Raw genomic sequence first — 144179 nt, forward strand, 5'->3', positions numbered from 1 at the left:
AGTTCCCGTCTTCTTCTTAGTTTCAAGTTGATTCCAGGATGTCTGAAGTCTTAGGACACAGCTCCTACCTTTATTCGGATTCTAGGGGCCGGACTACCTGCTAGGTCCCTCCCTATGGGTGGGACCAGGAAGGGGGGTGGTTACACCCCCAATCCTTTGTCCAGCTCGCCCCAGGCCCGGGACTGGTGTGCCCCAGGACCGGTTTGAACTGGCATATGCCCCGAGGCTCCTTGTGAGCCACAGGCATGTCTGGTTTCTTTCAAGCCCTACCTGACCAATACACAAAATCCTGTCTGGGGTGGTGCATGCACCTCCCCTGGCAGGAAACCCTTTGTCCACACCTCCCAAGCTGGAAGGACTCCCAGCAGCAGGAGGGCAGACTTGTGTCTGTGGTGGCAGCATCCATTTTGTGGAGCTGAGGCTATGTCTGATTTTACCCGGGTTTCAGGTACTGTACATGTCGTGTCCCTCTAGAAGGGTGGAATGCTAACCCCGTCGCCAGAATTGGCGAGGGGTTAGTATTCCAATTCGTATGACACCTTACTCGACATGTTTTGATAAAGCCAAACCAAAGATAGCATTTAACCGCGAGGTTCATAATGCACTTAAGAGTATATGGTATGACGATATCTGGAAACAGTAGAAGGAAGTTGTTCCGACCACTGTAGACAGGCTCAGCTCATGCCAGAGCACCATCTCACATGGAACCAAGCACTCTGCCTTCAGGATTGTTAAGGCCTGCCATAGGAGTGACTTATAGGTTACCAGGTGTCCCATTTAAGGTTAGGTATAGGTATACTACACCTAAGTAAGAGGTGATTACACCAACTTACCCCAGCTGAGTGATCAGCCAGTTGTGTCAAATTGTTAGGCCAAGCCTGGGGTGGCATAATACATGCTGCAGCCCTTGGCAGGCCTTGGGTACACCAATGCCCTGGGTACCTAGTGTACACTGGTACAGGGGCTGACAGGGTGATCCACTTCCAATTGGGTATGTACCTAGGGTACATGGAGTCCATTTTAAAGAGAGAACAGCCAGGCTGAGATCCTGAATAGCAGGATCTCAGGCCAACTAAGTCGAAAAACCAGCTAGACACTAGGCAAAAATTTGGGGGTAACCATAGTCAGATATCCACCTTCCTACAGCAATCATGAGTGGTACGGACCCACCAGATACTTGGCGAAGTGCAGAAATTGTCCCGGTCTTTAAGAAAGGCTATCCCCTCCTCCCTACTAATTATCGGCCAATTAGCCTAATTGAAGTATCCCAGAAACTTGGATAGAAGAAGAGATCCTGAGTCCATATCAAGCTGGCTTCAGAAAGAACACCTCCACGGTCGACCAGTTATTCAGGCTCCAACTCCTGCACTGGAAAACAGTGGTTATAGAGGGTGGCAGCCTCTATTTAATCTTTGTAGATTTAAAGTCTGCCTTTGATTTAGTTCCCAGGAACAAACTCTGGGATGTCCTGAGAGAATTGAGGATTCCATCGTATCTCCTTAGTATTTTAGTGAGGCTCCATGAAGACAATTTTGCCCAAGTAAGGTTCGGGAAACACGGCGAACTGACATCTCGCTTCCCAGTGAGCAAGAGAGTGCGGTATGGCTGCGTGCTCGCTCCCACCCTGTTCTGTCTTTTTATTAATGGACTCATTGAGCAGCTTAGGGAGGTGAAGGACAACGATGCTCCCAGGCTAGCCTCTGGGAGAGTCCTAGCGTTGATGTTTGCTGATGATACCCTCCTATTATCAAAATCGCTGATGGGGAATAAAGCGCATTCTTGATGGCTTTGATGAATTCTGTAAAAACAGGAGGTTGGAGATCAATATATCAAATACCAAATACATGGTCTTAACCCTGCAACCAAGTCTCGCGCAAATCCATCCCTACATGACACCCCGTTGGAAAGGGTGTTGGTGTTTGACTGCTTGGGTGTTACACTAACAGAGCCTCTGGAATGGGGGCCTCAAGTGACCAAAGCAACTAATAAGCTAGCACAGACAGTGGGAGGGCTCACAGAACTTCTTCACTTAAACCTGTAAGGCCAGTTGTCGAAATCTACTAAACCCAGGCTAGGGGTGCCACAATGTATGTCGGCGGAACTGTGGGGACACTGCTCTACCACCAGCTTGAACAAAATTGAGAAAAGCTTTATGAGGCAACTGGTAGGTCTCCCCTCCAGCACACCCATTATACCCTTACACCTAGACTTAGGCATCAGGCCTATCTGCGAAGATGTAGCCCTCACACCCCTAACTTACTGGAGGCGTCTATGGGTGACCCCTGAACTGGCCATTTATCAAGCAGAGCTCAAAGAGATACTGAATAACCCGGCCTCTACAAAGTTACCCTGGCTTAATCACATTAGGGTTCTCTGTAGTATCCTGGGCAAGGTAGAACTTTGGAAATCGCCAGAAGAATCATGCCCGGCAATCTCACGGCTGGAATTAGTAAAATCGTACAGCGTGAACAAACTATCAATCATCCAAAGTTCGCCCTGTGGTCGCCTGACGGCGGACTTTCTCCAAATTAAAGATGAATATTCAATGGAGCCTCTTCTGGATGACATCCGACCTAGCCTCGCTAGAAAACTGTATATGCAGTTCAGAATGGGGACCCTGCCGCTTTTCGGCTTCACTAACAAATGGTCCAAATCAGACCATGATGGATGCCCTGCTTGTAGCTATACGGAGGAGACAGATATACATGTGCTTTTCTTCAGCCCTGCCTATAGAAGAATACGACAGCGCTGGCTCATTCAATTATGTAAGAACCTAGGTTTCACTCAATGTGCTGTGGCATACAGAGTTCTAAAATATGATAGCCACGTCCCCATTGTCTTCGCTGTTTCCCGCTTCCTAAACTCTATGTGGCATGCCCGGCAGAATTTTTTTAATTAGTAAACACGTGGTTATTATCCTGTATGTACATATTTTTACTGTTTTTACCTGGGACAGTACCCTAATTTTATTTGTTTCTAACTGTCTATGGACTTTTTCTTGAATTTATTTTAAATTATGCTTACTCATGTTCAAATGTGCTGTCCTTCTTCATACAGTAGTTTTTATGATAGTGTATTACCCATGATCTAGTTGTATATACTGTCTTTTTATACTACTTTGAACTGTACTTTTATGGTCCTCGAGACTGAAATAAAGTTATTGAATGGAATGGAATAGGTTAGTGTGTGTTTTGTGTAATAGTTTGTGAGGTATATGTGGTGCTTCTTTAATAACTAATATGTATTTTGGTGTTTCTAACGTGGTGAACAAGGCAGGGATCAGATACTAAGGGGCCGATTCCTATCCAGGCCGGAAGGGCACCGAACGCAATCTGGCTGGAAAAACTACGAGCCGTACGCGTGTTTTCCGCCCGACTCGTACAGATGTACGAGCGAGCAAGTACGATGCGAGCTACGCGAAATTCACCGACCGAGTCGTTCCCGGGTCCGAACCGCTCCGTATGTCTCGGTCGGAAGCTAACCGCGGCGTGCAATGGATGCAGATTATGACCGAGCCAGTATGATGCACGCGTCGGACAGCCTGCGCGAGCCGGAGTGTCCGGCTTGCAAAACGTCCGGGTGGTTGCCTTTGGGGGTCCGCGTCGGACCCCCTGTCACCCGCAGCCCTATGACTCGGACACATGGGGAGACCCAAGGGTCCACCCAACACAGGCATGTATGGTGCGGATGGCACCGACGCGTACCCACTGTAGGGGGCGCCCTTGCGTGAGACGTACCCATTAAGTCAATGGGAGCCCATGTACGCGTCGTACGACAAGCTCCCATTGACTTCTATGGGAGTCCAACCGAACCGAGTCCGGCAGCATACGGCCGCATCGTACTCGCTTGGTCGGACTGCAGGACTCGGTCGGAAAATACTCCGGATCTGGCTCGGTCGGTTCGTTTTGCGGCCGGAGTCGGAATCGGCCCCTCTGTGTGGATGTAGTTATTAATTGATTGTTTACGGTTGTGGGTGGTAAATTGAAGGTACTGAGGAGCTTCCATTATAGAGTTGCAGTTATTACTATTTTTCAGATTTCTTTTGGGAAAATGTGATGGAATTTTTTGTTTTCCAATTTTTTTCAACATTTCCTTCCAATTCTTTGTCTACCAGACCAATACTTTTGGAGGCTATTAGCTTATTTTCGTATCTTGTTTTAGAAATAATTTCTACATATATTGGCTGTACCGTTTGGATAATATACTTTGGAAAATAACCTGCTTGAATGTTCTACAGCAATAGAACTGTTTGTTAATTTATTTTATAAACAAAAAATCTAGTTTTTTGTGTTCATTAAACTTTTTTTTACTTTTCCCTTTGCTTTACCATAAGGGGACTCTGTCTTAGGGGTGGATATCTCTATATGATCAAGTGTAGGGAAATGTAAAAACTTTAATACATTTTAGAATGAATTATTAAAATATTTTTGATGTGAAATATTATTGTAAATTAATTTTTGGTGAGGCTCAGTAAAGCATTATTTTCTTTCTCATCGTACATAATTAATATAACATAAAAATAGAAATTCACACATTCAGTAAATAAAAACTTGACTAACATAGTAACAATATTTATTAGGAACAGATTAAAATGAAAAAATATAGCTATATCATTATAACTGTAATAAAAAAATATGGTAACACGATTGCAGTTATTACCAAGCAAATAATTAAAGTTATTTATTCACGTCAAATGAATAGAACTTAGAGAAAAACAGTAACACAATTTCTGTTGCTACCCTTAGATATGCCAAATAACTGTGGATATTTTCTCACCTTTTTTAAACAGATACACATATTTTAGAAATATTTTTCTATTGACTATAAGTTATTTCAAGTCTCTTTCCCTTGTTTTTTAAAGCATAATTTTTCCAAATAACTATTTTGTTAATTGTTTTCTGTACGTTGTTGTCCAGTGCACATCGAGGGATGTAGGTTAGGTGTCCCTTTTCATTGGATTATTTAAGAAAACTTTAATTTCGTATGTATTGCCTGACTACGTTTAGTTTTATTTACTTTACAAAACTGCAAAAACAAGTCCTGCTGAGGTAACAACCCCAAGTCAGGTGACTTGCTAGACCAGTAAGGTGAAGAGGGACAGAAGAAATCGAAAACTAAAAGAAGCATAGACCTGACCCCAAAGAGGCAGCCACAATGTTGGCTGGAAGTGGATTGTTCAAATGGTGATCCATAACCTGGAAGAAAAGGTGCCACACTGCATAGTATCAACCGAACAGCAACACATAAGGGGAGCTGCTCTTTGCCACTATTCATCCAAGGCAAGGTAAGCAGGGACAAGAAGACCCTGCCAGACCCAGCCAACGGAAATAGCTTCTGAGACTTAAAGGCCTAACATGACAGACTACATCCCTCCCTCCCTGTGAACATTGATGACGGTGTTGAACCAGGGGAGGAACTGCAACAAGAAACACCAGCCAGACAGAGGCCAAAATATAGTACCAAGGGGATAGAAGTCACACAAACGAAAGGGCCAATATTAATCACCCAATACATGGTGAAGAGTGACCAAATCAAAAAAGTAGTGAGAAAACAAGGCCTACCCTACAGAAACAAACAGATCAGCCAAATCTACTGAGGAGACCAAACCAAAAGGTGATATCTCCAGGGAGGAAGGGCCAGGCTCTGTCAAGTACTCAGATGCAGTCTGTGGGACCAATAGCCAAGGAGAGAGAGTGGGAGGAAGTCTAGGCCCCAGGATAAATGGAACATCCTGAGGAGGGGGCAAACCAGAAGGGATAAGGCCATGGCAGAAGATGAGACTGGTCCTGCAAAACTTGATAAAACACCAGACAAAAAAGGAAAGTGCCCAAACCTGCTCCCGACACCACCAGCCGAGCAATGCAACCAAGGAGTCAGGACCAACAGTGACTAACTGCTAAAGCAAGCAGCCTGGTACATCTCCGGCTGAGGGCAAAGCGTGCACCCTCCACTATAACAGCCAGGGAACACCAGACATGCCAGTGGGCTTAGGAACCCCTTGCCAACATTTATCCACGAGCAAACTCAATCAGAGCCCTGCAACTAAGAAAAAGTGCAAAGGGAAGGAAAGGAAGGTGTGAGTAAAGGTTGGTGGCTGCTGTAGAGCTCGGCTGCTTGGAAACCCTCAGGACACAAGGCTTGTCCTGCACCAGCTACAGCTAAGCCCCATAGCCTCGAAGGACCATGAAGTGCTAAACCACTACTTGTTAAAGTGGAGAATCCTTGTATCAAAGAAAATACCTCAGAACTCAAGCTCCATGGTCAACAGACTGGGGAAGCAAACATGTCTGCTAAATGGAGAGATGACACTGAAGAAGGGGCGGAACCATCTAGTAAAACTCTTTTTTTCTGGGGCAGCAATGTAGCTGCACGCCTTCATGGTGAGGCTCTCCCTCATAATTTAAGGACTGGGAGGAGGAAGACGCATGAGAGAGTAATGTTAGTTTTCAGTGTTGCATCAGTCCTTATTGACATACCGGGCACCATCAAAAACCTGAAATGTGCCACACGGTATAGAGTGATGTGGCAACATGGGACAAGCTTCGAAGGAAGGGGCTGTGGAGCACTGGTACATACAGTGAGAGTGGATGGTAAAATAGCATTATGAAAATGAATACAATTTCAGCTCAACAAAATGTTTTTTAACTAGAAGTGTTTTTTTGTACACATTTTCCATCAAAGGAAAGTCATATTCCCTGCAAAATTCCCAGTCTTCGCCCTTTCATTTCTTCACTCGCTTTCCCTCTTTTCCCTTTTTCCACAGTGCAACTTCTTTGGAGAATTCTACGGCCTTTAATCTTTCACAATTTAACTCGGTGATGAGGCTGCAACACTTAAATAAAAGTGAAACAATGAATGCAAGTTTAACATTCTAACACGTATTTGGTAGAGCAGCTGCACGTCAGAGATACCGGCACATGTGTGTTTGGCAGCTTCCTAAAATCTAGCCAGTGTTTCCCTTAGTAAACATAGCATAGCAATGCAGGAAAGCTGATGGGCAGTATTGGGGCGACCACGTTGTAAGTATTGTAAATAGTAACACTGCAAGCCAGCCCCTCGGGATGCTTGGGGTAAGGTCAGTTATTTTGGAATGGACACTCCCTGAAAGAGAAAGAGTGATAGAAAGAGGGAGGGACAGCTGGTCTCCTGAACTCGGGTCCTAAAATAGAAAGGCGGTCCCGGGCCTGACACTGCAAGTTGCCAAGCACAGAGGGCAGGACACGGAGCCAAGCCTTGAGAGGCACGCGACAGGAGGCGGCGGAGGAGAACTCTGAGGAGACACCGTCGAGTCGTCGTCCGAGCCGCCTTCTGACTGAGTTAAAGGATTGGATTTTGGGGTTTCCGTTTGGGAACAGAAGAATACCTCAGCAATGAAACTGAGCGTGGGCATTTTCTTTGGCGGGCTTTTTGGTGCCCTGGGAATTTTGATCTTTTTGGTGGCCTTCGGAACAGACTACTGGCTGCTCGCAACAGAGACTGGGAAATGCCCGGACAATGAAACCACAACTTGGGTTGGTATGAGTACTTATAATATGAGCAGAGAGATAGCGCTGCCTCCGATGCCGGATGGCTTTGGCACACCTAAGTGCCATACTGAGGAGTAAAAACATCTACGAAGGGTGAAACCCCTTTCTTAATTCAAAGAATCGGGAATGCCCGACTTTTATCCTTACATATGTGATCCGCTAATGGATGATGTGATTTATGCTGGAATCAGTGCTTGAAATATAAATATAAGTTTCTGAGAAGTGCCGGTACTCTCCAGTTAAAAGTATAGCATTTCTCTTGAGAAGTGCCGGCACTCTCCCTAACAGAATTAAAAAGTGCCGGTACTCCGTACCGGACAGTACCGGCCCATTTAAACCGCTGGCTGTAATGTACTTAAATTAATGGTTAGGTTATGGTTGTGTGCAGTGGCGCTGGAACAATTTTCAGAGTGGGGGTGCTGTCATCAGTGTTACATCACTGAAGTCGTGGGGTTTGTGAAAAATCGAAGCCTCTCACAAAGAAGAAATGTAGCAAATGAGCCACACGCATTCAGCAGGAGAAAAGTAAGGGTGTGGTGTGTCGGGAGCACGCTCTTGCAAATAAATGTATCAATATAGCATGGTATAGTGGCACACTATCATTTACAGACACATTTCCGTTGAAATGTCCACTAAATTTTCACAGACATTCAGTTTTATGATCGAATTATATAGCGCGCTCTCAGCAATGTGTGGAAATTGAGTCTCAGGGGCTAACATTTGTATATTATCACTTAGGTGTCTTGATTTGTTTTGATCCTAATAAAAATCTTTACTTACACCACACATCAGAATTACAGAAACAGTGCTTAATTTGTGCATTCTTAACTGCTGCTGTATTTTCAAATATTTGTACATACAATACATTAAATTTTATTGTGTTAGACAAATGTAAAATCCCACAGCGTTTTCTTTAACACACCTTGTACTCTGCAAGTTTGCCACAAAGTTCACTTTGTAGTCAGAAAAAGAAAAATTACAGCCAGTCTCCATGTTGAATGAATAAGCAGCAATTTGTCAATAGACATAGCCTGATATTTGACCTCTGGCTTTGAACATACAGCAAATGGAACAAGATACAGACAACATTTTAAGGTATCTTTATTGCTCACTCACCTTTAAACACTAGCATCATTATTTCTGGGGGTGCTGCAGCACACCCGCACCCCTTCTTCAGTGACTAGGGTTGTGCGGGCATGTATGGGTTGGTGTTTATTAAAAAGTTGCTTAACCACCACATACTTGCAAATTTCTGTGTATTCAACAAGAATTGTAGGTGATTTTCTACTGTGGCGACACAACGCAAATGTATTTTGTCAAGGGCAAATTGAGGTTTGGAATGAGGAGTGATCACTACCAGACTTTACAGCAGCTTAGGAGAAGTGGTTTTTTTTGGGAATTTTATTCTCCATGGAAAAAGAGTTTTATGTTCAAATTCAGCTTCAAGTGCTGCAAGTAGAATTGAATATCTGTTATTTGTAATTACTATTACATAACCATTTGAGTACTCACTGAAATATACGACTAACAGAGATTCTTTGGACTACTCTAAAAGTATTTGAGTATTCTAACAGAATCAGTCATTTGACCAAGTATAGTAGTAACTCTTTAGGTGAAGATTTCTGATTTTTAGCTTATCTTCTGTGAACCGGGCTCTCTATACTGAAGAATAGAGAGAATCTCAAAAGAGCCAAATGTACTGATCAGTTAGGTCTGGATCTACACAAACACAGTGGAATGTGGGCACACTCTTTTATATTTTAGGTATTTTGGAACAAATTCACAGAGGCAGAGTACGAAAAGAGTACTATAGGGTTTTATGTACTCTAAAATCCCCCCATGAATAGGCCCTATATTACCAGCAGGACTGTTAATTCGCATGTTGACAAGACGAGAAACTCTGGCAACTACTGAAATACATTTTTTTTAAAAGACATCAGAATATTTAATTCAATATGGGTCTGATGAATAGATGTTGTTAAACTAGGCATGAGAGGGTGACCAGGTCCATCCTTGAAGAGGCCTCCGTTCAGCCCAAGTTACTTGAATATCTTTGAGAGATGAGGGCCTCTCATCACATATGGGGGCTGGCATCATTTTGCATTACTCCACAGTCGTAGGCCATCCATGTGCCCGTAAGAGTATAACTCCTCTAAAGGTGATTTGTTTTTGTGCAAGAAATAAAAGATAATACTGTGCAACAAGACTCATTCAGACCAGGGCTAGGGTTACTGTGTTTTATGCAAATGATGCTCCACTTTCCGCATTTTACTCTAAATATGCATTTATTTCTTTTCAATGCAGAATGAAGGAATTCAGGGAGTCATTCACCACCATGAAGGCTTTTTCTGGAGGTGCTGGTTTGAAGGAGAGTCTGGAAACGGTGCAAACAGAATGTCAACGTTTTGGTTCAGTAAGTGAAGTTCCCCTGAAATCAGACTTTTAAGGTTCAAGAGTATAGACTATCTGCATAGCTATCCAGCGGCGGCCTGTGCAGTTGAGAGCGGTGGGACCGGGTTTGGGGGGGGGGGGGGATAGGGGGGAGGGGGCATTCGACAGACGACCACCAGGGAAAATAAATCATTATTTTTTCTCCTCGTCGTTTGTTGAAATCCCCCCCCCCCCCCCACCAGGCTCACCACTTTTACTTGCACGGGCCGCGTCTGTATGTATCCAACGCGAATGTGTCGTACTGTCGTTATTTTCAGGCTATAATATAATTTCAACTGCTGTTGGGTGTGCCGTTCAAGGGACTTGACTTGGTAATTCATCATTATTATCAGAGGGAGTGTCGCTCATTTTATAAAACGAAAAAAATAGATATGAAGAACGACGGAAATACATCATCTATGTCCAAGATATGCATTACATTTCTCTGTGTGTAGGAAGAATGCACATTTTGCAGATATTATTGTGCATCAGGCATTGTTACAGAGTACATGAGGTCGCTGACTTTCAGAATTACAAAGAAAGTGTGTGGGATGCGGTGACTAAACTAGCAACCAGAGTTGAAAGAGAAAGTGACTGTGTACAAATACAGGAAATTGCAGCTGCTCTGTAACATTGCAAATGTAAAGTTTCTAAGATTAATCCTTTAAAAAATTTTTTTTAGCACCAACAACAGCTGGGGTTAGCAGTGGTCCTTATTCACAAAAGCCATGTTGGAGAACTAAAGTATATATACTTAACATACTATTAAATACAATTCACAAACCTCTCACTGCAGATCTCCGCCTCTTTTATATTTTTTGAGCCGAGAACTTCGCCTTCATCTCCACTGTATGAAGATATCAGTCCCAGTGGTGTGGATCTCCCCAGATATTGGTCTAACATTTAGTCATAAATGTGGAAGGGACATAGGCGAGTGGTACATGGGAGAAATGGTAAATAATTGCTACCAAATTTATGAGGTTTCGGGAAATTTAAGGGAGGGTTTAGAGAGGATCACGCAAATACAAAAATACATTCTAAAAAAAATGTATTCACAAAATACCCTTCTAATTCTACTACAACGTTACAACCACACGCTCCAATCGACTTCAGTCAAGCCTTGGAGTAAGGTGATCACCATGCATGTGAGTAAGTTAATCACCATGCATGGTAGTAAGGTAATCAGCACATATGGCCAATCACTTGTACTGTAACCCATACGTGGAGGCAAGAAATGACCATTGCAGCATATAGGGAAAACATGTATAAAATACTTTACCTTTTTTACAAATATGTTAATATATTTATATTATTTATACATCAGGAGCTAGCATACATTAATGTACAAAGAACTTTCATAAAAATATATTACAACAAAGTTCACGTCTTGGTTTGTGAGATGTTAACTTGGTTATTTAATTATTGTGGAGTCGAGATGTGCAGTTGCATTATTCCACTACTGGCCTCATTTTCTCAAGTGTGATGCTAATTTGGTTGCTGCATTAATGTAGTTTGACAGTGTTCTATTAAGGATGAATGGTGGGATATTACACTGTCCACATATACCACCCTAAGTAGGTTGGAGACGTCCATACCAGGGGTAGAAACCTCAGTTCTCAGGGAAAAGATCTCTGCCTAGATCTACAAACATGGCAGGACATATAGAAAGCCAGCCATTTTCTGACCCATTCAGATCCGTCCTTTTACCGCAACAGCATCCCCCTCCATCCCTCTGTTCAGGGCCGGACTGGCCGTAGCGGGCACCGGGCAATCCCCCGGTGCGCCGCAAAGGTGGGGGCCGGTTTTGGGCTCCTGGGGGCTGGTTTTGTTACAGGGCCGTTTTTGCAGCATACCGAAAACCGGGCCTGGCAAAGAGCTCGGCTGCACCCCCAAGGGGGGGGGGGGCGGCCGACCACTTTGCCAGGGCCGGTTAAGGTTCCCAGTCCGGCCCTGCCTCTGTTCCTTTGCTCATGAAAACCCACTAAATGGCTAAGGGGCAAGAAGAGAGGGCATGCAGCCCAGGCCTAGATATGGACCAACATCACCATCTGCTGCAGTGCAGTGGATGTACACACCCACAAGCACTGGAAAGACCTTCAGCACTGGGCTCATCCAAAGGGAGAAGATTCACTGCGGCCTGGGTGTCGTCCCAGCCACATTTGTGGTACCACCAATTGACTCCACTGCACAGCAGGGTCCTGCAAACAGCATTGTCGACCCGTATGTTCAGCTGAGAGAACTTGTGCAGCAGAAAGATGGTAGGTCTAATATGTATCTGATAATAAAGGCATGTTTATGTTTTGTAAGCAGTGTCCAGTCATGTCTCCAGTTTACTCTCTTCCTATAATATCAGTCTTGTCTTTTCTATATGGTGTTCTATCAAACACATAAACTGAATGATTGTTTTATTGTTTTTGTAATGTAAAAGCAAAAACGTTTTGATTCAAAAGTAGTTTTATGGTGGCCCAATGAAAATATACTTTGGAAAAAAATATTTGTTTTATCTTTCTTTTAAATTACAGTCATTTATTTTCCAGTCTACGTAAATTAACTTTATCATTCTTTTCTAATTCATCATTAAGGTCAGTGCACCTCAAGTGCACATCTGTCTGCCCTATTGACATAGTATGATACTCAAATGTAATTTTAAATTACAAAACTCAAAATGACCACTTAAAGTATAGAAGCCATTTTTAAAGATGTATTTATGTTTACATATAGCAACAGATTACAATTGCAATATTCTCTCATGTACATTTTATCTCTTCCCTCTGTATCAGTATGTAAGTCTCGCATTGTATAACTTATTCGTCCTATAAATCTTGCAATGGTATTGTTTTGCCATGTCAGCAATATCTTAAAACGTTTTTGGATACTATAACTTGTCCTTAGGTTCTTTGTTCTTTATTAATGTAAAAGCTAAATTAGACAGTCGGTGCTTTCTTTCTAACATTACCATGGTAGCAACCAGACTATGGGGACTGTTGCCTAAGTTGGGAAGGCTGCCATGCCTAGTCATACCTATGGATTATTGGCTGTGGCAGACAACCTGCAATGGAAAACTAGTGTTATATTTTAATTGATGGCTGAAGATGTTTTTGGCTATTGGACAACAGCAAACCACTGTAAAAAAAAAAAAGGGTTTTCTAACAATATTATGGCAAGGAGGCATTGAATTCTTGACATCAGTCTTTGCCTTATAGCAAGTAGATTTTGTCTTGTAAAGGTATTGTATGTTGTGGGTAATTGTTTTTTCAGTTGTGTGGCCTGCACAAGTAATCGGTTCACCACTCCTCTTAATGGTAACCAAGCACCCCATTGTAGTGCTTGTCTCTCTCAGAACAGCGAGGCAGAACAGTCCAAGGCCTACTCAGTGCAAAAACAACAAATGATGGACAGAATGCAGAACAATGTCATACATTCACCCCAGTACAGAGATCTGGGCCTAAATCCATCGTTTTTTTGCTCACCATGCCATTCCAGTTTGAACCCAGCCATATGCAAATCAGTCTTGACCCTGTGCCCCATGGGAACAGTCCAGCCCGAACTGCCAAGCCAGGTCCTCCCTGGACTGGAAACAAACATCCTAGGACCGGTTTCGGGCTTTCAGCCCTCGTCAGCCAGGATAGCTTGATTCCAGTGGCATGGAGAGCAAGGGACTCACGTCTGAGCATACCCTTCCCACTCGGGGTGACAAATGCAAAAACAACAAATGATGGACAGAATGCAGAACAATGTCATACATTCACCCCAGTACAGAGATCTGGGCCTAAATCCATCGTTTTTTTGCTCACCATGCCATTCCAGTTTGAACCCAGCCATATGCAAATCAGTCTTGACCCTGTGCCCCATGGGAACAGTCCAGCCCGAACTGCCAAGCCAGGTCCTCCCTGGACTGGAAACAAGCATCCTAGGACCGGTTTCGGGCTTTCAGCCCTCGTCAGCCAGGATAGCTTGATTCCAGTGGCATGGAGAGCAAGGGACTCACGTCTGAGCATACCCTTCCCACTCGGGGTGACAAATGCAAAAACAACAAATGATGGACAGAATGCAGAACAATGTCATACATTCACCCCAGTACAGAGATCTGGGCCTAAATCCATCGTTTTTTTGCTCACCATGCCATTCCAGTTTGAACCCAGCCATATGCAAATCAGTCTTGACCCTGTGCCCCATGGGAACAGTCCAGCCCGAACTGCCAAGCCAGGTCCTCCCTGGACTGGAAACAAGCATCCTAGGACCGGTTTCGGGCTTTCAGCCCTCGTCAGCCAGGATAGCTTGATTCCAGTGGCATGGAGAGCAAGGGACTCACGTCTGAGCATACCCTTCCCACTCGGGGTGACAAATGCAAAAACAACAAATGATGGACAGAATGCAGAACAATGTCATACATTCACCCCAGTACAGAGATCTGGGCCTAAATCCATCGTTTTTTTGCTCACCATGCCATTCCAGTTTGAACCCAGCCATATGCAAATCAGTCTTGACCCTGTGCCCCATGGGAACAGTCCAGCCCGAACTGCCAAGCCAGGTCCTCCCTGGACTGGAAACAAGCATCCTAGGACCGGTTTCGGGCTTTCAGCCCTCGTCAGCCAGGATAGCTTGATTCCAGTGGCATGGAGAGCAAGGGACTCACGTCTGAGCATACCCTTCCCACTCGGGGTGACAAATGCAAAAACAACAAATGATGGACAGAATGCAGAACAATGTCATACATTCACCCCAGTACAGAGATCTGGGCCTAAATCCATCGTTTTTTTGCTCACCATGCCATTCCAGTTTGAACCCAGCCATATGCAAATCAGTCTTGACCCTGTGCCCCATGGGAACAGTCCAGCCCGAACTGCCAAGCCAGGTCCTCCCTGGACTGGAAACAAGCATCCTAGGACCGGTTTCGGGCTTTCAGCCCTCGTCAGCCAGGATAGCTTGATTCCAGTGGCATGGAGAGCAAGGGACTCACGTCTGAGCATACCCTTCCCACTCGGGGTGACAAATGCAAAAACAACAAATGATGGACAGAATGCAGAACAATGTCATACATTCACCCCAGTACAGAGATCTGGGCCTAAATCCATCGTTTTTTTGCTCACCATGCCATTCCAGTTTGAACCCAGCCATATGCAAATCAGTCTTGACCCTGTGCCCCATGGGAACAGTCCAGCCCGAACTGCCAAGCCAGGTCCTCCCTGGACTGGAAACAAGCATCCTAGGACCGGTTTCGGGCTTTCAGCCCTCGTCAGCCAGGATAGCTTGATTCCAGTGGCATGGAGAGCAAGGGACTCACGTCTGAGCATACCCTTCCCACTCGGGGTGACAAATGCAAAAACAACAAATGATGGACAGAATGCAGAACAATGTCATACATTCACCCCAGTACAGAGATCTGGGCCTAAATCCATCGTTTTTTTGCTCACCATGCCATTCCAGTTTGAACCCAGCCATATGCAAATCAGTCTTGACCCTGTGCCCCATGGGAACAGTCCAGCCCGAACTGCCAAGCCAGGTCCTCCCTGGACTGGAAACAAGCATCCTAGGACCGGTTTCGGGCTTTCAGCCCTCGTCAGCCAGGATAGCTTGATTCCAGTGGCATGGAGAGCAAGGGACTCACGTCTGAGCATACCCTTCCCACTCGGGGTGACAAATGCAAAAACAACAAATGATGGACAGAATGCAGAACAATGTCATACATTCACCCCAGTACAGAGATCTGGGCCTAAATCCATCGTTTTTTTGCTCACCATGCCATTCCAGTTTGAACCCAGCCATATGCAAATCAGTCTTGACCCTGTGCCCCATGGGAACAGTCCAGCCCGAACTGCCAAGCCAGGTCCTCCCTGGACTGGAAACAAGCATCCTAGGACCGGTTTCGGGCTTTCAGCCCTCGTCAGCCAGGATAGCTTGATTCCAGTGGCATGGAGAGCAAGGGACTCACGTCTGAGCATACCCTTCCCACTCGGGGTGACAAATGCAAAAACAACAAATGATGGACAGAATGCAGAACAATGTCATACATTCACCCCAGTACAGAGATCTGGGCCTAAATCCATCGTTTTTTTGCTCACCATGCCATTCCAGTTTGAACCCAGCCATATGCAAATCAGTCTTGACCCTGTGCCCCATGGGAACAGTCCAGCCCGAACTGCCAAGCCAGGTCCTCCCTGGACTGGAAACAAGCATCCTAGGACCGGTTTCGGGCTTTCAGCCCTCGTCAGCCAGGATAGCTTGATTCCAGTGGCATGGAGAGCAAGGGACTCACGTCTGAGCATACCCTTCCCACTCGGGGTGACAAATGCAAAAACAACAAATGATGGACAGAATGCAGAACAATGTCATACATTCACCCCAGTACAGAGATCTGGGCCTAAATCCATCGTTTTTTTGCTCACCATGCCATTCCAGTTTGAACCCAGCCATATGCAAATCAGTCTTGACCCTGTGCCCCATGGGAACAGTCCAGCCCGAACTGCCAAGCCAGGTCCTCCCTGGACTGGAAACAAGCATCCTAGGACCGGTTTCGGGCTTTCAGCCCTCGTCAGCCAGGATAGCTTGATTCCAGTGGCATGGAGAGCAAGGGACTCACGTCTGAGCATACCCTTCCCACTCGGGGTGACAAATGCAAAAACAACAAATGATGGACAGAATGCAGAACAATGTCATACATTCACCCCAGTACAGAGATCTGGGCCTAAATCCATCGTTTTTTTGCTCACCATGCCATTCCAGTTTGAACCCAGCCAAATGCAAATCAGTCTTGACCCTGTGCCCCATGGGAACAGTCCAGCCCGAACTGCCAAGCCAGGTCCTCCCTGGACTGGAAACAAGCATCCTAGGACCGGTTTCGGGCTTTCAGCCCTCGTCAGCCAGGATAGCTTGATTCCAGTGGCATGGAGAGCAAGGGACTCACGTCTGAGCATACCCTTCCCACTCGGGGTGACAAATGCAAAAACAACAAATGATGGACAGAATGCAGAACAAGGGTCAAGACTGATTTGCATATGGCCATGTCTAAACTGGGGTGGAGTAGTGGGCAAAAGAACGATGGATTTAACCCAGATCTCTTGACTGGGGGAGAATGTATGCATTGTCAGCATTCCGTCCATCATTTGTTTGTTGTAACGCTTTTCGCCCCAAGTGGGATGGGTATTCCCAGACGTGGGACCCGTGCTCACTACGCCACTGGAGTCAAGCTATCCTGGCTGATGACGGCTGATAGCCAGAAACCGGTCCTAGGATGCTTGATTCCGGTCCAGGGAAGACATGGCTTGGCAGTTCGGGCTGGACTGTTCCCATGAGGCACAGGGTCAAGACTGATTTGCATATGGCCATGTCTAAACTGGGGTGGTGTAGTGGGCAAAAGAACGATGGATTTAACCCAGATCTCTTGACTGGGGGAGAATGTATGCATTGTCAGCATTCCGTCCATCATTTGTTTGTTGTAAGGCCTACTCAGGGCAGGTGATGTGAGCTAGTAATCAACATTCACTGGCACACAATAATAACAATAAATGATTGTCCAGTCAATACTTTTTCTGTAGAAAAAGAAGAACATGTATTATACACACACTACTAAATACTACACAGTAATTTACATACTTGTGCATTGGCAGGTGCAAAATACGATAGATGACATTGCATCTTTGTCAACATTATTAAGCCAATAAAACATTTAAAGTGAGCAAAAGGTGTTCGTGTATGTTTTTATATACATTTTTCAACAATAAAAATGCAATTATAAAAGCAGCACTTAGATGACATCACAATTTAATTACATTGCATTGCAATCATAGAATTGGTCACTAGAGGGGGCTTCAAGACAATTATCTCCCTTAACCACTTTTAGGCCGCAATAACTATAGCCATAACCATAAACATAACCCTTAGAGAACGCAGAACTCCTAGCTAAAGAGCTGGGAGTGCTTGAAAATATTAAAGAAATCCTAGAGAGGTCATGGTTTCAATGACCCAGCAAACTTAGGGTAAGTACTTATAAAAAATCCTTGGGGTGAACTGCTGTGCCCCTGCAGCTACACCCAGGCATACTTGGTAATGGTGGTGCCCCTTGTCCATATTGGGGGCCATCACAAGCAGACAAGTGTGTAAACAGCGAAAGCCCTGCAGTGCATTATTGGGCGCACCTACAGGAGCAGTGAAAATTAGAGTAGCGGATCTTCCACTCTGCCGGGGAGAGCAGTGTAGCTTTTCCTGTTTTCTGTTTCTTACTTTTGAGGGGGGTGATCGGTCCCACCTGAGCAACCCCACCTGCGCCCTTGGATGGGGCAGCCCATGGAGCCCACCCTTGGCTGCTCCTGCCGGATACCCGCACTGGCAGCATCTCTTTCGCTGCCCACAGGAGCTGGCAGCTCTTCTCGACATCTCCTTGTGTGCGGTGGCCACCCGCTCCCCCTAGTCAGTGCACTGGGAGCGGGGCAGGTCCACCGTGACTGGGGAGTGTGATGGTGCTCCTCCTGATCTTCTGCGCTTCAGGGGAGCTGGGGATGGAGTCCCGATCCCCTTTTTAAATAAGAATGGCCCGGGGGATGGGTCCCAGGTCAGAAGAGAGTCCTGAGAGGGGGTTCTACGCATACCCCCTCCCTGTAACGATGATTAGATATAGAATCTTGTGCTGAACCCCGTGCCCTGGCCCGGCCCGGGGTAAGAAGTGTAATGGCATTGGAACCCCATGCGCTCTGTCACCGAGCAAAAAGGTCAAAGGTCTCCAAACATTAAAATGCCACAACACCGACCCCTTTGGGCTGATTTGTACAATCTTGTGCTCATTTTACTCCTGGTGGCAAGCTCTAGCCACCAGGGACAGTTGTGGCAGACCTCCTCACCTCCAAAGCAGTGCAGTCATCAGGGAGCTGGTTCTCCTGGTCCCCTGCACCATCCTGCTTCCTGGTATTTGTCTGTGGGAGCAGAAGTTCAGGGCTTTTTCTCAACTGGTCCTTAGGGGATTGAAGAGAGCCAGCTTCACTGGCCCTTTAGAAGACCCAGTGCTCTTGCGGTCACCTGGGCAGAATCTTTGGCCCTTTCTGGGCATCAGAGGATTCCTTATTCTACTTGTTCAAGAGGGTCCAGTTTCCAGCAGTGAAGCCCAGAAAAATCCCCAGGCAAGAGAGGGTCTCCCACTTGTGTAGGAGTTTTTAGAGTGGAGAGGAAGGATCCAGAAGCCAGGCACCCCTGACCAATCCTTGGTTGTCACGTTACCTCACCACCCCTGTCCCAACCCTCCTGAACAGCTTAAAATTATGTCACCCAGGAGTCACTGGTAACATCTGCTTCTGGGGTCTCCGCTCCGCCCCCTCGCTGACATCACTGCCAGGGCCTTTTCAGACCAAAAGATCAAAGAGAAGCTCCCTCCTGGGTTGGCTTCAGTTGTCTGGGCTTCCTCCTTTTTTCAGTGGGATTGGGCAGGCCCATTTCTGGTACAGTGTGACAGCTGAGTGGCTGATGCAGATCAGTCCATCCCACCCCTTTCCTCCTCAGGAGCTGGGTGAAGTACTGCTAATTTCCCCTTTTGTGTGAGGAGGCTGATGTTCCTGCTGCTGGGGAGAAATGTAATCAACTGGACACAATAAGGTAACAAAAGACCTGGGCTCTGATCCTGTGCTGACCCTGGAAAATAGGAAAAATCAGGATGACCCATAATATGTATAGATATCATTTTGGACATTCTAGAATTAATTTCCCAACACAGGTTACATCCCAATTCGATGTGTCAATGGTTTCCGTAGGCCAAAGGGAAGTGAAACTGCACTGTAAGGCAGTTCTCTCCCTATGTGTATAATAAAGTGTTATTACAGACAAAATAGTAAATTACACTAGTGTGCACTAACATTGCAAGGTCTATCCCAAGTTAATAACTAATCCTACAGAGTTCCCATTGTGCCTGGCTACATGTGCACAGTTACCGGGCTGCACACAACAGTAGTCTCCCAATCTCAGCTGGCACACAAGCACAAGCATGTGCACATGTGTTCACGTTTTACCAGACAAGTGCTCCTTACCCTTGGTGCATTGCATCGCAGCGGCCTTATCTTAAATGGCGGACACTGGTGGTAAACAGGCGCAGTCTCTTTTCCGTATGATTACCATGGGAGCGACACATTTAGTGAGACTCACCCACAGTAAAAAGTCCATAATAGGGTGCTCAAAAAAGCGAACAAATCTGGGCATACTGAATGGGCAGAATCCAATTGCAACATATGTGCAAAACATTTTAGACTATGCATTCATTATGCCTTTCTTTTGTCTGCATCCCTCTTTAGCAGACAGAGCTTGTTAAACACCCCAAGAGCAGGACTCATGTGAAAAAGGACAAGACCCTTGTTGGGCACATGAACTTTCAAACACAGTGACAAGTAGTTTACTTACACTATCATGAAGAGTGCACCCACTAAGAAAGTAGCCCGCTCTTTAACAGAAAGAGTCTAGGCAGAGGCTGTAGAGCCCACTGAAAGGGTGGAAGAATGGACAGCACATGCCAGGAAAAGGTGTAAAATGATGCTCCTCCTAGCCGAGAGGAAGAACAAACAGTGGTGTCCAAGGAGCAGGCCTCATCATCATCTGAACCTGCTGCCATCCCGTCCATCATGCCAAAGACCCCATAACAGTGGCACACCCTGCTCTGTCACTTCGTCCTCTACCAAGTATTTGCCAGGAACATCAGCATCCAAAGGAGGCATTTGCCCCGGACACTCCTGAGCCCTCATCTGTTCAACTCACCAAACTCAGACAATATGTAACAATTGCTGATCTCAAGAAAGCCATGAGTGGCAAAGTTAATGGTCAAATAGTGCTCTCTCAGCACAATCGGGAGATGACCGGTCAAAAAAGAATATGCTAAGGGCCCACTTCACAGAACTAACTTAAGACAAAATCCTAAACTCACTACTTTTGGTATTCACAGAAGGCATTTAGTAGTAGTAAAGTTAGGATTTTGTCTTAAGTCTGCCTTAAGTCTGTCTTAATGTCTCCTAAGTTTGTCTTAAGTCTGTCTTAAGTCTGTCTTAAGTCTGTCTTAAGTCTGTCGTAAGTCTGTCCTAAGTTTGTCTTAAGTTTGTCTTAAGACTGTCTTAAGTCTGTCTTAAGTCTGTCTTAAGTCTGTTTTAAGACAAAATCCTAACTTTACTACTACTAAATGGATTCTGTGAATACCAAAAATAGTAGGACAGACTTAAGACAGACTTAAGACAGACTTACGACAGACTTAAGACAGACTTAAGACAAACTTAGGACAGACAAGAATTTTCTGCCCCTCTACATCAAAATCACAAAACCCGTAAAAAATATAAAGCCAGCTTTTTCTAAAAACAAATTTTAGAATCCATAAACCCTATCAGAGAAACATTCCAGTTGTTTAAAAAGATACCTTACCCAGAAACAGACAGCAACATTCCAAAAGCATCTCAATTTCTTTGTGATAAACTTTCTAACTTCTTTCAAAGTTTTTCTTGGGATTGTAATTATGCTTCCTGGGTTATCAAAGTATTCAGAATGTCGAAGGTCTATCATAACATTTTTAACATAATTTAACCAAGAAATACAAGACGCCCGTTGTAAATTTAAACAATCATTTAATATATCCCGATTTAAACTAGTATTAGTTGTTGTCCAAATCTTATGCCATAATAAAATTGGTTGTATCTTTATTAGGTCAGATATATATGGCATCCCTAGTTCACAGTGACAAATATTAGTGGCAGTACTACTTGGGACTGCCAGTAAGTATCTAAAAAAGGCATTCTAGATTAACTGCAGAGGCTGAATATGAACATAACCCCAAATGCCTGTGCCATACATAGCAGTAGAAACACATTTAACTTTATAATTCGAATAATTCTACAACCGGGTGTCTTTCCAGTTTTCTAGCAAAGTTGACTAGTGCGGTCGTAGATTTCAAGAAAAACAATTTTCTTGCTTGGACAGCTTGGAACCATGTCCCCTTATGATCAAAGAGGATGCCCAAGTAAGAAAATCTATTGTTGAATTCGACCTTGTTATTATCGATAAATATGTCTCTGCATTTTACACTATTTTGTCCACATATCATAATAAATGTTTAAGAAGTGTTCACTCGAAGGCCCAAATTGTACATAAATGCTGAAAAACTAGACACTACTCTTTGGAGCCCAAGTTGTGTTCGTGACATTAAGACAGCATCGTCTGCATACAGTACCCATTTACCCATAATAATATCTAAGTTTAGTCCCTGCTAAATCATGCCTAAGCCCTGTTGGAATCTCTATTGTATTTCTGTGATAATGCCAGCATCTTCGGCCCAGACCTGAAGTCTATTCAATAAAATACGACCCGCCACTTTGACCAAGCAGTCATGTAATAGAGACTGCCCCAAAGTCCATAGCTTCTGTTTTGTGTTTGCTAATGAAGGTGTGTAAGTCAGCAGGCTCTTCTAAGGCGTAGGATTTGTCTTTTAAAGTGAGTTTAAAGAGGCATGGGTGGAGTAGACCATATCTGAAATTCACAGATCTTGGTTGAGGACGTAGGTCTAGAAATTGTTTCTGGCAAGCTGCTGTAGCTGGAGATAAATCCTGTGTGAAAAACACCTTGTGGCCTGACCATTGAAGAGATTCCGCCTTTTTAGCCGCAGATAATATTTTAATTTGTTCGGTAAATTGAATGAAGAGGATAATGATACCTCTGGGGCTAGAGTTAGATCCTGGTGCAGACCAGGGACCAAGATGGTGAGCCCTTTGGATGTACTGAGGAGAAGTAGAAGGCAGGTGTAAGATTGAAGGTATTGCAGTTTGCAAGAAAACGATCATTTTAGGTCCTTCTGCACATTCTGGAAAAACCAAATAGACAATTATTACTCCTCTTTTCTGTTTTACAATTTTACTGTGAAACATTTAAGTTGAGTAATGTCTTTATATATTTGAGAGGTGCCAGGATTTAAGTCCTCAATGTTTCTCACTCTTTGTTTGAATGTAGATATACGTTGGTCATTTGAGGACCATTTTTCCTCAATGCTTTGTAATGAAGCATTAGTGTCAGCCATAAAGGGTTTTAAGGCTCTTAATTCCTCCATGATGTCCTTCAGAGTTAAATGGATTTGATGGGAGAGTCAAGGTCTTTTTTGTGCCGTTTGACTGAGGTGTTATTTATGGATGTTTTTGGAATGGTTCCAATGGCATGAGAGGGGAAAGATCTCTCTCTGATAATTGCTGAGGCGTTCTACATAGTGACAGAGAATGCCAGGATAGTTTTTGACGAATGCGCACTGAATGAAGAGAACGTACAGCCTTAGAGAACGAGGATGGCATACTACCACTTTGTGCTTTGCAAGATCTCCCCATATAGGGCTGTCAGGCCAGAGTAATAAGTGGAGATAGCAGGAATCAAATTCGAAGAGAGTAACAAAGTATGGGTTGCCTCATATGAAGTAGAACATAGCGATATGGAGCATCAGCAAAGAAAGTCACATGTAATAGTGCATAGTTGAGGGAAAACACATAAGCAGTAATTATGCAATAATATTGCCCATTTGAATAAAGACAGTGCGGCAACATTCAACAGCATCAAAAAAGATTCAGAGCGGTGGAAGAGATTGAAAATTAAGAGTTAAATAGTGTAAAAATACACCTCAGGTGCGTTTACTGGAGAGAAAATAGCAGCCGCAATTAAGCGCGTCACGTTGAGATGCCGGTATTTTGGGGAAAATGCCTTTTAAATGTGAAATGCAGGCATTGTTGTGTTGCGTCTGCCTTCCTACGTCCAGGAATGCAGAAGCACTGCTAGACTGCAGTCTGAAAATCACTCAATTCCCGCAGATGCGCCAAAACCACACGGAGTTTTAGGGAGCTGCGGCCATATTGTGTGGCATCCAGTCGCACCCCCCCTCAGCACATAACGTTTGTTATACACAGACACATAATGTGCTGCTGTATAAAAATATTACCTGTGGATAGCGTGAAAGACTCTGATGTTTTTTAATATTTTGTAAATGTTTCTTCAACATGCCTGTAAAGCCTATAGGTTTTTAGGCAATTGGAAATTGTTTTGTAAAATAAATCCTTTAGAACCATTAAAAAAAAAAACCTGTCTTGGTGAGAGAACCCTCTGAACCCGCCTGGAGAAGGTGAGGCTTAATTGCTAGGCTTGCATGCTTGGTACCCTATACGTCTAAGATTAAACATTTTCTTTGGCTGAATTTAGTTCTTTATTTATTTGGGGGTTAGTGCTAAGGAAGATTATGAGTTGATGCGGGGAATGCTTATACAAATCTCTTTTTTAGTTTTCCTCTAAATAAATGCTAATGGCAGGTAAGAATCCTGTGTTCACTGCACCATAGCTCTCCCACTGCCCCTCACAGACAAGAGCCAAATATGCAGAAAGTGGTCAAAGGTTGTCTGCCTTCCTGTTCAGAGACAACCTGGCCTGTCAGTTTGAACTGGAATCTTTCTGTTGGAGTTGGCCTTAGGCTAATTTGCATATGATTTGTTCTTGTCTAAGGTGGCTTGTTGAGCAAAAGAACAATAGAGTGGAATGCACCCAAGTAATGCAGGTGACTGAGATTAATTCAAGCAGTCTACCTCTCTTTTTATTTTCCTTACTGTGATGCCCTCAGTGCAACAGATATGTCTGAGTTAGCAACTGCAGACCCACCTCCTCTGCTCAGAAGAGAAAGCAATTCACCTTCATTTCTTACAAGGCCCTTACTTTCCTCTTATGGCTCATTCAGGCATTCCATTTCAGTGGCAGCCAGACCCACTTTCTTCTAATGGTCTTTTTGATTGCGTATTGTTAAGTCCTCATCTGTGTCTTCTTCAAGGTGAAATGTGTACAATGAAGATCTGCTGGCAGAGATTAAGAACGTTTCGTAACTTTATGCCATCTGAATGGATTTCAGAATAACTTATAAACTGAGACCGTCAGTCCCAAATGTTTCACTCTGTAAAATATCACACATAGACTGTATTGTGGACCTATATAGCCTAAAATGACTTTCCTGGTAGAAAACATATAAGCCGATTGTTCTGATCTCTAACTAGGAAAACTAGTGTCTTTGTTCTGTAGCTTTGAAGGATGACCTACTCCCACAACCTCAAGGTGTTGCCTCATTTCATAGTATGATGGTAACACGATCAGTGCAAAGTACACTCAGATAGCTTTGACAGTATGAATGAGTACAAAATGGCATAAATGATTGTAAATAAGTAGACGTATAACCCCCTAATACTGCCATTGATTGAAAAAACAGCTAATTGGTTCTCAATAGTTACTCTGTAATTGTCTTCTAGGGTTCTAGCTGTCTACAATTTTCCTCAGTCTTTTTTGTTTGGGTATATACAACAATTCCTGTGATATAAGTTTTCAGTTCCTAAGCATGAAGTGCGCAAAACTGGTTTTATGAACCCCAAATTTAAAAAATATATATATTTCTAACAAAACATTGTCAGGTGTATCGCATTGACTGTAATTTGTCCTCAGTTTTCTCTCCTTTTAGTTTTTAAGTCACCTGTAAATTCTCATGTAACACATTGTCATGGTCTTCCCCACTATCAATTAGCCATTTTCATGTGTGCTGGGATTGTTCTGCTGGTTTGTTTTGTTTCAGTCGACGTTCAGTGCATTGATTTATTGCTTTGAGGGATTCTATTCCTCCTCTTCACTTTTGATTTTTCAGTTTAGGATAGCTTGAAAACCCACATCCCCCTGACTTGTCCGAAGCCTTTCCGGCAATTTACCCCTTACTTTTTCTCATGCACTGTTCACTCAAAAGGCAAGAGGAAGTGGTGGGATAGCCGCATAGTGTCGTTCAGGCTTGTTTTTCATAGCTTTACTAATAACCCATGCCAGTTAGACTGAATTTTAAATTAATCATATTAGGGAGTGGTATCTAGGCGCCTCTATGGTGGGTGTTTGTATTTCCGGCCCACTGCTCTTAAGAATATATGTGATTTAAAATATTTTCTCAGTCAGTGCTCTCATCTTACTATTTTCAGAACATAACAAATTAGTCACATTGGAGTACAATGTGGAAATAACCCATCTGTAACATCCTCAATTGTGTAAGGATATGGTGATTAAATAGCAGTGGAATTTAAAATTTACTATTGTGAGCAGGTCTGATACATATCTTTTTTGTTTTTGTTTTAATATATTTTTACATATTTAGGAGAGTAGGAAGGATGGAAGAAGTGAGGCAAACCAGAAGGTGGGGAGAAGAAAGGCAGGGAGGGACATATTGCCCAGCCAAATACATTAATAACTCAGGACTTTATAGGTGGAATACAATTGAAAAGTACCATTATTTGTACTTGCCTCAGCTGTTTATGAATCACAACTCAAAGTGAGGCAAATGTTGCCGCATAGATGTATAGATAATCCTAGAGATGAAGTAGAAAGACCTGAACTTTGACAAGGAAGTATGAGATACACAGACAAGACCAAGGAAAATTGAAAATGTGAGAAACAATTTCATTGAATTGATATAAAAGACAAGAAATAACCGGTTATATGGAAGGGAAAATAGAGGAACAGAAAAAACATTATGTATTGAAGTGGAGACCTCCCAGAACTCACACATGGGTACTACATAGTGTCAGTAGGATTCATTCTACATTTCTGTTCTGTTTTAAAATTCTAAAATTCAAAATTGTAATACTATCCTAGAGAAATTTGATGACACCTGTGATTAAATTGGCTAGGTACATCTGAAAGGAAGAAAATGACTTTGTTAGCAGTCATAGGTTTTTGTGATATGTGGATGAAGGCACTGAGTTAAGAGGTGGAACTGTTGCAGGGATTCTGCTCATGCACAGAACTATGCGCTGCAAACCAGGACCTCAGTGAATTGCGGTGTACCAAAAACTCACCTCAGTACCCAGAACCCCTATCCGACTAGCATCAGTGTCTCATTCGTTCTCCGTATCATCTCGAGGCTACCAATGATTAGACAACCTAGCACAAGCGACTTAGAGTACTCTCAGGAATGGTGGGAATCAGAAACACCTTTTCAATATTATTCTCATATCAGTCCACAACAAGAGTAATCAGAGACACAGTAGAGTTTAAAATGTTTATTTTTAACTACGTGCCCTAAGATGCTGTACTTTGGCTAACATAAGCAGACAAATGATTAAAAATAAAACCATCAGCATTGTTACAAAACCATATAAAATGAAGGGAGAAATCATGTTATAAATGATAGTGGATTATAGTCACCCTCCCTTCATAAGAAAGCTAGTGTTATTAAACTAATAGAAGATCTCTAGGTTTGAATGGGGAACCCCATACCGTAAATCTCAGCTTAGGTGAATCACATCACAGGATCAGCTCTGCTCTGTGTCTGGAAAAGGTCTTCTCCAAAGTGTCTGAATCATGCATGCAAAATGCCATATTAAAGGCACTCGAGTGTCAGATATTTGCAGCTGTGTGCGTGTTATGGCTAGAGCGTGGGCCGATCAACATGAATTCAAAAGCATACATTGTTATTTGACCTTGACGGCTTCTGCACACAGTGTTCAGACTAAGGTCGTGGTGCACGTCTAGGGATGGGAACAACAGACCGTTCTCATGTGAAGAAAAAGCAAGCAAGCAGTTTTTCTTATAATAACAGCTACCTGCAATGTCGTGTGCAAAAGCAGCAAAAGTGGCAAGATGGTGTTTTAAATCTAAGACGCTTATGCTAACATAGCAATGTGTGTACATGGAACTCCGTCTCCACTACACCCTCCCTTGATCGGACCACGAACAAATAGGGATACAAATTAGAAACTCAGAGTTCAAGTTCGACAGAAACAGAACCAAGTTCATGTATTGGCCATCCATATAATTGGTAGTGAAAGTTCGAAAAACCCGCTTGAAAAAGGAAAAAAAATATGTAACATCTCACAAAGGCTCGACAGAGCCTAGATGTGGAGTACAAAAAATGGAAAAAAGAAAAAACTTGAAAACTTGTGGTTTGACTATTGGAAGATGGACAACCTCCAAGTTAATCCATCAACGTGTAAGCACAATAAGTAGCGACAGCCTCCAAGAGGAAGTCATTATAATGTTCTGTAAAAGATTCCGCCATCCAGTCTAGCAAAGTAAATGAACATACATGTTCTTCGATAACTGGAGCCTGTAGCACAATCAGAGGACAACTTGCGTGTTCTTCAAGAAAACTTCTTGCAAGAAGTCATACGCTGCCATATAGAGATCCCAATTTCCTAGGACTCCATGTGCCGCTCCACAGGCCATAATCCTGATACCAGAACAGTCCAACTCATGAGCCACTAAGGGACTCATCAGTCGATCATAATCCGGGGCAGGAGACACCGAGTTAAACAGGCACAAATCCAGAGCCCATTCAAAAGAACAATCTAGGCAATGAAAAACAGGTTGCACGCAAGTAAAGTAGGAAAACTGGAGGACAATCCATAGGCCACACTCAAAGTGGCCAGTGGCAATGTTCCATAATATTCAAACATCCGGTTACGAACTTCGAGCAGCCAAGGCAGGCTGTTGTGTGATACATATTGTGCAGCCATTGCGCAGCAAGCAGACCAACAGGAGCACACCAGCCGTGAGGTCGAGAATCAACGGGAGCCCGCCGAAGACCCTGGAAAAAATAGAATGAAAAAATGCCGGTATCACACCAAATATTGTCTGGAAGGAGGTCACGAGGCCGGAGCCCACAACTTTGAAAAAATTCGCTAAGCCAGTTGTTGACGAGGCATTGAAAATGGTATGAATCAGAGCCCCGAAATGAAGTGGGAGATCAGTATTTAGAAGAGCATGCACCTCGGTGCGGGTGTTAGCCATGTGAAGGACGAATGTTTCACGTGAGTAAGTCAGTGCGACTTCTTTTTGAGACAATATTCTGCTCATCTTGTTGAACTCTGCTTTCAAGGTTGGGATGGAGGGCCAGATGGATGCATCCAGTCTCCCATGCAGGGGCGGGAAAAGGACATTTTTACAGCAGACTACCCATTGTGAGACAGTTACAATGTACGGAATTCCCACTAGCATCCCACAACATGCCTCATTATTTTAAAGCAAATAACTACCGTTAGCTTATAATGTAAAAGTGGGCGTAATTGCTGGCACAGGATTTCCCTTTAGAACGCAAGCTAAATTTGGTGCCTGAATGTTGCATGCGCCATGCAATTGGATGTGCCTACAGACTACTGAGTGATCAGGTGTGGAACTGGGTTGTATGATGTTACAACGCATGCCGTTACTCCGCATGCCGTTGCAATGCAAATATTTACCCCGCCTTGCTGTCGGGGTACGCTGGAAGTTGGAATAGTTTAATTTACTATTCCAACTCCAGTGTGTGCAACAGTAGGGAAGGTGTTGGAATAAAATCCAACACCTTCTACCCCCTGCTACACACCTTTCACATTGCAACGGCATGCGGGGTAATTTCATGCGTTGTAACACTTGCGGTGTAACAGCTGTTTCCCGTGGAACTGCATTCCTCTCCTTTCAAATAAACATCTTTATCCTCCCTCATGCACCTGTATGTAAATGGGAGTGACCAAACGTCATGCAGGAAAGCAGTACCCAATGGTTCATATCTGCCTAGGGCATAATGTTTCATACACAAACTGAATTTAAACAATGGAAAATGGCAAAGTGATCAAACCGTGGATAAGTCACACAGCTGAGTTCGATTCGGCCATAGAGAAAGGTTAAGGTTCTAACTTCTCAGTATGCAGTAATGAGTATGTTGCATCTTTCACGGATATGAATTGTTGTTTTCTAGATAGATTAAATGGGAGGAATAATGATGACGTATTCATGTAGTCCCAGGGAACTTTCCCAGCCTTCAATGTTTGTAAAGTCCATGCAAACTGCATAAAAGAACGCAATTGATTTTGTCCATGATATAGAACAGATACATCATCCTGTATAATATCCACAACAGATGAAACAATATTGTCTAATGTATATATTCTTGATGAAAGGTATTAATGCTGTTATCAATGACAGCTAGCACTTTTTCCAAATTAGCTTGATCAATATCTCGTAATCTTGAAGCAGCTTCAATCTGAGATATTTTCCAAACTTCGTTGTAAACAGCATACACCCATCTTTTGGATCTACCACCCACAGGACCCTTAACAAAATCTTTCAAATCTATTCTGTCATTTAATTTTGACAAATGAGTTTTAACAGATGCTAAAGTGGAATGTTGCAGCCAACTCTGACATAACTTCCCGACAGAATAGGTAGTAACAGAATGAGGAGATGCAAACCTGGGGTCAACCCTAACCTGTGTATAGCCAGGATATAGATCCAGAAAACGATGTTGACAGTAAGCTGAGCCCGTCTGCCATATCAACCATCCTTCAGTAGCTAAGTTGGAAATGTTGAAGGAAGTATTAGAAATATATGACTGCAACGCATTGAGGGACAGGTTTGTGTGATTATTCCATTGTGGATAAGCACCCAGATCAGGAACAGATGGTGAATTAATCTTTTTAGAAGTAGCCAATCCAAAGCAGGTGGTGTGATAAATGGTATAATTCAAAAACAAAATGTGGTTCGAGATAAGGCAAGCACGATGCAGAGCCTCTGTTCCTTGTACCTGCCATGTTTTAGACCCCCAAAGTGATTTAAGATCAATGGTATCTTTCCACAGCTCATAGCCCCCTATGGCCAATTCATCCATGAAGGATTTGGAATATAATAATTTAGTGTGGGTCAGTCTAACCTTAGAAGCTGGTTCCGCAGCCATTTTAAAATAAAATGCTTCAGGTTCAGATACACTGAAATCAGTAAAATATGTACATTTTTTCACTAAAGTTTTAGAGCTGCCTTCAATGGGCGCAGGGCAATGCTCCCATTGTGTGTAATTGACAACATTTCTAAATGTATTCGCTTTATGCAGGAAATGATTGCCATAGTGGTGGTAGCAAAACAACTCCCCATAGTTAGCTGTGTCTAAATACAAATCTTCAGCATCAAACGCAGCATGATATTTCAAATCAGAAAAAAGTGCCTCTATGACCTGGACGTCCCAATCATCAGAGCGGATGTTTTGTTTCACAGCATCCGCCATAGAAACACTAAGTACATTGGGGACATTAATCACCTCTGTGGGACCATGAATTTGAAATTTAACAGCATCCCACACACTCCCATCCAACACAGGCCAGGCAGTAATATTCACAAAAGTCTGGTCCCTTTTCATGATGTGCGATGAGGAGTGTGGGGCCAAAGTTCCATCAATTAATCTAATTGCAGATCTTTCGGTGAGGTAGTGTCCATTTACAAGACGAAAAAATACCACCACAAATCCAATGGATATAAACAAAAAAATACTTATGAGCAATAGCCAAATGTAAGTCCAGGGGGGAATTAAAAAATGTCTTTTAAACCAAGCAGTAAAAATAGCAATTTTCGATGGGGGATTGGAAGTCACAGAGTTAGTGTCAAACGAAAATCGTGACTGGTCAACTGCAGTTGATTGTAAACCAGGCAACGACACATCTGTGGGATAAGCATACTCAGTATCTTCAGGTGGACCACCAGCTGGTGGTGGCAAAAAAGGATTAGTAACTGTATGCATCTCGATGGCAATGTCAGGCCTGGTGGTAGATGCCGGAGCCAAAACAGAATTTCTCAGCATCGCTGGACAAGAGACCGCTGGAGTCATAATAAGAAGAATCGGCCACTCGCTGTAGTTTGACATTGTCAATGGAGATGTACCTGTTATCCTTGCGACCAGGAAGTGGAGGTAAAATGACTGTTCTTGCACCCTGCACGCCAAGCACTGGTACTGGAGCACGATAAGAGGGGCCAACCTCCTTCCTGTTCTCCACCTACTCACGGACCAGATCACCAAATCGAGGTAGCCAGCCGACTACCGTAATCTGAAGCGCAGCATCAGTCGTGGAGGGTAAGTGTTCCTTCGCGAGACCATCTCTGGTCTCTTGTAGATTCTGTGATAAAGCACAGTGATCATCTACGTCAAAGGGTACAGCCGATGCCGCCATGTCTAGACCATCAAGGTCCGGAACAAACATCTTTATGCCAATGAGCATTTCGTATGGGGTCCGCCCACCCAGAGACCTTCTAGGGAGATTATTGAGTGCACTTTGAACGTTATACAGATGGGCTAACCAGTTCCTGCCAGTGCCTAAAACCCTAGTTGTCAGGGAGTGCTTTAAGTCACGGTTCATTCGCTCCACAACACTATTGCCCTCAGGCTGGTATGGATTTGACTTGGACCCCCAAAGATCTCATGGCTTCTTTGTACGCCTTAGAGGCGAACGCAGGACCTTGGTCAGACAACCAACATGTGTTTCCCCTGTAACAGCACTCTCTCTTTCAGAATCGCCATCTGCACTGCAGTCAAAACTTTCTCGACAGTGGAAAAGCGCATTTCAGCCGAAGTGTACAAGTGTGATTTAAAAGGAATGAGGACTTTGTTGCCCTCATTGAACGTTAAGTACGTGAAACCCACTGCACCAGGCACAATTCTTATCACCAAGTTAGTGTGGTTATCACGTGTCAGTAAGTACTTCGAAGCAAGAAGATCAGCCTGCAAAGATTGCAAGATAACTGTATGCTCTGGCAGCCAGCTCAATTTGGAAAAACTAGGTTGTACCAAGGCATATAGCGGCTTGATACGCTGGGCATAATCGAGAATATAAGTACGCCAGAAATTTAAAAATCCCAGCAAAGATTGTAATTTTTTCAGTGTTGTCGGAGCACGCAAACATGCTCACTTCTCCAGGAAGTGAGGGGCTAATCCTCGGTCTTCGTTATTGAGTTTATAGCCCAAAAACAACACTGTATACTCTGCAATGTGTGACTTTGCAAAGTTGAATTTGTAACCGAAGTCAGCAAACATCACAATGATGCGGTCAACGCAACACAGATGCGGCCATAATTCGTCATCTGTGAGATATATCATCAACATACGAGTACGCATCAGGGTCTATGCTCTCTAACAGAGAGACTACACGTGCGGCAAAGACGCCTGGACTATTTTTATAGCCCATGGCCAATCTTTTAAACTGTTTCTGTTTGCCGCCAGAAGTAAAGACTGTCCATTGACTACTAATAGAGGACAAATTATGGCTATAAAAGCCATTGGATATGTCAAGTGTGGTCTTAAATCTTTTTCTCACGAGACTATCAACGAGGGCAGAACTGTGGGTATTTTGTATAGCACAAGTCCGACAATGAGAGTTCAAATGCCGGTAATCCAAAACTAGGTGGTACGACCCATCAGGTTTAGTTACAGTGAATAGAGGATTATTCATGGGTGACACACATGTTTCAATAACACCCTGATATTCCAATTGTTCAAGGATTTCTGTGACGTGAGATCTAGCTTCGCGGCGCATGGGATATTGGGGTTGCGGCTGGGGCATAGACCGTACAGGAATCTCGTGGCTTGGTGACAATTTATCCCACCCAACCTGAGTACGGTACAAAGCCTGAGCCAGCACCTTAGCCCACTATTCTGCAAAGTTCTGAGCCTGATCCTTTGGCACAGTGTGTGTGAAGGATGGGAGGATTACCTCCTCCCCTCTAGGAGTGGCCAAAACGAAAGCTGGGGGCCAGTCCGCCTCTGCCAATAGAATTTCATATGTAGAGGTCAGATTCTCCCAAAAAATCCATTTTATGGTACGTTGTATGCCACCGTCTATTAAAAGGACTATTTCATATAGCCTGTCAGGGGGAGCCACTCTATTATCCGCAGTTTCTACAGTAATGAACATGTCAGTTGCTGTTGCCTCCAGATATGGACGCAGTGCTTGCTGCACTACTGTACCCTCCACTGCGCTGTCGAGCAGCGTTAGTGCCCATGTCAGGTTCCAAAGCTGCGTTCTCACTATCTGTGGCGTACCTCGCTGTTAGTGCAGCAACTTTCTTCTTCTGAAACGGGGGTTGTTGGCGTGCAAACTCGTCCTGCTTGCCTTTACCGTCAGGCTGACGGGGTTGCTCACGTCCTTGTTGGGCACCCCGTCCTCTGCCACATTCTCCTCCAACGGACTGTGAGACCTATGTTTCCTGTGAAGAAATAGGAGAACGTTGTTCAGTAACCTGAAATCTATCAGGTGACCTAATCCTAGTGCGATCGCGCAAGTCATATGTGCGCTCACCAGTCGCCAGTACAGGCGATGCGGGACAAGACCCCTGTTTCTGTTGCTTCTTTCATTGCTTCTTAGCTCTCCAATTTTGTTTGGGAAAAGCTGGACGTTCGAATTTGAAAGACGTACCCATTTTAGTTTGCTGTTGCACAACTGTGGTCTGAACAAAAGGCTTAACCCCTAAACTACTGCGGCCTATGGTCCTATACGCCTCCGCAATAATTTTAGGCAGCTCCCGGGGTTTATCGGCGTCGTCGACGAGGGCCAGACCATTCGACACTTGAAAGTGAACCGCATCTCCCTTGACTTTACCAAGGATGAGAGTGGCAACTACGTTGATCACACCAACAAGCCTCATCCCCAACCCGACCGCCGCTTCTGGACCGTGTTGATCTTGAACACGTTTGATGACGGAGGGCAGTACGGCCATAGACGGGGTGCCGAAGCACTTCGAGTAGACCGCCGCAAAAACCTTACCCCAGTTATCACAATCGGCCACCTCTGGGACTAAGTCTTTCTGCAAACTGATGGTGAGTATCCTATGGTTCTCTACAGGAGTAGAGTTTGGAAATTCTGCTTCCAGCTGGTCAAATTTCTCAGCAAGCCAATAAGGCAAATCATCCTTATTCTGGGGGCGCTTGCCCATTACCAAATTAACCATGACGGGACTAATAACAATCCCGGCCGGGCCAGCTGGTTGCCCCTCAACAACAGGTGCCCCTACCTGCAAATTGCGCAAAACATAATGTACCAAAGCCCGATGTACTGCAATCAGGGCCGTATGGAGTTGACGTAACTCATCCACCGTAGTATGTAAATAACGAGGATGAGGTGTAAATCCGGCCAGTACCGGCCAAGTGGCCCCTGGAATGGACAAAGGGCCCAAACGAACCAGTGTAACTGTGTGGGGGAGGGCGCCATTAAACCAAATACGATGCTGCCAAGCGGAAACAGGAATCTCCTGCGTCCTATATGGCGTATAATTCACCGGGACTACCGTAGGAGTGTAATGTATTATCGTCCGCGCTCACCGCTGGCAAGGTAACCCAAGAATAAAACAACTCACAGGGATATCATGCATCGGCACTCACTACAAAGATAATAGACATCCCATCGTCAGGCACCCTGAACTGCATCGACGAGACGCCGGAGAGGTGCGCGGCTATGTGCCGCAATAGCGACTTCAGCCATAAGGACACAGAGAAGAAAAACAATCTATATTAACAGTAGCACAAAAAAGGGTACAAATAAAAACCTTTTTAATTGACAAGCTTGATTGAACCTATAGAGAAACTATTAGGTAGGTTAAAACCGTCACTCCCGCTATCCGGAAACAAGAGTGAGGGCGTTGTGGACTTAATATAAGCACTACTAAGGCGTCTCAAATCATAAAAACAAACGTTAGGGGCGCCATGTTGCAGGGATTCTGCTCAGGCACAGAACTATGCACAGGAAACCAGGACCTCAGTGAATTTCGGTGTACCAAAAACTCACCTCAGTACCCAGAACCCCTATCCAACTAGCATCAGTGTCTCATTTGTTCTCCGTATCATCTCGAAGCTACCAATGATTAGACAACCCAGTAAAAGCGACTTAGAGTACTCTCAGGAATGGTGGGAATCAGAAACACCTTTTTGTTATTAATCTCATAACAGTTCACAACACGAGTAATCAGAGACACAGTAAAGTTTAAAATGTTTATTTTTAACTATGTGCCCTAAGATGCAGTACTTTGGCTAACATAAGCAGACAAATGATTAAAAATAAAACCATCAGCATTGTTACAATACCATATAAAATGAAGGGAGAAATCATGTTATAAATGATAGTGGATTATAGTCACCCTCCCTTCATAAGAAAGTTAGTATTATTAAACTAATAGAAGGTCTCTAGGTTTGAATGGGGAACCCCATACCGTAAATATCAGCTTAGGTGAATCACATCACAGGATCAGCTCTGCTCTGCTCTGTGTCTGGAAAAGGTCTTCTCCAAAGTGTCTGAGTCATGCATGCAAAATGCCATATTAAAGGCACTCGAGTTTCAGATATTTGCAGCTGTGTGCGTGTTATGGCTAGAGCGTGGGCCGATCAACATGATTTCAAAAGCATACATTGTTATTTGACCTTGACGGCTTCTGCACACAGTGTTCAGACTAAGGTCGCGGTGCACATCTAGGGATGGGAACAACAGACCGTTCTCATGTGAAGAAAAAGCAAGCAAGCAGTTTTTTTATAATAACAGCTACCTGCAGTGTTGTGTGCAAAAGCAGCAAAAGTGGCAAGATGGCGTTTTAAATCTAAGACGCTTATGCTAACATAGCAATGTGTGTACATGGAACTCTGTCTCCACTACAGAACTATGTGTACAAGGTTAATAATATTTATAAAAGTATGGGACAAGGCTGAGAAAAAAAAAACATATTACGCGGAAAGAACAGGGTAATAAAAAAATGCAATAGATAATATATAAATTAGACCACTTGTGTAATTGGATAGCTTGGTATGATTTAGACGCTTGTCTGTCAGTTCATTTTAATTATATTGTGAAATGAAAATATCTCAGATGTAAAATATATAAATAATATGAAACACGTTTTCTTAGATGTGGAATGTATAAAACAATTGTACATGACAATAGAATTGATCCATATTTTTTGTGAGATTTGAAAAATAAAACAACAAGATGTATATTCAGAAACAAGCAATTCTTTTTAATCAACATATTCTTTTTAACTTGCATATTTTCTTTGGTCAACCTGGAATTACTAAGGTTGTAAAGGTACAGTTTCTGAGATTATGGAAAGATGAATACAGGGGGAAGAAGCTATAGCTCCCCATTAACAAGTGTGGGAGCGAAATACAAGTCACATGCTCTTTTTGACAGACATAGTTGGTAAATCACTAAGGGGCCGATTATGAGTTTGACGGTGTGGCGGCAGGACCGCCCTGCCACCCCACTGCCAAACCCATGTGAGAAGCACCCACCATATAATGACTAGTCATTGGCGAGGGATTCTTTGGCATTCCCACTGTGGTGCCTATGAATACGCACTGCAATGGGAACTTCAAAGGAAGTTCCAGCACGGCATGGACTGTGAAGTCCATGCACTGCTGGAACTGGGGGTGCATGCACACAGGGGGGTCACATGTTGGGCCCCCCTCTGTGAATCCACATAGAATGAGGCATAATGGGGCACTGAAGGTTCCCTTTCTTTCCTTACCACCACAGTTTTCATGGAAGAAAGACCTCCATGAAATCAGTGGCGGCGAGGAAAGTCGCAATATGCTTTGAGGGACCGCGGCAGTCCTGCCAAGCATATTGATGCCTCTTGACCGCGCGCCGGTGACAGGGAATGGCGGTTCCCTAGCGAAGTTGGCGGTCCCAGGGTGGCACGACCACCAAGGTCTTAATGTGGCGATAGGAAGACCACCCCGCCACCCCACCACAAGTCTGACGGTCCGAGGACCACCAGACTCGTAATCAGGCCCTAAGTGATCACAGTGATTGACACGCTACATTACTCACTTTTATGGAAGATGTAATTGTATAGCTGCCAAGCGGATGGGTGTTTGTAAAAGGTAATTGCAGATAATGAGTTTTGTTGGATGCTGTAACAACCAGCTAGTGTCATTTTTTGGCTAAATTGGATGTAATTTACAAGTTATGTTTTAAAGTTTTCTGTTGTGGAAAATGCCAGTCAACATGTGTTTGTGGTTATGGTAAAATGCAACTCTATGTCATATCAATGCTGTGTTGGATGAGTGTGCAATGTTATGTCTAACATGTGCTCTTGAGTGGTTAAGTATGTTTTTTCTTTTTGGTTAGTGCTGTTGGTAGATCAATGATAGGTTGATCAAGATGGCGTTGGGTGTAACATTACCTTCCTAAGGAGGTCATTACGATGGCGGCGAGACTGCCATCGACAGGCTGCTAGTTGCGGTCTCACCGCCATCGGGTCCACCTTCACCGCCTGACACATTAGGATAGCGGGCGGTGTGATGGCGGTCGTAAACACCAGCTGCCACAAATCCGACGGGCTCCTTGAGCCCAACAGTGCGGTGGAGGGCCTCACAATCCTTGCATTAGTGGCAGTGCTTACCAGGCACCGCCGTAGGGATTACAATGTCCCTTTCCCGCCAGCCTTTCCATGGCAGTTCACCCGCCATGGAAAAGCTGTCAGAAAGGGACACTGGGGGCCAGTAGCGGGGCCCCCTTCACCCTTGGCTCTAGGCTTTGGGCACTGGGGAGCACATATGGTGCCCCCTACTTGTCCCTGCACCATGTGGCAGGCACCGCATTGTGCTTGCCACGTAGTGCAGGGATATGTGTGGTGACCCCTTTTTGTCTTGCGGCATATGCTGCAGCCAGCAGCACCCGCCACAATACAAAATGTAGGCAATGCGACTGGCTCGGTGGCGGTCGCATTGTAATTCCTACTGTGGGACTGCTGCCTTGTAGGCGGGTGGTCCCAAATAGGAAATAATGGTGGACGGACTGAAGTCCATCCGCAATCGTAATCATGCTCAAAGTTGTGATATATATATAATATATTATCTACTGGCGATAGTTATAGTTAGGACCGAGTTTCCATAGGAAATCTGAAAATTCTATTTTGAATAACTTTGGCGCCGGTTGACGAATCCTCGCGAAATTTTCAAAACTAATGGGGCGCTCCGTTCAGCTCCTACCCTGAAAGTCTTGGGGTGATTCGTCAAGCGGGGGCCGAGAAAAAAGGGGGGTCCCAAAACGCGTTTTCCCCATGCATTTTTCCATAGGACCTTTAGTCGAAGGTACAGCCCGAACGGAGTTATAGTTATCTGAACTAACTATAACGGGGGAATTTCATTGGTTTTTTACGAGTGAAATATCCACCTAACTATAACATGTGTGAAACCTATGGGTTTTTAAGTGAATATATATATATATATATATATATATATATATATATATATATATATATATATATATATATATATATATATATATATATATATATATATATTAATTAGTTACACTTTGTATTGAATTCACATTTGCAGCAATATCCAGAGGGAGGTCATTCTTTGGAAACTATAGATAACAAATGTGTTTTGTCTGCTTTAAAATATTCCTTCATAATCATTAAAAGCACTGTACTACAATTTGATATTTTGATATCTTTGCAAGGCATTCTTCTTATTTGTTACTTTAGGTTATTTTATTAAATTTTGACAAAGTGATTAATTGAAAGGTGTTTATCAATGCGTCATCATAGTTCCATGCGTACGTGTATTAGCTTCTCTTTTAAATGTTAAAGTACTGATGCACATACTATGTTTGTTGCATCACTGAACTTTGGAGGGTTTTTAGCATTTAGTGTTGGGTGTAGGGTACGGTCCCTTGGATTTGGAGTGTCTTACGGTGGAAGGCTATATGAACTTTGAAAATTCTTTGTTTAAGACAAGTGGAATTTTGCAGATATTCACCATTATAGTAGTCGTCTGGTATACTCTGTCACAACAAAGTCAGTATAGACAAGTAACATAAATAGCTCTTAGAACAAAATTTGTGAGGTCTACGTAAATGCAATATATTGTAACTCAAGGAGACGGTCAACTCCTGGGCAGAGAGTAACATTTACAGAAAAGTAAAGAGTTACTCATTTTCCACATTAGATTTAGAGGAACATACACAGATTTTCAGTTTTTAGGGGGGCAAATAAATAATCTAATTCTTGTGGTTCACTGCAAAATAGCAAATTGCATATTTCACAGGAAAGAAGCATGTATTTTTGGGTTTGATTTTTATTTAGTATGCCTGATTGTGAATGTCAGGAACATAGGTAGTTAGCTATTGTGTTACTTGTGAGGTAGGCCGTTGTGTGATTTAAAAGGGATGTAAAAAGTTGCTCCATTCCTAGGATAAAATATTAGTGAGGTCCACAAAGTTGTGAGTACTCTGGAAATGCATTGCGAGTTACTGTCTTTCTAAGAATGATTTTAGGAGATCCTTTCAGATGCAACTTCAAGGAGCTTCAAGAACTCTGTTTCTAGAAAGATAATTGGGGTTAAAATAAACTTTAGATACATCCTTTCCTGTGCCATCAGCTGTGAAAGGTATGTGAGTTCATATTTATTTGTATTTATATGATTAGACTTAAGCTATTATGCATCTCACCAGCTGTTTGTGGCCCAGTGTTAAAATCAGTAATGTAGAAAGAGTACTTTTTCAGCCCCCCAAAAACACAAAAGTCTGTTAATGCTCACCATACGTTTAGCAGTGACCCCTTCTGAGTGGGAGTGCCAGCTAAATGGTCAGCAGATTGATGGAGGATGCAGCAACACACAGTAAAAAATGATTGTATTCTTACAAAATGTTAGAAAAAACACTGGGCCCGATTCGCAAAGGTAAACTGAGACGAAAGTCTATCTTTATGGCTTTTCTTATTTACAAATGCATTTACGAGTAGTAAAGTTAGACTTTTGTCTCAGTTAAACTTAAGTTTTGGTCTTAACTTTCACTGAGACCAAAACTGAGACAAAAGTCTAACTTTACTACTCGTAAATGCCCTTTGTAAATACCGAAAGTCATAAAGTTAGACTTTCCTCTCAGTTTACCATTGTGAATCGGGCCCACCATTTTCCATATCACCCACAGGCCTCGACTCAAAAACTTCCTAGCCATTATGACACTTTTTCATGGTCTTTAGTAGAGGTCTTTGATAAACCTCTTCACATCAGGGGGGGACAAATGAGACCAATCATTGGTAGGTTTTGAAGTAGACCTGTCTTCTAGTCTTCTTACTGTGAGGGCCTTGGCAAGGGCAGGAATACTGGCTGAAGGTTTGCCTGGAAGCTGCAAACCTATAATAGCAGCATCCTAACTGCTATGTGGTTCTTTAGCCAAATTTTCCATTGGCAGTCTTCTTACAATTCAAAACTTGTTTATACATATGACTTCTAATATAGATGGGCTAATTGAGATACTAGTTAAAAATCCACTTTTTGAATCAAAAGCTACAGCCACTGATTCAGTTTATGAAACAATGCACTTGATCAAATCTGGATCTCCTTGTCAATTTGCCTCGAATTTTTAACCTTGTCGCTCCATATTACGATTTCTCGTCATATAAGTAATTTAATATATGAGTCCTTTGGTGAAGCCTCAGTACCTGCAGTACCTACATTCTGTAAAAAAGCAATAATGATCCCCTTGCTGAAAGAAACATTACAGCACAGCCAACAGAACTTATTTTATACATAAAGCAAACATTTGGCTAACTGCAGATGTATTTTATATTGCATTAGGCAAAACGTCATATTTATCAAAGTTTCTTTACAGTTTCTAAAACAAATTCCAGTAAGGTGATCCTAAAGACAAGTCCAGCCTGAGAAAGGAAATCAGATGACTAGCTCAGGAAACAACAATAATAATCCCTAGCAGTGATGGCTTCCAACTGGTGTGCACAGGACAGGATTATTGCTATATAAATTCAATGTTATTAATCCAATCAATCACTCTCAACCTTCTGTAGCCCACCGCTGCAGGACCACCTCCAATGAAAAATACCACAATGAAGGGAGCGCCGTATTCAGTAATAAGTATTTGCAAATGCAAATTTGTTCCCAACTGATTCAATCAAAAAGACAGATTTCCTTGAATCCACAGATCCACAATTTATTACACGTCACTTTAGGATAGTGTTTCCACAACAATTATGACAGTTCATCAATATTGATTGACAAGCTTGTAGCAGTTCATCAACAGAAGTTCCTAATAAATTCAGCCAACATGCTTTGTCCAACGAAGGACGTCATCAGGGCTATAGTTCAGTGTTCTTCCTGTGTAACTTCTACCTATCACGCAAAAGGTACTGATTTTTATTTTTCTTCTAAAATAATGGTTTCTAAAATGTCATGAGCACGGTATTTCATTAGGTCATCCATGCCTGCTAAATTCCTAATCAGCAGTTCGTACATATATCCGCATCCAAATTTAACAACGATTTCCCTGTAAACTGCTATTACAGTGGTCTTGTAAAAGCATCTTACTTATTTGCAGTCCAATCCCTTCAATTAAAGCCTCATTCGGATAAGACGACCTCATTCCTCGCAGCCGGCCTGATAAATCCCGCTGTCAACGGGATTTAGAAGACCACTGTAATAGCTGTTTACAGGGAAATCGATGTTGAATTTGGATGCGGATATATGTAAGAACTGCTGATTGGGAATTTAGCAGGCACGGATGACCTAATGAAATACGGTGCTCATGACATTTTGGAAACCATTATTTTAGAAGAAAAATTAAAATAAAAATCAGAACCTTTTGCGTGATAGGTAGAAGCTACACAGAAAGAACACTGAACTATAGCTCCGGTGACGTCCTACATTGGACGAAATGCGTTGGTTGAATTTATTAGGCTCTTCTGTTGATGAACTGCTACAAGCTTGTCAATCAATATTGATGAACTGTGATAATCGTTGTGGAAACACTATCCTAAAGTGACGTGCAATAAATTGTGGATCTGTGGATTCAAAGAAATCTGTCGTTTTGATTGAATTAGTTGAGAACAAATTTGCATTTGCAAATACTGATTACTGAATACAGCGCTCCCTTCATTATGGTATTTAGCTCAGGAAACAACCTTTACAACGCAGTCATTACATCAGACTATCTTTACATAACAGTCATTACATCGCAACATCCTTTACATCGCATGTCATTACAGCGCAGCCATTACATCGCATGTCACTACAACGCATGTCATTACAACGCATATCACTACAATGCAGGCATTACATCGCAAGTCATTACAATGCATACCATTACAACGCATAGTACCCTTACACTATCCAACACTTACCCTACTGTTGCATTCACTGGAGTTAGAATAGTAATTATTACCCCTACACTATCCAACACTTACCCATTGTTGCACTCACTGGAGTTAGAATAGTAATTATTACCCCTATACTATCCAACACGTACCTTATATGCGATGCAATGGTATGCATTGTAATAGTATGCATTGTAAAGGTATAATGCGATGTAATGGAATGCGTTGTAAAGGTAGTTTCTGAAAATGCGATGTAAATGCATGCATTGTAAATGTATGCGTTGTAACGTCATACATTTGATTGGCTCAGCTCTATCTCAATCAATTAATCAGTGGATGTTAAAGCGCACTACTCATCCATGGGGGTCTCAAGACACTGGTTGGGGGAGGTGCAGCTCCAGGTTTAGCCGAAAAGCTAGGTCTTTTGGCTCTTCCTGAAGGTGTGCAGGGAGGGAGCATATGACATTGATAGGCAGTTCATTCCAGGCCTTGGCAGCGACATAGGAGAAGGCTCTTCCACCCACTTCGGCTCTGTGGATGCGCAGGGTTTTTACCAGGGCGAGATCAGCTGAGTGGAGATTTCTTTTGGGTACGTGGAAACACACTCTGTTGTTGAGGTATTTTGGTCCGATGTTGTGGACTGATCTGTAGGTGTGGGTGAGTAGCTTGATGGTTACTCTCTTCGCAACGGGGAGCCTGTGGAGGTCTCGCAGGTGTTGGGTCATGTGTTCCTGTCAGGTGGTGCTGAGGATGAGTCTGGCAGCGCTGGTTATGAGTGCGTGGGTGATGGTCTTTCTGGCTTCAGGGGGATCCACTTGAAGGTCTTCCAGAGGATGCAGAGGAAGTTGAAGCAGGTGGAGGAGATGGCGTTGATCTGGCGAGTCATGGAGAGGGAGGAGTCGAGGATGATGCGAGGTTTTGGTCGTGGTCCGTAGGGGTGGGAGGGTTTCTGAGGGCAGGTGGCCACCAGGTGTTGTCCCGTGGGGATGGTCCGAGGATGAGGACCTCAGTCTTGTCCGAGTTGTGCTTTAGACAGTTGCTGCTCTTCCAGGCTGCGACGTCATTCATTCCTTTCTGGAAACGGAGTCTGCTTGCTTCAGGGTTCTTCGTGAGAGAGAGGGTGTCGTCTGCGTAGGATACTATGCTGAGTCTGTGCTGTCTGATGTTGGCAGCGAGGGGGGCCATGTAGATATTGAAGAGTGTGGTGCTGAGCGATGATCCCTGGGGTACTCCGCAGTTGACCTCTATGGGTTCGGAGAGGAAGGGGGGGAGTCCGATACTTTGGGTTCTGCCAATAAGAAAGGAGCGGATGCAATCAAGGGCGGTTCCCCTTATGCCAGTGTCGTGGAGTCTGGCTGCGAGAGTGCGGTGATAGATGGTGTCAAAAGCGGCGGAGAGGTCTAGCCGGATGAGGGCTGCGGTGTGGCCCTGGTCGAGGAGCACGCGGATGTCGTTGGTGGCAGCCAGGAGGGTGGTCTCGGTGCTGTGGTTACTTCGGAATCCGGACTAGGAAGAGTCAAGGATGTTGTTCTCTTCGATGAAGTTGGTAAGCTGGGCATTGATGATTTTCTCAGTAACCTTGAGGAGGAGAGCGATGGGCGGTAGTTTTTCAGATCCGGCGGGTCGTCGGAGGGTTTCTTGAGGAGGGTTTTGACCTCGTCCTGCTTCCAGTCGTCGGGAAAAAGGCCGGATTCGAAGGTGGTGTTGATGGTGTGGCGTAGTTCGGGCGCTATGGTGGCAGCAGCTCTGAGGAAGATGTGCGGTAGGCAGAGGTCCGTGGGGGCTCCTAAGTGTGGGCTCCTCATGGTCGTGGTGGTCTCGCCAGTGATGACTGGGGTCCAGGTGGTGATGGTGGGCTGGCCGTCCCTGCTGGAGGGGAGGGTGCTTCCTGGGGTTTGCTCGCTGAAGTTGTCATAGAGGGTCTTGATGTTTGTGTGGAAGTAGGAGCTGAGCTTGTTGCAGAGGTCCTGGGAGGGTGTGATGTCCGTGGCTTCACTGGGAGGTTTGGGGAATTGCTGGATGATGTTGAGGAGTTCCTTTGGGTTGCTGAGGTTGGTGAGGATTTTGTTCTGGATGAAGGTCCTCTTGGTGGCTTTTATGCATTGGTGGCATTCTTTCATGGCGTTCTTGTAGGTGGTCTGGTCTTTGGTGGCTTTGCTGTTCCTCCATCATTGCTCGAGGCGGCTGCAGGAACGTCTGGCTTCTTGGAGGTCAATGGTGAACCAGGTGGCCTTCAGGGGGCATTGTTTGTTGGAGTTGCGGAGGGGTGTGAGCTTGTCTGCGCAGCTAGAGATCCAGCAGTGAAGCTCCTTGGCTGCTGCATTGGCGTCAGTCGTGGCGGAGGGGGGTCGTGGAGGAAGGTGGGTAGAGGTGTTCTTCTGTGACCTTGCCCCAGGCCCTTCGTGGTGGGCGCGACGTGGGCAGGTGCACAGTGTTGGTGTTGAAGGAGAAGTGTACACAGTGGTGGTCTGTCCATCTAAACAACAAAACTTTAAAAATCTACTTTGTTGATGGGCCCTCTTGCTGCACCGCATATTTTCTCTTCAACCATTATATTTGGAAAAAGGGAGACCCAGTTCTTCATGATAAGGACATTACAAGACAAAGAAAAGTTCAATGATCACACTGAAACTTAAGACTGTTGGCAGAGTGCCTTTAATAGGGAATGGTAACCCAAGTAGACATGGAATACACAGGTGGGGCAGTTTTGCCATATAATTAGTGGGGCCCCGCCTTCCTGTTTAAGTTATGCCTTTTCTGCAGTTCTTGTGAATCTTCTGACTGTATGCTTCGCATGCAGACTCTTCTGTCACCGAGAATGACAGAACTACAAGGTGCATTCGTGGAAAGGCCCTAGCCTATTCAGTCCATCCAGTCACCCTAGAGGGGATGTGGGAGTTGTGCTGTGCAATCTCCTTGGTGTTTACGCCCATCTCACAAATATGAGAGAGGCTGAAAGAGTTACTGGGCCAGACGTGGCCTATTTCCACCTCTGGTCTATAAGTTAAGCTGAGCATTAATGATCGGACTATGGCCTGCTTACATTAAGGAGCCAGATGTTTGTACTTGGTCCCCTCCTCCCATGGGTATGGGAGGAGGATACAGCCCCTTAAATTGCCAGCTGCAGACAAGCAAGCACCATGACATCACTGTTCACTTTTCCAGCAAAATAGTGTTGTATTTTTCTTATTATACAGTGTGTCTGTATTAAGAAAATAATGTACACCTGTGGGAGATTACCAACTCTCATTTATTACACTATTATCAGACAATTTCCAATGTCATTGCTTCTTTCTTTTTCCCTTTTACTTATGTACACCAGTGGCGGCCGGCACAGCTAAGAGCGGTGAGGCGGTGGGATGGGATGGGGTGTATTCGAAAGATGACGGGATAGGTAAACTTAAATAAAAAATGTAATAAAACCACTTATCTTGCTCTTGGCGCATCGCCGACTTGGCGGTGTGGCAGTTGCAAGGTAAGTGGCTTTATTTAATTTTACCTATACCGTAATCTGCCCACTTCTCCCGCACCCTGCCTCGCCCCCACCCCATTGCTCTTACCTGTGCCACTGATGTAAACTCATGTAAACTAGTTTTGCTCATGTTCACAGATTCAGATTGAGATAGAAAAGTGTGTTTATAAGACATAGGTAAACTATATTGTAATACATTCTAATTGTACATTTTTCAGTACCTGGAAGAGTAAACTATGGTATGACGAATGATCAGTAAATATACCTGCATTGTAATGTGTAATAATTGTGCCAATGTATGTACACAATGGTGATTCCATATATATTCACTTTAGTTTTCAACTGTTCATTGTCCTTATACATAAAATGTAATAAAATGTTTCCAGGAAGGAATGGAAAAATGTAATGTTTCCACTAGTGATGACAGACTGCATAAATTGTTAGGAGAGAAACCCGAAGTGGTCATGAGCATCAGCTAAATGCATTGTTTAGCTATAGCGAGATTGATGCAGAAAGTTTACCAAATCCTATTAGAATGGATAGCTTCCATCAAATACCCATTCTGTAAAACTATGTTATGGAGATATCACTTTCACACTTTTAATTTATCATTTGTTACATTACCCTCAACACCCACTTCCCACATCACCAAACCCCCAAAAGCTGTGACTGAAGCCTTAGCCAGAGCTAAGGGATATTTCAAAGATCTGTATCAAAGTAGGACTCAGAGACAGGAGGGGGTGGAAATTAGTGGGTCAATTGAACAGCTTTTAGGAGTGACAATTGTTAACGTGATTTTGAAAGGTCTTGTGTGCAGGTTTTCACTTACATTGCTTCTCTTTTTATTAAAAAAAATGGAAAATGTGATCTGTTTTGTGGTGCTGTTTATTCATGTTGTATAAAAAAGAACAGCTTTGAAAAATGTTTTCTGGAGATGTTCAAGTAGTTCATGTACTGTTACAAACGTTCAAGGCTGTTGGTGTGTGCTGCCACAAACGTTTTATTTGTATTCATTTTAATAACTTCATGGTTCAATTTTGTAATGCCATTTTGTTTTGTATGTAGGTTAAAGCTTCTCATTGTGAATTCATTTTGGGAGGGTGTCTATAGTAACCTTTAATGTAACAACATTTATTTAATGATGGTTTCTGTCATGTAACTTTATTATGCAGTCCATCTTACCACCTCATGTTATATGGATAGAATGATTCTCTACTGCAAAGAAACTTTAAAAAGTGCCTTATCTGGGATGTGTGCCAGACTTATCCTTGCTATCTTTGGAGGCAGATTCCGTATTGGTCCTCTTATTGACATTGTTTTTAAGAAGTTTTACAGGCTTTTCTTTCCTTTAAAAATAACCAGTCCTTATGACAGTTTGCCATTTTACTCTATACTTAGAATATTTTTGGGAGGTTGACGTATGTTATCCTCTTGTTGATTATAAATTATTGAATTGCGTAACCAATTACCTTTGTTCCTTCTGTACTGATTTTGACTTCTAAATAAACCTTCATGGTTTTGACTGTGAGCTTTCCTGGTGTGTTTGATTTGACTTGGTTGAATGAATACGGCTTCATAAGCAAACTTCATGTATTTGTAGGTCAGACACTGGGTCTATTGTTGTTTTTTCAATAGCTAAATTTTTAGAAGCAGTCTGGCCTGTTCGTTCTTGGATACTCATACATACGCAACAACCCAAACATTGAGTATAGAAATTGATCGTAAGTACGATAGCTGCAAGTGCACACTTCTGTCCTGGTAACAATCAAATACAACCATCCAAGAAAGCATTTATTTTTAGCAAAATATTGATTTCATGCAGTTCCGCTTTTAAAATTGTGTTTTGAAACCATGAAACTGACTTTTTTATATAGATTTTATTAAATTTAAAAACTCTTGGGAATTTTAGCTGTATTCATTTGTTTAATATACAATGTGTTTCTTATTTTGTGCTGCTTTTAGGTTATTGACCAAAATAAAGTATTTAAAGGAAAGAACTTGATTGAAGGCTTTTTTGGATTCATCGTCCTTTGAGTGACACAAGGCCCCTGTGGCTGAAAATTGCCATTTAAGAATATAATTTATAGAGAATATATCGCTAACGTTATCAAAAATAATAGTATGTTTATTAATTCATTGGTGGCAGGGTAAAAGTAGACTGGGGTCTCTAAAAGCACATTTGGGCACATGGTAAACTCTGTAAATTAGAGTCTCATGCTCGATAGTGAAACAGAAGTAAAACATTTGCTCAAGGAGACTTCAGCGAAGTAGAAAAAAACTGTAGTCTTGAACTAGAGTAAGTCGAATAAGAAATGGTGTGCCTAACGTGCCTCTCTTGAGCCAGTGTACATGTGGTGTACGATTGGGCTCACATTTTAAAGATTTACCTGTATTGAAAGTAGAGTGGTGCATGATACAAGCTGGAACTAAGTACACAGTAGTTGATATTGTTTAGTTTGTTTGGAAAAAACATAGAAGTGGAAGGCAAGGGAGGATCATTGCACTGAAAACCTGGAATGGACTCTCACAGCATATCTGAGCCTCCTCCTAATCTCTTGAGTTCTGCAGGAAGCTGAAGACCTAGATTTAAAAATAACCATGCAGAGATTACACACCTGCTCAAGCGTCTGGAAACCCTAATGGGTAATTTGCGCACTCTATAAATCAGCATAAAATAACTGTTGGACCTGGCCTTCTCTGCAGGGTCACCACCAAACCTTTTCGCCTTTACCCTCCACTTCTTTGTTTAATATGTTTTTGCTGTCCTTAGGACTCTGTGTACTTTACCACTGCTAACCAGTGCTAAGGTGTTTGTTCTCTCTCCTCTAAACACTGTAGAATTGGCTTACACTCGATTGGCTTATTTAATTTACTTGTAAGTCTCTAGTAAAGTGGTACTACATGTACTCAGGTCCTGTAAATTAAATGATATTAGTGGGCCTGCAGCACTTGCTGTGCCACCCACTTAAGTAGCCTTGCAAACCTGACTGAGGCCTGCCATTGCAGCCTTTGTGCGCAGTTTTAAACTGCTATTTCGACCTCACAAATAAACCTTTTGCCAGGCCCAATCCTTCATTTCTAATACATATATGTCACCCCTAGGGTAGGCCTTAGACAGCCCAGATGGCAAGGTGCAGTGTATTTAAAGTTGGACATTTGGTTTTTAAGTTTTACATGTCCTTATAGTGAAAAACTCTTAAATTTGTATTTCACCATTGAAGGCCTACTTCTCCTTTAGGGTAACATTGAAGTTATCTTATTACATTTAATAAGCTGTAATTTCCAAATGGGAACCGGTAACCAGTGCATGTTTGGTGTGTTTAGAACTGTAATGAAAAATGCTCTCTCATGGTTTTAAATTACAATTTTGAAGATGCCACTTTTAGAAAGTTTGCATTCTCCTTCCTTAGCTATTTAGTGCCTGTAGCTTCCCCCTGGATCACATGACTAGGTGCAGCTGACAGTTGGGCTTGTGAATTGATCCTCAACAGCCACACTCAAAGGAGAGCTTAGGTTTGCCTGGATGGGCCATTACTGGCAGGATAGGGGGCAGAGCTGGGCACAGCCCTACTTACACTTCAGCCTCCACAGAAAGGGCTGCAAACCCCTTGTAGTTAGTATGGCGCTAAGCCTGGGAAGGCAGGATGTCTCAGGACTTCAAAGGGAAACCTATAGAAGCTTCTCCCACTTCAAAGGCAGAACTGGGTACACATACTGGACCTCAGATTGCTTCAGTACACTTCTGGACCTACAGATACTCCACCAAGAAGAAGGACGTCTGTGCTGCTAAAAGGACTTTCACCCTGCTGGACTGCTGCCCTGCTAGACTACTACTTTTCTGGACTGCTGCCTTGTTGTGTTGACCTGCTGCCCTCTTGCCAGGGTGAGAAGGACTGGACCTTCATCTGTTAAACCCAGGACCCAAGAGGGACTCCAAGTGCTAGTTGGCTGGCGTCCTGACTAGAGCTCAGGGACAAATGGCCCCAACAACCTTGAACCCAGCACCTGGACTCTGCCATCTGTGAGTCTCTCCCCGCAAAGTGGTGCCACCCCAGTTTTGGACCCTTGGACTTGGGCCTCAGGTTGCTCTGCTAGGCCATCTGTGGACCCAGCAGAGCCTACGCATCTCCCCTGCTGAGCGGAACAATCCAAAGCAGAACTGATGCATCGCCGCTGTTGTGAGGGTTCATTAGAAGCACGGACTCTACATCAACCTCATAGCCCACCTCAGAACCGAGGCCTGTGCAAAGCTTTCCCGACGCAGGTCTCTGTATCACAAAGTTCTAGTTGACGTCACCCTCGATGTGGACGCAGGTTCTCCCATCGCAGCCTCACAGCTCCTTGGAACTGATACGTCACCCTGACAGTGCATCGGATCCTTGACGCTGGACTTTGCATTGCAAGCCCTCATCTAAGGGATCCTCAGTAATGATACAAGACTTCACATCGCAGCCTTGCAGCACCTCAGAACCGACACATCACCTGGCTGCACGACACATCCACAGCCATGGACCTCGCAATGCTTTGCATCCAGGATTTAAGGTACCTAACTGGGTTCCTGTAGCCGGCTCGTGGTGGACCGCGGTCGGCTTGAACTTAAGTCTAGTGGGTGTTAGAAATGGGGGTCTCTAGTTGGGAGAGGTAGGTACCTTTGTCCAAATAAGGACCCTTGCTTCTAGTCAGGGTAAGGGGGATACACACTCTAGATAACCCCTGCTCACCTCTTGGGTAGCTTGACAAGAGCAGACAGACTTATCCTAAAGGCAATGTGTAAAGTATTTGTACTCAAAACAGACAGTAATACAGTGATAAAACCACAAATAGACACCACACCAGTTTAGAAAAATAAAGTATCTGTATCTAAACTCAAAAAGAACAAAACTCCAACACACATGTAATAAGAATATGACTTTAAAAAGATTTGAAACAACGTGGTCCATAGAAAACTATGGATGAGTGATTTCTCTCAAAGTACCTGTAGTTGTGACAAAATTCACAAGACCAAACAGCCGCAGAGAAGGGGAGCGTCGAAAAACAAAAAGATATGTCAGTTCCTGAGACCATGAGGAGGCGATGCAACAGTTCTGTTGCACACAGGAGAAGTGATGCGTTGAATCTGGCCTGTAGGGGGAAGTGATGTGTCGATTTCGAGACGGTTCTGGTCCGCGGGTGATGCGTTGGGAAATCTTGCCGCACAGGTACGATGCTTGGAAATCCGGGATGCGTAGGCAATCGATGCGGCGGCATCGAGCGGCGCTGCGTTCGTTTCTTCAGCCGCGACCCCTCGATGTGTTGGTTCTTGCAGCGGCAACAGGCAGTGCATCGGTTTCGGCAGCGGCACGGCGATGTGTGGAGATTCTTCGCACACAGCGGCGCTGGGTCAGAAAAACTTCTGCAAGAAGAGCAATGCATCGATTTTCTTGTAGTTGCGTTGCTTTTCCAGCTCTCAACAGCAGGAACAACCTCCAGAGGCCCGACACAGTCACAGGCACCTCTTGGCAGGTCAGAACTCCCTGCAAGGAAGTTCAGGGGAGCTGGGGGTGAGGTCCTTGTGTCCCTGAGACTTTAGAACAGGAGACCAGCACACACAGGCACTTGGAGATATTCCTCAAGCAGGGGACACAGCACACAGTAAAGTCCTCATCCTTTCCTTGGCAGAATCAGCTACTGAAGGCCAACCCCAGACAGCACGCAGCAAATGGGCAGTACTTCTCCTTTGGTTTCTCCAGCTCTTCTCCTTGGCAAAGGTTCCTCTTGAATTTCAGAAATGATCTAATGTTCTGGGATTTTAGGTATAATACTTATACCCCAAAATGTCTTTCCTCTCTTTGTGCAAGGGTATCCGAGCCCAGTCCAAACCAGTAATGTACTCACTGGTGTAGTATGACCACAGGGGGTGGAGACAGCATTATGCAAGGGAGACAGGCCCTATTCAAGTACAAAGAAATCTCCTCCCACTACTATAAATTCAGCCAAGGTCTATTCAGCCCAGCTCTGAATCATCCAGGAAGGGGCAGGCACACATCAACCCCCCCAGTGGGTGTCTACAGTGAATGCACATCCCCAGCCCCTGTCACTCACAAAACAGACAGTCAATACAAAAACAGGCAGAAGCACACAGAATGGTTAAATAAGAAAATCCCCACTTTCTAAAATTAGCATTTTCAAACACACAATTTAAAAACCATCTTTATTAAAAGATGCGTTATTAAATTCTGAGTTCAGAGAGCCTAAACTTTATTTCTCTATCTTGCTCCAATGGGAAGTTATACTTGTAAGATGTTACAAAGCATTTTCGACTCTATCCTATGGGGAAAGATAGCCTTTCAATAGTGAAAAACGAAATTTGCAGTATTTCACTATCAGGACATGTCACACACACCAGTACATGTTCTACCTTTCACATGCACTGCACCCTGCCCATGGGGGTACTTTGGGCCTACCATAGGGGTGTCTTACATGTAAGAAAAGGGATGGTTAGGGCCTGGAAAGTGAGTGCACTTGCCAAGTCGACATGGCAGTTAACAAACTGCACACAGACACTGAAGTGGCGGGCCTGAGATAACTTTTTAGGACTACTCATGTGGGTGGCACCATCAGTGCTGCAGCCCACTAGTAGCATTTGATTTACAGGTACTGGCACACTCAGTGCACTTTACTAGGGGCTTACCAGTAAATCAAATATGCCATTCAGGGAGAACCAATAGTAACAACAAGTTACAGAGGGAGCACTTGCACTTTGACACTGATCAGCAGTGGCAAAGTGCCCAAAGCTTCTAAGCCAGCAAAAACGAAATCCAGCACAGCATCAAAAATACAGGAGGTAGAGGTAGAAAGTCAGGGGAAACCACGCCAAAGATGCCAAGTCTAACAGTGGGCCTGAGAATTTGTCACTGTTACACTCCGGCGCGACCAGATTTCCACAGTTGGGCTTTGTGCTTTTTAGCGCTATTTTCACATACATCTTTAAACCTCCATATGTCCTATTCTACTGTGTGTATTTTTGTTGTTTTGGTCTTGTTTTATTTATTAAAATTCACTCTATATTTCAAATCTGGTGTGGGATCATTTAGTGGTTTGTTTTCATAGTGTCACTGTTTGAATTGTTTCACAAATAATTTACACATTCTCTGAGTTAAGCCTGTCTGCTCTGTGCCAAGCTACTCGAGGGTTGAACACAGGTTGATTTCGGGCTTGCTCGTGACTACCCCCAAAAGGATTATGGTTCCAGCTTGAGTAGGGTCTCACCCCACTCAACCAGTAACTCAATGTCTTAATATAACATAACATAACTTAACATACCTGACATGTATGTTTTTGTACAATATGTGCAATGTTTCTAACTGTGAGGTCTCATAACACATTTCTGACTGTGCATTTTAGTGAGGAAAAGTGGGTTATAGAAGATGAATGTTAGTATGCTGTGATGCAAGTGAGGGAAACATAAACGTTGAAGCATGAGACTGAAAGACAAATTTGAATGCAGATATTGGTATGAGATAGTGATGAATAGGAGACAATTTCTAAATGGGTTGTTTTACACTTAATAATGTTCTGGGTATTCTGTATTGACATTGATGAACACTAACGAGTTATTGTAAAGGACATGGAATATGTGGAGAATATAATGTTTTGAATTATTAATGTTATCTTCCAAGGTCTGTGGGTGATTTGTTTTTACCACTCTGACTTTTTTACTGTTTTACTTTGGATTAGACTGCATGATTGTTCAGCACAAAATTGAAATAATTATATTACTAATCATTTTCTTTATAGTCAAAGTCAAGTTTATTTGCATAGTTAATTAAAAACATTTCATACCATTACTATAAAAATAAAAGAAACCAATTCTAATACATGTGTTTAAAATACAAAGAAATAATTGTATGTATGTATGTCCCGCACGCCATTTTAGATCAAGTTTTTCGTAAAGTATTCCATTGAGGGGAGCTATCTCGGAGTGCGCTTCATCCTGGTAGCGCCAAAGTAATGTCCATAAAGTTGCTGATATGGGTAATATCAGTCCCGAGATGCTTACACCATGTGAAGATGATAAAATCATCTAAATCGATTTCATTCAAAATTTCAACTCGTTTAATTATAAGATCATCATTTTATTGTTCGTTTATGCAAATTGTGAAACCGGTGATCTCCAATATTCAAATGCATGTATTATGCTCAACGCCTTTGATACAGCATGTTAGGATCCCAGTTTCTTGTGAGAAATACAAGATGTTTAACCCAATGCATTTCGGGCACCTTCTGCCCTTCGTCAGGGGTTTGTGTCTGTGAAGTTAAGAATCACATAAATGCTGTTACAATAGTGTATAACTTTTCACCTGAACTGTCATTTAAACAACAATATATCCATGTAAGTGGCCGATCTTAACGCTCCCAACTATACCGCTTTCCCGCTAAAAAGATATTCAACACATAATCACGATTTTACCCCCGATGTACTAATCCATCATATTACTCCAAAAAAGTTACCATCCGTCTAAACACGAAACATTCATCTAAATATTTAGTACTACTTCTAACCTTTATTTGGAACGAAAAAACTAGAGTGCCGCTAATCTTACTTGAAAAAGTTGCAAAGGCCGCTTCATCCGTCTCTCCTATGGAGATTACGTCCCTTTCACTTTACCACGTGATGCGATCGTTTTGTGACCCTCGTTGTAATCACCCTCACCTGAGTGGCGGCTTTAACTAAACTCCTCGATGTTACTTAGCATACAACTCCCATAATTCCCCCAAGCTGTCTATTGGTCGTTCTACTCAAGGATACTTGAGTAGATGGATGAAGCGGCCTTTGCAACTTTTTCAAGTAAGATTAGCGGCACGCTAGTTTTTTCGTTCCAAATAAAGGTTAGAAGTAGTACTAAATATTTAGATGAATGTTTCGTGTTTAGACGGATGGTAACTTTTTTGGAGTAATATGATGGATTAGTACATCGGGGGTAAAATCGTGATTATGTGTTGAATATCTTTTTAGCGGGAAAGCGGTATAGTTGGGAGCGTTAAGATCGGCCACTTGCATGGATATATTGTTGTTTAAATGACAGTTCAGGTGAAAAGTTATACACTATTGTAACAGCATTTATGTGATTCTTAACTTCACAGACACAAACCCCTGACGAAGGGCAGAAGGTGCCCGAAATGCATTGGGTTAAACATCTTGTATTTCTCACAAGAAACTGGGATCCTAACATGCTGTATCAAAGGCGTTGAGCATAATACATGCATTTGAATATTGGAGATCACTGGTTTCACAATTTGCATAAACGAACAATAAAATGATGATCTTATAATTAAACGAGTTGAAATTTTGAATGAAATCGATTTAGATGATTTTATCATCTTCACATGGTGTAAGCATCTCGGGACTGATATTACCCATATCAGCAACTTTATAAAATACAAAGAAAACAGTTCTAAAAACCTTTACTTTGATGAGGAAAACTTCAGCTAATTATATCCACTATTACACAGTGTACATCATTATTGTGTAATTTGGCCTGCAATGAATTGATGCTAATTTAATACAGTGCAAGTAGCTGGCATAATATTGCATCTGTCCTTGCTCGGTTTGTGGGTAAAGTGCAAGTGCCTTGTGCAAACCAATGGTCTAACAAGTCGCCAGTCCTTGCTGCTTCATTTGCCTCCTAGCAGCAGATCATTGGCCCAATATTATGCCTGTCCTTCCTCAGTTCGCGGGTGAAGGGCAAGTGCCTTGGGCAAACCAGTGATCTTTCAAGACGCCAGTCCTTGCGTCTTCATTTTGCCCCTAGCAGCAGATTGTAAAATGCAGACTGCTTGTGTAGTTGTCCCAAAGAATATCAGGCCTTGCTCATTCACCGGAAAGATGCTAATGACTTGTGCAAACCAGCATTTTTAAAATAGCCAAATGTTGCTGCTTTGTTGGCCTTCTTAGAGTAGGATGTACAGTGCCGGTGACTTGTGTTGTTGGGGGCTCCTGAGAATTGCCTGACCTTTGAAAGTCTGTGCTGGTAAAATTCTGCTAAGTGGGACTGCCCTTGCTCATTCACTTGTCCAATGCTTTTAGAAGCAGTTTTGGGAATTTTACTCCCACCCAGGCTGGGGAAATTAAAGTGCCACTTAACCTAGTAATTACTGCTTGCCTGTAGGAGGGAATTTACAAGTTTACAAATATTGTTTTCAACAAATTTTTGTTTGAGCCAGGGGCACCGGCCATAGGCAAAAAATGTGTACTATCAACTCTTGCTTGTATCCACAAAGCCGGCAATTTTGATTTTGCGACAAATTTTCCCAGGCTGGAATGAGATCTTTGGTGTCTATGATCCCAAATCAAAGTAGCATAAACTGATGCTTAAAGGCCTGGGAAAAGTGCACTGAGGGATATTCCTGTGGTCTCAAGTTGTTAATATGAGTTGATCATTTCCCAGGCATGTCATCTTTGTGCAAAAGCATTTTTGTCTGTTAAATGTGACAAGATCTGAGTTGAGGCACTGATTACTCGGTTAAAAGCGGATTTTCCCATACTGGCTGCTAATGCGTCTTGCATACCTAATTTATTAATGGCCTGGCCTAAGTGTTTCCCCATAAGCCTTTCAAGTTATTGTGATGTTGCTCCTCGATTTACAGTCAACATAAACTGTTGATAGACCCCCTCTCTGCAGCACGCATTCTACAGGACAATTTGATAAACGCACCTTTTCTTTGAAATTATTGTTTTTTTAAGCCATCTAGGTGTATCTGGGATTGTGGGGCTGATTTTGGAATGAAAAACAAAGTTTTTTATACTTTCATTTGGATCTTATGAAGAGTGACTATTTCACGATCCTGCATGATTTCGTGCCATAGGTTAACTGTGCGGACATTGCGGTGAGAAGATGGTTAAATGATGGACAACTAAATTTCTTCTTTAATAGTTTGAACTCAAAATTAAAGACTGTACTTTAACCTGAATAGCGGCTAAATGATGTTTAAAAGTCATTTGATGTTCCAAGTTGACTAGATATTTATATGTGGTAGCCACTTCAACCTTTTTGCCTTTTAGAAACTAGGTGAATGGCTTGGAGTTGGCATCATCCACCTGGAACACTTTAGTTTTATTCAAGTTTTGCTCTAGTCCTTGCTGGTCCATATAGTTTTTAAGGGCATTCATACTATATTGTAGGCATATTGTTGTTTCACTCAATTGGACAGTGTTGCCCGCATATTGCAGGCATCCTCATTTCTCTGCAGCCAGGATTAGAGGGTGGCTGCTATACTGTGGGAGGGCTCTTACAAGATCTGCAAGGTATAAGTTAAACAGACTTGGGGCCATAACGCATCCCTGTTTAAGGCCATTCATTGAGGTGAGTTTGTTCATGACATGGCTGCCATCTCCTATTTTAACTTGTACCCAGGTTTCTGTGTACAATGATATGACTGCCCTCAACAAGCTTCTTGGGATTCCGAATTCTTCCAATTTTGGCCATAGGCATCCACGAGGAGCCCGATCAAAAGCAGACTTGAGGTCAACAAAACCCATGAATAGCCGTGATTTTCTGTGTTTGGCCTTCTCTACTAGGAGACTTAGTGCTTTTAGAGTCGTAAGTGTACCCATGCCGGCTCTGAACCCTGTTTGTATTCGTAGTATCAGATTTTTTCTTCTGCCCAAGATTGTAAGTGCTGTAGTAAACATGACGCATAGAACTTCGCTTCTACATCAATTAAAGCAATAAGCCTGCAGTTGGTTGGTATCGCAAGGTTTCCACTCTTAGAGATAGGTTGAAAGATGTTGCCTTTCAATGAATCAGGAATACGGTGGGTATGGTAAGGGTCCTTAAAAAGAGGTGCAAAGTAATGAGCCTAGTAAGTTACATCTACTCTGAAGAAGGCATTAAGAAGTCAGTTTCTTTAATATGTTCATAAGTTGTTTTGTGTAACCCTGGGCATAGTTTGCGAAGTAGCGCTACGCGAATCTACGCAAAGTGCACTTTGCACTACGCGAGCTACGCGTAGCACTTCGTGAACTGCGTAGTACCAAGTTCGCACTGTGCAAGATGCCGTTTTCAATGATTGCACAGTGTGGACAAGCATCCGGCACTGTGCAATCATTGAAAACGGCATCTTGCACAGTGCGAGCTGTAGTTTTCTGCCGCTCAAGTAGATGTTTACTCGTGCGGCAGCTTTTCTCAACGCGGACTGGTAGTTTCTCATCGCGAGCGGTCGCAAGCATACGCGACCACTCGCAATGAGAAACCTGACCTCCCCGCATTGATAATCTCACCGGGAGGTTTATTTTCCACGCTCGCGATCGCCAACTTGATGTTGCTGATCACGAACGAGGAAAAAGTCTCGCCGGGATGTCATTTTGCTTGCTCGCGGTCGCCAACTTGACGTTCAGGACCGCGAGCAAGCAAAAAATGACCGCTGCACTACGCAATGCTACGCTACGCGTGTTTGCACTGTGCTACGTGCAATTCGCGTAGTGCGAAGTAGCGCAAACTTTGCAAACTACGCGAGCGTAGCGTGGTGCTTTGCCCAGGCTTAGTTTTGTGTCCACAACTGGAGCCTTGCTGTCTTGATGAAAAATTTGGCCATATTATGCTTATCCTGATTCACCTGATCGCCATAAATTGTGGTGACTGGCTTTGCCTTTTGGTGCTTCAAGATTTGGGCTTTAACAAGCTGATTTTACCCCTCACCGTCTATTACTGATGCTGCATACATAACACGAATATGGGTTTCCAAGGAGACAGCATCAATTCCTGCATTATGCTCCCTAGCCTTTCCGGATGACAACCCGTTCACCAATTGCCAGAATGTTTTGCTATTTGCTGGACAGTAGGAGTTTGTTCCACAGATCCTCATGATAACTTCTTTTTTCTCTCCAGCACATCTTCTGGTATTGCGCTCTCAAATATCGTAGTGTGGTTTTGTCTGCCCTCATCCCTTGGTTTATCTCCTTTGCCTCTTTTCTCGTTTCTCTTGCTATGTAAGATTTTAGTTGCATAGCCCTCTACTATACCCGATTTGCCTTCAAGAACCCCATTTTTGTTTGTTACGTTTATGTTTTTGACTGAAAATGTTGTCAAAAGAGTGGTAATTCGGTTTACCCATGCTTTTTCTCGATCACCAGCTTCAGATTTTGTTTTGTGATTCTCTTTTTATGTCCTCGATGGTTCGGGCACAGCGGTAAACCTCTGCCATCAGCTTCTCTATCCTCGGGCCATGCCATTGTAGACATTCTAGATTATACGTGACTGGGGCAGAGATCTAACCATTTGTTGGACTCAGCTTTTTGGTCTTGCACGCCATTCAGATGGATTGAGGGAGATGCTCACTCTCTGTACGATGCAGGATTTGAAATTGACACGCCTGAGGCAAGGCTGTTTCACTTATCAATGTGTGGTTTCTGTTGAGCCTTTTCTGCTGCTGTGGTGGTTGCCCCTTTTTTTGCTGACATTGCTTAGATCTGTATTAAAATTTCCGGATATAACACAGGTAGCTTGCTTATATTGCTTCTGCAATGTTTTGTTCTTTTGAGCGAATTTTCAATATTTTTCCCTTTGTAGCTTTACAGGGTGAATATATACATTTATAAACCGCACTGCCATCTGAATGGGACAGACCTTCTTGGGTTATAGCTTGGTTACTTGAATCCAGTTTACCCCGAGGTCAATTGATTCTGTGACCCAGTTAAATTTGGTAGAGCAAAATGTAGACTTTGTCCCAGGTACATGGTGCCCTACGTAACCTACAATTGGTGATGGTTCTAGACACCAAGTTTCCTGAGTCAATATATCAAAGTTCTGGAGAAATTACATTGGGTCCTCCTCTAGTGGCAGGTTTTTATAAAAATATAACTTCCTGCTAATGCCATGAAGTTTCTGCTTGCCTTTTGGTGTATCGGTGTACTCCCCCATGCCCTACACACTGACAGTAACTGTAAATAAAAGAGTGGGACTCAATTTAACACAGAAGTGAGGATCAGGAAACTGAAATCTTTTTGTACTATGGGCGGAGTTAAGGTGTTAGGGTGACTGAATACCAAGGAGCAACCTTCTGGGTTCCCATCCTTTACATATTGATTTTCCTAGGCACAAACTGTGATTTTTTACCTGAAGCGCCTCCCGCAAGTAAAGCCCCACTCCTTATCTATCTTAAAATAAATTGGAAATAGGCAATGTTCCTCACTGCCACTTTGATAACATTTTCTCATTGCAAAATATCCACACTCCAATTGTTTAGATGTACACTTTGCCTTTGTTAATTTAGAAACACAACTCTATTACCATAAATGACCATCACCCATTTGGTGGCTTCTTCACAGGAAAGGCTTTGCCCGTCAGTCCACATTACTTTTTAGGTCTCGCCTGACCCAGCGCATCCGCTGGTCTGGCGAGACTTATTGAGAGGGCTCCAAAAAGTGCTACCAGGCCAGCCTACAGCTACAGTGCATGTGCGCGGGTGCGTGCGCCACGCTTTACCGTGATTACTTTCAATTTCGCGGCTGCACGGCCGCTTTGCATAGCCAATAGGTCTCGCTTTTGGGACCTTACAACTATTTAGTTATGCTCCTGTTGCATGGCTAAACACTTATAAGGTCCCAAAGGCGAGACCTATTGGCTATACCAATGCTTGTTTATACTAGGGTTTCTCTATCCTCTATTTACCTGTGGTTACCCCCAACCTTGAGGAAGTATTCTCTCTCTCTATTGTTCTGCTGTTATCCCTTCACATTCTAGTGCTAATGAAACATAATCATGCACTCTTTAGGTCGGTTTATTGTTCTCTGGGCAGACCTAATCACTGGCAGAGTTCTAATAGCAATGGGTCCTTCTTCCACTGGTCCTAAGCTCCTCACTTTTCGGTCCTGTAGGGACCCCCTTCTCTGCAGATATTTTCTTAAGTAGAATTAGTATGGTATGTTTCCTGAACCTTTACTCAACTTTACAGTTCAAAACTTGTTTAAGTCTTTGAGTCACTGACCTATATGGGGCTAATATACACCTATCATATCCTACTTTTCCCCCGTGGCCAGTGATTGACACCTTTTTGTAACCCTGAACCCTACGTTAGCATGTCCTTGGAATAATATGTCTCTGTGTGAATCCCTTCTCTGCCCTTGGCACTTCCCAAGACATACAGCCATGTGAGGACATAATGGATTTCTACATATCTGATCTCCCGGGGAAACAGCGATGCATCGCCCCACTCGATAAAAAACACGTCTTGCAGTATTAAACTCACATTAAGGGTACCCTGCACTCTCCCTCTGGACAGTGAGTCTGCATTCATTCATCATCCTCACAAGCTATGGGCAAACTGTCATCAATTAGTAACTAGGGGGCCCTCCAAGTAGAGGGACATCTTATGTTCCTCAGGCTTTTACAGAGGCCTAGATCCCTGGAGTGTTCTTCTCTCCAATAGGGCTTCACTGCTATTAGCAGATGGCTTTCCTACATTGGGCATTCTTCGGTAGCCTGGGTCCCCACATATACTTAACTTGAGAGGGGCCACAGCAGTGCTACCGCTACCCTGGACTTATTCTAACTGGTGCTGGCTTTAATGTCCATCTTCAGGCATGACCTACTGTCTTGTCACTTTATTCCAGCCCCTCTCACAAAATGCCTGGCTTCCTGTGTGCAAACCAGATTAAACCGGTCTGAACATTCTATGTATCATGTCATAGGAGCTGCTAGGTGTGGAGAGGTATCAGTCATGCTACACACACTCTTCAGCACGAGCACCAAAAAAGTAAATACATAAAATGCCCAGACCTGCTGTTGGCCATACAAATTAAATAATAACACCCAACTGAGGCTTAGGACATATTGTGTAGCTTTAATTAATATAGAGAGTGATTAAAGACATTTTATGATTGCATGTTTGTTTGTTTGAATGGATTTTATAAAGTGAGAATATAACTAGAAAGCAATCACTGTACTTGAAAGGGGCTTTACAATAAGGGTGCAAATGAAATAACAGTGTGTGCAGCACTCATTCGAACTATGACATTTCTGGAGGAGGGGCTAACAGAGGTGTAAAATTGTGATCTGTGGCCCCCTGTGCATAATGGATGGGGATGGAGTTTGCAGCCAGAAAGGAGACAGGGTAGATGTGAACAACATTGGAGATAGTGGTCAGGTTACAGAGAGGACTAGGCGGTGCTGTATGGTGAGGTGAGTTGTACATTGATGAGCTCATGTTTAAAGATATCAGTTTTCATTTCTTTCCAGAATTTGAGAAGGGAAGGGAATTGGCTTATTCGGACACTGATGGTGGTCCCATAACTTGAAACTTAACAAGAGAACGCACATCGTCTTTTCTTGTCTTGCTGCATTTCCTTTTTTTAGTCTGACTATTCTGCTATTGCATTTCTTCTGTTTTCTCCCGGATGTTTTGTTCCCAATATACCTTTGGGTAAAGTGCTTACTACTTTGTAGACAATGCTCTAGGTGTGTGGGCTGATAACTTGAGCCACAAGCGTTGTATAATTGTCAGTATGATTATGTTACACTTTTAAGACCTGGTATGAGATAGGCTGCTGCATACGGCTTTGCTTTGTTTCTGCATTAAAGTTAAATGTTTATCGAGTATGGATTGTTGTATGTAAGATTGTCTCTTTTATTTTCTAGCCAACCAGTCACCTACAAAGAACTGCACACATGCGTACCTCTCACCGTTCCCTTTGAACCGGGAAGTCAACAATACTGCAGCTTATGATTCTGCCATCAGTAAGTGCTTTTTCTTGTTCCAAGAATGTACATCAATAAAAAGTGTGTAAATTCAATTACTAGTGGCAGGTGATAGTGGCGATCAGAACTAAAAGAGAGTTGGGGGGGGGGGGGTTCTACAGCATTCTTTTCCAAATATAATAGTCTTTAGGGCACTTTATATCCTTCCTAGGGCAACCTATCACTGGAACACTAAAACAACTGTTCCTGTTGGGCTGGTCCACAGCCTCAGTAATCTACCAAATTGCCTCACACCTTTAGATTAAAAGACTTTTTTTTAAATAAGGGCCCAAACATTTACTGCTATACCAGTTGGAGCTAACCAGGGCCCCTTGGACCTCTCCGGGACAGATCATCCACACTAGTTGCGAAAGAAGTCTCATTCACAGCAGTATCCTAATTGTAAACCCCCTCAGAGAATTAAGGGTGTTATTTAGAGTTTGGTGGGTGTGGGACAGCTGCGAAGTATGGGTGCTTATTTAGTGTGTATACCTGGCAAACCCCACTCGGGGGCTGGGAAGTATGCAGGGGCCACTGGACTTCAGCCGTGGGGGCTGGGGTCATTTGTTACTGATTTCCTGGGGTCCGTCCTACTGTGGCTCTGTGAACTGGGCCAAGTATGAGCACTTTAGCACTTGACTGTCAGTGGTAGTGATGGCGAAGAGTCACTGGCTTCAGAGTGGTAGTGTGGGTTGCTTCAAGCTCAGAAAGCAACAATAACCAGCCGTGGAATAACTGAATGTCCAGCCCACTGCTTATCTTTTATTTGAAAAAAATCTGTACTTTAATGCATTAAAAAAACAGTAGTGGCTGTTGCCAAAATAAAGTAGTGGGACAGCACGGGGCACATATTAAAAAAAAACACACTTACTTGCTTCTCCCATTGCCGTTCCATCTGCCGGACACCTCGGTGCTCCTCTCTCCCAGAAGTCCCTGGGCCAGCACAGGCTCCCAGAGTCCCCACCTAATCCAGACGCTGCTCTCATGCTGTGAGAGCACGGCCTGGATTGGTCTGAGCAGCCTGGCTAGGCGCTCATGAAGGGACTGGGAGCCTGTGTCATTTCTCACCCAGTGTTTGGCCGGCATAAGACGGCCGGCCAACGTGATATGCACACTTACAAGGGCCCTCCATTCCTCCTCTCAGTACCTGGCCTCTGAACAGAGGATTGCCTGGCCCCATCCTAGACTCAGCAGCATCACTGCCAGTAAAAAATAAAACAATAATAAAATTGTTTTTATTGACCTTTTATTTTTCATTTTGCAGCGAGGCAATGCTCCTTTGCCATTCAGGAGGAGCCGCTGCTGTCAAAAAATTAAATACTACACACTGCAATATGCAGGTACACATCCTGCTGGCACTGGGCCACAGTACCCAGGGATCAGGGTCAACCCCTTCACACCTTTGCCTCTCTCCTCTCTCTCCTATACTCAGAGTAGTATCTGGTGTGGCAGGTTTCAGGTACAGGTGGAATGCTAGAGTTTATGTGCTCAGCTAAAAATATTAGTCCCAGTGTTCAGATTTTACTATTAGAAGCTTTTCGGAAAAGCTGTTCACTGTTTGGACCTGGATCATGAATCTGATCCTTCTTTCCTCCTCTGGGAGTAAACGCGCCAGCTGCGAGTGTTTCGGCACTCTGGGTCATTCCTCAGAAGTTCGCATTCGCTACCACTTCAAGACTTTCAGCGGATTGGTCTGCTTTGCCACAATGTCCAATTACACAGCAGAACACAGTTCACTCAAGCACTCTTCAGGGCAGTGCAATGGTGCAGGATGGTTCAGGATCACAGTGGCACAGTTGGCTTGGGCAAACTTCAGGGCAGTGCCATGGTGCAGCTAGCTTAGGTAATGTAATGTAATGTAATTTATATTTATTGAGCGCGTTATCACCAACAGGTCTCTAAGAGCTTAAGGTACAAGGTACAAGTTCAAGGTTACAGTGACAATGTCCGCGGCACGCTTTGGAGCAGTGCACATTGCAGACCTCTTGGGAAAGAGAATCTGCATTCCAGACCTGGGAGCAACGCAGATCACTGTCTCCCAAGCCCACCTCTGAAGTAAGTTGCTTCTGCTCGCCCTCGTTGGTTGCACTTCCTGCAGGGTCAGCACACTCCTTCCCTTTCTTCTCAGGTAGGCCAGCCACCAGGTGCTTCAGGGCAGGGTAATGGCTCTTCCTTTCAGGTCAGACTCCATGTGATGTCCTCTCACCTCCGGGAAGCTAGTGGCCAGACGGACACCAGATTTGGTTGCATACAAAAAGATTTTTGAATACTGTTTGGCGCACTCTAGTCCTTGGTCAAAGAGAACTTAGAACTGGAACCACTAGCGGGTCACCAGCTCCTTCTTTTATACAGTCAAGGAGACTGTCTGCACTTTCGGAGCTGGTTTGAGTTGGTTCTTCTTTCACTAATCTCTAAATAACGTCTTAAGATCCTGCATTGTCCTGATCAAAATATTGATATGCAAAAATATTGCAACTACAATCCCGACTACACTATATTGTCGCAGTAAGTAGATGTAGATGTAGAACAGTAAATCTATATTTCCATACACTTACGTTAACGATATAGTTGTAGTTGATATTATGGATGCAATATTGTTCTTGGTTAATATTTTGACTACAATATTATGGCATACAACAGTCGGTAGCCATTTTGAATCTTTGCAGTAATGTTTAGATGTAACCATGGCTTGAAAGATATTATGAAATGTAAGATTTTTCTTAATTACCAGTAGGAATGCAACAGTATCAAAGTCCATAAACTGGATAAATTAGAGAAATAGAGGCCATTGCAATTACTCCGTGAAGCTGAGGTACTGGTTAGCCTTTTGTTCAAGTCATCAGGTTACAAATGATACGCAGGAGCCAAACTCCTATTTTCTAGAAACTGATGCCTGGAGGTCCCTTCCGATATCCCCCACATCCAGATATCCATATTGTCACCAGGTGACAAGTTAGTTCTGCCTAACTCTCCTGGTTGTAGGAAACAAACCTTGCAGCCAAGCAGGCGCGCAACACCCATTGGGCTCACCGGGCTTTAGCCCCCCGTCATGTGTGTCAGCCCGGCTGAGACAGCCTCGCGGGCTGGCGTCCGTCTAATTGCAGCCGGACCCGAGTACTTCACAGGTCTTTAAAAGACCATTTACTCGTTAATGAGGCTTTTGTTGTGTTTTCACCCCTTTTTACAGCCACTCTGCCTATGGCTGGAAGACTTAGCCTCCCCCGAAGTCTTTTTCAGCCTCCCCCGAAATTTGGCTCTAGTTGCCCGCCTGCAGCCAAGTACGATGCTGTTCTATAGGTGGATGGCTTGTTCTGCGGCACGCTATAACAGCTCATAAAATCAGATCATTGGCATTCCCATGTAGAACAGAGCACCAGGAGGCCAGTGTGCAGCAGTGATGTGTACTGCATGACGTATGTGACGCCAGCACGCTGCTGCCTATAGCCGGCGTGCTGCCACTGCAGGTGCCATGCATGAATTGAATAATATGCTGTTAGGGGCATTCTGATATATTGTACAGCACCCCAAGCTGTAAGGTGTACCGAGTGGGGGACACGTCTTTGTAGCGGACCTTCATAGCCCTTCTGGAAAGTCCCATTTTCGCCCAGATTATGCCTCTGCGCTCCCTCCTGATGCTGGAATGTATTGCTTCATTTGCTAAATGAAGGTCTTTGAAAATGTCCAGCTGTTTTTTTCATCTAGCAAATGCCATCAAACCAGTGCTTGAAATGGAGAAATAGAAGTGCAGGGACCCTGTACCACAGTACATGCTTGTTTCTTAGAAGTGACGGTACTCTGCAATTAAAAGTATTACATTTTTTTTGAAAAGTGCAGGTACTCTCCCTCTCAAAATAAATAAAAGTGTTGGTACTCCGTACCGGAGAGTACCGGCCCATTTAAAGCACTGCATCAAACACATTTTCTAGATCACAATATTTTCCGTGTGTTTCCAATTATTCTCAAAATAGCGTTTGATCTGCTCCTTGGCTGGCCCGTAGACATGTCAGTCTCCAGTGTTGCGGTGAATACAGGAAAAAAGATTAGTACATTTATCTTAGAAATTCTACGTGATGTTTGTTGCTTTAAATGTATGTGCCGCACACGGTCACTTATCAATCACATTTTCGTAAATCTGCCCAACGTATCAATTGCAACAGTATAATACATTTATTGTGGAGATGTAGCTTTTTTTTAAACACATACATGATTGTATATGTCAGAACACAGCTGTTTCTACCCACTCTCTGGCGGCTGCACAAAGCCAGCCGCGTCGCTTATCGAAAAACAGGTGGCGTGCTCCGCTGGCACGCGCCGACCAGAACGGCATAGTGTCATGGAAAGGGGCTCACCCGCGCAAGCAACTGACATAACTCTTTCAGAGAGTCTGAAGTGGTACAAGTTTTAGAGTGCTGTGGGAAGTCTTTGGGAGAACTTCGAGTCTTTGTGTATTCTGTTCCTTAGCTTAATGAGGCACATTGTCGCACGATTCGTCAGGGGCGTGCGTGCGTGCGTGTCGCGGCTCGCAAGATGCGTCACCCGCATTCTTCGTCGAGAAGCTGGTGTCGTGTTAACACCGGGGCCCCATGTGTCGTTTCAGCGTGTTGACTCTCTCTCTATATATATATTGCACTGGGAATCATATGAAGACTGCCCAGTCAATGACGCCTCAAATATTTATCCATTGACAGGCTGAGACCAGCTACTGTTTCTCTTCTGATGAAAAAACACACACTAAAATCCAGAAAAAATATATTCTCACGAATATCTCTTGTCCTCCAATATATGTTTCAAAAACGCAGCAACCAAAAGACAATGCTCAAGAAAAATGCTTATTAGACATAACATGATGCACATTTTAGAATATGGTCGGGATTGGGTAATTGGGGTCTTTTCTCGGGATCAAACGTCTTGTTTTTTGTTGTTTTTCTTTTTTGCAATTGTATATAGAGCGAACTCGACCCGAAGGTATCAGAGCGTGAGCACCATTTGCATTACAGACGGACATATTCATTTCTAGGCATGGGGAGATTAACTGCTTTGTTCAGAATCACAGGATATTTGAGCCTTCCGCCAGACTCGAACCTGGTTCCCCAGCTTAGTGAAAATCTTGATATTTTCATTTTCTACGCGGCTCATTTGAAGTAAAGTAGTCTTAATCTGGACCACATGCTGTGATGGGATCTGGTCTTATGAATAACTTTCTGATTATAGCACAGGGAGCCCTGGCAATGAAATATGAGCCTGGAAATGGCGATCCAGCGGTTCAACAACAGCAGATACCCCACTATTATACACTCACCTGGGCCCATAAACTCACAGTGCGTAAAACCGCTAGGGCCAACCTTTTCACTGATCAAGAAGTTCTTTCCTCTGGTCAATGGACCATTAGGTGAACTAGTTGATAGTGATAATATAATAAAACTAACTGTTCATTTATTCAAAGTTAATAACCACAGACTCGGGAAAATTTAAAATCTTCATCTAAATAAATGTATGTGAACCATCTCAGAAATACAGTGCAGCCACCAACATTCATAGGAGATAAAACTCTATTCATTAACTCCAAAACATTTACCTCGGACTCATACAATAATCAATGCTCAGAAAGGGAGAGGACAGAGAGAAAAGAACATCAGCGAATAATGAGAAATTATATTTACCAAGGATGGTGTGAAAGACCAACCCCTTGGCCAAAGGGCTGGTAAGGGTCCGCCGGGATAAGTCAGCAGACAAAGACTTCAGGAGAGGATTCAGGACAGGATAGTTGACCTCTCTAGAATACCGATGATTGCGCCACACCCCTCTCAGACACTCTCTTCCTCCTCGAGATTCTTCCGCGATCTTCTGATCTAACCCAATTGAATTAGGATAGAAAGTTCTGCTTCGGATCTGCAATCAGTTCTTCATCAACAACTCGGCATCTCACAGCATCAGCCTCTCTCCCCAGCATTCAGCAAGTCTCCATCTGATTAACTAACTAAAACTATCTTAATTATACCTTTGTTTCTCCATGTTACACCCACTAAAGTTTCAATATCGTGAAAATACGAAATATGATTGGTTAGGCAAGGGGGAAGCTCAATCACACCATGCATACATGTCATTAAAATCAGTTCAACTATTGTTTGCAAACCCATCCCCTTAATTTGTATTCATAAATTTGATTCCCATACGCTTTCACATTTCACTTTGAAACAATACAATAACATTTTGAATAAGAGACTTCATCGTTGAACTCTTCACCATCCGTTCCAAATGGCGTAACACTTGTCCTTGGCTCCAATTCAATCTCTCATTCATCGTTCCGGGTTAACTTTCAGTGGATATGCGCAGACTTCACATTACTCAGCTTAATTCAGTTACACGAGAGAGGCCCAAATGCACACTAGTGATAAAGTCAGAAAAACAAATATTAATTTTATAAATAAAGTGGTCGCACTGTATACCACCCACCTCTACTCTATTCTCCTTTTCTTATTAATACTTTTCCCGCATTAGCATTAGTAAAATAGCTTGTTTTCGTTTCAAGTAAGCAGATGCCATGCACACGAGTCTTCAAGACTCCATTTTAGTATCTTCTGCTCTTGCGCCAGAATTTCCCTCCAAGCATTAGTTCGTCCGACTGCGTAGCGGCAGTTGACGCATGCGCACAAAAGTTCCCTGTTTAAAGCGGTACTAGTTCGTCTTCATTGTTATCCAGATTAGTACACACATACGCAAGCTTCACTAACCGACGTATTCATGTGGTGCGTATTAGTTATTTACAACACTTTGTTAATAACTTCATTAATAACGAGTGGATTGCATTCGAGCAAGTCTCTTTTACACAAAACCTTGCTCCATCAATGACACCAAAATGGAAGTGCACTAACTTTGTCATCTTGCTGTGTTGCTTGAAGATAGGGTTCTCTCCGCTGTCCATGATGTAATTTGGAATGCGTGGAAGGGTGTTCTCATATACCATGCAAACAAAGGAACCCCTCCTGGCTGTGTGCAAAATGTGCGCTAAGACTAGGGCCTGATTTACAAAGGTGAACTTACACATCTGTGTAACTTTGCCACGTTGTAGGTTTCGCCTGCAGAGAGCTTGTGCTGTGCTTGAGAAAACTATTGTTTTTAATATAAACTTAAAACTGACTTACATCCCGCCTCCTCTATTTCCTGGCTTTTTATTGGTTCCTGTGCATGCCACTCACATTTTCTCTAAATCTATTGGCTGTTGCATATTTTCCAGCATTTACCAATGCTTGTTCCACGTCTGCTTCTCTTATCAGTTTCCCGCCACCGAAATACTGTTAACATCCGCTTTGGTGGAACTATATTTTCATAACCTTTTGCCTTTTACTATTGCAGCATATTTATATAACAATTTATCACCTGGAGAGATTAAGTGATTTGCATAGAATCGCAGGATGTTGCGCAGCGCTGCCGAGATTCGAACCGGGATCCCCAGCTCTCGAGTCAGCACCTTTGGCCACTGCGCCACATCCTCCCCAGTCCTGTGTTATCTGTCAGGAAGTGTGGCTCACTGGTTAGAGTAGGTAGACCTGGAAGCAGAGGTCAGCCTGGGACCAGGGTTCAGTTCCCGGCTCGGCTGGGTCTTGAGTCCATAAATTGTCCATGGACTCGATAATTCTCGCTCCAGTGCATACTCGATTCATGGGTTCACACTCTGCGACTCTGGGCAATAGCTTGCTTAATCTCCACAATGGCCCCTTGTGGTGGGATGCCTGGCTTTCACCTTGTGGATGCCCTGCTGGGTTATCTCACAGGGGAATACCAGGACGGGTTCCCTAAAGCATGCGCTTAGAGACCGGTTGGTGATTTGCGCTATATAAATATCTGCACATTTACATTTACATCTCTTTCCTTCACCTGGATGAATATTGATGAACACAGATCTTTATTTACCACATAGGCGAAACCGATGCATTACCAATGCTTGTTGGTTTTGGAGGTTTACGACTCCGCACTCCCGATACTTCTATGTGTAGAGTTGTCTGCACCTAGATAGTCCGCAATCGGGTTGCAGAACCTAGCATACATATGTATAGGGAGTGCAGAATAATACAATTTGACACTTATTTTGTGAATAGCAAATTGTGTTTTGTTGTATGTTTTGTAGAACTACAAAATGTATTTCAAAGTGCTGTTTCTGAATCAGGGCCAATACGTATTATAAATGGGTCTCACAAGCACCTGCAACACAATATATTCCCTTACAAGTTGCGAGTGTGTGTGTGGGGGGGGGTACACCTGTACCTCTCCCTTTGCCTTGTGGCTCTGAGTTATAATGTTAAGATTGGAAGTCACTAAGAAATTTGCTTCCCCCAATCACAAAGCTTAATACCACTGCCATTTAAACCGACCCAATCACACACTTTGATTCAAATCTCTTAAAACATGTGTCAGAAGAGAATTAAGGACATGGAGGACATGCTGAGAACATTTGCTATGCTATGAAGTCTTATATCATTCAAAGTACTGTGTCATCCTACCCCTGTGCAATGATCGCTCTGACTTTACCCGTGGTACCGGACCTAAGTTGCCCTTCTAGAACCACATCTTCAAGAGTTCTTTTAGGTCTAACGGTTTTAGCAGCTTTTTTTAGTGAACTCAGAAGAGTCATCAAACCATCAACACTCAGTAGGTGATATCTAGGGTGCATGATCAGTGCTAGGTTTTGAAAGGCATTCCTTATGGGTGTAGGACCAGCAGACTTCATCACACATCTTAATTTGGGCATAGTCCAAGGCGACTATAGATTAGTGGTCTCAGTGGGTCTGCAGATTCCCACATTACATCTTCTCTGATTATTGACGAGCACACCAAGAGACAGTGAATGGCAGTTGCTAGACATTGTATCAGGCCACACAATAAGGGTGGCTCTAAGATGTTGTGATAACCCTTTGTGATGAATAACAACTGTAAGAAATTAGGTTATTTGCTGAAGGGGATGAGAACCCACTTTAAGAAATAATCAAAACCCTTGTCAGTGTGATTCACAAATGTCAATAAATAAACCTGTACTTAACCGTCTGGTAGCTGGGCACAAAGCAGTCAGGCTTAACTTAAAGGCAATGTATAAACTCTGAAACAGTAATAAAGTGAAAACCCAACACAGGAAAAATCTGAAAGCAATTTAGAAAAATAGAAACTATTTTAAAAAGTAAAACAACACTATAACCCCCAAAATCCAATATGTAGAGTTGGAGACATGACTTTTTAAAGTGTAAACTAAAAATAGTGCCACAAAGTGACAACCATGGTTATCTGGTTACAGTAGACCGGGTCAAAGTCAAACGTTAAGGCTGACCACGATAGAGCGTTTGTCAGGCTAAGGGGACCAGGTTCATGCCGGTGGCAATTTTATCTTCACAGTTATAAACTATTTTTGAGAAAAGTCCTCATCAACAGGCAGGGCCGAACTGGCTGGTGGGCCGCCAGAGTGGTGGCCTGTATTGGACCCATAGGGGGCCGTTTTTGTTATCGGGAGCCGGCTTTGCAGAATAGCTGCAATATAGGCCCCCTGGAAAACAAGCATTGGCATAGCCAATAGGTTTCGCCTTTGGGACCTTATAAGTGTTTTGGCAGACCTATTGGCTTTGCTAATGTGTTTAGGCTATGTTGTAGAGCAGTGTATCTGCAGTGCAGCATGTTGAGAAGGTAACATAAAGTAATAATCATTTTTGTTGCCTTATATGGCCATCCTGTGAATGATGTCACAATAGGTCTCAGACCCATGGCAGACATAATAAAAGATTGTTGGCGATTGCTGGATATGTAGTGTCAGTACTAGGTAAAGAGAACTGCTTTTCAATTCCCTGGATGACCCCTTTTAAGTGCTAATGAGGTTAATCTTTTCCCTGCCAGTAGTTATTGTCGCAGATATTGTTTTTAGTAAAGCACTTTCACTCACCCCCTGGGTCTTATGTGTGCATTTAAAAAAAAATCTTAAATATAAACATAGATGCACAGATAGACACACACAAACGTGCAAGCACAGAAACATAGAAACATGCATGCACAGACAGACATGCACACATTTGGAAACACAGCCACCTGCAGCCACTTACAGTGATAGATGCAACCACACAAGCATAGGAGAGGCAAATGCCATTGGGGAAAAGCTATAACATAGCAGTGAAAGGTGCCGATTTCAGAGCTGGGGAACAAAGTATGATTTTTGGCATTGGCCCAACATCCTGTGATCCTGGGCAAATCACTTAATCTCCACTTTTGTACCGGAATTAACATGTCCTTAAGTTATACTCATAAAAAGAATGAAAATATTTGTAGGTTCAGTTTGCTGTATAAGTGCCAGTGTAGTTATTTAAATGCTGTGGTGAGTTCTGGAAACCACCGGTTCAAAACAATACACTGGCGATTGCAAAATCAAAGCGGCATATTAAACACCGTTTTACTTGTGCAAGTTACAAAAGACAAACAGCATGTTAAACACCACACACAATAACATCGCTGTTTATAAACAATAGCTATATAACAAATTAGTTTTAGTTGTGCATGTTTTAAAAGACAAAGAGCATGTAAAACATTGCGCACAATAACAACATCGCAGTTTATAAATAGAAAATTTATCAGTAATGAGTTTTTCTTGTCCTTGTTGTAATGCGTTTTAATATAATCTTTAAATGGTGCTTATAAAAAGCTCTCTGAAACCTTTGGGTCCAGTTTGCACTGTAAGTGCCGGTGTTGACAACTAAATGCGGTGGGGAGTGCAGAAAAACACCAGCTCAAATTAAGCACTACTATAAAAACGAGATTTTGACCTATTGGCATTCTAAATTACAATGCCTTTTATTGAGTTCTACAAACAGCCATCTACGAGTTCTTCAACCCCGGTTAAACGTGTCTGAAATGCTTTATTAACCCACATTTGAAACTGGTCAGCACCTAGGGGCATTCCATCTATACAACACATATAGAGAGGTTTATGCTGCACACAGCTTCTCGGAACTTCAACAAGTAAGTATGCCCCAGAGCACAGCATGGTTTTGCATACGGACATAAATGAAAATGAACCAAGGAACAGAAGGCTTTAAAGCGCTGTATAATGTCTGAAAGCAGGAAACGCTGCCAGGTACTTTAGGAAACTGGCCTTGTTCACAGCTACAAAATGAAAATCTAAAAATGCACTTTTACAAGGGCAGGTCAGCCGTACTTAGGATTACCCAAGCAAGGTCCTGGTTCTGAGGGGAACCAAGATTCCTCAACATATAAAAATCACTGTGTTTGTCCCGTAAGGAATATGTCGTAAAGTAATGCTTATAAAAAGCACTCCGAAAGCGCTGGGTCCAGTTTGTGCTATAAGTGCCAGTGTTTATAATTAAGTGCTGTAATGAGTTCTGGAAAGCACCAGCTGAAATTAAGCACTACTATAGAAAAAGTAACAGATTAGGAGAGGCAAAAGCCATTGGGGAAAAGCTATAACATAGCACTGAAAGGTGCCGATTTCAGAGCTGGGGAACAAAGTATGATGTTTGGTATTGGCCCAACATCCTGTGATCCTGGGCAAATCACCTAGTCTCCACTTTTGTACCAGAAATTAATAGGCTCTTAAGTTATGCTCATAAAAAGAATTCAAATATTTGTAGGTCCAGTTTGCTGTATAAGTGCCAGTGTTGTTATTTAAATGCTGTGGTGAGTTCTGGAAACCACCGGCTTAAAAAAAGCACTGGCAGTTACAAAATCAAAACAGCATATTAAACACCATAAAAAAAAAATATCGCAATCTAAAAATAATAAGAATCTCACAAGTGCGTTTTACTTGTGCAAGTTACAAAAGCCAAACAGCATGTTGAACACCACGCACAATAACATTGCGGTTTATAAACAATAGCTATTTCACAAATGAGTTTTATTTGTGAGTGTTATAAAAGACAAAGAACATGTAAAAAATTGCGCACAATAACAACATCGCAGTTTATAAATAAAAACGATATCAGAAATGAGTTTTACTTGTGCGTGTTATAATGCGTTTTAATATTTCTTTAAATGTTGCTTATAAAAAGCATTCCGAAACCTTTGGGTCCAGTTTGCACTGTGTTGACAATTAATTGCGGTGGGGAGTGCAGGAAAACACCAGCTCAAATTAAGCACTACTATAAAAATGAGATTTTGACCTGTTGGCATTGTAAATTACAATGTACTATAAAGAAAGTAACAGAATAGGAGAGGCAAATGTCATTATTGAAAGCTATACTGTAACAGGCACAGATGACGACTTTACAGCTGGGGAAAAAAGCTTAGGTCTTGGCCCAACACCGGCTCCTGGAGGAGGCTCTGAGGCTCCCGTAAGGTCCTCTGGCAAAAAAGGAGGAAGCGGGAAGGAGCTGGGTGTGGAAAGGAAGGGGTAGGGGAGGAGGAGGCAGGGAGGTGTTTTCCAGCTTTAACATGTCCGCGAAAATGAAAGCGACCTTTGTAACATGACCCACAACAGATGGCACCCTGCGAGTCTGCAGTGGTACAATAAAAAGAAATATCGCACCTGGTAAAGATCGTTATCATTGGTAGGAGTTATAAATGTGGCTTTCATCAAGTTGTACATATGGCTGCTGTTTAAACTACAAGCTGGCAAGTTTGTTACTGAGATGAGAATGTTGTTCGAAAGTTTCCATTCCGTTTGCGCTATAACAGTTTCACTTGCAAAAATGTAAACAAATTTCTCTTCCCAACACTGCTTGTATTTTCAGACCCACTCTTTAAACATCCATGCTGACATTTAGACAAAGTTCCTCTGCCAGTTATGATAAAATAGGTGATATTAGCACCTTGCATTCTTTGGCAGCGCTTAGAAGCAACCGCGTTAATTTAAAATATAAAACCGGGCGCAGTGGTGGGCTGCAGGAACACAAAGGGAAAAACGCATTTGGAAAGCAAAAATAATGATAAAAGCGGCACTCGTGCGTATTAAGAGGGGAATAGAGAAGAAGAAAATGCTAAAAGAAGAAAAGTGTAAGAGGGAGTAAAAGCAGAAGAGTAGGAAGGGAGCGGGTAAAATAGCTAACTGAATGGTGAGGATAAAGGAACAAAATAGGACAGGTAAATGTTATTGGGAAAAGGATATGGTGTTATATGGAAAGGTAATGATTTTGGAGCTGGTGAACAAAGTTTGAGTTTTGGCGTAGGCCTAAGACCCTGTGTTGTTGGGCAAATAATTTAATCACCATGTTTGTCCCATAAACTAATATGTCCTTAAGTGATGCTTATAAAAAGCACTCCAAAAACGCTGGATCCAGTTTGTACTATAAGTGCCAGTGTTTATAATTAAGTACTGTGGTGAGTTCTGGAAAGCACCAGCTCAAATTAAGCACTACTATAGAAAAAGTAACAGATTACGAGAGGCAAATGCCATTGGGGAAAAGCGATAACATAGAAGTGAAAGGTGCCGATTTAAGAGCTGGGAAACAAAGTTTGATTTTTGGCATTGGCCTAACATCCTGTGATCCTGGGCAAATCACTTAGTCTCCACTTTTGTACCAGAAATTAATATGCCCTTAAATTATAATCATAAAAAGAATTCAAATATTTGTAGGTCCAGTTTGCTGTATAAGTGCCAGTGTTGTTATTTAAATGCTGTGGTGAGTCCTCGAAACCACCTGCTCAAAAAAAGCACTGGCGGATACAAAATCAAAGCAGCATATTAAACACTGTTTTACTTGTGCGAGTTACAAAAGCCAAACAGCATGTTAAACACCGCGCACAATAACATTGCGGTTTATAAACAATAGCTATATCACAAATGAGTTTTAGTTGTAAGTGTTATAAAAGACAACATTGCAGTTAATAAATAAATAGTATATCATGAATGAGTTTTACTTGTGTGTCTTATAATGCGTTTTAATATAACTTTACATAGTGCGTATAAAAAGCACTCCAAAACCTTTGGGTCCAGTTTGCACTGTAAGCGCCGGTGGTGACAATTAAATGCGGTGGGGAGTGCAGGAAAACACCAGCTCAAATTAAGCACTACTATAAAAACTAGATTTTGACCTATTGGCATTACGATTACCCAGCCTTTTATCGAGGTCTACAAACAGCCATCTACGAGTTCTTTTACCCCGGTTAAACGCGTCTGAAATGCTTTATTAACCCGCACTTGAAACTGGTCGGCACCCAGGGGCATTCCATGTTTACACATATAGAGAGGTTTATGCTGCACACAGATTCTAGGAACTCCAACAAGTAAGTATGCCACAGAGCACGTCATGGCTTTCGTTACGGACATAAATGAAAAGAAACCAAGGAACTGAAGGCTTTAAAGCGCTGTATAATGTCAGAGAGCAGGAAACGCTGCCTGGTACTTTAGGAAACTTGCCTTGTTCACAGCTACAGAATGAAAATCCAAAACTGCCCTTATACAAGAGCAGGCCACCTTTTCTCAGGATTACACAAGCAATTTCCTGGTTCTCAGGGGAACCAAGATCCCTCAACCTTTAGAAAGGCTGGAGCCCACCTCAAAAAACCTCCTGACTGCAGACAAGTTACTGTAAAGTGCAAATCTTGCTCCTGCACCCAAAAACAAGGCTGGTGTGCTGAAGAGCGACAAAGATGACTTCGCTCATCGGCCAGCAGGAGAGGTCTAAGTTATGCGTCTCCTCCCGTCTCAGCCGGCTCCTGGAAAAAGGCTCCCGTAAGGTCCTCAAGCAAAAAAGGAGGAGGCGGGAAGGAGCCAGGAGAGGGAAGGAATGGGCAGGAGAGGAGGCGGCAGGGAGGTGTCTTCCAGCTTTAAGAAGCGCAGCCGCGCGGCCGCGAATCTGAAAGGAACCTTTGTAATATTAAAAAAGGAGGAGGTGGGAAGGAGCCAGGGGAGGGAAGGAATGGGTAGGGGAGGAGGAGACGGGGAGGTGTTTTCCAGCTTTAAGAAGCACGGCCGCACTGCCGTGAAACAGAAAGCAACCTTAGTAATATGACACATGACAGATGGCACCCTGCGCGCCACTGCTCGCTCCCGCAAGGTGGATGCCGTGGGAGTCAACATTTCTACAAAAGGTGGGACCTGCACTCGCCTTTGGCCAATTGGGTGCTTACATTTTTGAAAGCCACACTCAAAGGCCAGTAAAATGTGCCAAGAACACGCACAAGCTTGCTGAAAGTCTGGAATGATTCCAAGAGGCCCTTTCCTAGAGCAGCGCATGCGCGCTGCGCTAGGCTCGACCTAAAAAGCAGCTGCAGTGTTTTGCACGCGGTCCCACCCCCACCTGTGGCCGGCACGACTCAATTGCCATGGCCGGTTTGTGTTCTGTAGGTTGAACAGCAGGCTGGCACAGAGGAGGGGCTTGTCGACGACAGCCAGCTGAAGAGCAGGACCTCAACAGAAGCATCGGCTCTCACTGGAAGTTCAAGGCACTGAACATCGACAGCAGAAAAGCTCAGTGTGGACAAAGTCCAGATTCAGGAAGGCGTCATTGACAGTGGTTTGCTGCTCGGCATTGTTCTGAGTGAAATCCTCTACATTCGGACTAGAATCTTTACTGGAAGGAGAGATTCCTTCAGCAGGGCAAACCAGAAAGTTGAATCCGACCAGTGATTCGATGTCGGTGGTTACAGCTTGGCAGCTGTCCGGGGATACCCATTAGTTCTTTTGGAGAAATGTTCAGAAAAAGTTTCTAAGTGTCCAGTTTCCAGTTTATGGACAGGAGGAGTATACACTAACACCAACCAAGGGTCCAGGACCTGGAGGGTACCTCCTGTGGGTTAGGACTCACTCCAGCAGAGGACAGTAGCAGGGTCCAGGGCAGCAAGAAAAGACGAAACGTTGCAGAAGATGGCCTCTGGAAGCTTGTTGGGTCTCTCTAGCTCACACTGGAGGTCAGGAAGCTGACTCTTTGAGTCAGTTCTGAGGATCTGGGTTCAAGGCAAGCAGGTCCATTTTTCCTTCAGGCTTCAGGTGGCATATCACCCCTGATTCTGAGTCTTTAGAGGCCCAGGATTGTTCTGATTTCAGGTTCTGGGGTAGCCACTTTTATGCCTAGTGCAAGCCCGTGAGTAGGGGACAATCCTTAGTCTATCCCAAGACTGGTATTGGTCAGTTCCATCCTATTATCTGGGTTGCTTCAGTTTAGTTAATGAAACAAAAGGTAGGGGCAGGCCTGGTGTTAGGTCTCTTTTTGTGTGATGGGGCAGGTCCCTTCAAAGTGTAATAAGGGCAGGGCACTGTTCCTTCCTAGCCATTTTGTCAGAAAGACTAACTCCCCGCTACACCCAGGCCCTTTGTCCACTGTCTGGCTCCGTAAGAAATTGGGTTGTTGGTTGACAGGGGTGAGAGCCCTGGTCAAGCAGCTACCACAATCCTTATCAGGGTGAGGCACAAGCTAACCTTAAATCAACCAGTGCTGAATCCTCTGGTAGCTTGGCACAGAGCAGTCAGGCTTAACTTAGAGGCAATTTGTAAAGTGTTTGTGCAAACAGTAATACAGTGAAAAACACCACACAAAAAAGGACTTCATGCCATGTTAGACAAATGGAGCTTTATTTAAAACAAGACCAAAACAACAAAAATCCATTCAGTAGAACCGAGAGATATGCAGTTTTAAAGATTGTAGGAAAAATAGTGCCAAAAAGCACAAAGGGCCAACTTTGGAGATCTGGCCGCGCCAGACCGGGACAAAGTCAAAACTTTAGGTTGACTACGATGGAGTGTGGGCTGGCTACATGGACCCAGCTAGGCCTGCTAAACAAAGGACCTTAAATCCTGGTTTACAGAGTGTGGCAGGGATCTGTGTCAAAGATGCGTCGCGCAGCCAAAGCGATGCATCAGATTGGAGATTCGGCGAGACTGTGATGCAGGGGTGTGCGTTGTTATTGACTCTGCAATTGATGAGGGATGTGAGGGTCTACGCCAAGGATGTGGTGCGCAGGGCGGCTCCGAAGTTGTTGTGGCCTGCAATGGCGAAGGGGGTCTTTGCGACAGGTTCCATCCACATAGCAGCGGAAATGCGTCAGTTCTGCTCGAGGTTGCACGGCGCAGCAGAGGAGATACATTGGTGCCGCTGGAACCATAAAGGCTGGCAGAGCACCTTAATCCCACTTCCAAGTGTCTAGGACTGGGTTGGCACCACTTGTCAGGGTAGAATAAAAGATGTCAGAGTCCAGGTGCAAGAATGTTGGAAGCCTGTTATATCCCTGAGTCTTCAGATGAGGAGGCCAGTCAACTAGCCCTTGGAATCACTGTAAGTTCTGGGTTCAAGAGATCTAGGTCAAGTTCTTCTCACCCCTGCTAGAGGACAGTGGGTAGCAGGTGATCAGTTCCTTCAGAGCAGCAGTTCAGCAGAATGGCTGTCCTTTCAGCAGCACAGCAGTCCATCTTCCTGGCAGAGTATACTGAAGTGGTGGTGTCTGAGGTCCATTATATATACCCAGTTGTGCCGTTGAATTGGGGAAAAGCTTCTAGAGGCATGCCTTTAAAGTGCACAGGTGCCCTGCCTTCCTGTCCTAGCTTCAAACTAACTACAGGGGGTGGGCAGCCCTTTTTGACACAGCCTATTCAAATGTAAGTGGGGCTGGGCTCAGCTTCGCCCTCCCATCCTGCCAGTGATGGCCCATCCAGGCACTTGTAACCCACACCCAGTCATGTTACCCAGAGACAGGCTGCAGGCACCAAATGGCAAAGGTAAGAAAATGCCAACTTTCTAAACGTGTCATTTTCAGAATTACAAATTGAAATCTGACTTCATCATGACTCCAATGTTATCCTATAGGCGAGGTAGGCTTTGCGGTAGTGAAAAACGAATTTAAGAGTCTTTCACTACCAGGACATGTAATATTTAAAAGTACATGTCCTTCTTTTTAAATACATTGCACCCTGCCCTCTGTGCTGCCCACGGCCTAACCTAAGCGTGATGTATATATAATAAAAAGGAAAGTTTTGGCTTGACAATGGGGTTACTTTGCAAGGTTGACATGGCAGTTTAACACTGTACACACACACAGGCTGCAATGGCAGGCCTAAAGGCATGGTTAAAGGGCTACTTGAGTGGGAAGCACATTCAGTAATGCAGACCCACTAATTAATTTACAGGGCCTGGGAAAATGTAGTGCCACTATACTTGGAACTTACAAGTAAATTAAATATGGCAAATGGGTATAAAACAATTTACCATGTTTTTAAGGAGAGAGCACAAGCACTTTAACACTGTTTAGCAGTGGTAGCGTGAACACAGTCCTAACATCAGCAAAAAAAAGTCAGCAAAAACAGGAGGCTTGAAGGTAAAAAGTTTGGGGAAAACAACATCAAGGATGCCAGGTCTAACAGGCTCCAATATACATTTCCCTGAGAGGGAGCCATCAACAATCCAAGGCAGCTGGCCTCTCACATAAAGGTCCCAGAAGGTTTATGCAGGTAAATGTCAACGTTCTTAAAGTGCATTTCCAAAATAATAATTTAAAATAGGACTTTTTCATTAAAGCAAATTTTACAATTAAAATGAGTGGAAGAAGTATTTTTCTCACTGATCCCAAACTGAATTTAGCAGTTATTAAAAGTTGTATAGTAAACTAGTGTGAGTCTGTGGGAGGCCAGCCTTGCCATAGTGAAAACCGACTTTGGGGATTGTTCACTGTCAGAACATGTAAAACATTAAATATACATGTCCTACTTTTTAAATAGCATGTACCCTGCTCTGTGAGCACTTAGTACCCACCTCAGGGGTGACATTATTTACAAGCATTGGCATAGCCAATAGGTCTCGCCTTTGGGACCTTATAAGCGTTTAGGTATTCAGCACATTATCCTATGTATTGTGTTGCTATGTGTTAACAAATCGGATAGCTCAAAAAAGTGTCCCACATTTGCAAATTGGGACCATTTTGAACTTGTAAAGACAATTTATAGAGGTGTTTTGTAATGGTTTGTGGGAGCAAGTGTATTTGTGCTCGCTGTAGACAATGTTTGTCCTAATATCAGATACATAAACAGTGAAAAGTGGTCCACAAGAAAATGAAACAGGCCCCTAAACTTCAAAACAATCAGCTCACACACTGACTTTTCAGACCAGCTTAACTAGCACGGCTTGATTGCCCTATGGGCTAGTACGACCCTGTACAGGTGTCCTGGCGTGCATCTTTGAAGACAAAGCAGTGAACTTGCTGGGATTTAGCCTGCAACTGCATGAGAGGCAATGCTCCTAAAAGTCATTTGGCTCCTGATTTTGTTAAGTCCCGGAGCCAGTGGCCACAGTAACCTGAAGTCATTGTTGGTGTGTATAAGTGAGGTTCATATATTTGACCTACTCAAGTAAATAGAAAAGCGCAGTTAAACTTGATTTTTGAACATTTTCTCTGGCCTAATTCATTGTGAGTGTAAAATAAAGCTGCCTTACACGTAGCTAGGAAATTACATTGGGTTATAGTTATTTACATATCCTTTCCTACGTCGGAGTGAGTGTTAACTTGTTTCTGAAAAAGAAAGGACCAAGATATTACACATTACTTATGAAATAATATTTCAGCATTCTTAAATAAGAGTGTTGGACTTGGCCCTTTTTGCAGGGTCATCCCTGAGCTTTTTGCCTTCCTCCTGGTATTTTTTCTGACCTGGTGTTGGTGGTTTTAGGACTCTGGGCACTTTAGCACTGCGGTCCAGTGTGATGTCTGTGGTAAATATGGTAAGTTTGGTCTCCACCTGTTTGGCTAATTTAGTTTACCTATCAGTCAACAGTAATGTGGTATCTCATATACCCGGGGCCAGTAAATTAGATGCTACTGGTGGGCTTGCAACGCTGATTGCATCACCCACCAAAGTAGGCTTTCAAACCTGTCTCATGCCGCTGCCATTGTAGGGCCTGTGTGTGCAGTTTACTGCTGCTGTGACGTGGCACATAAAGTGGGTGCCACGTCTGTGACACCCCTTTTACTACATGTCAGTCACCCCTAAAGTAGGCCCTAGCTAGCCCTATGGGCAGGGTGCATTGTAGGTAAAAGGTAGGACATGTACCTTAATTGTGTGACATGTCCTGGTAGTGACAAACATCCATTTTGGTTTCTCACTGCTGTGAGACTGCCCTCTCATAGGAATGCAGTGGGGATTCCCTGATAAGTGTTTCAGTGGTAGTTCCTGATATGAAAGGAGCAGCGAGGTCAAGTTTGGCATGTTTGGAATAGTAATAATAAATGCTGCGTATTAGTGTGCGCAGATTTATTATCACTATTTTAGAAATGCTACTTTTAGAAGTTGGCATTTCTGTGTGCAATGTGTCTTTATGCCTGCCTGATGTGTATTGCATGTCTGGCTCTGGAGTGACAGGGGCTGGTGAGGTGCCGTGGCTCCAGAGGGGCTGGGTGAGTCAACACTAGGCTGAATAGGCAGATCTGCATTTGGAGTAGTGGGAGGAGTAGCCCCTGACCCTGAATAGGTCTGTGCCTGCCTTGTACAATGCTGGCTCCGCCCCCCTGTGGTGTGTCTGGAGCCAGGACCCACTCTAACAATGAGGGTGGTTACACACTGTATAGAAATGTTGGAGTGCCCCCAGAACTGGCTTGGACCGGGTCTAGGCCTGTGGTAACATGTGGTATAAGTACTGGGGCTGTGACTCCATGTCTGTGTGCTTCCTGTGCTTACTTGGACTGCTGGGCGCCAGGAGGAACCGCCACAAGGGACTTCCCCTCTGCTAGGGGGCCCTGTGAGCTGGCCTGCCTGGGCCCAGCTCTGCCCCTCTTCGTTCTAACATAATAACACTAACGCACAACACATACACTGCACACCAAGACACTTTTTAACTCTTGCAACAAACCAGTCTAAGACAAACACTCTTACCTCTACTTCATTCCCTCCTACACACAACATATACTCTATTCCTAAACACATCACCACCCCCTCTACCTTACAACCTCTTCTCACAAACAATATTATACAACCAAATCCATTGCATGAAACTAATATAACAGCACCCCTTTTCACTACTCCTTAAAAACAAATCATATCACACACACCAGCACAACAAGATCTTCAAAGGACAAAACATCATAATACTTACCATCACAAAATACAAATATACACCCACCTTTCAAACCACACAAAGGAACAAACTCCAATGCCAAGCTTTCTCTCTTCCACCACACCTAACACATATACAGCAACTCTCTTCTAACCGCCTCTCATCCATTGGACAATTTAGAACCTTACTACATAACCCAAATGCTGCACCGCCACCCCTGACTCATACACCTTCCGCCCTAAACACACACAAACAATATAAGCGGCGTGCCACACCTCACAACTTCACTTACCCATGTCTACTGCACAACAATGTTACACCATGAAAATAACACAGCACACCAACTCTCTCTCAAACACCATCTCCACCACATACATTACACACGCAGACCCATCAAAATGCCTTCTTAGCATGCTGGCTGGATAAGGAACATGATACAGAACAGCTACACAAGTGCTATCCTAATACAACTAATGCAGGCACTAAAAACTCACCTGCTACAAACCCACACAATACTGATCACTCTTCTACAAAATAAAGTCTCACTATCACCAAAGGCCATTCTCTAAACTGTCTACTAATAAATGCTCGATCCCTCTCTAAAAACTAACATCACATCTATGACCTTCTCACAGATACAAAACAAGACATACTATTCATAACTGAATCATGGTTGGGAGATGATATGGCTCCAGTCCTGCATGAAGCCATTCCTCTAGGTTATCAAACGATTACCCAAAATCGTATAGGCAAAAAAGGAGGTGCTCTAGCAGTTGTGTTCAGGCAAATATTACATATCACTAAAGTTGACGACATCTCCATAAAGAATTGAGAGGCTCTTGTAACAAGATGCAATCCTACACCGTCTTCCTCCTGTAACTTCCTGCTCCTTTACAGACCTCCACCTAGCAAGGCGACATTCCCAGACGCACTTCTAGACACAGTTTCAAACCTGATAACAATACACTCCAACCTATGCGTTCCGGGTGACCGCAACATTTGGTTTGACAAACCCAATATGACCCATCCAAAAACAACAATCACTTGCCTAGACGCACTGAACGTGCATCAGATTGTCCACAAACCCACACACATCGCTGGACATGTCCTAGATGTCATTTTTGCTAATACTGAACTAGTTACCTTTCAAACTATAACTCCAGTCACATGGTCAGACCACCACTTGCTTACTTTCCAACATAAACCAACACAAAGAGACTCACCTAAAACTACCTTACATCCATCCACTTATCGGCCGTGGAACAAACTCAATTTGCAACACTTAGAAACACAACTTACATCGAGTACAAATCTGGAAACAATACATTCTGCTTCAAATCTATATGAGTGGCTACAGGAAGCTTTTGACATCCTGATACCACTCAAAACCACACAACAGGACAAAATTTTAAAAAAGCGCCTTGGAAAAACAAAGAATTAAAAGACATAAAACAACAAATTAGAAAGCTGGAACATACCTGGCTCAAAACAAACTACATACATGACAAACTTCACCTTCAGAAAATTAACCGATTATACAAGTCAGGTATCAAAAAAACTAAGAAAAGGTACTATTTAGACAGAATTCAAAATGCTAAATGTGCAAATAAAGAATTCCATAAAATACTCACTGAAGAAAACAAACTTGGATACACTGAACTCTGACAACCACAGACCCATTACAAATGGACCTTTCCTGGGCAAACTGATAGAAAGAGCAGCGTTGCCCAGATGTCACAATTCATTGAAGTGAAAGACATACTTTCAGACTTTCAAACAGGATTCCGTCCGGTAAGAGGCACTGAATCTGCCCTCCTTGCCATCTAGGATGACCGCAACAGGGTTGCTGCGCTACTTCTCTTGGACCTCTCGGCTGCCTTTGATATGGTTGACCATGACACTCTGAAACAAAGACTCTAGAAGCCGGCACAGAGGGAACTGCTCTAGACTGGATTGCGCCCTACCTTCGAAACAGAACTAATGTCATCCATACCCCACATTTCTCGTCCAAACCGTACTCCACAAAAGCAGGGGTCCCTCAAGGCTCTATCATCTCGCCCATGCTTTTCAACATCTACATGAAGTAATTACCGGTACTGATCAATCAATTTCACCTCATGTGCTATAACTATGAAGATGACACGCAAATACTCCTTCAACTGGACTGCCCCAAAGACATTGGAAAATCCCCAATTTTCAGTTGTCTCAGAGCAGTGGATCAGTGGATGACTTGGAGCCATCTCAAATTGAATGTTTCAAAAATGGAAATACTCACCTGTGGCAAATGAAAACATTATGACCCGCAATGCCGCCTGGCCTGATGAATTGGGATCACCGCCTAAAGTATCGAAGGAAGTAAGAAACCTCAGAATGACCATGGACTCCAAGCTGTTGATGAATGCCCAAGTGGAAAAACTAGCAAGATCAAGCGTTGTCGCTATAAAAACGCTGCTAATTTTTTTCCTTTTCCCTCATTTGGGATTTACACACAAGGTGCAAGCTACCATCTCCCTTGTTCTGTCCAAACTTGATTACGCCAATAGCCTCTACCAAGAATCACCCTTAACAACCATGAAAAGTCTACAACGGATTCAGAACTCGGCTGCCAGACTACTCTTGCATATCAAACCATGAGACCACATCTCACTTGCCTTGAATGCCATGCATTGGTTACCGGTTGCCGGAAGATCCACGTTCAAGCTTCTTTGTATCACCCACAGGGAGGCAGGGAAGGGGGTTGGGGTAACAAGTTTGATGGTTGGGACTAGTACGGTTTCTAGATAAACAACATGGCAGGTTCTGGCAGCAACGCAGGATACAAATCTTCAGGACTCAATGTCAGCACAATATGAAGTGGGCGGGAAAGCTTTTAGAATTCGGGTAAAGTGGCCCTCAATGAGACCACCCCTCAGAACGTGACTCCGAATGACCCTTGCATACACGCACCACCATGACCACAGATAACTTTAAAATCCTATCATGGAATGTCAATGGCCTAGGAGAAAAAATTAAAAGAGGGGTGGTATTGCAATATCTAAAACGACAAGGACATGATGTGGTATTGTTACAGGAAACGCATACACAAGGAGATAGCTACTGTGCGCTCAATAGGTGGAGCTATAAATTAGTGGCCCATTCAGGCTTCACCAGGGGCTCAAGGGGAGTGGGTATTTTGCTTCTCAAATTATTCCCATTCACGACACAAAAAATAATGCGTGATTCTAAAGGAAGCTCCGTGACTTTCTCGGGGCACTGGGAGGGTAGACTCCTACACTTTATATCCCTCTATATCCCTCCGCGACCGCACACATCCATTTTCGCCGACCTAGGCTCACATATTATTAACCTGCCACAGGGAGAGTTGTTGATTGGAGGCGATTGTAATGCAGCCATTAATGGAGAAGTCGAACATTGCCGACCAGACAATACGATGCCACTGGAAAGGCCTTGGCCGAGTTCCGATCGGCCATGGGTCTTGTTGACATATAGCGTGCGCGTAACCCCCAGACCCGCCTATACACCTTTCACTCAGGGGGCCATGGCAGTTTATCTCACATGGATTATATGCTGGGGGTGGGGTTACAACTCTAATTTTTCGGTGGAGTGTACCACCTCCCTAGGAGTATTTCCGATCACTCTCCGCTGACTGTGACCTGCGGGGAGGGGGAACAAGACATAAAAGCAACCAAATGGCAATTAACCCCTGGTACCTACAAATGCCAACTGTCAGATTAGGCCTAATGAAAGCAACATAAAATTATTTTGACGAAAATAAGGACACGTGGATTCAGCTCAGATAATATGGGAGGCCTATAAAGCGGTTATTAGGGGACTGGGGGTCTCGCTGATTAAAGGTCACAAAAAAAAAGACAGAAACAATTGCTAGAAATAGAAACAGAAATCCGGAAGTTAGAAACTGAGATGCAAAGCTCGCTGTCCCCAGATATATTGCACAATATACAAATCAAAAAGAGAGCATATAAATACATTGCTGAAGAAACAGCTAAAGCACAGAATCGGGCGACCCAACATTGAGTGTACGAGGTGGGTGATAAAGCGAGCAAACTGCTGGCGTAGTTAGAAAAGAAAGAAATTACCTCTAGATGGGTGGCTGAGGTCAATGCGAATACTGGCGCACCTGTGAGGGACAGACAGGAAATAGCAGAGGCCTTTGCGGCACACTATGAGTAATGATATACTCCATCCCAATTGATCTCTAGAGCCCATGCACAGGGGCTTCTAGCCACTATGACTCTACCAGCCCTGGGAGTGAATGAAAGGGACAATCTAGACTTTGACCTAATGGAGAGTCAAATAGTCCAGGCAATGGGAGCATTACGCTCCGGCAAAGCGATGGGCACTAATGTTCTGCCTATTGAACTATATGAATTGAACGCATCAACAGTTGCCCCACATTTATCGTGCATGTATCAAGAAAGTGTTACAAAAGGGAAATTATCTGAAGACCAACGTTTGGCGAACATAGTTGTGATATGAAAACCTGGGAAGCCACCCAAAAAATGGGAACCATACAGACCAGTATCGCTGCTAAACGCAGAAGGTAAGATACTTGCTAAATTGCTGATGACACGCTTTGCACCGTTGCTTCATAAGTTGTTCCATCCTGACCAATCAGTTTTTATGCCCGGGAGGAATACCTGCGTCACCTTTATGGTGTGCTGGGGAGGGCTCAAACTGTCAGGGAAGAAGCAATTGTGGTGTCCTTAAATGCTAAAATGGCTTTGGACATGATAAAGTGGCCCTTCCTGTACTCGGTTTTAGAGAAATTTGGTTTCGGAGAGAACTTTATGGCATGGGTCAAACTCCTTTGCGCAGGTTTTTGTTAATGGAGGTAAATCAAGGCCTTTCAAATTGCACAGAGCAACAAGGCAGGGCTATCCCCTCTCTCCTTTGATCTTTGCCCTGGTCTTGGAGCCATTGGCGATCTGGATTAGGTGAGACCCGCTGATAAGGGGCTTAAAATGGATGTAAGATTGGGGGGATCAGATCTCCCTCTACGCCGACGATATTCTTCCCTACCTGGCAAGCCCCATTCCTCTTTACCCAGGGTGCTACATATCTTAACTCTATTGCAAAAATATTCAGGGTACACCATAAATTGGAGCAAATTGATTATATACGTTATTAGTGGACAAAGCTCTCGGCTGCCCAAATTCTGTACGGTCCAGATTACCACGGAGGGATTCCGGTATTTAGAGATCTATGTCACCACAGACCCAACGGTCTTCTATGGCCACAATCTGGACCTGCAGCTCCGATGGTTGCGGGAGGATGTTAAGCATCGGAGGACTTTTCCCCTGTCAATCCTGGGCAGAGCCTCCCTATACAAAATGATGGCACTTCCTCAATTTGTTTATATTTTGCAAAATACGCCCTATTTGGTACCCTCAAAATATTTTCACGCTGTCGAAGCGGAGGTACGAATGCTTCTTGGGGATGGAGGAGTACACCAAATAGCGCAAAACAAGTTGATTAAAGGCTGGTATGACGGCGGGATTGCCCTCCTGGCGCTCCAATGTTACTACTGGGCATCGCAACTAATAGTGGTCAATAAATGGGCCCACATAGAGCAGAACGAGCCTGTGTACAGATTAGATACACAGAATATGATGCCAGGAAGCTTCCTTTGAGCCCTCTATGGGGGGGAAAAAAGAGTCGATTTACACTCCAACATCAACAACAATCAAAATTTGGCACATGGCGTCAGAGTCATTGGGTTGTTAAGGTAAAATCACTCTAGCCACCCCGTCATGGGATTCACTGAAATTGGGACTCTTGGTGCACCAGCCAGGCATTTGGTAAATGGGACTTCATCGATCTTTCCAGGGTGGGTGGCCTATGGAAGGGAGCGAAAATCATACCCTTTGCAGACCTCCAAAAGGAATATGAGATGTTTCAGACGGAAATCTACCATTATCTTCAGATACGCCACGCCCTATCAAAAGTAATCCCACTCTGTGCGACTCTCCCAGAATCCTTCCCTCTGAAGGACCGTCTCCTCGATGATTACCTTAAAGATAAGGCAATATCTCTGACGTGCCGGAAATTGCTTCATAATTTAGCCGACACCCTACAGAAAATCAGGACAAAGTGGGAGGAAGACGTGGGGACCCTAACTGATGAGGAGTGGTTGGAGGTGCTTGCATCCCTGTGAGAAGTTGCCATACGCTCTCGATTTAAACGGGGAACAACCTTTACAACGCAACTTTTACAACGCACTACACTTACAACGCATTTTTTACAACGCACAATCCATTACAACGCATGACATTACAACGCAGGACACTACAACGCATTTTTAAATACTACCTTTACAACGCATTCCATTACAACGCATACTACCATTACAACGCATACCATTACAACGCATAATATAGTAATATACTATCCAACACTTACCCTACTGTTGCACCCCCTGGAGTTAGAATAGTAATTTTTACCCCTATACTATCCAACACTTACCCTACTGTTGCACCCCCTGGAGTTAGAATAGTAATTTTTACCCCTATACTATCCAACACTTTCCCTACTGTTGCACCCCCTGGAGTTAGAATAGTAATTTTTACCCCTATACTATCCAACACTTACCCTACTGTTGCACCCCCTGGAGTTAGAATAGTAATTTTTACCCCTATACTATCCAACACTTTCCCTACTGTTGCACCCCCTGGAGTTAGAATAGTAATTTTTACCCCTATACTATCCAACACTTACCCTACTGTTGCACCCCCTGGAGTTAGAATAGTAATTTTTACCCCTATACTATCCAACACTTACCCTACTGTTGCACCCCCTGGAGTTAGAATAGTAATTTTTACCCCTATACTATCCAACACTTACCCTACTGTTGCACCCCCTGGAGTTAGAATAGTAATTTTTACCCCTATACTATCCAACACTTACCCTACTGTTGCACCCCCTGGAGTTAGAATAGTAATTTTTACCCCTATACTATCCAACACTTACCCTACTGTTGCACCCCCTGGAGTTAGAATAGTAATTTTTACCCCTATACTATCCAACACTTTCCCTACTGTTGCACCCCCTGGAGTTTGAATAGTAATTTTTACCCCTATACTATCCAACACTTACCCTACTGTTGCACCCCCTGGAGTTAGAATAGTAATTTTTACCCCTATACTATCCAACACTTACCCTACTGTTGCACCCCCTGGAGTTAGAATAGTAATTTTTACCCCTATACTATCCAACACTTACCCTACTGTTGCACCCCCTGGAGTTAGAATAGTAATTTTTACCCCTATACTATCCAACACTTACCCTACTGTTGCACCCCCTGGAGTTAGAATAGTAATTTTTACCCCTATACTATCCAACATTTACCCTACTGTTGCACCCCCTGGAGTTAGAATAGTAATTTTTAACCCTATACTATCCAACACTTACCCTACTGTTGCACCCCCTGGAGTTAGAATAGTAATTTTTAACCCTATACTATCTAATACTTACCTTAAATGCAATTTAATATTATGCGTTGTAATGGTATGCGTTGTAAAGGTAGTATGCGTTGTAATGGATATGCGTTGTAAAGGTAGTTTTTAAAAATGCGTTGTAGTGTCCTGCGTTGTAATGTCATGCGTTGTAATGGATTGTGCGTTGTAAAAAATGCGTTGTAAAGGTATGCGTTGTAATAGTATGCGTTGTAACGTCATACATCCGATTTAAACTAGTCCATGCTCAAGGTGTGTGGAAAGCAGATGAAAAGTCACCCCAATGGTGTTTATTAAATATTTGGGAACTAACAGATTTATTAGCGGGTGAAATAATCTAGGTTACATTAGGCTTTCAAGTAGCAAAGTGCAACATTGCCAGGAAATGGAGGGCAGAACTGGTGCCAACCATGAGAGATTGGAAAATCGTCATGGATTGATGTATGAAGGCAGAGAGGCTGGTCTACGAAAGCAGAGGGTGCCCAAATAAATGGAGTAAGATATGGGGGAAGTACAATTTAGCAAGGGGATCGCTTTGCCCACCGATCAATGCCAACGGCCCTCCCATAGAGGAATGAGGTCATTACATGATGTAACCATCTATTTTAGCTTCATTATGGTAATGGGAAGAGTTTTATAGAACATGAGAGTACTGCTGACAATCCTTTAATGCTATTATCATGCTGCCTTTGAATGTGATTCATGCTACGATTTGGTTTTGTATTGTATTTGATTTGTCTGCACCAATGATAAAATTAAAATAAATAAAAACATATATATATACAATCAGTCCTGCTGTATGAGCCATATGGAGTGACTGAAGCTGCAGTGGCCTCCTGACAAGGGCCTTGACACCTATTTTTTTTACTAATTATGTACTGATTCAGAGAAAAGTCCGAGATTGGGTCCCGGAGAAAGCCTCTTTCCGTGGTGTTATGTGATAAAGGGTGATCAGTTTTGTTCATGTATAGGTCAGGAACCATGTTCCAGCCGCCCCCCCATGAGAAGTTTAGTTTTAGGGTGCTGTTGGAGGATCTGGACCAGGGCAGCATAGGTGACTACCTTGGAGTGGGTGGGGATGTATATATAGAGCCTATATGGAGCACTTGGTTGTATATGGATATATTATTGAGTATGAAATGGCTATGTGGGTCTCCCCACATCTTGAGGGTTTTCGACGACAGGTGCTTAAAAAATAACATACCAACACTACCTTTACGGTAACATTTGTTGGAGCAGGCATCCCCCATCCCCAGATCCAATTTACAGGCCTGATACTTCCTCCCCACCCACTACCCGTGGAACATTTGACTTTTTTACATCGAAGAGATGGGTTTTCTGTAGGAGAGCAATGTCAGGCATCAGGGATTTGGTATAACTAAAAATCTTTAGTTGTTTTGTGTAATGGGTGAGACCGTTCACGTTCAGTGATATCAGCATGAGAGGGTATCTGTGTGCCATGTCGCCCATACTGGCACTATACGTTATGATGTCCGGTTTGGAGTGGACTGGGACCTATCCAACAGGAAGGGACGGGGGGGGGTTGGGAGAGGGGGACTGGTGCGGGTGTAGTGCATCCTGCAGCTAAGAGAAGCTCTCTTTAGTCGGGTCAGAGGTGATGCGCATAGGTGTTGGGTACAGGGACTGGGGTCTCTCAGGTATGGAGAGGGTAGGGGACCGCCACACATCAATTTCCTGAGTGGGGGGAGCGATTAAAGGGAATAATGTATGATTAACCGTGTGCATGTGATCCCCTACACATGGTGAGTGGCGTGTCATACAAACCTGCCTCAATAATGGTTCACGGGTGCGTTGCAGCCTCCTCAGAAACAGTCAGCTTTAAAGGGGAGCAAGACTTGTCCCTTGGTTGAGGTTCTTTGCAGGTGTGGCAAGGCTTAGGACCTCCAGACCACTGTCTGGCAACCTGCTCCAGCCACTGTTGCTCATTTAATGGGGTCTCCAACTGAGCTGTCTGCTTGTTCAAAGGTAGTTCCTTTATGTGTCCAGCTGCGGGACTGAGGTCCATATCAGTTGGTGAAACCCCCAGGTAACCTTCTAGTTGGCCGGGGTCATGTAACTCCATTGTCTTGTTTTCATGAGCGATGAACATTATTGCTCGATCGAGAAGCTCATAGCGAAAGCCGGGTTGTTAGAGGCAGAGGCTAGGCTAAATACATCTTTTGTGAGTGTGCTGGGTTTACTGAGAGAAGTCTTGGGATATGAATATCTTTTGCCCCTCAGACAGAAAAGGGCCATACTTTTTCGGCACTTGAGTCATCTGCCTGGTCTGTTGGTGTCAAAGAGACCATGCGATAATCTGCCTTTGGCCATCGCTGGGTGGTTGTTGGCTGCTGTATCCTATGAACCCTCAAAGGGAGGGTGGAGGGCCAGGTGAGTAATTGTCGGTATAAAATGGGCTAAAAAACCCATGATGTCATCACACGCCAACTTTTCCGGTACCCCTAAGATCTGGAGGCTGTCCCTGTGGGACTGATCTTACAGTTCCAGAAGCTTCTTTTGGATGTGCCAGTGATCCTCTTCCCATTCAATGGAGGCTGCTAACTTCTCATCGATCTGGTCCAGTCGAGATTCAGCCATAGACAGTCTGGCATTGAAGGAGGCAATATCCTGGCGGATACCCTGAAAGTCTTCCGAGGTTTTGAAGGTAGTGCCTCTTAAGTGTTCCAAGCTTCATCAACATAACATCCAAGGCTTAGTCTGTTTCCCGGTCTCTGCCTCCGTAAACAGGAGCTGTCTGGTAGGTTTCAACATGGTGGGAGGTAAGCAAAGTGGTGAGGGGAGAAAATTGAGATCATTGGTCCAGTGGTAGGGTGCCTGGGATCTCCAGTAGGCAAACAGGCCCAGCGGTTCCTGGGACCTCCCTGGTGAATCGTAGTAAGTGCAGGGAAGTGTGTTGTGTGTGTATGGATGAAAACTGAGGAGTGACTTCCAGTCTGTATTTCACTGCTGGCTCTTAGGGCATATCCAGGGTAGAAGTACAGGCCCTCAGGCAGCAATAAAAGTTCAGGGGGTGTGGCACATACAGGGGGGTTCAATTCTTCTGCCTGTGTAGTCACTGTCTCAGTGCTGGGAACCTGATTAGGCTGTGTGCTTTGTGCTTTGTCTGAAGCCATGTCTGTTCTCCTAGTGGTAACCGGGGCTGGTGAAGGCTGCAGTTTTGTAAAGCTGAAGTTCTGGAAAGTACCAGACCCATCTATGCAGGGAAGCTATTCATGATGAGACAATCACATGAGCACCTGTTCCATTTGAAGGCAGCAATGAGGTCAGAGCCATCCCACCCCCCCAGTATCCCACTGCAGGTAGGGGAAGTCTCTCACTACACCTGCATGCAAAGGAATCCTGGCCCCCTTCAAATGTAAGGTCAAATCTGCTCCCTCAGTGATAGCGGGCCAGCGGCTTTAACCATCTAACTGTTCCCATTGCAGGCACGAGTTCATGTGTGTCCGGGGACCGGTACTTTCGCCGTAATTGGGCCCACTGCCCCTGTTTATGCCCAGTGTAGCCAGTGAAAGCTGCCACGGCGCAGACCTGCACAATGCATCCTATATGTGATAATTCCTGGTTCTAATAGTGAACTTCTTAAGTACTCAAAAAACATAAAGTTATAATCTCGTTTCCCACCAAGTTCGCGTTGCCTTGAGATGTTCTGGTCTCGGACCCTTTACGAAGAGGCAGTGCAACCACGTACACAAAATTAATCTAATGACTGTAGCAAGTCTTGGTGGTTTGTGCATAATAAAACAAGCTTCCCATTCTTAAGTGGGCAATACGGATCATATCTGCGATGTGTGTTTCTCTTGATGCTGTGGCGGTATTGCATTACCATCAAATAAAATGTTGAGTACAGTTCACTCTCCATACGCCTGTACACTTGCCACTACCTCTCTCTCACCTTGTGCCGCCTAAGGCTAGGGTCAGATTTTGAAGGCAGCTGGGCATTGGGCTATGGGCTAGTGCCTCAGGGTGACTTGTGGTCCGTTTTTAGGGCCTCTGCTTAATTCCTCCCCTGCCGAGGCCACTGCACTTCAGGCTAAGGTGGGCGGGGGAGCGGTGAGTCTGGGAATCTGCCTCACTGGGGTCAGGTGTTGCTTTGGCTGTTGGGCCATTCCCACCTCGACCCCCTCGGGCCAGTCCGGCCCAGAAGCTGTGGACCCAATTCACAAAGGTAAACTGAGACAAAAGTCTAACTTTATGACTTTCTGTATTCTCAAAGGGCATTTACAAGTAGTAAAGTTAGATGTGTGTCTCAGTTGAACTTAAGTTTTGGTCTTAAGTTTGACTGAGACCAAAACTGAGACAAAAGTCTAGCTTTACTACTTGTAAATGCCCTTTGTGAATACCGAAAGTCGTAAAGTTACACTTTCATCTCAGTCTACCTTTGTGAATTGGGCCCAGTGTCTTTCCCCTGACCCCTTCCCACGCCAGGCTATCACATTTGGCCCTTGGGGGCTGGGGAGGGTGGGAGTATGCAGGTGGCTTACTGGGGAGCCAGGTGATTTTGTGGCCCTCGGGCCACTTTTATCTCATCCCCTGTGGAGCAGCTGCTGTGTGCGTTTCGTGCCCCCTCCCCTGCCAGGCCATGGTGGGCTGGAAGGGGGTAAAAGAAGCACCTTCAGGCTCACTTAAGGCCAGTGTTGTCACCTCGGCCCAAATGTCTTTCAGGCCACCCTGGAGGTTGTGTGTGTATTTGTATAGGCCTCACTGTGAGGTAACCTTTATTAAACCTTATTGAACTACAGAGAGAGTAGATGGCGTTACGGCAAAAGCTGCCAACTTTTGAACTGAGAAACTAAGTTCCAGCTCAACATCCTGTGATTCTGGGTAAATCACTTAATCTCCCAAGGCCTAAAGTAAAAATTAATTTTATCTTGAGTATTGTAACTGGTGCTCATGTAAATCACTTAAATTATCATGCACCAAGTTCACCCTGCATAAAACTATAACAAAGCAATAGAAAAAGTCAATTTGATCATGTTTTACATTTTTGCAAAGGCAGGAGCATGATAATTAAAGAGCAGTCTTTATATAAAAATGTCCATATTGTTTTATGAAATGGCTTTTCTATCCTGTTTTAGTTTTTTTGTCCCAGGTGAATACATCAGCTTTAGAACACATTTAAAAGTGCTTTTACCTAAAGTTGACTGTTTAAAATACATACTGATTAGAGGAAAAAATACTGTCTTTGTCTGATTTTCTTCATTTTTGTACTGGCTAGGATATTAAAAAACCTGCCAGGTGGCAACCCTAGCCAGATTAGTTGTTGTGGCCCTAGAGCCATTTTATTTCACTTCGACCACCTGGCCAACATGCAGTGCTTCTAGTTTTCACCAGTGTTACTGGCTCCATAGGCTTTAAAATCCCTAAGTTCCCACAAGTTTCTCTAAAAAATGAGTCCAATGAGACTAACCAAATGGTGTTCATGAAAGGGCGCAATCACGCTCCTAATAGCGATCCCAATATGAGCCTGCTAAAGTCCCCTTCCAATCACCAATCTGCTTGAAGGTAAAGCTAGAAGCTTAAATGAGGGGTTGAGTTGAGGTAGTAATAGCAGTGTTTGCTTTTGTACAGCCCTTTGCAACCAATTACCAAGGCACAGGAGCTCATTATTGTATAGGTGGCATGCTACACCATGAGGAAATACTTGATTGGAAGGGTGTTGTATTTGCTATGTGCCTATGTGGGAAGGCATTGGTTTCATATGACCAGAGTGGTTCTATTATCATGCTGTTGTTGTGTCTTGAGTCACAGTGGTTAGCAGTGTGATAAAGGAAAGATGACTGGGAGACCATATTAGCTGGATGCAATATGTGGGAGGAGGATATGGAGTGGGATATATAGCTGTGGTGGGCGTGGGTTTGTCAGTTTGTTTATCTTGAAGGGATATGGTCCAGGAGGGAGAAGATGGGATGAGTGGGTGAGTTGAGTGGGGAAGCCAGCGGGAGGACTTGGTGAATATGGGTTTGTAGCAGAGCATAATGTAGGATGGGAAGGGGTGAACAGAGGGAGGGTAAAGTGCCAGACAGGCGTATAGGGCAGTCAGGCAGTGCCCAATGGGCTGGTCTGACAGACCAGTGTGTGGGCTAATTTGATTGCATTTTGTGGGGAGGTTTTATGTCCCTGTGGGCCAGGTTTTATTGTTGGTTTCCCTGATATTGCCAGAAGCATTACCTGCAGCAAACACAAATGCATGTAGTCTCCCATACCTTGCAAAATACCCATAGAGCGTGCCTTTACAAGTTCAAAACTGGTCTTAATTTGCAAATGTGGGCCACTTTTTAAGCTATCTGCTTCACTAATGGGGACACTTTTATTTTGGTGCCCGGGCCTATTTCTTGTCCCAGTCCATTCTTGGGTGGGATTTCAGGAGCGTGTTTAAGTAGGGGGCAGAAGGTAGGACTGAGGTGAGATGTATATGTTAGAATATAAAGTGTGGAATTTCAAAGGGCTACAACAGAGGTCTACCTCTTTCAGTGTGGGACAGTGCTCTGGAGCTTGACTAGGTACATTACAAAATAAAAGTTAAATTAACTTGAGCCGTCAGTGCCATAAGAGCAGTCCACTAGACCTGGAACTTAGCTGTATGCCTGTAGCTCGACTTCGAAAAGATGAAACATCTAGTTTTTGTGCAGGAGCCTCAGATAAAATGTCAGAACCTGTGAGGTCAGGCAGCTCAGGCCTGCTAAAGCAGCCAGTGAATGCTGGATGGTCCAGGATGGATAACAAGAGGGTTCATTAATACACCATTGTCAGAGCAGTAAGAATCTGTTTAGCTCAATCTCTGAAGCATCTACAGCAGCATTACCATCAGACTTCATTTCATCCTTGTTGGTCAATGTCTGATTCTCTCTGATGGTTTCTGCTGGAGCTTTGCGGATAGAATGGTGATAGCTTTGGAAAGCCGAGCAATGCAGCCTAGCTAAACCCCTCAATTGGCAAGTCCTAAAAAGACATTAACACATGTGGAGGCAGGCATTGAGTGCAGTGGTCTGTTCTGACTGCTGTAGCTCATGCAGTGGGTGGGACCTCACAATAGGGGCATGGGGGGCTGGGGGAGGGAGAAAAGCGTGGAAAGGCATAGCAAGACTTATTTCCAATATTTACCTTTTACTCTGACTGTGCTGCATTTAGAACGTCAGTGCTTGACTTACACTTGGCCATAAGGAGACATGTTTATTTACACTGCTACATCCATGAAAGGAGGAAATGCCTTGCGCTAATAGTGTAACAGATCATCTCATGACATCATGCCTGGTGCTTGCATGTATCCCAAATCACCAACCACAGAATATAACAACACCCAACCAAAGACTTGCGTCAAATATTTGTTTTATTTTTGGATTACAGCAGCCTTGAGAGAACTCCCGAACTTTTTCTATACAGACATAAAACAGGTGATAAAAGAATATGTTCTCCCTTATGCGTTGACTTAATCTTTTTATTTTTTTTTATAAATATTTTTATTTGCATTTTCAACCAACATATGCACAGCTGACGCGTTGACTTAATCTTTGGTAAGAACAATATATTATACATTTTAGAAATCCAGCTAAACCAAACATATATTTTCTTTTACAGTTTATCGTGGTTTCTGGACCGTTTTCGTGTTGCTCGGTGTGGTCACTATTGTGGCTGGAGGATTCTTCATCATCTGTGCGGCCCCTTTTTCGAGCCATGGGCTTTATAAAGCAGGAGGAGGTCTCTTCATCGCAGCTGGTAGGCGGAGAGTAATCCCATATACTTTTTATGCATTGCATAAGTAGGTGTACTCATTCAAAAATTATGTTGATGGATAATATGAACGAGTTTCATGATGTTTGTTTCAAATGCTGATAACAATTTAATATAAAGCTTGATATTACAGAAAAATCAACACAGTCAAGTATTTAAAATTTTGTATGGAAAGGTTTTACTAAGCTTCACTAACATACTGGCACATTTACAGCATGGGCAGCAGCCCTGTACTCCCTCACATATGGCAATTGTACAACACAGGCAACAGCAGCAAACTCTTCCCACACATACACACACATGCACACACATACACAGACATACACACACCTCTCCCCCGATGGCATACCTACGTATATTAGGACCTATTCTAACTCAATGCATACCGTGTTACTGCGGTGTGCTATGCAGCAGACCAAAGCAATTATACCCGTGCTTTTAGCATTTGATGCACTTTCTCAGAAGTACCTATAGACACTGTGGGAACCAGTGCCTCACAACAATGCTATTGAGGGTATTTATTATGAAATTGCCTTTGTTTTGGTTTTTACGTTGTCTTAAAACTAATTTTGTGGGCAATGCCTTATATTATAAGTGATAAAGGGAAGTTGTGAACCATTGCCTACGTTACACTGTTTTAGACTGTGGCATCATGTGCTAGTACACTATTTTAGCTTAGCCGCCTACCCACTGCGACGTTCTCTTTATAATTTTAATCACCTTCACAGCTCTCTGGTCCACTGTGGCTGCTGTGACATTTGCTGTAGAGAGAGTCGGGGTCCAGAGCAGTCCTCGTTTCCTTTGTGAAAATAGACCGCTGCCTTCTTGGACAGGTTGGCGGTCTAGTTTTCAGCGTTTTTTCCCCGCACATTGCCGCCTAAAAGCACCTGCAGAGTGTGGACGCTGGCCTGTCGTAGGGGCGCCGAAGACAGACCCGTCTGTGCCCATCTGTGCCTGGACGACGCCAGACGCCAGAACCCCTGCCCGTCCTTTTACTTCACATGCCGTTATTTGTCCTTCCAGTGCTACCAATATGGTGAGGAAGTACTCTTGTAAAGAACTAAAGCATATCCGGCTGGCTAGCACCAAACTTTGCAATTCTTCTCTGAGCTGTAGCAAGAGCTTTACTGAAACCTGGCTCTGTGATGCTGTTGTTCCCTGCATTTCATTAGCCATACCTGAACATTACTCACTGGTTAGATCTGACAGGACAGAACGCTCCGAGGAGGTATCGCCATTGCCTTTTGTGATTCCCTAAAAGTTGAGCTAATTGACACCCTATGCAGTGGTTGGCTACAGATAGGTCTCTTCAAGTTAGTGTTATCTGCAACAGAAGCCTGGAAAGAGGCACTACTGTATCGCCCTCCATTCGCTAAGAGGGATTTTACTCAGGCGCTAATCAATTAAATTTCACCTTATGTTTTGACCTTCGAGAAGTTCCTAGTATTGGGTGACTTTCAACTACCATGGCTAAAACACCAATGATCTAGGTTTGACTCAACTCTTAGTTGACTTGGAATCACTAGGGCTTAATCAGATAGTGTCAGGCCCTACACATAGTGCAGGACATATGTCGGATCTCATTTTTACAAATGTTGAGGATGTATCATGTGATTCTCCACTTCCTGTTACTTGGTCAGATCATTATCTGATCGAATTGTCCATCCTGCGTAATAACGCTGTCAGAAAATCTAGGGAAGGGGTCAATAAAACTCGTTGCTACTGGAAAATAGTTACTCCGGCCACCTTTATGGAGGCTTTTAGTACCCCTTCACTTTCATCGTATCTGGATGTGTGACCCAGCCCTGTATATTTACCACAACCCCTTAATATCCCCCTTCGATCACATAGCACCTCTCAGGATATCGTCATCCGTTTCTTCTAGAAGTCCAGCTCCATGGTATACTGACACTCGGAGCCAAGAGAAATCAATTTGTAAATGCCGTGAACATAGATGGTGGACCACAAAATCCACTAAGGATAATAGAATATCGATCCAGGCTTGGAGTTTATCATAATCTGATTAGGTCTGCACAGACATCATACCTAGCCTCCGCAATTGGGAAAGCAGGCAATTCCACTAATGAGTTATACAAAGCGCTAAGTAGCTTTGTAGATCCCGTGCCTGTGCCTCTGCAATTGTGGCTTTCCAAGAATTGTGTAACGATCTTACCAACTTCTTTGAAGATAAAATAAAGGGCTCTCTGCAACTGCCCAGCTGACCTGCTGCAACTGGACCTGCAACTGGATCTCCCTGAGCACTGCTAGCCTCTGCTGAAGGGAGTTCCTAATCCTTGAAAGGTGCTTCCCAGGTCCTAGACCCTTGGTGTGGCATACGTTGAGCTCCTCCTTGAAGAAAGGGAGAAAACCTGAAGTTTTGGGCTCTTCGCTACCACAAACAGACTCATTTGCACCAAGATCCTACCACCTACACCGACTTTGAAGCTCTCGTGACCCTGACGCTTCGTTCTACAGCGACGGTGAGCGACGATGCACCTGCTCTTCGCGCTACAGCATCAACAGCCCACAGTGTCTGATAATGAGAATCTGAAGCAACGAGCATCCACGTTGCCCAGTAGGATCTTCACGCAACAGCGAAAGCTGTTGGCATGGCCGGCTTGCTCTTCACACTACAGTGACAACCATTCACAAAGCTCTGCCTGCTCCTCGCAGCCTTCTCCACCCCAAATGAAACTCTTCATGCTAAACTTTAGAAGGTAACTTTTTCAGTGGGACTAACCTGGTACCTCTATCCGGCCCATGCTCCATCACGGTTGGTTTTACACTACCAGATAACCATGAGTGGCACTGTGGGCTTTTAGGTGCTATACTTACTTGAAATATTTACATTTGTATACCTCTAGTTCTACTGATTGTATTTTTGTTGTTTTGGTATCAAACTATTATGAACTTTTACTCAATTGTTTCTAAATTTGTGTGGGATTTTTCTTTTGGTGTGTTTTCACTTTATTATTGTTTGTGTGCTGTATAAATGCTTTACACAATGCCTCTAAGTTAAGCCTGGCTGCTTTTGTGCCAACCTACAAGAGGGTTAAGCAAAGGTTAATTTAGTGTATGTTTGTGGTACACCCTAACAGGCATTGTGGCTGTTGCTTAAGAAGGGCTCACATCCCACCTCAACCAGCAACCCAATTTTGCAAAACAGACATGATTTCACTGCAGATATTTCTTCCTAAAGAGGTTTGATAGAGTTCAAAGCGAAGGGGTGCAGCAGCAACAGAATGGTGTATTGTCAGATGGTTTTGTATAGAAAGTTGCATAGCCATTTGTCAGTGGTTTAAGACATGACATGCTCGCAGCTTTTCTATGTGTGAGTGAGTGACTCTGACAGGCATTCTGGAGATATATGGTGCTGTTCCTTTAGGCTTAGATCTGAATCACACTCTGGTGCACGGCTTCATGACCTCAAAGGAAACAAAAGAGCAGTGTTTTCCCACCACGCTCAAATGAGAAGCTCGAGATGAGGGGCTGCAGATTTCTATAAAAGTAGTTTCCACCAGCAAAGCAAGCAGGAGCTCCACCAGTGGAAACATGATGGCCCCCAGCACTTTTATGGCGAAATACCCTTTCTAAACTGTAAATGAGACCTTTGATACTTAAATCAGGAATTGCTAGACAATTACACAAAATATGGACAATGATCTTCTGTGCTAATAAACATGGATGACAAATTGTTTGACTGGCAACGTTTGAGTTCCAAAGGCCATCAAATTGTAATTTAGATGAATTTTGCATTCTAAAATAAACAAGCATTTACAATGCAATGGTCTCGGCATTGTTAAAGTTAGAGCTATTGGCATTGCTCATTACATTATTGTTGTTTATGTTTTTGTTTTTAAAACATTTAAAGAAACGGCATTGTTATTTACAATGTCAATAGATTAATCACTCTCAAATGCGAGACCTATTGCATTTGCACCCACACACAGAGCCACACACAAAGCCACCCACATACACAGAGCCACCCATAGAGCCACACACTTAGAGCAACCCACACACAAATAGAGCCACCCACAGAGCCACCTACACACACACACGCAGTAGCCCACTGACCTATTTACATTATGTGCACTTTGTGATCTGCATGGTACATGTTCTTTGCTGCAGGCACATTAACCCTATGTACTACCTTTCCAGGAGTCAAAACTTCCTCTAGACAAAACTCCGATCTCTCTCTAGGAAGAACATTAAACACCAGAGTCATCATGACATACAGTATACTGTATTTCAGCAATCTGATACCTGATTGGATTCGGGCCAAGTTCGCGTTATATAAAATAAAACTCTGCAATATAGGTAATCCAGACAATACTTTTCAAATCTATACATGCATCTTGCTTTTCTTAGGGTGATAGTTTTATCAGACACAATATGTTTATTTTTTTTATGGTAACGCTCTAGTACCGTGCAGCTCGTTAAACTATTACAAAATGAGTCAAAAATGCCCAATCTAATAAATGGATTTCTATTGATGATGGATGATTAGATGAATAAACTGGGTATAACCTCGGCTAACTAAAAGAGAAAATCAAATTACTTCCAAGTCTATAAAACCGAGTTCCCAGTCATAGCTAACATTTCCGCTGTATTTGCTGGGCCATATATAAACGTATGCAACATCACTCCAAAATATGCTAATTCAGTATGACAATACCTTACTCCTGCAGGCTCAGTGTTTATGTTGTGTCCTGCAGCCTCGAAAAACGGAGCAGTTCGCTGTGATCTCGCAAGTGAAAGCAGCTCCTGGCGTTGAATACAGACCTTAAGAAACCTAGAAATGCCTGTTATGCACATTTCTTATGAGCTGGCATTACCCCAGAGACTCGTGTTTTCCAAGAGCATTTCCATCTCTGAAAATCCTTCAGAAGTGCTTCAAATTTGCGAACATGTGATGGTTAAAAATATATATTTTTTCTTTAGTCAACTAAATGGCATCTGCCAAAAAACACGAGTCCAAACTTTTTTGAGTTTCGTAACATCGGGTGCCCAGAATCACAGGATGTGGAATCGAACCGAAGGTTCCAACAATCTTTTCTCAGCTCTATAGTCGGTAGTTCTAGCCGTCAGACCACATACTAGAGCGTGCGCTGTCCCTCCCGTACACCCTCTGCGTAATGACACATTTTAACAGGATTGATTTGAATTTATTACTGTATTATACTGTAATTTTTTTTATCTAATTCTTTTCTGAAATTTGTAAGTCAGATGGTTTATATGAGCAAGATATAGCGCCATCCATCTTTTAACTTTTTTAATTCAAAAACCCGACCCGAAGTTATTGGAGCGCTACGCTTAACCACCCGTTACATTGCACAACAGCACATAAGAAAGAAAAAAAAGAAGCATATTAATTGTTTAGACTCTTTGAGGATAATTTGCCCAGAAACACAGGGCATTGAGACGAGGCTGAGATTAGAACCAGACTCCTCATTTGCCCCATCATAAGTTCTGGCCGCTATCCGCATCCACTCTCCTGGGAGATCCTGCTCCGTATTCCTGTTTGGCAGTATATACCTATGTATTCTTCTACAGTCACGTGTGATTCTGAACGTACAGCCAGTGCTAGCCCCGGGTCAGGATACAACCGCATTTCCAGGCTTTGGGTAGGCGGGGGTGGTCTTCCCAGCCCGTTCGAAGATGGCGCAGACCGACAATATCGAAACGTTGGACCCTATAGCGCCTGCGATTGGTTGTGACTTTACTTACAAAGGGGAGATAGAGGGTTAAGGGCATGGATTCTCTTAATATTACATATGAAGGAGACTAATCACATCGTGGGTATTGAGACCACCACTGTCCTCTACTGGTTTTATTTTTCCCGTTCTAAGATGGCGCCTACGTTGATGATGTGAAAATAAAAATAAACATCCATAAAATTTGGGGAAAGGGCGAGAGACTTTGTCTCACTGTGGTAGACTACTCGTGATCTCAAAATCTCCCTAAGGCAGGATGCAGCGCTATAATCTAAAACGAGACGGCACACCACACTGTACGTGTCTGAAGAATTTTGTGTAAAGTTCACTGTGCCTGGCTCGGTCTGGTGTCCGCGCCCATCCCCTCTGGCGCCAGTCCTGCTTGTGTGTATACCTCCACAGCAGTGGGTGTCCAAGCACTCCCCTATTATCCAGCCTCTGTGCCCCTGTGCCTGGCTGGACCGCAGGCAGCGCCCACGTCACCAGAAGCCACCCGTCGTTTGCAGAACCCCGTGACTTTGTTTGCAGAGCAGGCGGCCCGTACTCCGAACCATCTCTGAAACCAAGGTGACCCTCCCCATCGGGCTCTCTTCATTCATATAGCGCGAACTCGACCTGAAGGTATTGGAGCGCATACTGCATCATAGGCTGCATTCCAATTCACAACCAGTCGATGTAGAAAAGGCTTGAGGTAAGGGTGTGCCTCATTGTTACATCAAGAAACGCAGCGGGATTTTCGGATTCGGGGGCGTGTTTTTCTTTTCTCTCCTCTTGCCATTGGCTGGAATATTTACATTCCAGAGAGAAAGAATCGAAAAAACACGCCCCCGAATCCGAAAAAGACTGGGCTTAAGCGGACAGACGCCCCTCTCCTCCAATGGCTGGCCTCCATTTAGGAAGCCAGCCAATGGAGAAGAGGGGCGGGTTCAAGCCCCGTACTGAAATCATTAAATCTCATGAGCGAGACTGCGCAACCGCAGCCTTCGCTAGCCGAGATCTAAAAAGCTGCAAATTTAAAGTTGAAGTGACACTCAAATCAATATACTCTTGTCTATTTTGAGTTAGTGTTTTAATGTGAGTTTTGTTTCAGCTTCAGTAATTCAAATCAGCCTTAAAAGGCCTTGTGCCTGATTTAGATTTTGGCCGTAGCTACTCTGTCACAAACGCCTGCCTATTTGCATTAGGATATAATCCACTTGTAATAAGGCAGATGGGATATCCATCAGGTTTGTGATGGAGTGCTCGTCTGCCAAACTTTGCATCAGGCCCTTGTTACTTAACATCTCACTCAGTAATGACTTCAAACGCATTTATCTCAATCAAGGTTATAACATTTTCTATGCTTCAAGAAGTAAGATTTTAAACTAGATCTTCTTGTGTAGTCATATGAATATATCTGATAATTTAGGGCCAAAAGTATTGGTATTGGCCCTAAAATAGAATAACATATAATTTTAAAAAGTCCTCTCAATTGGGCATAAGATAGGAGAGAGCCAAAACTTTATATCTATTTGATATTGTGGCAATAAATGCTGGAGTTTTAATAACTTTATGAGACAGTTAATAGTAAGGTAGTTTCCTTAAATTTGTTTTAAAATGCGGATGATCAATACATTATTATTGTTTTCAAGTTTGGCCTTAAGTGTGCTTATGGCGGCCTCGATGGATTGTCTCTGGTGATGATTTAGAAACATTTTAAGAGCAAAAGTAATGCTGAGGCATTGTTGTCGGAAGCTGTTTTCATATGCATCCCCATTCATATTGGAAGAAAAAATGACCGGTAAAGTGAATAGGTAAAACCTGACTTATTTTGGTGCTATTGATGGACTAATTCAACCTAGACATTTTTCTTGTGAAGGCCTAAGTTTTACTTTTCCCAGGGGCAAGAGTGAGAACATTTCCCTGGTTGAACTTTTCCAGACACTTTATTAGTCTGTGATAGGCCAATAGGATTGGATGCTAACAACACTTAAGTTGTCAGCATAAGTTAGGCTGATGATATTTGAGCCATCCAACTTTGCAAATTCAACTTGGAGAGAGTCTAACAATCCCAGATGGTCAGACATACCTCGAGTAAAGCCAACGGTTGAGTGCGTTAAACGATATGTACCCAGGAATTTACCCCCTGAAGAAGGGCGGTATCACTGCCCGAAATGCATTGGGGCTAATACTAATGTGCTTAAAACATTACGGATAACTACTAATGGACTCATGAAAATAATGTAATGACCTCATGAAAATAATGAGTATAAACCATTGCACAATACATTAAAAGGAAGTATTGACTGCAACTTTGGATTATTTGAATACATTTGTTACCTTTGGACCTCAGGCAGTGCGCATTGAGGGACACTTCTCAGTGGGAAAGTGCAACCGTAGTTAACCATCTTAAGTAGCACATTAAACATGTCTCAGGCCAGCCACTGCAGTGTCATGTGTGTGCAGTTTTAAACTGCTATTTCGACCTGAGAAGTTAACCTACTTTCCAGGCCCAAACCTTCCTCTTTATCACATAGAGGTCACCCCTAAGGTAGACTCAAGACTGTCCAGGGGCAGGGTGCAGTGTATTTAAAAAGTAGTACATCTACTGCAAATTTTACATGTCCTGGTAGTGAAATACTCCTAAATTAGTTTTCACTACTGCAAGACCTTTCTCTCCTATGGGACAACATTGGGACTGCCTCATTACATTTTATAAGTGTGGTTTACAATTGTGAAAGGATAGGAAAACCAAATATGGTGTCTCTAAACTCATAATTTTAAAATACAACTTATAGTGAAGTTATTTTTTAAATTGCAGTTCTGAAAATGCCACTTTTAGAAAGTTGCCATTTTTTTTACCTAAACCATTTGGTGCCTTTTGTCTGTCTCTGGAATACACATCTGGGGTGGGTGTTAGCCGGCTTACTGTATTCCTTCTGAACAGCCACACAGAAAGGTAGGGTAGGTGTGACTGAGTAGCCATCTGCATATTGAGGGTCATCCTTAGCAGGATGGGAGGGAGGAGCTGACACTTTACGCCTGAAAGGACTATTTCCTGTCCCCACACAAAGGGTTGCATACCCTCCTGTAGTGATTCTGGAGCCAGGGCAGGTAATGCAGAGTATTGAGCACTTCAAAGCATCTCTTTAAAGTCTCCTTTCTTCAAAGGCCCAACTGGATATAAGTACTGAACTTCTTACACCATGAACTCAGAACACTTCGGGAACTGAGTACACTATAACAGGAAGAAAAAGGACTGCTGGGTTGCCAGGGGGGACTGCTACTTTGCTGAACTGCTTTGCTGTGTTGGCCTGCTGCCTGCTAATTCTTGCTTGGCAGTGAGAAGTACTGGACCTGCTTCTCTACATCTCAGAACCTAAGTCCTCTCCAAAGACTTGGGGCCATATGTAGGTAAATTACTTTTACCGATTCTTAAATACTGAATTTTACCGATTCGGTATTTATGAATCGGTAAATGTAATGTAGGGAAAAAAATACCGAATCGGTAAGTGTCGGTATTTTAGAATCGGTATTTACCGATTTGGTAATGGCAACTGGCTTCCCATTCATTCCTACGGGCCTGGAGGCCCATAGGAATGAATGGGAAGCCAGTTGCCATTACCGAATCGGTAAATACCGAATCGGTAATGGGGGAGGCATCATCATGGGTGGCAGGGTGTCATATTGACACCCTGTTGCACCCCTGATTCGTCCATGTGTGCACATGTGGCGCACATACATGCCCTAAGGGCATGTATGTCTGCCACATTGCACACTTCAAAGTGCACAAAAATGCTTTTTTACACCTATTCGTCATTTACCACCAACTTTTAGTTGGTGGTAACTAACGAATCCCCACACCCACGACACACTCCCCCTACATCTCATTTCAGGATTCGGTATTTACCGAATCGGTAAAATTACCGAATCGGTAATTTTACCGATTCGGTAAATTACCGAATCCTGAAATGTGCCCCCTACATACCAAAAGCCTAAATACCGGTCGGTAACGGGATATTTACCGAAAATCGGCCGTTACCGACCGGTATTAGGCTTTCTACATATGGCCCTTGGTGTCTTGCCTTCTGTTGCTGAAATCTCAGGGATATCAAAGCCCTGGATTTTACAAGCTGTAAGTCTTGCACTGCCAAGTGGTGCCAATCCAGTCCAGGGCTCTTGGAAGTGAGTTTAAAGTGGTGCATCTGACAAGAGCTGTTCATAGACACCGCTGTGCCAATCTGAACTGATGCATCGCCTGCTGCGAGATCTAGATCAACGTTTTACCAATGCTGTGGAAACTGGGACTGGCATATAGTACTCAGAACCATCGCATCACCTCCGGAATTACAGCTTTGGACTAACGCATTGCCACAACTACATGGAGAAGATCGACTCATAGCCCCTTCAGCGTGGATTAACCTGGTGCATCGCCATTCAGAACCGCCGCATTCTGGAATTAGCTCTTTGCACATGGAACTGATGCATCGCCACTACTGCATGGAAAAATCCAGCGCAACCTCTCAACTGCGGGAGAATCATCGATGCATCGTTCGACTGCACTCCGCATTTCATGCTGCAGCAAGGATTAAGGTACTTTTGCTCAGCGGGCCCTGCATGGGTGCTTGAGCCATACTGAGCTACATTTCGGGCTGCCTGACTCTTGACTTTGTCCCGGCCAGCTCAACCAATTAAATCTTTGAGCGCTTTTTGCTTCTAAGCGCTATTTTTGCATATATCTTTTAAAATTCAAAGCTCGACTTCTACTGATTGGATTTTTGTCATTTTGGCCTGACTGCTCTATGCCAAGCTACCAGAGGGCGAGCACAGATTAATGTAGAGTGTCTTACTCACTTACCCTGAATAGGATTGTGGTTCCTACTTGGAAAGGATTCATATATCTGCCAACCAAAAACACAATTTCTAACAGTGCTTAGCTAATAATAAAGGTTATCAGCCTGATTGGGTTCCTTTAGTGAAGTTATTTTTGATGTCATAGATCTGATCAGGTTACTATGAAAAGTAGGCCTGACTTATTAACTGTAAAAAGCAAATGTTATAGCTACCTTTCTTTGGATGACCTCCTTACAAAAACACTGCAAGGCCAATAGAAAACGGCCAGGGTGACACCCTAGTTATACCAAATGGGCTTTCAAGGGTGAATTGTTATTGCACTGGCTGAAAGCCTATAGGAAGATATTTTATTACATAAAACTTCACAGATTACTGAATTTGACAAGGGTCTTGTTGCAGCGGCCTGTGTAGATAGGAGCGGTGGGGGGGTGAGGCCGGGTGTGGGGAAGGGGATTTTGACAGATGTAGACAAGAGAAAATTAAATAAATAATTACATTTCCCTCGTCGTCATCTGTCGAAATCCCCCCCACCTGGCCACACCGCTATTACCTGCACGGGCCGTGGCTGCTGGTTACCCTATTGACACATCCTGAGACTAAAAGCTCAGCATAGTGAGAATCCTTGTTAGTTTGTCTTAGGAGGGACGCTCATGGGAAAGCCTGTGTATTGTGTAAATTGGTTTGACAAAGGAAATATTTTACATATGGGTACCTTCTTCCACTGGGTGCCTTGTAGCAGTCATATGGGAAAGTTTATGCTCAATATAGTAGGCTTCATTTGGTTATAATGACAATCCACTGATAAAGGCTATTGGCTGAATGGTTCATTAGGAAAAGTTATGGGAGGTGCCATAGGTCTGATCTTGTTATTATGGAAATTACAAAAAAGACAATAAGGTAGTATATTTATTGCTAAAAGCATATGTGAAAGACAATAGACCTTTAAGAGGGCATTCTGGTGAATGATGTCACAATAGTTTTGAAAACCCAAGCAGACGCCATTGGATAAAAGAACATTCTGCTGTTCCTATTGCTCCTGATTTTTAGTGATGCAGAACTGAGTAAAGATAACAGTTTCTCTGTACTCTGGATTGTCCTATTAGTAGATTGCACTGTGTATACACTATGCACAATACTATTCTAGGATGCCTGCCTGCTGCTATGTTTATTTTTTCTACTTTTATTTGTCTAATTTATCCAACAGATGTATGTGTGTATTTTATTGTGAATGCGTGAGAGCAGGAATGCAAGAATGAGTCACTGGATAGATGACATACAAAGAGTTGTTGAGCGTCCAAACTCCAGTGACTGAAGTAGAACTTCAGCTATAAGCAGATCTGTCAGCATTGTGATTGCTTGTTTTTGGATCAGTTGTAAAATAGATTCTCTCTCTATAAAGGAATGATAAAAAAGTATCCAATATGTTGTGAAACATAGGAGCCAACATCTTTACCCATCTTACACGATAATGTTTAAAGACATCCATTGGAAGCCCATTCTGGCCAGGAGCTCTGGATGGTTTAAAAATGTTTATGCCAAAGACAGTCTCTACCACTTTGAGAACTTCCCATTATTTACCACTATTATATGAATATAGAATGTGATCATACCATATAGTGTAGAATATATGACAATCAGAGTCATGCCTATACCCATCAGGCCCACTACTCACTAGTCTACAACATTTCCGCATACCATTCTGAAGGTAGTTCGAGAATTTTACTTAATTCTCTCCTATATGTTGTTATTCTTTTTATAAAGTATTTCCTATGTGGTAGATAAGCTAAACTAATTCCAATGATTATAATTAGATTTTTCTAACACTATATCTTCTGCATGGTTATCAGTAAATTATTCAAGAAAGGTAGAGCTTTCAACAATTTTATAATTTTCTGAGATTTTATGAAAAAGGTCTAAATTCCCTTTTAGATTCTTTAAACCTTTACTTATAGAGCAGTCTCCCTATCTGCCTTCTGCTTTGTGGCTACAATCAGTGAGCAAGTCACTGTATACAACTTTGGAAAATGTTTCCTTTCCTTTTATACGATGATCTCAAAATTTGTTAAGTGGATTATGCTTAAAAGTGATGTGTACTTTGTGCAGAGATATCAGCCGCAAGATGGTCTTATAATTCCTTACTGTGATGCAAAGGATGTTGCCGCTGCATTTGATAGCAGTTAGCTCCAAACCTGATAGGTCAGTCTGTAAGTTAGTTGGTGTTAAAATCACCTTTTACCATAATAACACACTGTACAAGTTGAGTGACCAAAAATTCCAGGCCATTCAGTACTGATATAATTGTATTCCTGTTCCTAATTGTGCCTGAAGATAAATAGGTATTATCGATATATAGGTGTTTAGCATCTGCTACTATCAGTTCAAGTGCCAGGGGGTGATCAGGGGAAGCGTCTTGCTGCTTTAATACAATCTTATAGTGACCAAAATACCATTATTGAGTGGCTTCAACCATCTGTAAGTGAGTCCACCATACATTATGCATTACAATGTTTACTGTCTTAAACTTTTCATTGAACATATGGAAATAAGCATCAGCACTTTCTAAATCGCCAGTTTATAACGAAATTGTTAATAGCACTGCATGAGAACACTGTTAAAAAGTATGCACACTGAAATGCACAAGAAATATTTTAAAGAGAAGCTTTATGTTTTGCATGATTTGGCAACAGGCCTTTGAGTTAAGCCACAGGATTTGTATGCAACTCACACTCGTTGCTCCCCAGTCTCTACCTTGTTTAAATTAGGTACTTGTGCTTGAAACTTCACTGGTGGAAAATGTGTGCACCATACACCTTTTATCATACTGAATCAGACTTGACTCCAGTATTACAGTGTTTGTATTTTGTACATGTACATATTGTACTCTGTATTTGTTTGCAGGTCCTTTACTACCTTGTGGTTTATAGAATAATTTGAGAAGCAGTAGGTTGGATAATGTAATCTGTGATGTAATCATTGATGTCATTTTGGATGTCATCATTAATGTAATTTATCATTTTATGAGTGATGTAATATGTAAGGTCATAAGCAGTTGATGGTGGGACAAACTTTTTAGTTGGCTCATCAAACTATAATTAGTGAGTTTCAGTGTTTTTATTTTATTAGTTAGCGCTTGTTTTTGTGTTGTTTCACCTAAACTTAGCATCAATATAACCTTTATTTTTTCAGAACATTTGTATATTTATTGATATATAAAACATTGCCAGACATAGCCCCAGTTTAGTTATGGTTAAGACCGAGTTCCCTAAGTAAATGCATTTATTTTGTTCGTAATAACTTTGATTCTATATGATGAAACTGCATGCAGCATTAAAAAAAACAAAGTATATCCACCTTCGATCCTTGAAAGCAAGTTTTGTGCACATTCGTCAAGAGGGGGCCAAGAAAAAAGGGTGAGTCTCTCAATTAGCATTAGCATTTAAAAAGGATATTTGCTTGAAGGTTAGATTTTAGAGTTATCTGCACCATTGATCTGCAGGTCTTCCGTGTGAATCCAATAAAAATAAAAATACAAACCATTAGGTGTTTGGATGAGGCAGTTTCTTCTCTCGCCACCAATACTGGATACGCACACCAGACTGGATTCGCAAAACTGCCACATTCTGATTGACTGCTCATCACACAAAATGTTTCTTTCTGCACATTACCTAACACTGATAATATAGCACCATTTTAGGAAGATTCATAAGAAAATGGATATAAGGAGACAGGATCTCATCGGAGAAGAAGACCCCTGAGACCATTTTGTTGTGGCCCAAAAGTTCCCCCTGGGAGCAAAATTATAATTAAAAAATAGATTTTTATTAAAGGCATTATAAAGTCTATGTTGGATTCACAAATCCTGGACCCTCCCTGGGTCAGTCAAGTCCTCCTAGTCCTTAGCATTCAAAAAATCCACCATAGGATTCACAAATCCAGTAAAAAGTGAAAAAATAAGTTATTTAGATGCTACAGCTACACATTGGCCAGACACTCATTAGGGAGCGACCAAGGCCTGACTGCAGTCTTAGTCCTTTGGCCAACCCCCTACAGTGCATGGTCGAAAGCCGTGCACCATGTGGGTTGGCCATTCTTGGAGGCTAGGGAGCAGGGCCTGACCAGAAGCCACCAGGCTCTGCGAACAACCCTGCTGAGCATGGTCAATAAATAACAACACTTTAAAGTGAAATGTAGTTAAACAACAACTTAGAATCTCAAAAAATGAAAGATACCATATTCATGTTCATCTCTGTCAAAGTGGTATGGGTAATGTGATATGTAATCTCATCTGTAAGATGATTTGCAACATTTGTATTTGCCTCTATTTCATTAAGAGTGAGTTCATGAGCATTGTATTTGGTGTGTAAATTATGGTGTGCATGGCTGCTTTGTTGCACAAACTATGGATTGTGCTTCTAACCATAACTTAGTACCACATCATTGCCCTTTTGTGATTTTGTAAGTAGTAGGTGATATTGTTACCCACAACAAGTGTACTCAACACTACACAATGTTAAAATATGATGTTGTGGAGGAGTCAAACAATGTAGAATAGTTTGGAGAGGTTACCACCACACAATGAACCCATGGCTTGCTCATTATTCTGAGATGACTGATGCACAAAAATGTACAAGCTGCATAAAATTTAAATTATAAGTCTGATCTTTGTCTTTCAGGTATTTTCTTCTCAATGGTTGTTGTGATGTATGTAATTTGGGTGCAAGCGATGTCCAACCTGGACAACTACAAGAAATCAAGGCAAGAAGTGTGTACCGATTTCAGCGTGTACGTCCGCTACGGCTGGTCATTTATGTTGGCTCCGGTGGGCATTTTCTTCTCTCTGTTTGCTGGAATGCTTTTCCTACTTGTTGGACGTACTATTCAGCTGCACACCAAATAATCCTGGAAGAGGAAAGCTTGTAATCCGAGTGGAAAAAGTTTGGACTTGTTCTTCATTTTCATAGACTTCCAAATAATACCTGAGTTCTTATAACCACAGATTTGTTTGAATGGTGCATTTTGCCTCTCAGTGACTTAAAAAACATAGACCACCTTTAAATAGGGATATACTGTCCGTGTTCATCATTTTTGTACTGGCCTGCAGTTTTTGTCATCAATGTTTGTAGATTCTAACATTTGTCATCATAACAATGCTAAAAATGACAGACATGGAGAACATGCAGTTGTGCTGGAGGAATGTCTACAATAACACACTCCAACCATGTCCCTACTACAACCTAGGCTGTAGGTTTTGTGCCAACAAACACGCCTGTACATAAAAATAGAGTGCAGCTGTTCATGTTGTATCAATGTCGTCTGAGCACTAAAGTATCAACGTAGATTCTACCCTTGCTCATTTGGGACTTGTGTGTACACGCAGCAGCTTTCTGTCGGCTAAAAATAGTTTGTAGTTTGCCATATGGAATATGCATTTAATCACATCTATGCTTTTGTAATGTAATTGTGTGTTGTTGGATTTACGTTCTATATTATGTAACTATTTCTTTAGCAATGAAAATCGAAAGAAGACAATATGAATAACTGTAATACATTCATGAACTTGGAACCAAATAAATGTGTAAACAATAATGGTTTTAAAAGTCAGAGGTAAACAATCATTGTATTTTGACAGAGGGCTGTCAAATATTTGGGAATTAAAGAGTTGCATAAGAACTGTATTTGGTTCTGAGGGCTTGCCAAAAAATTCTAATCATCTGTTCGACAAACTTTCTGAAATGACAGCACATCACTCTATCGGCTAGGACATGTCAGAATGTACGATTAGGTCCAGATCAACAAACAGCAAGAGCTGCATAGAAACCAGCAGTGAAGCGTTGCAAACGAGAAAAATTGACTGGCGCCATATTGAGTAAGAGTCACGCGCTAATGATGTCAAGCTAAATTGACTTGCGCCATATTGAGTAAGATTCACGCGCTAATGATGTCAAGCTATTTCAGCGCGACACTAGGCTTTACACAACAGCACAGGGGTGAGGCAGCGATGTGTAGAGTGAGATTTGTACTTCAGGTACGGCCTTCATTACAAACTTCAACAAGATGCATAGAATGTTTAATTTTGCTGCTATTGTACGTTTTAAGTGTGGGAATATCACAAATATTCTACTTATATCTATATACATATTACACATGGTTTCCTTTGGCATTAGGATTTGATACAAGGACCAGCGTGGTCATGTTAACTTAGTAGGTCTGGCTTTTTTGTTCAATGCTTCGGTTTGATGCTCTTTACTTACATGCTCGACTCCGGAGAGCTATTGGCACTAAAACACTTTAGCATCAGAAAAGGTAATGCACGTTCCTGTGTGCAGTAGTACATTGCATCGCAATATGCCACTTACTGTTGCCCAAGCACCCATGCCAAAGAATAGTAACTATGGGTCTTAATATACAATAATGTGGCGGAGAACGCATGGAATACTATATGCCCAACCACTAAGTAATAAAGATGTGCAAATGGAGATGGTTTTGTGAATTCTCAGTTGCAGGTTGTCAGTACAAGCGTTATATGTGAAGATGCCAAAAAGAGGACTTTTTTAACCTCCCAATGACTATAATTCTGATTTTTTTTGCAGATGAGGGATTGTCTTGTCAATTTTGTTGATCTAGAAACATTGATCCAGGATCGACCTTCTGAACCGCTTTACTCTCTTTAGCTTCACTTGACTAACATTTTTAATCCATAATTCAAATTTTCTTTGAAACCTACAATTTATTTCATTTAGTGAAAGGTTTAAAAACATGTATTCAACGCAATTGATTCAATAATTCTGTTTTACAGAGTCCATATCTTTCCTGAAAGTGAAATAAGTGTGTCAATGTTTCATATATTCTGATGCTACAGTAATACGAATGAATAGTGTTGTATTTAGTGTCAGCGGGGAATTCATAGATAGGGCTGCATGATTCACAAATACAAAAATAGAATGACATTTTCAAACTGTTTATACAGATTAAAGTAATATGTACAGTAGAATAGATGAACAGAGTATTGTAAACAAAGACTGCTGTACGCTTGTAATTCACAGTACAGACATAGCAAGAAATGTTGATTACCAGATGCCAATCTGAGGTACAAGTTAACTACATTTCAGTTTTATATAAAAAAAGAGGACCAGCTTCAAACAATAATTATTTATGTAGTATTTTTTTTAATGTGACTGTCTCTACTGGGCTTAATTCAGTAAATGTGCTGTATAGTCTCCTGCAGGACAGCAAGGCTTCCCTCAAATTATAGGATAATTTAACAATTAGGCATTGATCACAGAGGAATTAGCAGAGAACCAGACTTTTCTTTAACTAAATGGCAGGAGATGAATACACAGTCAGTGGTGGAGAATCATGGACTGCTAGAATCAGGAAACGATCAGGTGCAAGGTTTGTGTGGAAAATGACTGTCAGAGATTAGTTACAGATATTATGCAAATTCACACTGTTATTGGGAGCAGGCACCTGGACACAATCACCCCAGTTCTGATCATATTGGACAACATAGTGAACCTTTGAATTTTAAAATGATGTATTGTTTATTTTTGATATTCAACGTTAGATTTTCTTAATCTTAAATTTGTAGAGAGAATCCATTAGCACATTTATTTACTTTCACAAGCTGTTATTTTGCTAGCTTGCCAGCATGTTTTGCAGCTTCATAAAATGTAATTAGTTTCTTCTTCAGTGTTGGAAATTGTTGGTTTGATTGGGGTGTGAGCCCTAGTCAAGAAGCAACCATAACACTAGTCAGGGTAAGAGGTAAGAAAACCCTAAATTAACCTGTGCTCACTTTCTAGTAGCTTGTCACAGAATAGTCAGTCTTAATTTCAGAGGCTGTCTGTAAAGTATTTGTGCAACACTTCAAACAGTAAAACAGTGAAAATACAACACAAAAAGATTCCACACCAAGCTGGAAAAATAACTAATAATTTAATAAATAAAACAAGACCAAAACGACAAAAATCCAATAAGTAGAACTTATGATATTTAACTTCAATTTTAAAGGAAAATTGCGCCAAGATGCAATTTGCTATATTTGGGCATATCGGGTTGTGTCATACCGGGACAAAGTCACAAATTCAGGCCGACCGCGATGGAGCACGGGCCCGCTACAGTGACCCAGCTAGGCACGCTGAGCAAATAACCTTAAATCTTGGTTGCAGAGCATTGCATGGATCCTTATTTAAGATGCGTCACGCAGCAGAGCGATTGCTTTGGTTCCAAGATGCGATGAGGCTGCAGTGCGAGGCCCTGATGTTCGTGATGTAAAGTGCAGTATTGAGGATGTGAGGCGCAGCAGAGAAAATGCATCAGTTCTGATGAGCGCTGAAGCTGTGATGCAGAGTTTGAGCATTAAAACTGTTGCTGCCGAGAGATGGGAAGAACTTGCGCTGAGTAAAGCATCGCACATTTCCGGTTCCTAAGGCCATGCATCAGTCCCAAGATGCGGAAAGTGGCAGCAATGCATCCAATCCATGCAGCAAAGGCGATGCATCAGTTCTGCTCGAGGACATGCAGCTCAGCCGAGGAGATGCGTCGGTTCTGCTTGGAGATGCATCACTCAGCAGAAAGGATGTGCCAGTTCTGCTGGCAGGAACCTTAATCCCCTTCCAAGGAACCAGGACTGGGGTGGCTCCATTTGGCAGGGTAGACTCACAGCTGGCAGAGTCCAGAAGCATGGTGTTTGGACATCTTTTGTGTCCCTGAGACTTTAGATGAGGAGGCCAGCCAACTAGCCCTTGGAGTCACTCACGGTTCTGGGGTCAAGTGATGCACGTCCACTCCTTCTCACTCAGGCAGAGTGCAGAAGGCAGCAGGTCAGCATAGCAAAGCAGGAGTCCAACAGAGCGCAGTCCATCAGTGATGCCATTTGAGATGTCATGAGTGATATCACTGATTATGTAATGAGTGATGTAATATGTGAGGTCATATGTAATGCATTGTGGGGGTGTAAGTTATAGTTAGCTCAGGTAACTATAATGCTGAATTTCTCTGATTTTGTACAAGTGAAAGCTGTGCCTTACTATAACGTCCCTGTAACCTTTGTTTTTTTCAGTGAGTTTCTAAGTTTTTATAATTCCATTTCCTGACTATATTGTCCCTGTAAAGTTTGTTTTTAATATCCTAACTGCATGCTTGAGCTGGGGGATAGATGTTTAAAATCTCTATGGGAATTAACATTGGAAAAACACTTTTTTTGCCCCCCCCCCTTTTTCTTGGCCCCAGCTTGACAGATCACCCTGAAACGTTCCTTGCACAACTAGAATCACCGGGGCACTTTTTTGGGGAAAATGTTGTGAAGGTTCATCAAACAGTGCCAAAGATATAGGCAATATATATGCATTACCTATTGTCGGTCACCAGTAGGTAGAGATAGTTAGGATGTAGTTTCCATAAGAAGAGCATTTATTCATTTGACTATAACTTTGGCATCATTTGATGAATCCTCGCAAAATTTTCAAAACTAGTATGACACTCACTTCAGCTGCTGTCAAAAAAGTTTCGGGATGATCCATCAAGCAGGATCCGAGAAAAAGGGGGGGCCCCAAAAAGCATTTTCCCCATGTAATTTACATAGGAACTTTAGACATGGCTACTGCCTGAACTGCTGAACGGAATTTCACCACATTTAGCAGAAAGGTAGATGTTGGTTCAGGCAAGTGCCTTTTTGTGATGTGGTATAAATCTGTTCAATAGTTGCCGAGTTATTTAAAGAAATTTCCAATTTTATATATAGGGACTCAGAAGATCTGCAATCCCTTCCGATCTCGTGGTGAGATCTGATTGGCTGCCAACACTTCAAACCAGGAAGTGTTGACAGCCATCTGGGACTCAGCTTGAGCTGAGTTCCAGAAAAAACATGTTCCAGAAAAAACATGTAATAAAAAGAATAGGGGGCAGGGTTGAAATACCCTGACCCCATAGGCCTCTTCGAGGGGGGGGGGGGGTAGGGTGGATCCCACATGGACGACGCAGAGTAAAAAAAGCATTTAAAAATGTAAAATTAAAAAATACAAAGCACAGGCTCCCGTGCTTTGCTAGTTATTGGCCCCCGAGTGGGCCAGGTCCTGGGGGTATTTTGATAATAAGGGAGGGGGCGCACAGACCCCCCTCCTGGGGCTTATTAATGTCCCAGAGACCACCACCTCCCCAGGGCTTATTCATTTATAAACAGAGGGCCTCTTTGACCCCCCCAGGCACCATGGACCTCCACCGCCCCAGGCCGCATGTGAAAAAGTAATCAGGGCCTCTTAGACCCCTCTTGCTCCAGCCCCATCAACTCCCTGGGGCTAATATTTTATTATGGGGGGGCCTGGCCCCGGGTACCACCACCTCCCTGCGTTAATCTTCTTTGGAAATAATTGGGAGGGGGGCACGCGTCCCCCCTTCTCCGGCTGTTCCCCCTGGGGCAGGCCCCAAACTGAAGAAAGGAAGGGGTCCAAACAGCTCCCCTCCTGGAGCCATAGATGGCCCTCAGACCCATTACTGCCTGCAGCAGTGGTCCCCGATCTGTGTGCCACTGCACCCTGCTGCACCATCAAAACTAGTCAGGGGCACCAAGCATACAGTTTGGGAACCACTGCTCCGCTTACACTCATCCTTCACCTCTTAAAATAACAATACAGAAATGAAGTTAAAGTGGTTCATTGTTAAATCCCTGTATGTCCTCTAGATGGCAGGCAAGCACAGCTTTCATTCCGTAAGCTCATATTTAAGTTAATGACACGTGGTATAAAAGCCAGGAATGCACAAAGGGTTGTGTGTTAGAAAAATTAAAAAGGGAGGAAATTCATGAGCTCAAGGAGAACTCTTTGACAAAGCAATACCAAGGTTTTACATCAAACAGTCAACTTGAATTGTATTCCTGGCAGAGAGGTGACCCAGCAATATCTGTTTGTACTTCAAGTCTTAATATAAGCACGCATCCTTTCTGAGGGTTATGACCTAGAGCTGGGTGCATGCAAACAAGATCAGGCTGAGCTCCAGGTCAATTATTGTTGGCATTGGTGAAGACATCTGTGGTACTGATTTCAACATCAATGAATGACTTCTACATGCCCTTGAGCTGCAGGTGAGAATGGTGGAAATGTTTGCAGCTGCATGCATGCACACACCAGCAGGTTTGAGAGAGAGGGGCAGGTTATAGGGCCTCAGCCTGCCTACAGATGACATTTGTTGTGTTCGTATTCTGCCAAATGAAACTGACTTTTCCCAACCCTCCCAGACTGATATGTAATTGACTCCTGCCTAATTCTACTAGCCATGAGTGAGTGAGGGTGTGAGTGACTGTGTATGTAAATAAGTGGGTGTGTGAGTAGCTGTATGGGTGAGTGTGCGGCTATGTGAGTGACTGTAGGGATGAGTATCTGGTTGTATGAGTGACTGTAGGGTGAGTGAATGGTTTTGTGAGTGGCTGTATGAGAGGTTGAGTGTGTGAGTGTCCATGGATCAGTGAGTGGGTATGTGAGTGAGTGTATGCAAGATTGTATGGGGTTGAGAGCGGGTGTGTGAGTGGTTCTGTGGATGATGTCGTCAGTGATGTCATTTGAGATGTCATCAGCGATGTCACTGACCATGTCATGAGTAATGTAATATGTAAGGTCATGAGCAATGCATTACCGGTGCGTAAGATATAGTTAGCTCGGGGAACTATAACTTCCCTGTAACCTTTGGTTTTGTCAGTGAATATACATATATAACAGTCTGTAAAATGGGAAAAATAGAAAACCACAAAACACTTTCTGGGACATATAGCTCACACTGTCTTCCCTCGCCCTTAATCAAAAGTATCTTGACATTTATGAAAAAAATGGAAGGCTGGATTTGATCTACCCCCATGAATTTGTTCATTAGTATCTTGTTCCCATGTCACTTTTTCGAAATTCTTGAATATTCTTTTATGAAAAACTTGATAATGATTTTATGCTAGCAACCAGTTTGATTAATTCATCTAGTACTTCACTGTAATGAATTCTCTGTATCCAAACTGAACAGAATATTCTTTTAAATTATTAGCGGCACCTATGGATATTCTTTTAATTGAGTATTCTTTATCTTTTATAAATTGCATAAAATTACAAATAGATTTTTTAGAAATGCAATTACGCACTTGCACTTTCTGCCATGAAATGATTACTAGATGTACTTTACAGAAAGTAAAATGTGTGTGAAAAATGACAGATAGATGTCGCCATCACTTCAATAAGAGGGTCAGTAGTCCAGCATTTGCATAACAGTAGAAACTGACAAGGGGATCTATAAGCACTTTTTCACTTTAAAATAGGCGATCTAGACAATGAGATTCTATTGTCTAGTTGAAGGCGGAGAGCCGAAACACGTAGACCGTCCATGCTCTGCACTATAGTGTATTAAATAAACACTTTTTTTAAACAAACAACGCCTCTGTTCCTGTGTAAAATCATCCCATGAACAAGGTCCTAGTGGCTGGACTGAAACATGTTGGGCATGGTGGTTAACACCTGACAATAAATCTGCTTTTATTCCTGCAATCGAGTGAGTGCGTTTCCTTCTTGCCGATAGGTAAAATTTGCTTCATATATATATATATTAAATATGGTGGCTTGAACTTCCTCGTAAATCTCCCTTATTCATTTGTGCAAGAGCGTGAACAAGGAGAAAGCATTTCCGAAACGCATAGGGCATTTGATGAAATACTGGAAGGAATGCCGGTTTTACTTGAATAAAGGACTCAGTTTAACTGATGGGGGTCCTGCTTTGTTTTCGAGTGCGTCTTCAAGCAATGGACACTCTTTTTGGATAATTCCACACGGCCGGTCATGGCCGGGAAGATTGCACCCCCATACAAAAATGATGGGCTGCAGCGTGATACTGGAATCATGGCAAATGCAGGAAAACAAAGTTTGGGGGCACTGAAAACCGGACTTCCTTTTTGTGACCCAATGGAGGGAATTAAATATTGAGCCTGAATTTTAGTGGATTGTTGGCAGAACCCACCGAAGGGAAAACATTCCACGAGAAAGAACTACGAGTCCCAGGATGCTTGTGATGAAATGCACCTGAGCAGACCCACCAAGGGGCATGAATTGACATTTAAATATGGTGACTTGAACTTCCTCGTAAATCTGCCTCATTCATTTGTGCAAGCCCGTGAAGAAGGAGAAAGCATCTCCGAAACGCTTAGGGCATTTGATGAAATACTGAAAGGAATGCCAGTTTTACTTGAATAAAGGACTCTGTTTAACTGATTGGGTCCTGCTTTGTTTTCGAGTGCGTCTTCAAGCAACGGAAACTCTTTTTGCATAATTCCACACAGCCGGTCCTGGCCGGGAAGATTGCACCCCCATAGGAAAATGATGGGCTGCAGCGTGATGCTGGAATCATGGCAAACGCAGGAAAACACATTTTGGGGGCACTGAAAACCAGACTTCCTTTTTGTGACCCACTGGAGGATATTAAATATTGAGCCTGAATTTTAGTGGATTGTTGGCAGAACCCACCGAAGGAAAAGATTCCACGAGAAAGAACTACGAGTCCCAGGAAGCTTGTGATGAAATGCACCTGAGCAGGCCCACCAGGGGGCGTGAACTGACATTTAAATATGGTGACTTAAACTTCCTCGTAAATCTTCCTCATTCATTTGTGCAAGCTCGTGAACAAGGAGAAAGCATCTCCGAAACGCATAGGGCATTTGATGAAATACTGGAAGGATTGCCGGTTTTATTTGAATAAAGGACTCTGTTTAACTGATGGGGTCCTGCTTTGTTTTCGTATGCGTCTTCAAGCAACGGACACTCTTTTTAGATAATTCCACACGGCCGGTCCTGGCTGGGATGATTGCACCCCCATAGGAAAATGATGGGCTGCAGCGTGATACTGGAATCATGGCAAACGCAGGAAAACAAAGGGGCATATCAACAACAACCGGCGATAATTATCTTTAAGGGCACTTAGCGCTAGGATAATTATCGCCGGCTAGCGTGAATTTTTATCGCTGAGATAGCGTGCTATTAGCAACGCTTATCTCAATAGCGATAAAAATCCTCATGCTAACAGGCTAACGTGAGATTATCGCTGGAAACCCAGCGATAATCTCACGTTACCTTGTTGATAGGGACAGGCAAACTTAGCCATGATATCCTCCTTCCATAGGATATCATGGCTAAGTCAGAAAAATACCTGACGTAAAAAAGCAGCGTTAACCGCGGTTAGCGCTGCTTTTTTTGTCTCTAACAGGGTTAGCGACATTCTTGATAATAGGAGAAATGTCGCTTAGCGATATTTCTCCTATTATTTTACTCTGGAACGCCCCCTTTGCATCTCATTAGAGATGCAAGGGGAAGCGTAGAGTAAAAGGGTGCTAACATGCAAATTTGCATGTTAGCACCCTGTTGTTGATAGGGCGCTAGTTTTATCTCTGCTTTTTTGGCTTTCAAAGCCAAAAAAGCAGAGATAAAGCCCTTGTTGATATGCCCCAAAGTTTGGGGGCACTAAAACCGGATTTCCTTTTTGTGATACACTGGAGGGTATTAAATATTAAGCTTGAATTTTAGTGGATTGTTGGCAGAACCCACCGAAGGAAATGATTCCACGAGAAAGAACTACGAGTCCCAGGATGCTTGTGATGAAATACACCTGAGCAGGCCCACCAGGGGGGCGTGAATTGACATTTAAATATGGTGACTTGAACTTCCTCGTAAATCTGCCTCATTCATTTGTGCAAGCCCGTGAAGAAGGAGAAAGCATCTTCGAAACGCGTAGGGCATTTGATGAAATACTGGGAGGAATGCCGGTTTTACATGAACAAAGGACTCGGTTTAACTGATGGGGTCCTGCTTTGTTTTCGAATGTGTCTTCATGCAACGGACACTCTTTTTGCATAATTCCACACGGCCGGTCCTGGCTGGGAAGATTGTACCCCCATAGGAAAATGATGGGCTGCAGCGTGATACTGGAATCATGGCAAACGCAGGAAAAAAATGTTTGGGGGCACTGAAAACTGGACTTCCTTTTTGTGACCCACTGGACGGTATTAAATATTGAGCCTTAATTTTAATGGATTGTTGGCAGAACCCACCAAAGGTAAAAGATTCCACGAGAAAGAACAACGAGTCTCAGGATGCTTGTGATGAAATGCACCTGAGCAGGCACACCAGGGGGGATGAATTGACATTTAAATACGGTGACTTGAACTTCCTCGTAAATCTGCCTCATTCATTTGTGCAAGCCCGTGAACAAGGAGAAAGCATCTCCGAAACGCTTAGGGCATTTGATGAAATACTGGAAGGAATTCCGGTTTTACTTGAATAAAGGACTCTGTTTAACTGATGGGGTCCTGCTTTGTTTTCGAGTGCGTCTTCAAGCAACGGACACTCTTTTTGCATAATTCCACACGGCCGGTCCTGGCCGGGAAGATTGCACCCCCATAGGAAAATGATGGGCTGCAGCGTAATGTTGTAAATTGAAACAGCGATGTGATTAAGCATTTACTAAAGACATGAATTCCCTTACTTTAGAGTATGTGTCTTCTGTTATGTTGACTGAAGTTCGGACTCCATTTTGTATTATCATGTCTCCACGTGCTCAACACGCGAAGAGTCCGACCTTTGTGTTAGTTGCTCCTGTAATCTGCCTAGTAACAGTCTATAAATAGCTCCTTTGTCCATCTGGCGCATGCCCAGACTTGACCACATCTGTTACCAGTTAGCCTTGCTTGACCATGTTTTCGCGGGCTCAAGGAGTATGTCAGCTCCGCCCATATATTGATTCAGTATCGAAGATGACCATAAATGGTAATGTTCTCTCCCTCATGTTGTATCCACCCACTTATGAGCCCCTCTATTGTGTATAAAAGGGGACCATGTATGCAAGTTCTTTGTGCTACTCTATGCAATACTGAAGAGTGTTGTATGGATTGTAGGACCACCCTTAAGGGTTAATAAATCTTGTCTTTGTACTTTGCAGTTTCCGTGCCAACTTCCTTATAGATTCCATTGCAGGAGAGCGAACCCTTGTGTCCTGCGGGCCTAGCTGGGGCCTGTATTCATCAATTGGCGCCCGTCACGTGGGGCTCATCGGCGACTCGGATGCTCGAAGGACTGGTCGCGACGAAGGTGAGGAATTTGGCCGGGGATGTGATCACTGCCAGCGGCGTTTTAGCCCTGGCATCCCGAGGTTTTTCTTCCTTCCCTTCCGAGCTGACCGTCTGGGTGGCGCCCGTCCTCGACTGAGACCTCTTCTGTCGGTCCTGCCGTGAAAGCCGTTTGGGCGATTTTGGAGCTTGGCAGTTGGAATCTGGACTCTTGATTGGTAAGAACCGTTGTACGGTACTTGCTCCGAGTTTTTTTTTTTGAAGCCTGGTTTGGCTATTTGAGTTTGATTTGTGATGACTGGTCATATTTTGTATTGGTTATTGTGAAAATATATGCGTTGCAACACATATAGGCAGGTAATGTGGAGAGATTTCTCCGGAGTGGTGTAACTTTGAACGGCGCAACGATTAAGTGCCATTTTCTTTATAATATTGCATATTTTGCATTATTTTTGAGCATGCCTGCTTTTAGCGCACTCCGTAAGTGGTGCTGCTGCTTTGGACACCGGTTGAACCTCGAGGAATCTGCTCCGGCACCCCCAGAGGGGACTCCTAATAGGGATATGTATGTGAAGCATGGTCTTTCTTCCATAATGTACAGCACAGTATGGAGGAAATATACTAAGAAGGATCCTGAGTTACGATGGCCTTTGTATGGATCGTTTGATATACGTAAGATTGAGTATGTGGAACAGTGTATGTGTAAACGGCGTGCTCGTCAGGATATGTTTGAGTGTGTGCGGTTGTGGGTGAAGGAAGTGCGTGAGCGAGAGAAGCGTGAGAAAGCGCTGTTTGATAAAGAACAACGGAAGAATGATCATGTGCGAGCACAGGAAGCGAGGCGTCGGGAGGACAGAGAACAGACGGAGAGACAAGACAAAGAGCGTAGGCTGCAAGTCTCGGGTCAATATGCTGTTCGGCAGCCACTTTATCCTGTCCTTAATAATCTTGATGATGATTTTTATTTACTAGATCGCTCTCCGCCCCCTTATGTTGGCGCATCTGCCCCGAGACCACAAGATTCTGACCCGGTTCCGGGTAAGGTAGATACGCGGTCCATGCTACCGGCTGAGCGAATGGCTGAGCTTCGGCAAGTTTCTTTCCGTGCACTCAAGGGCAAGGTGTCCCTGGATGAACTGTTCTCTTCTTGGGGGCTGTGGCAGGATAGAGAGAAATTGTATTTTTTGGGCCATTTTGCTGATGAAGTGATTGCTGCTTTCCAGAAATATTCCAGTGTCTTTGAGCCTCACGATGTGGTGTTGGATGCCAAAGCATTGCGTAACGGTGTTTTCTCTTCCTCTAAGGCTCCTGATACGGCTCGGCGGCTGTTCGCATTACGGGACGCGGTGCTGAGCCTTAAAGAAAAAGCGCGCCAACAAGCGGGGGAGGAGAAGCAGTCGGATTCGTGTACAGCAGAGGGCCACTCATCCACCTCCCAGTCAGATAAGAATGACATAGTGCATGCTAAACCAATGCGAGAGGCGGCGCCTTTGTATGTCCCTCCTAAAGGAGCGGGGACTAGCCCGGACATCACCTCCGCTGATGCTAAGGGATATTTTGTGTATAATTGGGTTTATACTCCTTGGCATAGAGCTGATGTTATGGCATTGAAGAATGCATTGCCTGATCCCCGCAAGAATCCAGCGGCCTTTTACGAAGAAGTCGAGGGGGCCTTGAATTCTTGCGTTATGACCGTAGCGGATATAGACCTGTTCTTTGGTCTTATTCTACCACCGGATATGTGGCGATCTGTCCGAAAGGTGGATGATATAGCTGCTTTTAAGGCTCGGTGGTCTGACCTTGAGGATGAGGATAGGGAACGGAAGCCCGCGCAGAAACCACCCCAGATTATCTTAGATCTCCCCGCTGCTATTCTGACTAAGCTGAAAACAATCATCCCCCCTAAAAAAGATTGACTGGAATATGTTAGCTTCATGTAAGCAGAAAGTTGACGAGTCAGTTGCAGACTTCTTTACGCGATTTGAGGAGACGTTTCATGACTTTAGTGGCCAGTCGCTTACGGATGATACGGGTCGCCACCTTTTTGCAGATAAATATGTGGCTAATCTGCTGCCGGCAGTTGCGGCCCGTCTAAAAGCGAGTGAGAGTTCTTGGTCCTCCGCGACCCCGACGGCACTCCTGACTATAGCTCAGTATTATGAGCGTCAGGAGCAAGAAGCGAAGGGCCAGGAGGAAAAGAAATCAAAAGATCTAAAAACAAAGGTGATGTTGGCACAAGTATATGGCCCACCTCGACGGGGTGTTAATAGAGGTAGGGGAGGATTTTATGGTCCTCCCTCGGGCCGACCTGATTTGAATAGGAATCAATGTGCGTATTGTAAGCAATCGGGACATTGGGCTAGAGATTGCCCGGCGTTGCATGCATGCAGGGTGGCCCGAGAGGTAGAGGGGGTTTCTCGAACTTTAGAGGGAATTCTAACGACCACGCTCGGTTTGACCCTACTGGGCTGCAACGGGATAGATCAAATGTTTTCGATCGCCAGAATCAGTATCAAGTGGCGGGGATTGATCGTTCAGGGTACCATGATTCTCAGCATGCATAGGAATGCGTTGGATGGGGGTTAGAATCAGTTGAGGTGCCGGTTGATCAGAAGGGTCCTTATGTATCGGCTGAGGTTTTGGGCTCTACTGATCAGTTCCTGGTGGATACCGGAGCGACACGTAGTGCGCTGTCTAAACAATTGGTTCCGAGGGCTCCCCCATCTGGCTTAATGGTTACATCGGTAGGGTTTGACGGTACACTCTCCCGAAGCCCTCTTTCGCAACCCCTCACATTTCAGGTCGATTCTTTTTCTGCACCCTGCCCGTTTCTGCTTGCCCCGTACACGCCGGATAACATTATGGGCCTTGATATGTTGAAGCATTTCAGGGCCACGATCCGCTGTTCCCCTGCTGGTGTGCGGGTAATATTAAATGACAATTACCCCCGGTCTGAACGGATGTGTGTGGTCACAGAGGATGCTCTGTTAGCTACCCTCCCTCGTGCTTTGTGGGGCACTTCGGATACTGACGTAGGACAAATGGTGATTCCGCCGGTCCACATTAGTGTCCAGGAGGGGGCGGTGTTACCGCGCCTCCCACAGTATCGTATTTCCCAGGAGGGGGAGGAGGCTCTCATACAGATTGTGCAGGATTTGATTAAAGTGGAGGTAGTGGAGGAAGTTCCCTACAACATCTGTAATAGCCCGATTCTCCCCATTTTGAAAAAGGATACGGATGCCAGAGTTTATCGGTTTATAATTGATTTGAGAGAAGTAAACAAGATCGTGATACCTCAGTACCCAGTGGTTTCTGATATCACGACGTTGCTTACTTTGGTCCCGCCTACGGCGACCATGTTCTCAGTTATCGATTTGAAAAATGCCTTCTTTTCCATTCCCATTCACCCCGATAGCCGATATCTTTTTGGGTTCACTTTAGATAATAGATCTTACCGTTTTTGTAGGATCCCTCAGGGCTACACAGAAAGCCCTAGCATTTACAGTCAAGCTTTGAAAAGACAATTGGATTCCTTTGTTCTGCTCGAGGGGGTCGCCCTCATTCAATATGTCGATGACATCTTGCTGGCGGCTGACACCTTGGAGTTGTGTGAAAAGAGTACGTTATCCTTACTTTCCTTTTTGGCATCCCACAATCATAAGGTATCTAGGAAGAAATTGCAGTTCTGTAGACCAAAGGTGACTTATCTGGGTCACCTTTTGTCTAAGGAGGGGCGTGCACTCACACCGGATCGTATCCAAGTAATTTTGGACACACCGACACCGTCCACGCAGAAGGATGTGCGTGCATTTTTGGGTCTTGTTTCTTTCTGTAGGCAGTGGCTATTGGGGTTTTCACATATAGCTAAGCCATTATTAGCCCTTTTGACAAAAGACACGCCTATCCCGATCCCTTGGTCAGATGAGTGTGACGCTGCTTTTCAGCAACTACGACAGGCCCTCTGTTCAGCACCAGTGTTAGGGACCCCTGATTATGCAAAACCCTTTTCGTTGTATGTGCATGAGAAAGATGGATGTGCGTTGTCAGTTTTAGTGCAGATGCACGGCGATAAGCAGCGCCCTTGTGCATATTTTTCGGCTGTACTTGATCCTGTCGCTCGAGCATTACCAGGGTGTTTTCGCTCGGTTGCGGCGACAGCTGTGTCAATACGCCAGAGCGAGGGAATTGTGTTATCCCATAAGTTGTTGGTATTAGTCCCTCACGCTGTTGATGCCCTGCTTAACCAAACAAAGACGCAGCATTTGACCAGTGCCCGGTTAACGGGATATGAGTTGACGCTTTTGGCTCCTCATATTACGTTAAAGAGGTGCGTAACGTTAAACCCGGCCACATTGTTGCCATACCCCGAGACTCAGTCTGAAGCACGGAAAGCACATGATTGTATTCTTGTAACTGAGGAACAAACAAAGGGTCGTATTGATCTCCAGGATACGCCCTTTCCAGATGTAGATGGAGAACTGTGGGTGGACGGATCATGCCTGAAGCTACCAGATGGTACGACTTCAGCGGCGTATGCAATTACCACATTGCAAACGATAGTGGAGACAGCACGCATACCACAGAAATCAGCTCAAGCAGCGGAACTGATAGCATTAACACGAGCATGTGAGCTCAGTACAGGATTGTGTGTGAATGTTTATACAGATAGCCGCTATGCCTTCGGAGTAGCGCATGACTTTGGCCTGCTCTGGAAGGAGAGAGGGTTCTTAACGTCACATGGAGTACAGATAATGCATGGAGAGTTAGTTCATAACCTTTTAACTGCATTGACATATCCGAAGAAAATTGCCATCGTTAAATGTAGCGCCCATAGGAAAGTAGTTGATAAAGTTGGAGAAGGGAATGCGTTAGCGGACCGAGTGGCACGGGAGACTGCGATGCAGCCCGGTGCTACTGCCATATATGTAGTGAAGTCACAGGTGGAAAGATGGCATGATGCGAAGGAGGAAGTGCGAGAAATGCAAAGGACCGCTTCTGATAAAGAGCGGGAGCAATGGGCTAGCGAGGGAGAATTGGATGATGAAGGCTGCTGGAGAAATAAGCAGATGGATAGATGGAAATTACCCACGGCTTTTGTACAACCTATGGTTCAGATGGCACATGGGCTAGCACATGTTGGAGCTTCCGCAATTGTGAAATTGCTTACTCAAGTTTGGGAGCATCCAGAGATTGCTAGCACGGCAAAGAGGGTGGTGCAGACCTGTATGATCTGCCTGAGGTATAACCCAGGGAAAGGTACCCGAACTCCGGCAGGAGGATTTGTGACACCTACTGCACCCTTCGAGGTTTTGCAGATGGATTACATCCAGCTTGAGCGCTGTAACAATTTGAAGTATGTTCTAGTAGTGGTTTGCGCCTTCAGTAAGTGGGTTGAAGCGTACCCTACGAAAGACAATACTGCAATGACTACTGCGAAGCTGCTGTTGAAGGAGTTCTTCCCTCGATATGGCGTTTGTAGACTTCTGTGGAGTGATAATGGGCCCCACTTTGTAGCGGATGTTATAAAGTACGTCTTGAAGGGCCTGGGCATCACCCAGAAGTTCCACACAGTATTTCAGCCTCAGTCTGCAGGACTAGTTGAGAAGTATAATGGTACACTGAAGCTCAAGATCGCTAAAATTCAAGCTTCGACGTCTTTGACTTGGCCAGATGCTTTACCGCTGGCGTTATTGTCAATTAGGTCGGTACCACACTCTCGAACCGGTCTTACACCGTATGAGATTGTCTTTGGACGGCCAATGAATATTTGGGGTCCACCAAAACCTAAGGCTGTGCACGATGTACCTTGTGTAATGATGAGCGATTATCTGGCACAGTTAACGGATAACTTGGTTTCTATTCATCAACAGGTCCGAGAGGCGCTCCCTGATCGGTCTACCGGTGAAGGACATGGTCTCCGACCTGGTGACCATGTGATGGTAAAAATCTTCGACAGGACAAACAGCTTGGAACCGAGATGGGTGGGTCCTGAGCAGGTCCTCCTTGCAACGAGGACGGCTGTGCGAGTTTCCAACAGAAAGAATTGGATCCATTCCCTGCACTGTCGGAAGGTGCCGCCCGGATTGGTGGAACCTGCTGTGCTGACCGATCAATGAGAAATCCTGGCTGCAGAGACAGGCCGTGCTGCGGAGCCAAACGCCACTGAGGAGCTCTTTCCGGACCACGCGACTTCTGGAGGAAGGCGATATCATCTTAGACCAAGGAAGTGAGTTCTTCAGTACCGGGACATATTGTCAGAACGGCCCTTGGGTTAGTGAAACGGAGAGCCAATGAGGCAAGGGGGGGGGATCAGCCCTGCATTAGTGTAGCGACACCCGTCTTGGCCCGCTGGTGAAGAAATCGACCGCTGCCCAAGGGGAAGAGTTCGGACAAATTTTTTGTTTCAGGAAGATATTGGGTTCTCTTTCATTCTATCATGGAGAGGAAGAAAATTCTTTGTGCATCAGGGTTCATGCTGACAGTAGCTATTGTTGGGATAACCACATGGTTTGTGGAGGATGTGACTCCCGCTCGAAAACTACTTGTGTTGACAACTCCGGTGCCTGAGGAGCACTACTTTTATACACTACCGTATCAAGAGTTGAAGCATCGACAGTCCTATTTGAATAACACTTTCATCCAGATGCTGCATCATACCCACGTTGCTACGAACGCTACGGACTGTTGGATATGTGGGATGATGCCAGCCCATCAGAAGAAAGGGGGAACGCCATTCATACCACTTCCTTTCTCTCCCAATGGTTCTTGTAGAGCATGGTACACTTTGCTTTTTGCTACTCGGAAACCGACAGTGGGACGATTACTCTTCAGACTCAATAAAGAATGTCACCAGGATAAAAATGGGTATCCGCAAGCAAATGGGACGATCTGGGAATGGGAAGAGTACTGGCCGGACAATGAATCCATTCCCTATATCTTCACGAACACTAGAGACACTGTGGGAAAGGACAAATTTGTGATTCAAGTGGCACAAGCTCAAGCGGACCTGTGTGTCCAGAGTGTGGGCTTTATTCCTGTTGGCGTTAGTGATTGTATTACCGTTCTGAACATTGATGGGTTGAACAATAGTACCTTTCTAGCGTCCCATAATACATACTTTGTGTGTGGAAATAAAGGTTATTACCGTTTGCCGGCTGGTTGGTCTCGGGTATGCTATGTGGCATTCCTATTACCTCCTGTATTCTTAGCACCAGCATCCTATCATAAAGACTTGAAATTATTGAATAATGTGACTGTAAATAGGTATAAACGCACTCTCTCAATTGATGATGTAGATCAGACTGATACTAGTCTGCAACAGTATATTGATTTTAATTTAGGACTGTTTTTCTTTGTTGGAGCTGCCTTAAATAGTAGGAAGGTTCGAAGATTAACAAGAGTCGTAGAGGCTGTGACGAATCAAACTGCTGCTGCTCTTGGGAATCTTACGGAAGAATTGCAAATTACTAGAATTGTTGCATTACAGAATCGTATGGTGCTAGATGTTATGTTAGCCGATCGAGGTGGAGCTTGTAAAATTATTGGAAGTAGTTGCTGTGTGTTTATCCCCGACCACACGCCATCAGTTTATAATGCCATCAATAAATTGCATAAAATTGCAGCTGAAATCCATACAGAAAACGGCACTTGGTCCTTTTCTGGATGGTTTTGGGCATTGATCACTGCCTGGGGGTGGAAGGTCTTAACTGGTCTCTGTATCATTGTAGCAGTTCTGTTTTCTTGTTGTATCTGTGTTCAATGGGGTCCCTTGCTCTGCTCCTTATGTGTATCATTCTGTATTCCCGATAAGAAAGCTATTGCCGATGTCGCTCAACAGAAACGTTTAGCTAAAGAAGTCGAAGAAATGATGACAATTGACATATATGATGATTACCCTAACAAACCGGATGACTTCAGTAAATGCTGAAAGGGTCGTCTGTTGTAAATTGAAACAACGATGTGATTAAGCATTTACTAAAGACATGAATTCCCTTACTTTAGAGTATGTGTCTTCTGTTATGTTGACTGAAGTTCGGACTCCATTTGGTATTATCATGTCTCCACGTGCTCAACACGCGAAGAGTCCGACCTTTGTGTTAGTTGCTCTTGTAATCTGCCTAGTAACAGTCTATAAATAGCTCCTTTGTCCATCTGGCGCATGCCCAGACTTGACCACATCTGTTACCAGTTAGCCTTGCTTGACCATGTTTTCGCGGGCTCAAGGAGTATGTCAGCTCGGCCCATATATTGATTCAGTATCGAAAATGACCATAAATGGTAATGTTCTCTCCCTCATGTTGTATCCACCCACTTATGAGCCCCTCTATTGTGTATAAAAGGGGACCATGTATGCAAGTTCTTTGTGCTACTCTATGCAATACTGAAGAGTGTTGTATGGATTGTAGGACCACCCTTAAGGGTTAATAAATCTTGTCTTTGTACTTTGCAGTTTCCGTGCCAACTTCCTTATAGATTCCATTGCAGGAGAGCGAACCCTTGTGTCCTGCGGGCCTAGCTGGGGCCTGTATTCATCAGTAATACTGGAATCATGGCAAACGCAGGAAAACAAAGATTGAGGGCACTGAAAACTGGACTTCCTTTTTGTGACCCACTGGAGGGTATTAAATATTGAGCCTGAATTTGAGTGGATTGTTGGCAGAACCCACCGAAGGGCAAAGATTCCACGAGAAAGAACTATAGTGCCAATATCGGCAACAGTTATCACAAAGCACATAAGTACATAAATAATACACACAACACTAATGTAAGTGGCGAAATATTGCTGCAGGTTTATTAGCATAACCAATATGCAAACAAGGTGGGTTATCTTACGGGCGATCCCAGGGCAGGCCAGCCCTATGCCGGCTGCCCGTCTGATAAGCCTAGAGTCACCATGGCAACGCCAACTGGTGTATACCAAATATTGGGAGGGTCCACCCCTCCCATCCGTGCTTCACACGCCCCCCCGTGATGGGTGGGCGGAGCATACATGGCAGCCCCCGGTTGCTCAGACCCACAACCGCCTTTCGGTTAACGGGGCACCGTCGTTCTTCCAGGGGACACGCTAAAACATCCCTGGGTATCCTGGCTTAGCACCCCGCGGTGCTGCTGCATGATGTACCCCTTGGTATGTGCAGACCCTGGATCGCCCTGTAACTCCTCCTGCAACACAAAGTAAAATTGTTAGAAAAAACCTGCCCCCCCCTTTGTCCCTCCGGACGCCGGGTAAGCGGAGGGGCGGGCAAGGCGAACGAGCGGACAAGAGGACGAGGAGGGGGAGGAGACAGTATATGTACCCCTGTCTCCTCCCCGCCCTCGCCGGAACAGCTATCTGTTGGGGTCTCCCCCGGACTAGCCCAGGGACTCGACCTCCCACCCCCGTGCCTTCTTGTGGCACTAAGGCGGCCGCCCTCCAAGGGGCGGGCCGCTGCGCAACCCCCCCTTCCCCGGGCAGCCTTACATAGTGCCAATATCGGCAACAGTTATCACAAAGCACATAAGTACATAAATAATACACACGACACTAATGTAAGTGGCGAAATATTGCTGCAGGTTTATTAGCATAACCAATATGCAAACAAGGTGGGTTATCTTACGGGCGATCCCAGGGCAGGCCAGCCCTATGCCGCCTGCCCGTCTGATAAGCCTAGAGTCACCATGGCAACGCCAACTGGTGTATACCAAATATTGGGAGGGTCCACCCCTCCCATCCGTGCTTCACACGCCCCCCCGTGATGGGTGGGCGGAGCATACATGGCAGCCCCCGGTTGCTCAGACCCACAACCGCCTTTCGGTTAACGGGGCGCCGTCGTTCTTCCAGGGGACACACTAAAACATCCCTGGGTATCCTGGCTTAGCACCCCGCGGTGCTGCTGCATGATGTACCCCTTGGTATGTGCAGACCCTGGATCGCCCTGTAACTCCTCCACAGCCTTGGGAGTGGCTACCGTCACTACCAGGGCCCCCCACCCAGGTAGACCTGTTTACTTACAACCTGCTGCAGCCCAAGCTTCCCCTAGGTCCAGTAGGAAAAGGTCCATGCCTAAACTAGAGAGGTGCACCCCATCTCCCTCCAGGCACCCTGTGGACTTGGCCAAGACCTCTTTGCTCTGCGCAACTGCGCATGGCTCCCGATAGGCCTTCATACCTACAGCATACTGATACCGGGCTTCTCCCAGGTCCAGCCAAAACAAGTCTACGCCCAACCGAGCCGGCGGCCAGCGGGCACCATCAGGACAGGTTCCCCCATCCTTTCTAACTCCCCCGTGGATTTGACTGAAATGACCTTAAACCTAAAGTAGGCGATGGTCCAAGGTTGCCTTTGCATGGCTAACTAACAATCTCTTTGCCAAGCCACTCCTGCCTGGTCGTGCCCATGCGGGAGGAGGTAAGAGTTGACAAGCCTGCCTTACTTCCTCCTTCACTCCGTTGGAGTACGCCCATCGTATTCCATCAGTCACCACCAAATGTAAAGCCTTGCCCTCCCAAAATTCTGCTAGTATACAAGGGAGAGACAGATCAGGGTGACCACAGAGGAGAACAACGTGTAAAATGCTTCTCTATTTGAATACTGGGAAAGCAAATTGTTCTCCTGCAGATTTGTAGCCCAAAGTGTTACCCCGGTGTTTCCCTTAATCATATGGACCATAAGCCCCTGTTGGAAGGCCACTTCCACAACCTGCATAGTTGCCAGCCAGTGCTGGAGGGCGGGAGAAGTTACCCGGTACTGATACTCGCATCAAAGGTACCTGTTTCGTCGAACTCAAGGGCGGGCTACTAAGTGAGCAACCAGGCTCCGCCCTATTATCCAGAGGTCAAACCCAAGCCCCTCCAAGTTCTGCTGCTTCACCTGCCTGTTAACACGAATCCCAGGGCAGACCACCGGCGTATGACCCCTGCTTGGCCATGCCGGAGCTAAAATACCTCTGAACAGCCTGACAACAGGCTAACCACCCGTATTGCGTTCTGAATGTTTCTGACACTGCCAAGAAACATGCACATAACTAAAGCAACTGGCACCATGCCATAAAAGTGACAATCCAGCCTCCTATGAAACAAAATGTGCCCTAGTGGCGATCCGAGTAGTGCTCCCTCCAGGCCAGCAGCCCTACTCAGGCAACCCGCACCCTCTTGGCACTGGCACACCCCCGCCCCAGCTGCCCTCGAGTGCCTAGTCGTGTGTGGCCACAACCTAAGTTTCATCACTGCATCATACCGGGGTATGATGACCCATCTAACTCTACTGCTGAGTGCCCGTTGCACCATCGCAAGTATGCCTTTTGCCTTCTCAGAGTCTGGCTGTAAAGTTGGAAGACATTGACCCCCAGCCCAGGGCGAAGATGGCAGCTTTACCGTATCTGGTGCTATAGACGTTCCCCGTACCCTGATGGAACAGAATGCAATTCCCTTGCTCCTGTTGAGCACGAACCCAAAACCAATTGCTCACCATGGTTTAATACCTTCCTGTTGCTAATCATTTCCTAGCTGAATGTTGACAAATCCATGTTCTGTAATGGCACTACTTCGCAGCCTGCACCATTCTGCCCGTGCCGAAAAGACCTCTGTCATGCTGCCTGGCCTAATCAATCTTGCCCTGTTCTAGAAGCGCCCGCTTCAGCCGTAGAGCAAACAACTGCCAGTACCCCCAAACTGGCCCTGATGTGAGACAAACCGGGCCAAGGCACAACAGAGAGTGTACTAACTAATAGCAGGTCTAACAGCGTCAACAGGCATCCTCAGCTTACAATAGGCGTGATGGAGTGAGGGTATCCAGTGAGAATCAAGATGACAGCTTCCCATCTGACTGACCGTGGTGGGAACCACTCCTGTATATTCTAGTACACATGGTCCCATTTCATCTGTCACTGCCTGATGTACGTGACCTAGGTACATGGTCCCCTTGCGTGGCGGCATGCCATTGAGACCAACATCCAGTCCCCGATAAGTACCACTATCTTCCTGCGCTACAATCTTGCCTGGCGTTCCTTCATGCCCAGCTATACCATGCGCTGATTGCTCTCCTCCGTCACTTGACCCGACCACACCTAGAAGTACAAACACAGCGAGAGGAAGCAGCCTGTGACCTGCCCCAAAAACGACCATCCCGCATCAAACCGACCCGATGGAAAGACAAGCGCCTAATGCTCTACACCCCTGGATGACCCAGGAAATAACCCATCGTTTAACAATCTAGTAAATAACAACGGACATCCTTTCAGCATCTGAAGGCCTAGCCCTTCCGAAGTAACCTGGGAGCCCAACGCCAGGCATCAGGACAGGCCTCGGCACCTGTGGCGAGTGTGATCTTTGCCCACTACTGTGTGAGCCAGGGCCCCGTGCGTTTTTTTTTTCTTTTTTTTTGATCGCTGAAGCACACGAAAACAACCCTAGCTGTTCCTTGCCGCTAGGTCTTCCTACCCTCAGGAGACCAATAACGACCAGGTAACATTAACACTCACTCAACACTAGGCGTTCCAAGTCCACTCAGCCTAATTTGCCATTGCAACAAAGAATTGCAACCAGGCCCCCCCCCAGAGCCGCTGAGGCAGGAATACTACCAATCAACCTCCCATCTCTCATCAGTACTGGCTAGACTAAGCCTCTATGGTGCATAGGATAATGCGACATCATTGTGGCTAACCGGCATATCCTCTATAAAAATGCCTCCGTTCAGGCATGGTAAGGCCGGGTCATCAACACTACTAGCCAAACTTACTAAAGTTTTACACTACCAAGCCCTTTCAGTGTGAATATTTTTTGAAAGAGTAGGCACCAGGGATACCTACGGGCCCCGAGCCCATCATCCCGGGGAAGGGTGTGCATTACCCACAGTGAGAGCCGTGGTCAATATTGGTGAGCCCAGGCAAAGTCAGGCAGATCATTGCTTCCCCGGGTCTATTTACTACATCTACTTGGTTACCAAATACGTTAAGGACATCTGCAATGCATAACCCCCAGAGTACGATGTTGGGCCGGTGGCGATGAACGACGTACACAAAAGGCTGGTAAAGCAGTGGCCACCAAGAAATCACACAATAGGTCAACCTGCCTGACCAACTGCAGGCAATAACCGGGAAATCACATCTCCTTCCGGGACAAGGGACGTTGACGGACACAACAAAACGGGCCCCTCACCCTATGCCATTGACCGACTCGGGCCCACGAGGTAATCTACTGTGGCGGAGGACAACTACCCCTTGGTGGATGCTGTATACACATTACCCCTTCAGGAGCATGCCTCCAAGGTGGCCGACTCACCACGTGTACTCCGACAGTTCCAGCCCGGTAGAACTCAAGCAACGTCACCCAATCTCTAAGACAAGCGACAATGTCATGACATGTCAATGCATGGGAGGAAGGCAAATCCAACCCCCGCTAACCCAAACCGCAACAAGGGACATATGACCTGTCTTTGAATGCACAGCACATGTGGTAAAAACAAGTTTTAAAGGCATATTTATTGTCCCATCACCACCAGCACGCTACTTTAGAATAGAGGCACCGACAACCTAAACCGTTCCTTAATTACTGGAAAGTGTCGAGGCAACGTAGACGTTAAAATCACCAGAGCATCAGGCCATCTTCCACATGCAAGTCGAAGAAGCTGTGGCTCCAGTTTGCCAAGAGGTCAGGTGGCTCACGAGGGGTCCCAAAAGAGACGTGCGAGGCCATGTTCTGTATTTACTTTCAGTTCAACTTTTTGCTCTTAGCAGCTCTTGCTGCATATAGACAAAGTTCCCCCCTACTTCTTGCTTCATACTCCCAATATGAAGAAATTTATGGAGGTGTGTGCAAGGTTTGCTCTCCAAATATGTTGGATTCTCCCAGGGATCTAACACTAGCTATTTACACGAATGCCTTCCCACTCAAAGCCCCTGCATATAGCTGCAGTTCACCGTTTGTGCCGCGTAGCGACTACTTCCGTACCAAATTGTGTGATACAGCCCCATGTTCCATGAAGCCAAATATCACATTTCACAAAAAACAAGGCAATAATAAACATGACCCCTACCTTCCTCCTCAAAGTTGTTTCTAATTCGTGCCAATCAGAATATGTAGTCCCCTAAAGCCCCGTTCCATATATTTCCTTGCCGGCTGAAAATCATCTCACACACAAAAGAAGAGTTCTTAAAAAGTGCCTAGTCAGAACTAACGACTTGAGGCAGTCTACTCAACTATGCTCGTCTCCTTCACATGACTAAAATGCTGTAAAACTCACACTCTCGGAGACAACGGCAATGCTGTGGCCAAGGGGAAGGGCTTCACGCAGTACATACAACAATTTCCAGAATTGGCCATCTTTCGCATAGAATATACAGTATACATATAACGGGGGTGTGTGTAAAGGTGCTGGTGTCTGAACAGAGTAACCAGAAGCCTGTAGGCATAGAGAGAACACTTGAAAATTACTATTCATATTATGATTGCACTCCAAATATTAGTTCTTGTTGGGGAGGGGCCAAGTCTGATCTTGGAAGCCTCAACACCTTTGGGCAGTAACAGAAGGCCTGCTCTCCTGTCCTAAGGGAGGTGTATAGTGCTAAGTCCTGAAAAGCCCTTTCTGGACCCTAGCTCCCTACATTTCCACTTCTCCTCCCTTCGGTGTGCAGCTTCTGTAGCCACAGGGAATTTTTGCATGTAAATATGGCGCTAACTCGACCAGAAAGTATGGAGCGCTTACACGAGCAAAAGGAAATCCTGATCCCTTATTTCTAGACAGACAAATTCTACACTGGCTGACATATCTTAACCAGTTTCCCTACCTCTCCAATCGCAAGTAATTATAACAACGAGGGAGCATGTACACCCGTGGTAACTTGGCGCAAATGATGGATGGTTCTTGTTACCCAACTCGAAGGAACTCATATGTCGTCTCAGGAGGCTGAAAGGCTGAGCAATACGGTAACTTGGCACTGAGACAGATAGTTCCTGTTGCCCAACTCAATGGTACCCATTTATCGACCTCCAATGGATGCAAGGCTGAACCATTAGGTAACATGGTACTAAATAACAGATGGCAATTGTTAATTAAGACTTCCTGTGGATGAAAGGCTGAGCAATTAGGTGACTTGGCACTTAATAGCAGATGGTTCTAGTAACCCAACTCAGTGGTACTCAATTAATCAACCTCCTGGATGAAAGGCTGAGCAATCGAAGCTATGACCAAAAGGCCGGACACCGGTCCCTGAAGAGGGGGTATTAGTTCGCTGAGCCACCGGACCCGGTCCTATTACCACACTAAAGAACACTTACTTGAAGAAACCGGTATTACTTCATACAGTACTAAGTTGCCTGGCCTATATGAATAATGTTTTTTTTTTTTTTTTTTTTTTTTTTTTTGCACATCTTAAAAAAGCGAGGCTCGACCCGAAGGCACTGGAGCGCCGAACACGGGCACCGTAACTACATACTAAAACCAACATGGAGGCTCAGCCGGAGCCCGAACAAGCGATCCCAGAAACACCCAACACTGCGATTTCCCAATCCGGGGCCTATACAGCGCGAACCTGAGCCGGAACCAACCAGGCAACAGAGCGCCCACACTCTTGTTCCTTTACCTCCCTTGAGGTTATTATGACATCGCGCTAGCCCGCCCAAGTCCAATCGGCATCCGAGCGCTACACATAGCACCCGCTCCGCCGCAAGGGGACACACCGAAATGAAGTAGTTGGGCATGGGAGGATTGTGGGTGCCAAGCATCACCGGTAGATCATGGGCGTTCAAAACACAAGTCAACTCTACACACATAACGAACACCTCTGCGCCGCCTCCAATTCCGCCGGTCTAACCACTATACTTATCGGCCCCCTGCTAAGTATATATATAGCGCGAGCTCTGGAGCGCTTTGCATAGCACCGTATCCACCCCACACAACCAGGCACAAAGTCCACACTCCCCATGGCAGGCACTCTGCCCCAACTTCGCAAGATAAAAGCGGTTGTTGGGAACACAAAACCAGACATGCATAAATAACTGCTTGTAAACATGCCTGTGCCAAGAAAAGCAGATGCGGCCCTTATGATATAACACAATGGTGTATACGTATCGGTTTGAGCTAAGCTGACGATTGATTTTACAATGGAGCATTTGACGGTTAAATTGAGGCCTGTGTGTGATCAACGCTGGTGGTGGTGTCATAATAACAGAAAGCGTTCCAGCGACAGACAGCTGAGTAGACCCCGCCAAAGGGAGGCAGTGGATGTAAACAAATATACTGTACCCTGACATACATTAGCGTCACGTGTGCCTCCTGGTCTGTTTACAAAGGCCCCACTGTAACCACATAAAACCAGATGTTTGCTCGATGGGTGCAGGAGAAGTAAATTCCCCCGACAAACGAATGATTAACAAACAGGACGCTCGCCGTCATAGGAACAATAAATCACCAGAGTTGTCTCGACATTCATGTGGGGCCTGACAATTGCCGCGCAAAGAACTGCAGCATCAGGTGCTTTAGAAGAACACTCGGCTCCGGTGTTGCACATGTATATATAGCGCGAACTCGGCCTCACGGTAAAGGAGCGCCCCACATGGCACCGCCTTACATCCACATTCAGGCGCGGGGAAAACAAGAAACCAGCCAGCGACAGCGCCCACGTGCCTGAGACCACACCGCCTTTCCCTACAATGCCCACGCTGATAATCACAGCGTGGGCATTGATAGTTATCTTAACATTTATGTGAGGCCTGGTAATCGCTGCGGAAACAATTCTCACCCGCAGCACAAGCCGCCTCACGCAATATACCTGAAATCGGACTCAACGCGATCCAGCCCCGGAGCCGACCCACACCCGTCACACCCGGGGACAGCGCGACAGAAATTAAAGGAGAGGCTCGGCGCCTCGCCACCCGGCACAAAACCACGCCGCCAACACACTGCCCCCCCCCCAACAAAGGCAGGGGCAGGACATGTCCAGAACCACGCGACGAGCCCACAACGCGACCCGCTCTGGAACCCCACGACCAACACGGAAGCAAAGCACCGCGCCGGGCATGGCCAAAGTGGGAGAAACAAGGTGAGGAACACAGAACTCGGCAATGGATCCTCTTGGCCTGCACTCACCGCGATTAAAGCCGGTCCCGACGACGCACGACCCACAAGGCGAACGAGCGGACAAGAGGACGAGGAGGGGGCGGAGACAGTATATGTACCCCTGTCTCCTCCCCGCCCTCGCCGGAACAGCTATCTGTTAGGGTCTCCCCCGGACTAGCCCAGGGACTCGACCTCCCACCCCCGTGCCTTCTTGTGGCACTAAGGCGGCCGCCCTCCAAGGGGCGGGCCGCTGCGCAACCCCCCCCCCCGGGCAGCCTTACATGAGTCCCAGGATGCTTGTGATGAAATGCAGCTGAGCAGGCCCACCAGGGGGCGTGAATTGACATTTAAATATGGTGACTTGAACTTTCCTCGTAAATCTGCCTCATTCATTTGTGCAAGCCCGTGAACAAGGAGAAAGCATCTTTGAAACGTGTAGGGCATTTGATGAAATACTGGAAGGATTGCCGGTTTTATTTGAATAAAGGACCCTGTTTAACTGATGGGGTCCTGCTTTGTTTTCGAATGCGTCTTCAAGCAACGGACACTCTTTTTAGATAATTCCACACGGCCGGTCCTGGCTGGGAAGATTGCACCCCTATAGGAAAATGATGGGCTGCAGCGTGATACTGGAATCATGGCAAACGCAAGAAAACAAAGTTTGGGGGCACTAAAACCGGATTTCCTTTTTGTGATCCACTGGAGGGTATTAAATATTAAGCTTGAATTTTAGTGGATTGTTGGCAGAACCCACCGAAGGAAATGATTCCACGAGAAAGAACTACGAGTCCCAGGATGCTTGTGATGAAATGCACCTGAGCAGGCCCACCAGGGGGGCGTGAATTGACATTTAAATATGGTGACTTGAACTACCTCGTAAATCTGCCTCATTCATTTGTGCAAGCCCGTGAACAAGGAAAAAGCATCTCCGAAACGCTTAGGGCATTTGATGAAATACTGGAACGAATGCCGGTTTTACTTGAATAAAGGACTCTGTTTAACTGATGGGGTCCTGCTTTGTTTTCGAGTGCGTCTTCAAGCAACGGAAACTCTTTTTGCATAATTCCACACGGCCGGTCCTGGCCGGGAAGATTGCACCCCCATAGGAAAATTATGGGCTGCAGCGTGATACTGGAATCATGGCAAACACAGGAAAACAAAGATTGAGGGCACTGAAAACTGGACTTCCTTTTTGTGACCCACTGGAGGGTATTAAATATTGAGCCTGAATTTGAGTGGATTGTTGGCAGAACCCACCGAAGAGCAAAGATTCCACGAGAAAGAACTATGAGTCCCAGGATGCTTGTGATGAAATGCAGCTGAGCTGGCCCAC

The 144179-nt window shown here is 44.0% G+C and overlaps 1 protein-coding gene across 1 annotated transcript; it reads left to right on the forward strand.

Moving 5' to 3' along the window:
- The first annotated feature begins 7189 nt into the window (after positions 1-7189).
- TMEM182 (transmembrane protein 182) lies at positions 7190-116215 on the forward strand. The gene is made up of 5 exons (XM_085622602.1): positions 7190-7511; positions 9831-9939; positions 62919-63017; positions 99040-99177; positions 114413-116215. The coding sequence occupies exons 1-5, from the start codon at positions 7371-7373 to the stop codon at positions 114634-114636; spliced, it is 711 nt and encodes a 236-aa protein (XP_085478728.1). The 5' UTR covers positions 7190-7370; the 3' UTR covers positions 114637-116215.
- Positions 116216-144179: the final 27964 nt, after the last annotated feature.

The sequence above is a fragment of the Triturus cristatus genome, chromosome 8 (assembly GCF_964204655.1).
Source record: "Triturus cristatus chromosome 8, aTriCri1.1, whole genome shotgun sequence".
Lineage (NCBI taxonomy): Eukaryota > Metazoa > Chordata > Amphibia > Caudata > Salamandridae > Triturus > Triturus cristatus.

Bases quoted from the DNA above. Each gene is read 5' to 3' on its own strand.
- TMEM182 (XM_085622602.1), top strand. From the start codon at position 7,371: ATGAAACTGAGCGTGGGCATTTTCTTTGGCGGGCTTTTTGGTGCCCTG. The intron at 63,018-99,039 runs GTAAGTGCTTTT...TTTCTTTTACAG, and splicing joins AGCTTATGATTCTGCCATCA to TTTATCGTGGTTTCTGGACC. The intron at 99,178-114,412 runs GTAGGCGGAGAG...TTTGTCTTTCAG, and splicing joins AGGTCTCTTCATCGCAGCTG to GTATTTTCTTCTCAATGGTT.